This window comes from Gallinula chloropus (genome assembly GCF_964237585.1).
Source record: "Gallinula chloropus genome assembly, chromosome: 6".
NCBI lineage: Eukaryota > Metazoa > Chordata > Aves > Gruiformes > Rallidae > Gallinula > Gallinula chloropus.
Window position 1 is genome coordinate 9,454,968 of NC_140091.1, and position 141,115 is coordinate 9,596,082.

The following is a 141,115-nucleotide window of genomic DNA, read 5'->3' on the forward strand; positions in this document are numbered from 1 at the left end:
CGATTCCCTGCTGCTCTCATTTACCCTTTGACCTGCTTCCAGCAACCTGTGGATGGAGGTGGCTTGTTAACAAACAACCTGTATGTATTTACTACTTTCTTTGAAGTCCTGTGCACCACAGAAGTGAGGGGAAATGCTCAGTCATCTATGTTTAGGTGGATAAAGCAATAGGAGGGAGGAGGTAAGTGCTAGACAGGCTGTGGCTCTATCCTGTTTGCAGCCAAATTCAGGTCTGGAAGTTGTTCATCCACTCATATGAAGTGAGGAACATGTGCCCAGCACATGGGCTGGGCAGATCCATCTGCCTTCCCCCATCTACCCAGCACCTTACCACCCTTCAAAAAAGACTCACGTATCACTGAGTTTACTTCTCCAGTGCAGTGCTTGGGTGGTCCCCAGGTAGGACTCCTTCTCACAGTCTCTGACCAGCTCATGCTGGTTACCTGGACTCACTTCTCACAGGTGCAGAATGAAGCCTGGAATGACTTGGATGGAATTGCAGGCTCAGTGAGGGACTTGGGCTGGAAGCCTGGCATGTGTGTTTGACTTCCAAGCATGTTGCAAAGAGGAGAATCCCCAGATGTGCTGAAATAATTTCCCATTTAGATGTTGGGATATTATGAGAATCAACAGGTCATCAGGTGCTGAACCTAGTAGTCTGATGGGCTACTACACAGGTGCTGCTGAATTCTGTAGGTGTTTCTTTCCAACTTAACACGTCTCTGAGGTGAGGGTCTTCTGATATTTGGGCACTTTCATTTAGTTTTTAGTCCAAATTATGTCACAGCCAATTGAAACCCACGTTTCCTGCTAATACAGTCATTTTATTGAAGAAGCCTATTGTTTATCTGGCATTCATTGTCCAGATACACCCTTTTCATAGTGACAGAAACATAGAGATCAATGGTTGGAGTGAATCTGCAAGGGAATCCAATGAAAATATTTAAACCTTTTAGATGGAAAGAATATATGAAAGAAATCTTACACGACCCACTGTCTGGGAATTACCTGACTCCACAAACATGTCTGAAAGTTAGTGAAGTGAGTAACTTTTCCCTCAGCTGGCTTGTGGCCTGCTGGTTAGTTAATGATTGGAAAGACAAAAGACCTAGGTAAGAAGATCCCATTTATACTTCAGACTCAGGCAGATTTTAAATGCCTGGCTGCTATGAACCCATGTGAGGGATTGTAGCTACCTTGCTCATCCATTGTAATACTCAAATAGCTCATTGCAAACAGGCTGAATCTCACGGCCTGTGCCAGGTTGGGTGTAGCATGGGAATGTGCTGTGAAAGCCTGACTCTTCCTGTGCTCTTTGAAAGAAAACCCAACAGACTGGGGGACTGCTGAGGTGTGGTGCCTGCCACTCCAGAGGTGGTGTTGTTAAAGCAAATCCCTATTCACTAGAAATCTTTGCACGCAACTTGTTTGAGTTCTCAACCCTTCTTGAGAGCTCACAGGGTAACACCCCATATCTGTGGGCATTTGAGACAGTTTTACTTTGGATCTGTGCAGATTCCCTTGCTGAAATGTGAACATTTGTATTAAGCTTTGTTTTCTCATCATGGGTGGGTAAACAGGTGCATGGAGCAGGAAGGGCAGACTCTGCCTGACCACCTGTCCAACACAGGGGCTGCAATATCATCTGTGAGTCCTTGCAAGGGAGAGGATTTGTCCTCCTTGCCATGCAGCTAGAGGAAGCTGAGTGCCATAAAAAGACTCGGCCTCACAGCTGAATGGTTCACACAGGGACATGGAGGGATTCAGGTGGCTTCACCTTTGTGTCCCTTGGAGGGATACTTGACTCTGAAGCCCACTCCTCCTGTCTCCTCCTGGAATTTCAGCTGTGGATTTTCTGGGTGAAGATCAATCCCCTTGATGACATTAGCTAGTGTGGTGTGTGGTCTCTGTCATGTACATCACCACCTAGTTCTCAGGTGATTAGATATTTTGCAAATACTTGGGCATGATGTGTTGGAAGTAGCAGTTTCTAACAATATCATCCAGCAGTGATGATGTTTCAGGAGCTCCTCACACACTTCTGGGTTTGCATCCTGAGGTTGGTAGCCTGGACAATTCTACATAAGATGGGATGAGAACATTGACACTGAGACACCTGCCATCGTGGACACCCAGGGCACAAAAGGCACTGGGCATCTCAGCTGGCTAAGAGCCAGCTCCTACCATGCATGAGCAGATGTCTGCTAAAGTTTGGGCTGAAGAGGGGATCTGTTCATCAATTCTTCACACTGGTAGTGGAAGGCTGCTCTAGAAACACACTTTTCTTTTGAAAGATACAAACTCTGTAATCTACTCTTAGTCTGCTCCTGGGCTGCAAATGTCCTTATGCTAATCTGTCAACATTGTTTATACCACTAAATTTCTTTGGCATTTCCCTCGAAACAATGATTGTGTAAGTTCCTCAGCTGGGAGAAGGTGACCCAGTCACTTCAGCTGTCCACATGGCACTGGGCTTTTGTCTGCATGGCAGGAAGCTGTAATGCAAAGAGCCAAAAACAAGGACTGAAAATCTTTTCTATCTCTTCAAACTCAGGTACTTTGGCTGCATTAGCCCTGTCTTAGCACATTTCTTCAGCTCCTCAGCATGACTCTTCCCTGAACTAGATCCCTGTATCTGGTTCTTCAGACCAGGAAGAAGAGGAAATAGTTATATCCTCTGACTGACATTTGTCATCCTGCTTTCTACCCATCACCATTGCTGACACGCTGCATCCTTTGTGCCAGAGCCTGCTAAGTCATTAGAGCCACATTAAAGAGTACACTGACTGAGCCTGTGCTGCTTTGTAGAACCTCCCTGGCAGGCACTGAGCAGCAATACCTTTCAACACACTTGGCCATCTGCATGAGACTGAGTGTATCTTGTTATGCCAAGCCAGCTGGATCTGTGTGAAAGTTCAAAGAGGAATTAAAGGTTGTTCTTTAGAGAGCAGAAGGTTGCAGTCTGTCTGGGTAGGCATTTCTTAGGGAAGGCTTTGACTGTAGGGCAAAGGGGACGCGATCACCATCACCACTTCACACTCTGGAACAAGAGGACCTGACTCCAGGGACCTCATGGCTGTGTAAGGTGTACCCATCTAGTACCACTAGTTCTTCCTGTGATTCTCCCTCTGTCTGTGATTAACAGGCTTCCCACCAGGAGAGGAGGCAGTGCAGGCTGGTTGGCTGGCTGACCAGTTGGCTGATTGGCCAGGTGGCTGGGAAGCATGTGGGCTGCATTTGTTTAGGAGGCTCCTGCTGTGGTTTCTTGTCTACCTGAGGAGATAGAGAAGGATGGACAAGCCATTTTTGGGCTGCTTGAACTAGATCTATGGCTTTGCAAGCTGCCTTGAAAATGTGGGGCTGACCTAAATAGATTGAGCAGGCAAAGGGTGTGAGGACAGTGATGTCACTCTGTGCTTTGTCTTGTTATCAGATAAGGTCACAGAAGGTGTTTAGACAGGTCTGCTATGATGCTTGGGATTTTAGGTTCAACTGGTGCATACTACAAGAATCCCCATTCCCCATCTGCAATGCACCATGGGCTCTGCCCCAAAGCTGTCCCTCCTCCCAGCTTTTTTTTCCTCTCAAGCAGCTCTAAAATAGACTTTAGGCTCTGTCAGGGACCCCCCTCTAGGAAATAAGCCTCTCATCTGTCCTTTCCTGTGACTATGGATGGAACTACAGCAATGTTGTGTAGGTGGGAGCCTTACAAGGTCTGTGTAAGCAACACAGGGAGAGCTGGGGTTGAGCTTTTGCTTAGCACCAATGGAGATGTTTTGGGGTGTCCTGTGATGCCTACCCAATTACCAGACCATCTGATCTGGATCTAGCCAGCACCTCTCATCAATCACCTACAAAATAACTCAGAAATCCCTTAAGACCCCCAGGGAAGGAAGGGAGGAGGTGGGGGGTGGTAAGGGGAGGGGCCAGGCCAGGCCAGTGAAATCGCTGGCATGGCATCAGATGAAACTTTTATAAAACCACAGGCTTTCTCCCTGGTGACAAAGTCCCCAGACAATGGGTTTGACCATTGGTTACTGAGCAGGGTGGATTTTTACCCATCTGTCTCCCTTATAGTTATTTAATAACTGGCAACAACAAGCATGGAGCCAAAGGGATATGGGTAGTTACAAGGTCAAGTGAGATGTCAAGCACTGGCCTGATAGGGAGGGGACAGTGTGGCTAAACCCACGTTTGTGGGAATTTGGGACATGAATCTGAGCTCAGGTGAGAGCAAAACTGAATGCCAAATACAGCCTTTTGCCTCTGTGTTTTCTGTTTCACTGGTGGAGGGGAGAGAAATGCCTTTCTCATGTATTTCTGATATTTCACGGCAAGAGGGGTTATGAACACTTGGTCTGACACTCCTTAGCACAGCGTGGGGACAACAGCTCATGGGGGTTTTTTTGCAGGGGAAAAAACCATGGAAGTTCAAAAAAGAAAGTGAAGTGACAACAGAGCTGCAAGTGGAGAAAAGTGAAAGGGGACAGCACTGGTCTGGTCATTGTAAGGGACTGGGACAAGGCCAGAAACAGTCTGCTTAGCAGCAGGAGAACCTTCATCCCTGTAGCTCCCAGGCATCCTGACAGAAGTAAGGAGCCTCCAAAAGAAGATGCATGAAGAAGCATCTACAAGAGTCTTCTTATAGCCAGAGTGATCTGGGGGGGTTGGCAGGGTGAGCAGAGGTTTGCCTTGACCTCCTGGACAGTTAAGGCTGGAAAAACGACAGCTGGGTGTTAACTTGAGAGGTCATTGAGTAGCAACGAGCTCCTAGGCGGGTGGCTCGATGCTGTGGATGTCCACATGATGGCAGTGTGTGCCACGGCAGGTCCTGCCACAGGCGTTAAAAGGTTCCACTGGAAGAATTCCCATCCTGTACCAAACCCATGGACACATTAGGCTGTGGAAGTTGCTTTCAGGGCCTTGGGAATTTCTCCACTTAATTTAGATGCTTAAGTGGAGGAAGGAGAGGATCTTCCTCACTGATTTAACTCATGCTGTTGGCATTCATTGCAGGAGAACTGGTTTACCAAGCAGGTGAGATTTAGGTGCAAAAATGGTACTTTGCCCCAGGGTGTGACCTTGCAGCAGCTGCTTTCCCTGGTTGTGCCTGTGTTTATTCGGATAGGAAGAGGAGTCCAGGCCCATCTGTCCCTTTGTGTTCCTGCAGCGCTCGGTGCTGACAGATGAAAGGGAGCTGCAATGCCAAAAAAAATTTAAATTAATAATGTTTCAAGCTTCCAAACACATGTTAAATGAGGAAATTACGGCAGGGAGCCCAGCAAGTGTTGCAGGGTAATGTGAGCTGCCTGGATCCCATCTGACCACAGATGTCTCAAGGATGAATTTGTATCTGGAAGCATTTAATACAGCTGTCTCACAAATATGTCACAACACTTATTTAATTTACAGGCTGCTTCCAGTGTAAAACCCCAGCGGGGTTTAGATGGAAATTGCTGGTAACATCTGATAATGGGTTTGCCTGGAGAGAGGCCTGGGTCCTGTGCAGGGACCGCATCCCCAGTGGTGTGAGCAAGCTGTTCTCACCCCTGGTTCTGCTGCTCCTGCCATCCCATCACTGGGTGAGGAAGTACCACCACCACCTTTGCGTGACTGGGATGTGGCTGTACAGCTATTATGGCAGTCTCTGGGGGGAAAGGAATAATAGCATGAGTAGATGGCATCTTTGCTCTGCTGTTATTGAAAGACCAAGCTGTAGCAATGAGAAGAATCCAAGATCTTTTCAACCGAAACACTTACCCTGTTGCATCCCACATAGCCCCTCTGATGAATTCTTGTTAAATTAGTTATCTGAAGGTCTGAATCAGCCAGCCCAAGGCCAGCTCATCATCTTTGCAATTACCCTTTCTGCATCTAGCCCTTGACTGCCTTTATTGCTCTGAGTTATACATCCCACATGACTAGGTCTTTTTATTACTACCGTATCTCTAATATCTAGGAGGGGGGGAGATAATTGGGGGAAGGTGCTTTCAGGAATTACATTCTAGATGGACTTGGCTTGCCCTGGCACTGCGACACAGTTGCCCAGGAATCCTGTTGCAGCCTCAGCCCTACATTCCAGAGCTGGCAGAGCAGCTATGGCAGCTATGGGATGCAGAATATGGGATCTGGGGGGATGCAGGATATGGGATGCAGGATGCAAGATGTGGGATGATACAGGATGTGGCATGTGGGATGCAGGCTGGCTGGCCTGGCATACAGTGTTGGCCCATGTGGCTTGGGGACGTTGTGAGCTGGGCTCCTGTGTGTGGCATTATTTAGAAGAGCGTGACTCTAGGCCCTGGCCTTGGGGTGCATCAGCACCAAGGGGGAGGGGGGCTGTGTGCAGATCTGTGGTTGGGTTTGGGTATGGAACTGCAGGGGGGACCAGGCTTCATTCCCTTCCTGTGCCAAGAAGCCACAAGCACAACACAGAGAGGAGGATGGGAATGCTGCAGAGCATCTTGCCTTTTCCTCTTCAGATATGAAGGGACAGATTTTTCAGTGAATCCTAAAAGTCACTGAGTCGACAGTGACTGAAGGCAGGAGCTGCCTGGCTTTTCCATCCCAGGGCCAGAAACATTCATGTGTTGGATGACCCAGTTGGGAAAGCAGCAGTGCAGTCTTTCCTCTACCCCCAATTCAGTCTGTTCCCAAAAACCAGGCCAGAGGTGGTCTGCTGTGGCCTTACACCACACTGAGTGTCTTCTTTGTGCTTTTGGATCGTGCAGCAGAAGTGGTGACCTGGTTTTAAATCCTCCGAAAATGCAGATTCCCCAGGCAATCTATGGCAGGACTTAAGAAACCTTAGGGAGTGCTTTATGCTATGTGATCTGTGTTTACCTAATCCAATCTAGCAGCTGCCATTTATTTACATGAGGGCTGTTATGTTGAGTTTCCCTAGTTTGATCTTCCTTTACCTATGGCGTTCTAGTGAGTTCACCAGGTTTTCAGCCTTGTGCTCATGCCTGTCAGAATGTTCTTGCTTTAATCTTTCACATTTGCATGCCAAGGTTCATCTACTCCTTTTTAGATGGCTTTTTTTTTTCTTTTTCAAATCTTATCTTGAAAAGAAAATTGAATCCAGTGTAGAGATGCATGTCATTTGCTTTTAGGGACTTTGCTATTTTGATTAAAAAATTTCTCATTTTACACTGTCGAATATGTAGGCAAAGCACATTTTGGAGTAAGTGCAGTTTCCTTTATACTTAAATCTCCAAACAGGGTTGAAGGACACTGTCTCATTTCACCTAGTGAAAGGAGATGCAAGTGAAAAACTCTGGAGAAATATTTGTATTTGTCTATCCAAGTATGATGTTTGCTTGGATTGCAACAGCAGGATGTTATCGATTCGCATTACCTTTGTCAGCCTCTGAGTCTGCAGGATACCTTTTGGAGAGATCACTGCCTATCACTCAGTTCTGCTCTTGGCTTTGTGCAACGGCTGTGCCTGCCCTTGTGCTCTGTGCTTGTGGACTTGCATCCCCCTCACTTGGGCATTTTTCTAATTTTTCAAGATAATTCTCTATCCTAATACCTCCCTCCAAAGAGCTTGCAGTATCTCACAGTGTTACAACATTTTTACATTTTATTAAGCACAATCTGTCTCTCTCCATTGCAGGATTATCTCCAATTTCAACCCCAGAGCTGCACCTCATGTCTGCAGAGGGGACAGGCAGCTGGATGGAGCATGTGGCTCTTCGCCCGGGATGCCCCAGCGCAGGGGCTGCAGCTGCAGTGAGCATCCCCTGCAAAGCTGATGCTGTGTGGCCACGCTCCTGTTTCTTTGAGAGGAGCTGGCTCACACAGAAATAACAGATTAATTCAGAAGGGAAAACAAGTTGAACTGGGGTTCAGTTTGCCTGGCTTAGGTGGAATGCCAATATTGCTGAAGGGAAGGAAAAGGAGACAGAAAAGCACAGGAAAAAGTACATTCACTGAGAAATTTAATTTTTATTTAATTTTCTAGACTCCTGGTATACATAAATGAAAGTAACTGCTACGACCATGTGCTGATTGAGCTGCCATTACATGAGGATTGCCTTTGTGCAGAAGTGTTTTGAAAATGAGGGTATTTCTCATTTTCAATTTAGCTTTGTTCCTTCAGTGCTGTTCACTACAAAGGAAGGGAGTAGCACCATCACTCAGGTTAGAATGGCAGGTTCAACAAGTCACCAATTATTTTTCTTCAGCAAATCTTTTTCTCTCGGTGAGATCTCACCTCTGGAATGTCCTGGCTTTCAGAGGAACCCAGCATTTGAAAACAGAAATGGCATTTTGAACCTCTTCTGCTTCCAAGGCCAGAAAATAATGTAGACTGAAGTCTGTCCCCACGTGTGCTTCTTTGTTCGCTTCTTTGCCACACACACTGTGGCACACAGGACGATCTGTCGTAGTCTGAAATCCCTGCTAACCCACTGAGGCTGGCTAAGGAAAGTGGGGTAACCCCGACAGCTCAGGCTGGCCCCTGAGCTCCCCACTTTCCCAATTTGCAGTTTTCCATAAGAAGTTGCTGCAAGCTTTATCTTTTTATTATTATTTCTTTTTAAATTACTCTTTTTTAAAATTTCAATTCAATACCACAGATTTTCAAGTCATTTGCCTAAAAACCAGTAGGTCTTCCTGCAGACCCTTCCCAAGCAGCTGTGGTGCTCTCAATAAGCAGGAGGGACTCATGAAGGTGTGTGCAGAAGGGATGAGGCTGGGGGATGTTTCCAGTACTGCCGACAGCTCCTGGTGCTGAGGGTGCATGAATGGACTGGTCTGAAGGATGCTTCCCTGTCTGCTTTCCCAAGGTGATGGCAACACCACAACCTCCCCTCACCTACATGGTTTATACCCTGCACATCGAACCTGTATCCACATTATCTGGTCCCACTAAGCTTCTCTTTAGCTCTGTCCTTTACAAACTCTTAAATGTGAGCTTTAAATTGCACTTGTAATTCACTCCTGTTCACACCGGTGGGATGCCTGTGCATTTCCATGGACCTGCAGAATAGTTCCTGTGGGTACATTTTCTGTGGGCATAAGGAGCAAAGGAGTTTCTGGTGGGTCACAGCCCAGAGTTGCCTCCTTTTGTGGACAGTTTTGGTCATTTGGTCTCTGGATGTGGTGGTCTGATCACAAACTGCTTCAGGTCTCAGCACAGGAGAGAGGAAGGGTTGGATTGGCACCTCATGTTTCCCGGAGGTTCTACACTGCCTCAGCTCACCCAGTGGAAATCTATAGCTCAGGTCTGACCTGAAATGGTCTGTTAAGATGTTACAATCCATTGAAGGCACGGAGAGGAATGGCAGGTACAAGGTGATTCAACCTTGCTACCATAAGAACACACATCTTCTGTGCTGGTGAGTCATCTGCTCTGTCTCCTTCTTGGTATGGGGGCCACCTGCCTCGATGTAAATCCTTTCCTCAGCATTCCCCAATTTTACTGCAGTCACTTGTGTCCTTGGCCATCAATACAGGTCCTTTTTGCAATCTTTGCTTTATATTACTCCTCCTAGTGCTTTCATCCACAGCCTTTTCCATTCCTGCTGTCACTACGATGGGTCTCTGCATGGCTGAGCTGCACCACTCTCTGTTCAACACCATGGATTTGCCTGGGAATATCAGCATCACCCCAGACAGGTAGCTCCTCAGCTGCTGTAACTGGAACTGCCCTAGTTCAGTAACTGAGGTGAGGTGAGGTGAGTTTGCATGTTTTACCCAATGAGCTTTTATCAAGTGACCTTGAAATATGATTGAACATAACTGAAGAAACTTTATCAGCTTATTACTTGCCATATCACTAGGGGCTGTGAGTGAGCAGCTTTGAGCTTCGTGCATTTACTGCCTTCTTCCTTGACCAGAGCCTCACCAGTAGATAAATCTTGGCTTTCCTTGAACTTACTCATGGAGATTATGGAGGTTATGGAGTGACCAAAGTTTTTCTCCTCACAAGCTATTTGAAATTCTTGGAATGGTGGGAATCTTTTGGTATTTTTTGTGTACTCAGGCTTAACAAAGCTGTAACTGAATTCATGGGGAAGCTGGATGATGCAGTTGCATCCTTCATGTGCGTGGGTAAACTCTTTCTTTTACCACTCCTCCTGAAATGGGATATTACTGAATCATAGCAGCTGCTTCAGGGAAAACCGGAGGTTTTGCTCATAGGAAGGATTAATTTGAAGCATGGGTTCCTGGAGCACCATAAGGTATGGAGATAGGTGAAGCCACATAAGGGATGTATCTTCTCCAGGTTGCTTGGCAAAGTGAGCACCCCTGGTAGCAGGTTTTATTGATGGTGGTTGGGTGTTCTGGCATAAAGGTAAGTGGAATGGACACGGGGGGTTGTGAGGGGCTTCGTGGTAGCTGTGGGCATGGCTGTGAGTGTGGTTAGAGGAGGTGTGGGTGGTATGGCAGAGGAGGTACCTGGGCAACCCCATTCACACAATGCCCACACCTGTTTTCTGCAGCTCCTCGGTTACAGCTGTTCAGAGGATGCCTTCGGTGTGACATCTGCAGCAGGTTGCTAATATGCTCAGAGTGAGAGAGGGAAGAAGTTATTTCTGTTCTCTCTATTATTATAGGCACCATTCCTGTATGTAAAATTAAAATTGCACAACCCCCTCATGTTTGACACAACCTTCCATTAATGGGGCTCACCGGCGACTGGGCTTACAGTGGTGACATTATAACTCTCTGTATCCCACAAGAAGGTCCTCCTGATGCTTCTCCTGCTTTCTATCTGCCTTATCTCTGCAGAAAGAGAGCTGTACAAAGCCAGCTGCTGTCTTACCTCACAGCAGCCCACTTGTGATGCTGGAACTGCAGTCATCATCACTGCAATGCTAACTGCAGCAGCAGCATTTGGGATTTCCCAGTCTGACACTTTCTACCTCAATAAGGATTCCCACAGAGGCAGAGGACACCTTGTGACATCCTTTAGTGTACTTCAAGCATGCAACTCATGGAATTTTATGAGCTTAAGAAAATAAAAAAAAAAGAAGAAGAAAAAACTTTTCTAACTAGAACAACTCCTCCCTGGCAGGTTGAAATGAAGGCTGCACACTGCATCCCATTAAGGGTTTGCTCACAGAAGGAGGTGCTGTGTTGGCTGGGACTGGAGACCCGTGGGGCACAGGCCTGGCTGGACACCCCTGGGGTTGTGTCTTGCTGCTGATGGGTTTCCCCTCCATCCCTCACTTGTAGAGCAATTTTTTCCCCCTGTTGTGATGGAGCTGGCAAGCATCAGCAGTAAAACCCGATGCAGCTGCTGTTACAGGAATAATTATTGGTTTACTAACACAAAAATTACAGACTAATTTGCAGTTTGGGCAGATGTTCAGAGCCCAGACTGGAATCAGTGCTTCCAACAAAACAGAGACATGCTGAGTGCAAGAAGAGAGACAGAGGTCTTCCACAGGCTGTCCCTGCTGCAGGACAGGAGGGTGGACCTCTAGGCACTGAGGAAGGTGTGGGCAACAGAGCAGGCCTGGGACCAGTCACAGATTTGGTCAGGACATGAGTGTGAAGGCAGGATTTGATGAGGAAGCTGGTGGGACCTGAAGATGTTCCCAGATGCCCCAGATATTATGGCAAGGCAAGGGAACAGCCAGCAAAGAGGCATTGCCATGCCCGGCTGCTCCAAGATTGGCACTCGTGGAGCAGGTGGCAATGGATCTGTGCAATGCCATCCAGGCTGCCTGAGCCCTGGGCAAAAAGGCCTTTCTGCTGGTGGAAGAAGCACGTAAATCAGGATTCTTCATCCCCAAATCCTGCTCTGCACCTTTTGTCCCAGAGAAATATTGTCCTGTCCTCTGCTCGGTCCCTCCCTCCGACGAAGGCAGGATGTTTCCCAGCATCAGTGGATTTTCTTTAGATACAGGTGAATCCCATTCTTGGAGCGAAGGATGATCTGAGGTATTTTGCAGGGAGGTTTGGTGGGGTCTGGTGAGAGCTCGAAGCGGAGCAGGGTCAGGGCCAGCGCCACCTTCATCTCGTTCATGGCAAACTGCTGCCCGATGCAGTTCCTGGGGTGAAAGAGCAGCTCAGCCACCCCATCTCTGTGCCGGGCTCAGCAAACCCCCATGGCTGGATCCCAGCCCTCTCACACCAGCACACAACCCTTTCCCTCTGCAGCATTTTGGCTGGCCAAAGCAGGGGCATGGGCTGAGCAGGGGAAAGCTGGGGGAGCACTGGGTAAGAGGAGCTCCCGTCTGTGTGTTCAATGAGCACAGAGAAGGAAGGGAGATGGGGAAGCCAAAGGAGAGGCCAGCAGAGCCAAGGTGGTGGGTCTCCAAGCAGGAGAATCTGCAAGGTGTTTGCCTTGTCAAGGTGAGTGCAGGGTGAAGGGAAGGATTTGGAGCAGGGGAAAATGGGGAATCAAAGGACAAGGTGGAGTGGGGTGGGATCTCTGCATCAGGGGGAGGAGTACAGCAGTTGAACCCAGGATGCTGCAGGCTCCCCGCGTGATGTTAGCAGGATGCTAAGCAGTTTTGGGACATGGTTCCCTATCCCCAGGAGAGGCATGGAGATGTTTCCTTCCCACTTTGCCTGCTGACACCAGAACCCCTCCACAGCACAAACACTTCTTATGTGCTCATGAGCTGTTTAACGCTGCAGGGACAGGACTTCAGTGGAGGTCTGTGAAAGCACGCGGTGAGTGCCTCCCTGGGAGTAATTATAACAGCAGCACACACTCCTTGGGCCAAGCAGTTTCCAGGGATGCACATCCCGTCTCCACACCACCCCATCAGTGTTGAAGACACTTTACCTCATTCCAGCAGAGAAAGGCAGAAAGGCATGAGAGTGTCTGCCAGAGATGTTCTCCGGGGAAAACCGCAAAGGGTCAAACACCTGGAAGTGAAGAATATGCAGCAAGAAAAAGAGATTACTTAAGGAGTAATTAAGCAACTACTTAAGGAGTGACTGGTATCACAACACCCCATAATTGCTGAACCACCCCACTGGAGAGAGGATTCAATTTGAAATGGACTGAATACACCAGACTCCCTTGCTTTCCACAGAGCCTGGAAATAGCATTGCCAAGACAAACCAGGCACAGATATGATTAAAACCAGGGAGCCAGGGTTCAATTCTCCACCCATGGGCTGGAGAATAATAATAACGATAACAATAACAATAACAACAACAACAACAACAATAATAATAATCACAGTCATCATCATCATCATCATCTTTTTGTTGGGTAATACAAGCACTTTGGAGCACTTTGTCTCACTGTTTAGGCAGCACCCAGCCCTAACACTGCTGCCTGACCACCCTGTGCTGCAGCAAGGCAGTTGCTTTTCAGAGTGATTCCTGTGAGCAAAGATGTTTGGGAGTGAGGGGGGCTCTGCTCCCCTGCTAACAGGTGAATGGGACACTGGGAGAGGCACAGTATAAAGGGGAAAAATTATTAGAAGGGCAAAAGAAAACTCACCAAAGGGTCTTTCCATATTGTAGGGTTTCTGTGAATGAGATAGATGCTTATTGCTGCGATGCTGCCTGTAAAGCAATCGAGGAGAAGGAAGGGGCTCGGTGACAAAGAAACTACAGGGAAAGTTGCAGTGTGCTCACATGCAGGTCTGTCTAAACCATCATGGTCTTATCTGTCAACTGGAAACCTATAAGGGTTTTCTCACTGGCTTCAGAGTAAACCAAGGCACAACATCCCTCCACCAACACTGCTTGCTTCTGTGGCAAATCAGAGAAGGAAAGGAGCCGCACAGGGCAATTCCCATGGCAAGTTGGGATGGGACCAGTCCCTATCCCCCTGCACCTGCAGTTTGCCAAAATGGATGAACTGTAAGTTTGTGCTTGGCCAGGAAGAGAAGGTGCTTTTGGCACAGACACAGCTGCCCTAGAGCGGTGGTGGCAGGAAGGATGCCACAGGGATGCTGCGGTACAGACCAGACCTCAGTCTATCAGTGGGATGCCAACATCTGCACAGTCCTATCTGAACATCGGTGCTGGCAAGGAGCAGGTCAGAGACAGGGCTGTCACCTTCGCTCTGTGGCACATACCAAAGACGTGGCTGATGTCCAAGAGCACAGTTTTGTGAAGTGGGAATGGCATTTACAGACCTTCTGGCAAGGTGCGTCCGTCGGGGAAGGTGATGGGTTTGCTGAGCTGCCGGGACACACCAGGCACGGGTGGGTAAAGGCGAAGGCTCTCCCTGATGCACATGGTGCTGTAAGTCATCTTGCCCAGGTCCTCCCTGCCAGGACAGAAGCAGGTAAGAGCTCCTTGCAGCAGAAGGCCCCCTGCCCTATGGCCATCAGCCCCCTGGGGAGACCCCCTTGCAACAGATGATGGGTACAGAGGGGCCTGTAATATCCAACTACAGGTGTGACAGTGTGCTCCTGCCCCTCAACCCAGACCTTTAATTCCCACAACCCCTACTATGTTGGATACTCAGGAAGTCAGTTGGGAACAAGCGCACCGGAACTATGAAGATCTCACCTAACTGATATAAAGGATTGATTGTGCACATAGAATCCTTTAGACATAAACTGCCCAGTAAGTCTGAGACTAGGACTGGATCCAGCTGCACCTAGACTCCTCTGAATGGGAGTTTAGAAAGCAAAGGGGGTCCTTTCTGAATGTCACCTTGCCATCAAATCTTGTTGTACCACTCAACTTACTAACTCACTTCATTATCAACAAAATACATTACTGCTTCTTTCTTGCAAGTGATGTGCATCTCTATCACTTCCTCTGTAACAATAAGCTGAGGGCCCCAGGACACCTCTGAAAAACTTCAACAACCTCTGAACAAGTTAAAGGGTAAAGTGACGGTGAAAGGTGAAAAGCTGTGACCATAATGTGCTGTGGTGGGAAAACAGGAGAGGACAAAGAGCAACATTGGTGGGCCAGGTCTTGACATGGCATCCAACATGTCCCTCCTGGTCTGGGACAGCTTTTCTTGTGTCTGCCCTGGTAATACGAGCCCTGAAGGGCAGGGAGGAAGATTTAACTGAAGGATGCAGGATCTGCTCCATCCTACAAAGTCCCTGCGCACCCAGCAACCTTCAGCACTCCCACTTATGAGACTTTCCGTTAGAAATGGTAGTGATGGGAAAAAAGTAAGCAGCTGAGGAAATGTTCAACCTTACCACTGAAGCGTCTCCCGGTGCCCCAGGATCCCCTGGATCTCCTCCCGGCACCGTGCCTGGTGCTCGGGGTGTGTTGCCAGGCAGTAGAAGAGCCAGGAGATCCCGCTGGCTGTTGTATCGTGGCCCTCGAACATGAACGTGTCCACTTCAGCACGCAGGTCCTCATCAGACAGCCCAGCTCCATTCTCATCCTAACAGCCCAGAGACACTTTCAGTGGCCCATATGTATGTAAATAACACACACAACATAGTTTTTATACATACTATAGTAATGCACATATATATATATATAAATAAAATAACCATGAAGGGACCATTATATTCTTTCAGCTATTGCAAAGGGGGGTTGTGATGCCTCTGTGATAAGTATAAATAAAATCAACCTCTGTTTAGACTGAGTTCAGGACCCCTTTTCCTTCACTTATAAATCCCTTCATCCCCCCCACACCAAGCCACCAGGACTATGAAATCACTCTGCATGTTGTATTCCCCAACAGACACTACCAACACTCCAGTGATGCAAACTTGGATCACCTCAGCCCCTCCTCAGCTGGGCAGGACTGGGCTCATTTATTGCAATGGCTTGTGCAGTCCTGAGGATCTCCAGTGGTTTGTGGCACTGCTGTGAAGACTGACTGTCTTTTGCACCTCGCTGCCCTGCCCCACACCTGATACTCACTTTGGCACACAGCAGAATGTCCAAGAAGTCCAAATGTCTCTTATTCTGGATCTTTTCAAATTCCTGTTCATCTTTAAGGGACTCCTTTCGCTCATGGATCACCTTGTCTGAGGCAGAAAGAGTTAAAGGTTCAGCAAGGGCAGGAGATACAGAGCTGCAAAATCACTTTGTGAATGCCAAGCTCACTCAAGGGGGTGACCACTGCTCACTCCATGATGCATTTGGTAGGTATGCTTCTGCATCCCAGGCAGTTTGGAGCTTTCAGCAGCACAGCAACAAATGCCAAGAATATTGCCATCCTTTCCTGAAAAATTTTTGTCCACTACAGATCCCTCAGCCTATTTTACTGACCCCTCCTGCATTAAAATTCCTCTGCTAGTCCAGTTTAATAACCCAGGAGCTGCAAGACCCCCTTGATACATGATCAGACCAGTGCTGCAAGCCAATGCTCACCCTGTTTAAAAGCTTTGGGAGAAGATGAAGGCAGGGAATACCTGTGTGTTCATGAGCAAGCTGGCAGACCTTCCTGAACCTAAAGCCATGGGGGCTGAGCCAGTAAATAATGTCATTGTGATAGGGGAAGATGCGGAGGCGCTGGTGCACCATGTGGCACAGTTCATAGACAGCCTGGATGTAGGTGTTTTTCCTGGGAGAAGGAAATGGTGAAAGTTGGTAAATTTGGGAGCACCATGACTAGCAATTTGCCCTTTTCCCATCTGAGCTTCAAACTTTCTGCTAGGGTTTGGGGTATCCAGCACTGACCTGTTGGTCTGGCAGTTGCTGTGACAGCTGAAGGCACATTTCATGATGCTATCAAGGGTCATCAAGCTGACGTGCTCAAAGAGCTCCACTGGTTTCCCATCTGTGATCAGCTTTTCCCATTTATCCTAGGGTGCAAAGGAGACAGGAATGAGAAGGCAAGGGACAGTTCTGCATTATCTGCAGTCACCCTGTGGTTAAATGAGTGCTCAGCTGGGGATACATCCCACAGAAATGGAAAAAAGAAGAGGATGTCTTAGTTGCCATCAAAATCCTGGAGAAGAGAAGCAAAGATGCCAGATTTTGCCTCAGTCAGCTGCTGCTCTCCAATCTTGGCAGTGGCAAGGCCTGGTACACCTTACGCTGGGGCAAGGGCATCCTGGAGAAGCCCAGCATGGGTGCATTGCTGGGTGATGGGATGTGTTACCAAAGTCTTTCTTAGGGTGCAGGGTGTCTCCTGCACAAGAGCAGTGGTATGTCAGCATCAGGCTTCACTAAGTCTGTTCTCAAGCATGTGAGAATTTGGTGCTTCTGATCAAGGTCTTCCTCCATCCCACATTCTATCCACTGCTGTGTTCCTGTGTAACACAGGAGCTCCTGCTCAACTCTTCCCATAGGAATCCCCACAGAAACTATAAATAGTGCCTCTCTTGCCTGGCAGTCATGAAATGATGCTGAATCCTCTGTCCCTTTGTGGCTGTAAGGTACTTGTGGACTCAAAAGCTGAGAAAGGGAGGAGATAGAGTAGCACAGTTGCATCTGAGCTCCCACAACATGTAATCAGGCTGGGGAACAGAGCTTTTATGGACAGACCTATGTCCTTAGCACATACAGCTATTGCCACCTGGTGGCATGCTCCCACAACAGGCACTTTGCATTGCCTGCAAGGAATTACAAGCTGCCAGGCACTTTGTGTGCATTGCAAAAGCTCTCCTGGCTCTCCAGCCCCTTGCTCCTGACTGCTCCCTGGGCCAGTGGGAGGGAGGACTGCCAGGATCCATGGGAGGTTGGATAGATGCGAAGGAGAAGGAATAAATCCAGACCCCAGACTCCTGATGGTCCATGTGCACAAAGCCTGGTGCCCCTCACCAGTACTTCACACTGGTTTCCATTGTTCCCAGCACAGATGGATGGAAGAACAGTGCACCATCACTGTGTGGTGGCAAGGCAGGGATTGCAATCCTGTCATGAGTATGTTGGCAGCAAATGACACCCTTTAACCTTAGGCCACAGGATAGATCTGCTCCAACCTTTGTATTTCTGGGGCTTACTATGAGCCCTTAGTTACTTCATTCCTTTCATCCATAAAAACACCTTACAAGAAGCTGCAGCTGGACTGTAGGTTATGCACAGTTTGGGGATGGCAGTAACGTTAATCCTCATATCTCAAGCACAGAGCCCAAAGCAGGACCAGGGACACAATCCCTGCAGGGAGGCTCAACCTGCTCACTCCTTCCAGCCCATGGGCAGGGATTTGTGGTGGCTCAGGAAGCTTGACCGCCAGGACACAGCCTGTCCTTACAAGTACCATGTTGTTAGTAAGGGTACTGCAACAAAACTCTGCTCCAGCATTTACCTACTAACCACCCAGGATCGGGGACAAGAGAGCAGGCCAGAGAGGGAAACATCAGGTATGAGTCCTACCAGCATCACGTTAGTAGACTCTGCCATCAGGGCCACGTATGGTTTCAAGACATCATAATGAAACCCTGGAGTCAGGAGTTTTCGATGTTGGTGCCACTTTGGCCCATGTAGGATCAGCAACCCATTCCCTGGGGAAACACAAGCAAGACACATTTCACTGGGCACAGACTGGGCTGCTTTCACCTGCCTGTGGACACAGCCTTCACCTACAAGGAACATTATTTAACCTGCTGTCCGAGCTGCTACGAGAGAGTATTTCCAAATGCCCAGGGTTCCCAGGGCTGAGCAGAGCCCTGCTCAGTGAGACAACACAGTGCTGCCTCCAAAATGAACCACCAACGTTGCTGGAGCAGAGAAGTTCAGATCAGCAGATGGATGTTTCACCTGTTCTCCACTGAACCTGAGCTTCTCCCATCACCACCCTTTGCTATCTATGGACATGTAAGTGGTTCTCATTTCTATGTGTGACCTTGTCTGAACTTTCTTTCCTTGAATCACAAAAAATAGCATTATTTAATACCTTTTTCAATAAAGGTAGGAAGTTCAGGAAGCTTTTAGCTAGAACTGCATGAAGGAGCAAGCACCATGCTGTTTATTTATAGCATGTTCTTGACTAACTTGAGAATCATTCCTGGTAGGCAAAGCTCTGGGGATACGTACCGATCCATGGGACAAGGTGTTTATAACTGATGTTATCCTTGGGATCTGTAAAACATCATCAAGAAAGAGAAAATAAAATGGTAACCGTTTCAGTAGCATCCACCCACTGGTTTATTCCTACAAGCTCCCTTTGGGCTCTCACTTTTGCTTGGGTATGTAGCAGAATCAGTGGCATTCCTGCAGAATTCATCAGTATTTCACATGAAAACAAAATTGTTCAGCTCAGCTGCAAGGAACACTCATAAAAGCAGGTGCCCACACTGGAATAAACAAGAATACCAGTAGTCTAAAGTCTGTACTGTGTGATAAATTATTAACCCTCCCACACAGCACTGTTTAGCCCCTTTTCTCTGGATGCACTGAAGGCATGGCATGAAGGAGGGATATCTCTCCTTGCCTTTAGGTAATTCCTGCAAGACAACCTCTCCATGAAACCCCACCTTGCTGTGAATTTTTAGGCTGGAATGGGAAATCTGCAGGCTGTGGTTGTTATTTCACAGCTGAAGGCATCATCTCCTTACCTCCTCTGGCCAACAGAGCCTTGGCATAGTCGGGATCAGTGACAACCAGGAATGCCAAGAAATTCCCGAACCAGTGAGGGTGAGCAGTTGGGTACTTCTGTGCCCATATCTCTACCTTGTCCAGCAACTCTTCCTCCTTGAGAAACTGTAGTTGTGAGGAAGAAAAGAGAGAAAGAATGCTTAGATTCAGAGGAAAAAAAAATAATTAAAACCTCAAGGTCTTTCTGTATCACAAAACCAGGTGATCACAAACAAGGTGTTGTCCCTCTGGGTTTGCAGAGCACGAGAAGTAGAGATTCTTGTTAGTTTTAAACTCATCTAGACAATTCTTCCTCATCTATTGACACTAACGATGGAGAACATCCTTAGGAACTGTGGTGGTGCCTACTGGTGCTCTTTTTCCGTGGCTGCCCCAAAAAGGACTCAGATTCACCCCAGAGAGCACCCGCAATTTGTGGTATTCAAATATGTTCTCACTTGCACACGGCTGAGCAATTAACACCCTGCAGTGATGAGAAAATACAGCAGCACTTTTATGGCAGCCAAGAACGCTGCTGTTTTATCTGCCCCAGAGCAATGATGCATCATCAACTGGGAAACCCAGGCCACAGCTGCCTCCAGCTGCTTTGGTAAAGACCACTGCCCAGGTAAAATTCAAAAGAATGAACCCAAAGTCACCAGTGGAACGTTCAGAGGAGGGGATGCTGGTTAGAAATGCTGGATTAAGATTTTATTGATATCCAGGAATTTAATTTAATGGGTGATGAGGAGCCAGTGTTCCTACAAATATTAATCCTTGGGAACTGCATGCTGAGTAATATGAGCACCAGTGTTTGTATCAGCAGCACTGTTGGGTTTGCTCTTCAAAAGTGATAACCATTTTATTGATTTCATAATTGCTGTTGGATATTAAACAGGCAATAGTGAAAGATGAGGTGGAAAGATCAGTGCAAAAATCCAAGCTCATGGGCAGAAAAGATTGTGGAGGCAAAACCATTCTCATTGAACAGAAACTGTATGCACAATATGCAGGGGGGAGAGGAATCTGGTGAGCTGGGGCTGACAGAGCTGCTGCTGCTTTGGCTTGAAACTTACTTGTGCCTGCATGTTAGCACAGAGATGAGCCACAGAGTGACCCTACTGACAAGTCACTGTTTGCTCAATCGCTTTGGTGCTGAGTTAGCTCAGCTCTTAGTTTGATCAGTTATTTTCAGCCCAGGAGATGGCTTGTACTCAAATAGTTACCCACATCAAGCTTGTTTTGGAAAGGATGCTCGGGAGCTGCAGTGCCTCTGCCAGGGGACTACACAGGCTGGGGGGGGGAGGGGGCACACATCCAGGCTCCATGCACCATGGCTGAGCCCCCTTCCTTGTGAGCAGGGGAGGTCCCTGAAGCACATCCATGTGTGTCTCACATTTGGCAGAACGACAAACTACAATCAGTTACCTTTGATGATAGAAAGCTATCATTTGACTTCTCTCACCCGAGTTCAAGGTTTCAGACTTATTCATAAAATCATAGAATCATTGATTTCACTGGTTAAGTTTTAGGGCAAAAGGAGGCGGCCTTCCCCAGCACCCACCCCTTTGGCAATACCAGCAGAAGTGGGGCTTGGCACAGAGCCTTGCATTTGAGTGTGTGAAAGTCCCTTTCATACGTCTGCTTGTGCTTCCTCCCATCATAAAATCACAGAGAGCATAAACAGAAGTAGTTGGAAGATGCTGAGCAAACCTTGCTGGCACAAGTCCTAACACTAGAAGCCTTTGCACCCAACCTTGCTTTTGAGCACCAGCCTCAGTTTGTGTTGTTCCTGCAATGGTAGAGGGTGAAATGGGTTTATTTGAGAGGAGAGGTCACCCCCAAGGTGAATAACCTCTACCTGCTGTGCCAAGCACTCCCAGAACGGAGGGTGTAAAATCCTGCAGGCTGAGGAGGAACAGGAATGGAAAGCTCCTGCTTCTTAACCAGGGCTCCAGCTACCAGGATTTGCATGAGAGACCATCACTACTTCTTCCTCCCTTGGGAGCTTGAAAAGGGAAGTATAATGCCCATTTGAGTCTAGGGAAGAAAGGTAATAGCTTGATCTCATACTGAAATGCAAGTTTTGAAACAGATCCAACGCTAAAAGCATCTGGGAAGAGACACTTAAAGGCACTTTTAATGATTATACACTGATAGCAAACGGAACAGAAAACACAGGAGCTGAAATCTGGGCACGAAGCTGTGCCATGCTCAGTCAGAAGCAGGCTGGCTCCCCCCCACCAGCCACCCACCCAGGGCAGATGCAGGCAAAGGGTAGCTGAGGGACTGACAAGCCCCCCTTGCACCTGTGGGCAGCTTACTGTTCTCCTTGCATGCCCCTCTCAGGTCCTTCTTTGAGGTGCATGTAAACTTTGTATTCCAAAATCACCCTGAGCATTGCCAGTTTCCTCGCTGGCTCAGTGAACTGTGGGGGTCTGGGGAATCCAGCAGCGTTTAATCAGCAAATGATTAAATTTGCAAACCAGGAACTCTTAAAAAAGTACTGCCCAAGGTAAAAGTTGAGCTGTGAACAGCGCAGCCATGATGGGAGTGATTGGCACAGGAGGTTAAATTCCATTCCAGGATAAATAGTTGCTACCGACAAACAGGCGAACATACTTTATTTAATTGGGGTTTTAAAGTCTAACTGGCAGCGCAACAAAGCCCTGAACTGGCCCATCTTCAGGCTTACCATGCCAAAAGACTGACTGTCCCATCCAGTACAGCAAAACTGGGGCTGCCACAGAGATGAGCCCTAGGGGGACCCCTCCAGGTTTCCCACCACTTTTCAGGGTGCCAGTTATATAATGTGCCACAGATTTGGCCAGCGTGGGCCATCAACTGAGACCAGGAGATGTCAGGGCAATTTAAGGCAGCTTTTAGCATGTATGGAAAAGCCTTTACGCCTCGTAAAGCTGACGATGAGTTGTGGAAATCTGTCTGCCAAGGCAGCCACACTGATCTGGGTGGGCAAGAACATACCTCAGGGAACTGACACCCATGCCAGGAGTGCCCAGAAAAGGGTTTGCTTATTACGCACACAGGTTTAATTAGTCATGGCTTTAATGCATCCTTAAAGGATCTGTGGCCCCTGTGCTGGATACTATACCTGGGATGTCTTTTGTAGCTTAAATGCCACTCAAAACGATCAATACCTCTAGGTTACTTGGCTGTGAAGCTGATGCATGCTGGCAAGGGAGAAAAGGTGCCTCCGGATGCTGGGAGCAGCGTGCATCTGCATCCGTGCACGGACCAGAAAGGAGATGCCCACCTTTCCCTTTCCCCTGGGACAGGGGGAAGTGGTTTTCCTGGACCACGGGTATTAATCCCACCAGCATCATTCCCCCCCCACCCGCCCTCCTGACGTGGGGGAAACTGCTCCTTCCACCCCACCCCGCGCCCCCGGCAGTGCCCACCCGACTCCCTCCCTACCTCCTGGACGTGGCCGAAGAGCCAGTGGGTCGGGTGGCCGGGGAAGTCGGCCAGCGCCCTGAGCAGCTCCCGCCGCCGGTGGTACAGCTGGATGGCCTTCAGCAGCACGCAGGTCAGGCAGAAGACGCCGGCCAAGTGCAGCACCCGGGAGACATCCACGCCCAGCCACAAGAGCTTCATCTCCCCGCACCGAAGGCAGCGACAGGCCGCCTCCCGCTGCCGGTGGCTCAGGCGAGACCGGTGCCTCCTCCCGGGCGCCCCGGTCGGCACCGGCCGCGCTCAGCCAATGCAGCGCGGGGAGGCAGGTTCAAAGCCTGAGCGACTGTCAAATCACGGCAACGCTTGTTGGGAGGAGAAGCATCCCGCGGAGCGTTGGGATACGGACCGCTTGCCGGCAAAATCCGCCTGTAGCTGTTGTCTGTTCTGCCGGCACCGGCTTCAACTACGCCGGAACCCGGCGGGGCTGCGGCTGAGGAGGCGGGGAGAGGCTGTCAGGCTGTACCGGCGGCAGAGCCCGAGCATCGCCTGCTGAGCGGGACCCGAGGGTCCCCCTACCTGCCCCGGCACAGCTCGGGGGTGGGTTATACCCCGGCTACCCCCTGGCTGGGCTGTGTACTGCCTCCGGGGAAAACGGCAAAGAGCGGGCGGGACCGAAGGATGTTAAAATCGAGCCTGGCTGGGTGTGAGGGTGCGTGACAACCATCCCACTGGGCGTGGTGAGACGGCTTTTGGGAACACCGGCCCTCGACATGGGAGTTATTCAGGCTTTTAGTGCACGCAAGTCTGAAGGAGGAAGTGGCCGTACGCTGGACTTCCTCCCCGCGAAGTCTTCATCACCCCTTCCCGCCTCTCACGGCTTCACCCTCATCTCCACGCGTTCCCGCCCCGGCCAGCAGCTGCTTCCCCGCCTCTCCCGGGCCAGCTGTCATTTGAAGCAGCATTTTAAAAGTGGCAGAGACAACATCTGCACAGCGAGCGCGGGGGCTCCTGCAGCGGGCGGCTCTTCTGGCGCCGTGGGAGCCCAGAGGCTGGCTGGGCAACGTGGCAGGCGGGTGGCAGTCAGCACTGCTTCCCTGCCACTGTTCTCTCTGGGCGCACGGGCCCCACCGAGCCTGGGAACGCAGGGGAGGTACCAGCCAGGCCGCGCCCCTCGCTCGGCAGTTTCCATTCACCGCCTCCTCCGCCGGTCGCCCCACCCGGCAGAGGCGGGACTCGAACCCTCGACCCCTCCGCGCGTTTCCCAGCCCTAGCAGAGGCCGTGCTTGGGCCTTTAAGCCGAGAGAGGGGCGGTTCCCTGCCGCCCAATGGGGGCTCGGGTTACTGGCAGGTGGAGGGGGCGGGGCGCGGGGGAGCTGGGGGCGGTCATGGCGCGGGTGGCGGGGCTGGGTCCGCTGCCGCGGGGCCGGCGGGGGAGCAGCGGCCGCGGCCCCGCGGAGCGCCTGTAGCCGCGGGCGGGCCGCAGGCTGGCGAGCCGGGGCGCGCTGGCGGCGGCCGCCGCGGCGGCGGCCGAGGAAGAAGGAGGAGGCGGCGGGAGCCAGCCGCCGGCCGCGCCGCCACCGACGCCCCACAAGAGGATGAAGAAGCGGAAGGAGCTGAACGCCCTCATCGGCCTGGCCGCCGACGGCCGCAGGAAGAAACCCGCCAAGAAGGGCTCGGGCCACCGGCTGCTCCGCACCGAGCCGCCCGCTTCCGACTCCGAGTCCAGCTCCGAGGAGGACGAGTTCGCGGCGGCGGGGACGCGGGGCCGCTGCGGCAAGTGAGTACCCGGGGCTGCCGCCGCGTCCCCGGCCCGGCCCTACCCTGCCCGTTCGGCGGTCTCTGCCTCCGGCCGTGCTCCGGGTCGCGGTGGAAGGGGCTGGGGGCGGCTGCCTTGCTCTCGGCGGGTCAGCTTCTCGCTTGTTGGGACTTGCGGCGTGCTGGGGACCGCAGGGAGAGAGCTGGAGCTGCACTGAGCGTGTCAGGCCCAACAGGTGTCCCGGCTGGGTGTGGAAGCAGCTCTGCCCCGTCCTCCGGCTTTTTGTCCCGTTTTTTTTTTCCTGTTTTAAGCTCACTGCAGCTGAAGCCCTTGGAGCAGGTCGGGGGCAGTTGCTTGAAGCCTTGAGCTCAGTTATCCATGTGCGTTCAGCCTGGCACAGCCCCGTGTTTGCAAGTTGAGGCAGTGCTGGCTTTCTTGTGGACGTGATGTACCAATAGATAAGTCTTTCTGTTAAGTAACAGTGCAAAGTAGGCTTGCCACGGGGAAACTTCGCTTCCACAGCTTAGGATAATCTAGAAGTACTTGTCACAACGTTATTGTGATGCCTTTTCTTGCAGTCTGCTTTCCTTGCTATCAAGCAGATGTTCCTAACGTCAATTCACGTGAGCAGAGCAGGAAATTTCAGTGAGGGAAACCCAGCAGCTGCTCTGAAATATGCAAGATGTGCCTCCTGAGGCTAAACTGAACAGAATAATAGCTGTGATCTCACTGCATTGCCTTCTTTATTCTTGGAAAGCTTCTTTCTTAGCTCTGGTCAGCCAAAACACGTGCTGGTCCGGCACTGTCCCTTACTTTGATACAACAGCATTTAAAATACAGCTTTTCTAGGTCCTGTAGAGCATTCACAATCTGTTGTTTTTGTTTGACCCAGGGGAGACTACCTGCGATGCTGCAAGCTGTGTTACCCGTTGTGTGCGTTCGTCATTCTCGCTGCCTGTGTGGTAGCGTGTGTTGGCTTAGTCTGGATGCAGGTGGCTCTCAAAGAGGATCTGGATGCAATAAAGGAGAAGTTCCGAACTAGTAAGTGTAACTGTGCTGTTCCACATTCACTTTGGGCAGTGTGAAGAGCTTTGGTTGCCTACTTGTTTGTTTGAAAGTGCTGAGTAGACAAAGTGCCCCTGGACTGAGGAGCCCTCTGGGCCAAATACACTTGGAAGCCAGGCGAATCTTAAGGCAAATGTTGTTTATTCTTGTCTGCTGAATATCTCCTGAGGAGCAGGGGTCCTGGACTTGGTGGGCCTGTAGTTGCTTTTACAGACATTTCTAAATTTCCTGACTTTGGCAGAGACCACTCCTAAAAGCAAAGAAAGCCCCTGCTTAAAAAAGAGAAAGTTCTGATCAGCCATGTAAAAGCAGGCTGGGGAAAGGGGCTGGTACATCCCTTAAAAAAATACAGAAAACACTGTTCTTGTCTTGAACTCTTTTAAGAACCTCTAATACTTGCTGTGGTGTTACTTTGTTTGGGTGTTGCTTTGCTGTTATGGTTTTTTTCCCATATCCTCAGATGTTTAACTTGTTTACGATGACATGTTCTTGTTTAGCTTTTATATCATGTTGCATATGATATGGGATTACACCATGTTTAGCTTTGAAGTGTGGAGCCAATGTGGAGTATAATGGAGATATGGGTCCCAGGTTTTCCCTGTCCATGCAAGGTGTCAATATCACAACTTCTGTAGTGCTGAGGTGTAACAAACAGTGAGATCTGTGTGTAACGTATGGACTTGGCTCTCTATACATCACATCTGGACACAAGATAAGTTTTGATGTCTTATTTTAGTAGTATTTAAAATCCTATGTATTGAGAAAGAGAAGGATAAACTGAGGAGCTGTGTGAATGGAGTAGAAGAGTGAAGCTGAAGCATTTGGGTAGTTTCTAGCTGCTTCAGGAAAGCTAGGTAGTTAATGTTTTGCCTGAGGAGCACTGCTGTTGACTGTAGATTTTTGTGCCAAAGCTTCTGTCTTCACCTTAGAACTTCTGTGCCCAGGACATGAAGGAGGCCTTAAAAATAAGACTGGTGAAATCACTTTAAAAATTATGGGGCTGCTAGGGCTGGAGGTGAGCAGAGGGCTTGATTTGTTTGTGGTAGAAGAGGTATTAAGGAAATGTATGTAGGGATTAAATTCTTTGGTGTTTAGGGCTTTGTGTTCAGGTGTGTAACTGTGCTGTGAGATGGGGAGTTGTCTGCCAAGGTGGAACTTGCTGCCTGGGAGTTAGAGAAAACATTCCTGACAGATGTGCTTTACACCAGCTGATACCACACTGAAGGTCAGCTGAAACTGGTGGCTGCCAGTCATGGCTGTGAGTGTACCCAGCAGCTCTGCAGTAGCTGTTTCTGGTTCTGGGTAAGCTGACTGCTGCTCCTCATGGCCTGCTCTGCTTTAAGTGCACAGTGACAACAGTTGTTGGCTTCAGTGTGATTAAGTTTCATCATTCCTGTTGTATACAGCCCTCTTTTCAAGCAGTTTTCTGTCTCTCCTACTGCCTGGCAATTACAGATGTGCTTGTTTTCTCCTTAATATTGCTGATAGAGAAGCTGTGCATTTAATAGTTGGTCTAGTGACAAAATAGTGTCATATTTCCTTGCTGCTGTTGTAGCATGCCTAGAAGCTGGATGGGAGTCTCATAATGAGTCACAGCACTAAAAAGATCAACAGCATAAAGACAGTAAGAATAACCTGGTTCTAAAAGGTAGTGTTGTGTTTTGGTGAGATGGGTGGATGGAGAAATAAAGGCATGAGATCTGCCTGTTCTGTAGCAGGTTTGGCAAAAGTCTTTGCAGAAATCTTAATCCTGATTATATTCTTTTTTTTTTTCCCCTTAAGAGCAGATTCCTGTGTCAGTAATTTATTAATATTCTGCCATTTTTTGAACAAATGGAGTATGGTATAAGTGCTTTTCAAGAATACAGCACTCTTATCTAGTATATTTGGGGTAGGGGAAGTTATTGTAGTGTTTCCCTTCAGTTCTTAATAATGATACTAAGAATGCATGTAGCACTTGAGATGTTTTTTGCAGTCTAGGAAAGTCAAGTGGAGTCTTACTGGAGAGTGGCAAAAGAGAAAATAATACAAGAGCCTTTGAAACATCAGATTCAGTGTGAACTGTGAACTACACAATTAGCTCTCAGTCTGTTTTGGCTAAAATACCCCTCTCAAGGCTTACTTAAGCTGAAGTGTTATTTGGATCTTGAGTGATCAATGCAGATTAACTCTGTACCTAGAAATGACTTTCAGAACTTGCTCAAAGAGAAATGAAGTGGGTTTTTGAAGATGCTTTCTGCTTGTGTGTATTTGGACATCCACTCCATGGGCATGAAGCGTTATGAAAGGCTTCCCTTCTTGACTGGGTGTGTTACACAAGGAAATTTGTCCTGGGAACTGCCAGCTGTGTGCCATGTAGGTCCCACTGCTCTTGCAGGACTGTGGTCTGAATGATGGCTGTTTGTTGGGGAGCATTCCAGTGTCACAGGGTGGAGGTGTGAGTTTGAGAACTGTAATCTCCGTCTCACAAACCTTTTGCTTCTGTGTTTCCCAATCCTAGGGATTTAGGATTGCCTCACAGTGCTTGCAGCTAAACAGCTTAGTCACTGCACACCTGGAAGAGCTGCATTTCTGAGGCTCACTTGAGTTGGCTGAGCCACAGGCTTCCCCTCTTCCTGTAGTATTAATTGCAGTAATCACTGGCTTTATTTCCAAGGACCTTGTTTACTGATTTGTTTACCAACAGGCACTAACATGGAAGCTTATACATTTTTTTCCCAGTTGTCTTTCTGCCACGTGGAACAACTGTAATTATATTAATGTCTTTGGAATTCACTTTGTGCTCAGCAACCCCCTTGCAGGCTTGAAAAGGGCACTGAGGTTCATTTCACGTGCCTCCTTTGCCCCAGCACTGTTGACAGTTCTTCTTTACTGCCCCACTGCTATTTCATGTCCCTCTGAAAGTAATGTAAAAGAACTGTGCTAAATAAAGACCTGCTGAGGCTTGCCAGCATGACAGTACTATTGCAAAGTACTAAATTTAGTACAGTCTCTCTGGGTTCTCTTTATAGACACTAGTACTCTTAAAAAAAACAACAAACCAAAACCCAAACAGAACTGTCATTTTGAACTGGCAATAAACCCATCTGTAGAACTGCTGCCTTTCACTGCTTGTAGTTTGGCTTTTGCCTTTCAGTGTTGTTTACCTGGACTTTTGGAGGGTTTTAAACAAACTTAATTATTTTATTTTTTAGTGGAATCAAATCAAAAGACATCATTCCAAGAAATTCCTAAACTAAACGAAGATTTGGTGCAGAAGCAAAAGCAACTAGAACAAATTGAGACTGGAGAACTGGGGCTAAATAAAATTTGGATAAATATCACAGAGATCAATAAACAGGTGAGAAGGAACCATGCTTGGTTTTGAAAGATAATGAAACATTCCATTCAAAACTATTTTTACAGAAATTAATGTCAAGTGCAGTGCTGAGGTTTTATACAAGGACTTCTGTGACCCTATGCTAAGCTTCTTTTACTTTTAAAGCTAAAATGGAGTGGAAGCCTTATCATTAAACAAGCAAAAAAGCTTGAGCATCCAGTTGGACTGGAGACTGATCACAAAGAGGAGAAATCATGCAACTGATGGAAGTACTTCAGGCAGACTTAAAAGAACCTGAGTACTGTTTGGTTCTTCATTTTTGCCAAGTATTTGTGATGTTTATGATGGGACACTTGACATTTCAAATTTCTGGGAGTGCCTGTAAATGTTTTGTAAGTGTAGAGCAGAGTTACCTGAATCAGTGTGAGTTCTGTGAATGAAGCACCAGTGTCTTGTGAATATAAAATCTGCTAATACACACTTGGAATCTGAGCTGGTGTAAATCCCAGCTCTGTGTATGCAGCTAGAACCAAGCCACTTAACATAAAGCTGTTTCCTCAGCTGCTGTATTAATTCATGCCTCAAACAAAGCACCCAGCAAGGCTCTTATTGAAATTCTTGCCTTGGAGGGTAAAAGTTCAGTGCTGCTCACAGTTAGTGGTATTTTTTTAAGAGTATTGAGGTGCCTGCTCAGATTAGTTTTTCTTCAGTCCTGTGCAGTGGTTAAGTGCTTAATGAGGCAAATATATTTGGAAGATTGACTTGCAGCCTTTGGCACCTGACTGTATGTGTTACCTACAGACACTGAGGTGCTTCACTGGACTGTTAAAACACTATGCACACAAATGTTAAAGATACTTACACATAGTTCTTGCAGGCCCTCAAGTTACTTCAGGGTCTGGTTACAGTCTAACCCAGCTCTTCTGGGGATGAAATAGTTACTGTGGGGTTTTTTCCATGAATTGTTGGGATACGCTGCTGGGAATTACTCCAGCCAATATCCACAGCTGTGGAACCAGAGACTGCACACCAGCTTGTCAGCATTGGCCTAATGTAAAATTAGGACCTTGCCCATTTCCTCAGCTTATGAAACAACTGTTTTAACCAGAAGAAAGTGGGTTTTATCTGTTTAGTTAATGACTAGTATGTAGTTTTTAATTTATCTGACAACTTCTCAATTGGAATGAATGGGTCATCTTGAAGACCCATTGAAAATCTTGCTGTCTGGGTCAAGCAGTTGACAGAAATTGAGTGTTAGGTTGTCACTGTTCCACTTCTGTAGCAGAAGTTTTGGGTGATACATGCAAATTCTTTGCCTGTAGCTCAGCTAGAGAAGTTGTGTGGCTTTGCTGTGTTTTGCCAGCCAGGTTTGATCTGCTAAATACAGAAGCAGATGGTTTTCTGCCATGTAAGGGCTTCTTGCACAATTTTTAAAAGTCTTTCTTGGACAGCAGCTTCTCTCTAAGGAGATGAATGTAAAATTTCTAGAGGGAACCTAATTGAAAAGAGGAGGCTTCTATGGCCTTCATTCTGCTGGAAAAAAACCCCAACCACTAAATCTTCTATTGCTGAGTATTTTTAGTGTAGCCTAGGCAGGACTTCTAACCAAGAGACAGGGGTGTTTGTGTCTGTGTACATGTATAGTTTTATCTTGCCTTATGTTTTAATGTTAGAATTTAAGTCATTGGTATTGGGGAAGATCAGAATCAGGATTATGTTGACTAATGCTAAATATTCCTCTATGTTTTTAGATATCACTATTGACCTCAACAGTAAATCATCTCAAAAACAACATAAAGGCTGCTTCTGATCTGATTTCTCTTCCTGTCACAGTAGAGAAACTTCAGAAGGCAAGTACTGTAAATGTGGCTATTGATAAAAGCATTCTGTGCTGCTAAGCTGTGGCTGGGCTCTTGGGGACAGTGGTGACAACAGGAATTAGCTGAGTTGCACGTGAGGAATACTTGCTTGTTTTTAAGTGTGACTTCATGTATGTGATACCATATCATTCTGCAGTAATGTAGGGCAGGTAAAAAATTGGAAGACCATATCTGTCCTTTTCTGGAGATGTATTTGTATTATGTTGTCACTACCTAAGAGCTGATTGCTTTCCTTCAGCTTGCTCATCTTAGTATCATTGGAAGACACTTGCAAAAAGTCTGTCTGCAGTTTTACAACTCTGCTTGCAAATAGGTGGTTTGTTTAGCATTTTTAATTAGAAGATGGATTGCTTTCTGGAAAACTTCATCTTGAACAACGTACAGTTCTGCATGTACAGTCCTGAGGCAGGTAGGGGTCTAGCTTAGGAGTGGTGGGAGCTTTCTTGATCTTCAGTCCCTGCACAGAAGAAACAGAATTGTACTGGGATGGTTTCTTGATGATCCCCTGGAAGTTGGGCCCTACTGGTTGACACAAGCTTATGTCTGAAGTGATTTCTGTTAATACAGAGTCTTGCTGTGTGCCTCAGCTGAGCATTCTTTAGCAGAGAACTGTCCTACTTATTTTGGTGAAAAGAATGGCCTGCTGAAACTTTCCCAGCTCTTCCATGGCAGTTCTGTTTGTTTATCAATAAGTATTTGTATTGGGCTAATACCTAATGTCAGTCCAGACTCTGTGGCTTTTATGGGTTTCCACTTCTCACTTTCTAACCCTGCAAAATTAATGTATAATCAACAGCTAGTCATGTGCAAAGTAACTACTGTGGTTTGGCTGAACAGGCTGCTGGGATTTCTTATCCTGGGAGGAGTACAAAGATACTTCCTGAGCTTCTAATCTGCTGTTAGGAGCATGCTGGATTTCCACTGTGTCCTAGGAGAAGTACCTGTTAAGGCAGTACCTAGCCTGGAACCTGCACCTACTTTATTCGTGAATATATATGTAACATAGGAAAAACCTTGTTGTCATCTTACTGCCCTCAGGACTACTAGGCCAAAGTGTCAGGGCCAACAGGCTTCAACTTGCAGTGATCTGTTGAACAGTAAGACTTTTTCATGTTGAAATAAGTCTGTCCTTGGTCACGCTTCTGGGAAATCAAAGATCTTGAACTTTTGAAATCTTTGCCATCTCTGGTGTTGAGTCTAGTAAGGTGTTAGACATGGCAGCTGTGTCCACAGCTGTCTTAATGCCATCTTGTTTGCATTTAGATTTTGGAAGGTTGATGTAATTAAAGAGCTGGAATCCTTCCAGGAGAGAGATGGTGAGGTATTGAGTGTAGAAAAACTCTTGGAGGTGTAAATGAGATGGTTTTGATGGTTTGTAAGTGTCATGTTAATAAGCCATAGGTTTCAAGACTTGGACCTCTTTTGAACTCTGCATGCATGCTGCACTACTTCCTGTCACACAGCAGGACTTCAGTTGGTGTAGGTGGGTAGCCTGGCTTTTGATAGCCCTGGTGGAAAAACTCCTGCTCAGCTGTTCACTGCGTTCAGATGTCTTTGAGGTTACCTGCCTTTCTTGGAAGAAATGGTCTATCAGCAGTCCTGGCTAGCTGGGGAGGTCCCAGTTGACTGGAGGTTAGCAGATGGGATGCCCATCTACAGAAAGGGCTGGAAGGAAGATCCAGGACCTGTCAGTCTGACCTTGGTGCAGGGAAGGTTATGGAGCAGATCATCTCGAGTGCCATTGCGCAGCCTGTACGGGACAACCAGATGATCAGGCCCATTCAGCATGGGGTCATGAAAGGCAGGTCCTGCTTGACAAACCTGATTTTCCTTTTATGACAAGGTGACCTCCTTAGTGAGTGAAGGAAAGGCTGTGGATGTTGTCTACCTGGACTTACTAAAGCTCTTGACAATGTCTCACAGAATTCTTGTGGAGAACCTGGCTGCATCTGATTTGGGTGGATGCACTCTGCTCGTAGGACTGGCTGGATGGCTGGGCCCAGAGGGTTGTGGTGAATGGAGTCACCTCCAGTCAGTGTCTAGTCACAAGTGGTGCTCCCCTGGGCTCAGTACTGGGACTAGCAGTGTGCCCAGGCCAAGAACACCAACAGCATGGTAGCTTGTATCAGAAATAGTGTGACCAGCAGGACTGGGGAAGTGATTGTCCCCCTGTGCTTGTCATCTTGAATACTGTGTTCAGTTTTGGGGCCCTCACTACAAGGGGGACACTGAGGTGCTGGAGCATGTCCAAAGAAGGGCAGTGAAGCTGGTGAAGGGTCTAGAGCACAGGTCTAATGAGAAGCAGCTGAGGGAACAAGTGGTTTACCCTGGAGAAAGGCAGGCTAAGGGGAGACCTTGTTGCTCTCTACAGCTACCTGAAAGGAGGTTGTAGCCAGGTGAATGTTGGTTTCTTCTCTCAAGTAACAAGTGATGGGACAAGAGGAAATGGCCTCAGGCTGTTCCAGGGGCAGTTTAGATTGGAAAGGGTTATCAAACACTGGAACAGGCTGCCCAGGGAAGTGGTGGAGTCACCATCCCTGGAGGTATTTAAAAATGCATAGATGTGATGCTCAGAGACATGGTTTACTGATGGACTTGGCAGTGCTGGCTTAATGGTTGGACTTGGTGATCTCAAAGGTCTCTTACAACCTACATTATTCTATGATACTATGAAAAGGCTGTTATTCTTAGCATAGGGTTTTTTCTTTCTTAAGCCTTTTTTTCCCTGTAGGCATTCCTGGAAATGGGGAGCTGCCTGCTCTTTTGAAGCCCCAAAAGATTACTGAGGGAGTTCCACTGGGACACCAGCTTTTGTTCAGTCTGCTTAAGGGTGTCCTGGGGGACCTCAGGACAGAGAGATTGCTTACTGAAGCTGTGTTCAGAACCGTGAAATAAAAAGCTGGTGGAAGATTTGTGTGGATTTCATTTGAATACAGTCTGGGTAGCTAGTGGGTCACTGGAGTGCTTAACAGGGTCATAGGAAAAGGAGATTTTTAGGTGGGTTCTGTTTGTTTTAATGATTGAAGCAAGTATTAAAAATGGAAGGAGAAACTTAGGGGTGTGCTCTGTCCTCTTACTGGGACTTCCAGTAGTGTTTGTGGATGTCCTAGCTGACAGCCTGGCTGGGGTAGGTGCTGCCTGCCAGCTGCTGCACCACCAGTGCAGCTTTACAGCATAGTTCCTGTTTAAAGGTAGAGCTGGGGGTAAGGGGAGTTCACATAGGTGAAGGCAAGGGAAGGATGAGACGGGAGTATTCAGAAGCAAAGGTAGTTGTACCTACAGAATTCACATAGGCTTTCCTGGTGCTTTGGAGCTGTTCTTCCATTTTAAAAAAGGCAATTCTTGCTCAAAAACCTAATCTGCAACCTTTGGCAGGCTGGTTTTGTGGTGCATGACATGTCTGATGGATAGCCCTGAAAAAGACAATTAAGGTGAAGCCTTTCATTATATCTTCTCTCCCCTGTCCAGCTGAGGAAGGGTTGTGATGGAGAAGCTGTGATGGGCTTCTGGCTTCCAGTCCTTTGCTGGATGCTGGTTGCTGACACAGTGTCAGCGTCCTTGTATTCAATGTAGATACTCCATGCAGACAGGAAGTAAAGTGTCTTCATATCATGATTTATTATTTTTTTTATTAATGCCAGGACACTTGTTTTGGGTGTGAGAGTAGCAAATGCAGAACTTTGGTTACCTAGCTTAATCTCTCCTCATGTGGAGCCTCTCTTACTGGCCTGGAGATGACACGGTGTAACTTCTAGTTTTGCCTGCAAAGAAAATTCCAAAGGCTTCAAACCCATATGTGTCTCTTTTTCTGTCAGTCTTCCTGCAGCCTCACTAATGACACACTGTATTTAGCAGACTGAAAGTTGAGGGCAGTGCAGGTTGAGGAACACTGAGCTTTGTCATCTCTCTCTCTTCCAGACCGTAGCGAACATCGGCAGCACGCTTACCAGCGTCTCTCACGACGTTGAAAACATACAGACAGCTATTGAAGAATACAGGAAATCCATGGAAACACTCCAGAATGATGTGGTAAGAAAACCTACTGATTTCACACTGCATTTTAACAGTTGCCTGCCTAGTATGAAGGAAGTTCAAGAACTGTGTGGAGTTCAGCCTTTATGCCTTCAAAGTACCTTTGGAGTTTCAATGTGGGCTGGTCGGTGTATTAATAAGGTAATCCTCTGATTCCCTGTGTGGCACCTTCCTATTTAGCACCAAGTACATATTTCTCTGGAGCCACAATTCTTGGTCCCTACCACATTTCTTTTCCTGCAGATTTTTGCTCCCTGCAGCACAGATGTGGAGCTTTGGGCACTCCTTATGGTAACTGTCTGCACGGTTTTAGGACTGGGGATGGTGGAAGTGTTCACAAAGTTTTTGGGTTGAATGAAGGATGCATATAAGGATGAAATTACTAACCATTTTTACCAGAAACTACTGGCTGTGTTTCTACTGACCTCTCACTTGGGGTTAACAGAGTGGGCCAATAAGTTGGTTATTTGCTTAACTGCAATGCAGCATTACTTTATTTGGAATACTGGCAGATAAAATCTAAATTGGACACATTATAAAACTGAATCGTCAGTGGGTGCTATAAAAACATTGCAGATATGGCAGTGTGTATGGTAGCAGTTAAATGTGTATCATAATACTTGATTAAAGGGAGAAGAGCTAATTAGGATGGTTTAATTAAAATAAATTTGTACCTTATGTGCTTGAAAGAGAAAATTCTGCCTTTGGTTAAAATATTGCATGCACAACAGATTTGAGTGACTGTAACTGTAGCAAAACATCCATAGCTACAGCCTGCCACTTATTAAAAGCTTAGTAGCACTGCTTTTGCAGGTGTTTAATAACAACTTTCTACTTCTTTTCTTAGAAGGAATTAAAACAGGTACCTTCACTTCCCTCCACTCTAGCGCCAAGGACTGAGAGAAATCAAACTGAAAACTGCAAGCAGGTATTTTTCTTCCTTGTATAAGGAATGCTGGTACAAGTATCACTGATACTTAACTCTGTGCTTTACAGTGCTGTAGTGCACAAAAAAGTATGTTCTTTTATCAAGGCAGTACTGATGCTGTACTTTAAAGTGAAATATAATTTTGCTGTAGCTTGCTCTTGTCTGCCTGCAAGCAGGAAAGTATCCTAGTCTGAGTGTGATTTTTGTTCTAACTGGGTGAGGAGTAAAAAGACTGAAATGAATATCAAACAAATTCAGGTGTACTTTGGTTATGTAAATGGAAATGAGTTAAAGGCCTTTTATCAAATGGATTTTATGGCAGGCAGCTGCCAACCTGGGCAAATTTGGGAGTGGCATGTGTTGAGTCACCCTGTAAGGAAGTGTGGAAAGCAGGGATTCGGCAACCAAGAAGAAAGGATAATATACAGGGGCTTAGCTGGGTGGTTTGGAATGGAATGACTGCGTTTATTTACATTTAATACACTCAATATCTTCCTCAATGATTCCTGTATATCAATATGACTGGGACATGCTTTCTTGGGAAAAGCAGTTGGTGTGGGCACTAAGCTTGCCCTGGAAATGTAGATGAATAGGCTTTGTGTGTTTGCTGGCACGCTTGAAACGATTGCATTGGCAACAAAGATGTTAGCCCTGAGGAAAATCTCAGTTTCAGACTTTGAAAGCTGGAATAACTTTCCAGAAGCTTCCAGTTGGATGTTTTCAGCTGGGTCAGCGGGCAGCCAGTCTGCGGTCTGCCTGGCTGAACTGGGTCAGTCTCTATGTTGTTACCAGCAAGAGCACTACAGGGGTTGAGTAAACTGCCACGTTCTGGGTTTGTGTTTCAGGAAAGCCAGGCACTGCATGCAGCTTTGGAGGAGCTAAATAATACTGTGGTGGCATACCAGAAGTTCAGTGACACCAAGCTTCTCAATGTGGAGTCCAGCGTTGGCAACCTCAGCCGGAGGGTCACGCTGTTAGAAAACTTCCCCCTTGCTGTCAATAATCTGGACAGAAAAGAGAACTTGTCTACCAGTGTGGTAAGTGTGTGATCACCAAGGGTGTCTGCTCAGGCTGGGAGTTGCAATTCTTTCTGTACACAACAGATACAGCTTTTCAGACCTACCTAAAGAAAATGGCAGAGTGAAACTTGAGACACTCTAGGATTTAGTTTCAGAAGACTGGAATCTGTCCCGTGTTTCTGAACAGATAACTAACATACAGAGTATCTATGAAGTAGTCAGTTCTTCCCTGTGAAAGCTGCAGAAATAGGTCCAAAACGCTGGTACTAGAACATGGGTGACTGCTTAGTGGGGTGGTATTCACAAACCTCTTTGTTTTAGGAAGATGCTTTGGAATAGGTCTGTTAAGACCACTAGGGAGCTAGATGGACCTCTGGATTGTTCAGTGATGATTAAATGCCTTTAAAAAAACCAACCAAACAAAAACCACAAACTAAATGTTTGTAAATCCTTCCAGTGCTTTCTGTATGCCACACTGGGGCCAGTCTCTGAGAACATCTTCTGTATCTTTAGCAATAGGGGAACCTGCTGACATTGCTGTGGTAAATTGCTTAACACACCATCTTCATGTTCATTCTAGCATGTGTTTGTTCTGAGTTTTTTTCCCTGCTTCATGCCTGCCAGATCTGAAGGAAAGAAGCTATGGTAGAAAATAAGCACACAAATGATGTCTGCTCCTCTCTGTTTTTCTTGTAGGGGAATGATGTAACTACCTCTCTAAAAGTGGAAAATGAAGAGCAACTAGATAATGAAACTCATTCAAACAGAGAACTGAAGGTACAGTAAGGAAACACAAGCTACACTGGATTAGTAGAGCACACAAGTGTCTTTTAAATGAAACAATTGAGGAAAGATCTGGAGGCAGGTTATTCTGATCAAGTCCAGAGCAGGATGGCTTATCTGCCCTGTTTTGGAGATGGGAAGTCAGTTAGGATGGAAGAAAAGCTGTCACAGTTTGAAGCCTTGCTATGCTGAAGGGATAATGTAGCAGAGTTGCTGAATGAATCTTGGAAAGTTCAGACCCAGTGGAATGGGGGCTCTGGCAGGTGGCTCCTTTGAGTACCTGTGCCTGTGCTGTCAGCAAAGCTGCCCTGGCTGTTGTGGGTGGTTGTGGCTTAGCCCTAAGCACCACACAGCTGTTTGTTTGCCCTCAACCAGTGGGATGATGGGGAGAATTGGAAGAGTGAAAGTGAGAAAAACAAGGTAAAGCAAAAGCTGTGTGCATGAGTAAAGCAAACCAAGAAATTAATTTGCTGCTCTGCATCAGCAGACAGGTGTTCAGCTATCTCCAGGAAAGCAGGAGCCTGGAGACCTCCCAGTCTCTCCAAAGTACTTACATGTTTTAAATTACTACTTTTCCTGATCTTCTCCATGGACTTTAAAGGGTGCTTGATAAGAAACCTTTTTTCTATGTGTGCAGGAAACAGGAAGTAGAGATTCTCAGGTATTAAAACTAAGAGAGAGGCTTCAGATGATGAGTGCACTGACAAGCAAGCCAGAAAATGACAGACCCACTGACACATCAAAGAATGGTAAGAATGTCATATGATAGTAATCCATTACTCTGAAGGTTCCTTCAGAGAAGGTGGATAACTAATGGAGGTGGATAATTGAGACTGTTCTTTCTGATTTTGGTGAAGGTTATTTCAAAGCAGTAGGAAGCTGATGGTTCCAAACCAGAGCACTCTGTGTGACTACAGAAGTTTGAAGGTGTGTGTGTGTGTTTCCATGTGTACACACACAGGTTTTACATGGATTAGTAGCTTGTGTTTGAAGGCACGTGGTGATTAACTTGTAGAAATCCATACCCAGTAATGTCTGGTTTTGCTTTTTCAAAATGAAAGTCTAACTTGAAGGGTCTGCATCTCTGCCAGCTTGTCTCAGTTCTGCACTCTTGCTGTATATATTCAGGTAGTGCTGAAGATAATAGTTGAAATAGTTCAATACAGTAGAACTGTGCTTGTTAATTTGTTAATCAGCAGCTTGAAAATCTAGACCTTGCTGTTGGGGAAGATAGATGCTTGCATTGACATGGTAAAACCAGCCCAGGTGGGCAGATGTAATTTGCTTAATAAAGCTTGTCCAGCACTGTCAGAGTGGGAAGTAAAAGCCCTTTCAAGTCATTCTTTGTATGGGGTTTACAGATTCATGTCTCCTAGTACAGCATGAAAGGTAAAGCTGTATAACTGTCCAAATAAAGTTGCTTTCCTTCTGTTCTTCCTGTTACTAGTAAAAGGGGACAACAGTGCTGCATTCTCAAATGATTTTGCAGCATTCTTATCCCATACAGCATCTGTGGTAAAAAAAAAAATTAATTTTGTTGGATTTTTTTTGTTTCTAACCAATTCTGTAGCATTAGTAAGACTAATAGTAATTGTTTTATAACAGTTGGAAGTAGTCAGAGTGCTACAGCAAAGCCCACAGACCTTTCAAGGCTGGCTTCAAGGTCAGCTGATGACAACACAGAGGGAAACTGACAGCTGGGACATCTGTCCTTACCAGGAATTTCCAGCATCCAAGGTATGTCCTTTCTGGGCTGACCTTTCCTTTCTCTGAATGCTTCATGTGAAAGTTTAGGAGACAGTAAGTGTAACTGGAATGACAGTAGTGTGCTTAGGTGTTCTGGGAGAAGTGAGGTCAATTTTAAAAGCTTGAGAACTATGGATTTATTTTTTTTAAAGCAATTACAACCCAACTAAAAGGAAAGGCTAGCATGTAAAGGAAAATGAATGGATTTAAAGAGTGTGTGTTATAAACGAATTGTAATTGTTCCTGAGAGAAGCCAAGGGCAGAGGTAGGATGCTGAAGGACAGTGTAGTAGGTACAAGTGTGGGGTTTATTCTTTGCTGTAAGGGAATGCTGCCTGGTCAAACAAATGGTTTCTGGCTCTTGCTGTTCAGTCCCTTCAGCTGGTGAAAGGGCAATGCTTTGCATCAGGAGATGAATAGACACTTTTCCCTTTATATCATCTGTGCTGTTGGTATAGCAACAGTCATTCAGAGCTTGCTTTTGTGGGGGATAACTTCATCTGTATGCAGTTAGTGGTTGTAGAATGGCCTGTTAGTCCTGGCCAGAAGAAGGGATATTCTCTTTTTTCAGATTTAATGTAATTTAACCCAGAAATGCTCATGTTTCTTTCTCCTAACCTGCTACTGACAGCCTGCAACAATGCAGAAGGCAAACTTTGTACTTGGGGATTCTTGATTTACTGCACTATGCCTTACTACATAGTAATTAAAGCTGGAAAGGCACCTTACAGGATATTCCTGTGTACTTAAAGGAACTATTCTTCAATCCTTTTCTCTTTGCAGATCTTCAGAATTTGTTTGAAAAAGCAATTGAAGATGCTGATGGAAAACTATCGTATGAAGATCTTCAAAGGCTGCTTGGCTCTACTGCCCAGGAGTCATGGAGCTTTAAGAAATTTGACACAGATGGAGATGAGAAATACTCCTTACAAGAACTGAGATTAGCTTTAGGTGTCTAGGTTGCATATTTAGAAATGTGACATTGATGGATGCTACTATAGCAGAAGGAAACTACAGGACATGAAAAACTACGTCTGCACTTTCCCACTGTTTTACTGATCTTTGGAGCTAAATTACTATACACATGGCCACCTCTTTTTTTTTTTGTGGTATTGTTTGCATCTATTGAAAAGAAACTTCCAAATTTCTCTGCCAATAGGACATAATATTGGGACTGTGTTAAAATGCAGAAAAATTCCAAAGTTGGAAGCATTTTCCTTTCATTCTTTCCTTCTCAAGGAAGATATTTTTAATTTAAAGTGTGTACATACTAAAATAAAACTATGGTTTTATAGTTCACTAAAATCTGCCTTAAATTAGAGAGCTGCACTTTATGTAGAGCAGGAAGAAATCTGTCTTACAAAGATGGGCTTCTTCTGCTTGTAAATATCTGAGAGTAAATTATGCATATTTAAGGGGAAGTTTTTGTCAGGGGCTGTGTTGGTAGCAAGCTGTTCATGAGGAGAGACTGAGCCTAGAAAGGATGGTAAAGAGCCTTCAGCTCAATTTCTAGTTTTGACTAACTGTAGCCATGAATGAGTTTGGACTCAGTCAGAGGAAAGCAGGAGTGGTAAATGGTGCCCATCTACAGCGGGATTTATTTTTAGAGGGAAGAGTTGAAAGTGTTTTTATATCATGAGCCTACAGGAGAAATTACCAAGTGCTTGGGTTTTCACTGCAGCATTCTTCTAGCTTTGCTGTATTGCCTCCAGATTATTTTGTGAGATGAGCCTATTTTTTTTTCTTTAAAAAAGCTATTGGAGAACTTTAACAGATGCTTTGAGAGGTAAAAGTCTACAGTAGAACCTGCTGAGTAGCACCTGAATAGCTCATGCCTCAGCTATGATCAGCAGTGTGCTCATGGTCCTGCTGACTCCTCGCTGGAGATCTATTGAATGGAGTTGCTGGTGCTGCTGGCTTCTCTATCCACTGTTGTTGGGGTCACTCAGAAGTGACCTGGGTAAAGCTTCTGGTCACAGGGAGCATGAGCAGGTGGGGAAAGCCCAGAGCAGACTTGTGGGCTGTTTTCTGTCTAATGTGAACATGATCCCTTCTTGGTACCTTCACGTCTTGTGTTCTTGCCAACAGAAGGATGGAAAAAGCAGGATAGGAGCATTGCAGTGAGATCTGCATTCCCCACTGATTCATCCTTTGTAAGTGAGGTTTCCTTACTGTAGAGGAGCTCTTAAGGGTTTGCTTATGCTAGTGGATATAAACACTGAGTGTTTCTGAAGATGCAAGTGACTTTTGCAGAAGGGATTCTCTCACAGACCAGAACAGGGCCAAGTTAGATGATTTTGCTCACAAATATTGCTGATCCTGTTGGGAGTGTTTTGCAGGAGTGAATTGAAATTTCCCACCTTGCAGAAACATCAGTTTGTGTGGAAGTTGGTTCATAGTTGTTACTTTGCTATCAAACTTTAGACTGGATGTTTTAAGAGTAATTGTATTCTGGAGTATCAGTCAGTGAAAGGACGTACAAACTGGAACCCTGTCACCCATTGCCTAGGCTTCTCTCACTGTTGCTCTTCCCTCCTGTTTGGGTAATGCAGACGTGACCCAATACAGAGAGGCTTTTGATGTGACATTTGAAAATACAGTATTTAAAGACAAAACCAACCAACCTTGGCTTTTGAGAGGACAAGAAGCCAACGCTTGCTTCTTGCCACTTCCCACACCCTTTTATACACTACTGTATAATTCCTTAACCAAATAAAAAAACCCCTAGCAATAAAATGTAACCATTCTGGTATTTTATTTGTACATACTGTATCATAGCCATATGCCAGAGTTTGCAAAATATTTTTGGAAGTTTGATTTGTACGGAATTTACCTTAAAATTTAAGGGATTATTGTATTGCTGTGTGACTCTATTCAGTGTTTTTTGTTTTGTTGCAGTCTGCTTTACTTTTAGAAGGCTCTTCAACAGCGATAGTGGCACTGTCAGCTAGAGACTGTGTGCTGCTCCAGCCACCCATGTTTCCACCTGTGGCCAAGGACCTGGCTGAGCTGGTTGCTAATTGGCAACAGGGCACGGGGTCTCTGGTGGTACTGCTTAACTTGCATGTCAAGACCATAGTGGATCGTTAACTGCTGTAGTCATTGCTGTTGTAGGATGGACTTGTGCTATCAGTTTAACAGCATCTAACTGACTGTCCCAGAGTACAGTGGTTGCTTTTGTTGGGCCTAAGGTCGCTGGTAGCAGCGGGCAGGAGACTGGGAGCTCCGGTCCCCAGCCACCCGCTCCCATCTGTGCGAGTTCTCTGTGTGCTGCCGGCCTCTGCCTTGCGTGCTTTCCACAGGCCCCATCCTGGGTGTTGGGAGGCTTCCTCCCCTGTGTTTCATCCATGCTGTGGGTGGTACAGGGCATGGGAAATCTGCTTGTCCAGACCTGCTCTCTGGTGTAGCTCATGGCTGTGGTCTGTGCTGTCAGGTTATGGGCCCCGAATGCTGCCCTGGGGATAAGCCCTCCGGAACAACAGGGGTGCCTGGAATTGGGTTAAATGGGGCAGCTGTGCCTGCGGTCAGCGGCTGGGGCTGTAGGTGGGTCTTGCTGTGATGCTCTGAGTCTTGGGTCCCTTTTCAGGCTGTGTGTGTGGTTTTGGGTGACTCCTCTGTATCTTTCGGTCCGGTTGCTGACCTGTACGGGGAGCAGAGCCGCGCGTGGCACCCCGCGCCTCTTGCCATGTAACGCGACTTTTAGTTTCTCTAAATAAAAGTTCATTTTCGGCTGTGCGTCCCCGGCCCTTTCATTGCCGGGGGGGAGGCGGAACGGCGGGGCGGGCCGGCGCGGCGGGCGGAGCGCGGCGGAGGACGGACCGGGTTGCACTGGGCGCAATGGCGGGGCCGCTGCTGCAGGCCTGGGGGCTGGGGACGGCCCTGCGGAGCCGCGCGGCTCTCCGCCCGCTGGGGCTGCTGGCCCCGCCGTGCCGGGAGGCGTCCGGGCAGGGAGCGGGACGGGGCTCCAGCGAGGCGGCGCTGGAGGAGAACCCCTTCTACGGGAAGTACCGACACAAGATCCGGGAGTTGCAGAGGTGCGGGGGCCGGGCACTGGGAGAGCTCCTGCTTAGGCTTTGGGGCTTATTGTGGGGCGGGGGGTTTGGGGGTGGGGAAGGGTGTGATTTTTAGCTCTGTGTCCTCGTTCAGGCCACATGCAGCCTTGACATTCTCTCACGCTGTTGCCACCAAGTCAGGGACTCATCCCCACTGTAATTGGTTTGAGATTGTTTGTTTTCCTGCTGTGAAATTGGCATAGAATCATAGGATGGTTTGGGCTGGAGGGGACCCCAAAGCCCATCTAGTTCTACCCCCCTGCCACTGGAAGGGTCACCCTCCACTAGCCCAGGCTGCCCAAAGCCCCATCCAACCTGGCCTTGAACCCTGCCAGGGATCCAGGGGCCTCACAGCTTCTCTGGGCAGCCTGTGCCAGGGCCTCACCACCTCCCAGGGAAGGATTTCTGCCTTACATCCAATCTAAATCTATCCCTTTGCAATTTAAAACCATTCCCCTTTACGCTATTGCTACACACCCTCTAGAAAGTGTCCCCCCAGCTTTCTTGTAGGCCCTTTGGCTATTGGGAGGCCACTATAAGATCACCAAGTTAAGAGTGTATCAGTAAGCATTTCAAAAGGCAGACCTGTGCTGGTAACCCAGTGCTGCTAATAGACCTGTGTCCCTCTCAGATCCAGTCCCGATGTGTTTGAATCCCGGATGGAAAAAAGAAATGAAGTGAAGAAGCAGCCTGTGGGATATTCAAATCAAGGGGAGTTTATCAGATGCATGGAGGAAAAGGCAAGGGCTGGTTTTCTTTTTGATATCACGTCTGTTAAAGCTATGATGCAATTTACATAGGACTGGTATAATGCTATAAACCTCTACAGCGTTCCTGGTAGCAAGGAGCCCCAGAATTTCACACTCTGGTGGCTAAAAGTACTGTTCTGTGTTCCAGCATACTGTTCTTCTGCTTTTTAGACTGTAACTGCTGTGCCTGAGGCCCTATCCAAACATTTATTGGTTTGGCCAGCTGGAGTGATGTGATCTTGTATGTGTAATTTTGTAGCAAACAAAAGATAACTGTTTAATAATGTTGGACCCCAAATGCATAATAGTTTAATCCTTTCCAGTCTCAGAATTCATAATTCATATTAATAATTATTCTCCTAATCAATATTTTAATAAAATGCACTGCAGCCATCTCTAAGAATCTTAAGTTTGAGGTCATGCTCAGGAGATCCTGTCAGCAGGTGTGTTGCACGTGACAGGGAAGGCAAATCAGTGGTATTAAAGCATCAGTGGTAAAAACTAAAGAATATTATTTTCTTCTAGGCAAAAGGCCTGGACACAAAGACATCCAAGGGAGGTTTCACGAAAGATAAGGTAAGGGAAACGGACCTGGGTGTTGGGAGAGGACATGCTGGCAAATCAAGGGTGTAGACTGTATTGCTATCAGTGCTTCAGCAAAGAGCTTCTTGGGATAAAACTAATGTACTTTATTCTGCACTTGAGTGTAAGATACTCATTTACTGCTGGGGACACATTCACATCTTAAAACTCCCAGCAATGTTGTTTTTATTATGCAGTCCAACTGCTCTGCTGCCAGTAACAGACCAGAAGGCCTTTGCAGCCTGTGAATATATTTCCAAAGATCAGCCAGCAGAGGGACAAGAGAGGTTTTATTCTTCCACATCCTTGTGTTTTTGCAGACTTTGTGTAAATCTGCCAACAGACTGTGTGTCTGAGATGGCTGAAAGCAACAGGCTGCAGCTCCTCTTGCAGCTTCAGTAGAGACCTGCAGAACTGGAGCAAAGAATATTCTGTGTCCTGGCAGCACCTCCTCCACCCTGCCCCAGTGTGTGGATCCGCTTCTTGGGGTGTTGCTGCTTACTACTAACGAGTTTCTGTGGCAGCTCAGAGAACTCAAGTTGTGTTGTGAAGTAACTGAATTAAGTTCCTCTGGCTTGATGTTGTTCTCAGCAACTTCATCCATTTGTTCTGTGTTCTCACTGGGATCAGAGAGGTGTCATCGTGCCAAATCCCTCGTGCTTTCTCTTGCAGACACTCGATTCGATTCTTAACGTGGAGATGGTGAAAGAAAAGTCAGCAGAGGAGATAAAAGAGGTGAGGAGTTTAAATGGAATGGAGTTTGTTCCACATCTACGCTTAATAGTAATCTAAGTATGAAGATGTGAGTTTTACTTGCACTGAATAATAAGATGTAGCTGCAGATGTGTGTTCACAAAATTACCCTGACACGCAACGAACAGTTGAAGATAAAGTTCTCTCTGTACAGCCAGCTCTGCCTAGGATGTGCACCTTGCTAAACAGTACATCTGGACTTGATCACGCAAAACCCCTCTGTTGTAATTCTTCTTGTTGCCATTTCATGCAGCTGAATTGGCCTCAGCAGCTCCTGTCTGGGTTAAACCCACATGGAGGGCAACCCCAGCAATATCTTCTGTGGATTCTGCTACTGCTGGTCTGCAGGAATCAAAACAAATCTTTTGCCATCCCCCGTCTTTGGTTGCATTATCTGTCTTTCAGGAGCCTCTGTACCATAACTAGGGTAGGGTAGGAGGGGGGTGGGTCTGTTTGAAGAACAGTGTGAATTGAGTTCTCCCTAATACGTGCTTTGCTTTGCTCTGTGTTCCCTTGTCTAGTTACAAGTCACGTCTCTTCCACAATTCTGATGTAGCTTGAGTTGGATGTGGTTTGTTTGGTTGGGTTTTTGTAACCAAAGCAGACTATATGCCAAGAAACTTCACGTAGACATGATCATGTAAGGAGAGCAGCACATATAAAGGAGCCTCAGCATGACTTAGCAGAAATATAGCTGCTTTCCTGATAGCTCAAGAACATCACAGAAGTGGTGATGTGCTCTGTAAGGGATGGTGTGCATCAGGGATGTGCAACAGGGATGGTTAGAGCAGGGAGAGTGTTTGCTAACTCAGGACTTTCCTTCAGGTCGCCCTGTTTCATTGATTAAACTTTTCACCATCAATTCTCACTAGTTATGCAGAACAAGGGAAGAGCAACTGAAAGAGTCCTGGACTCTGGGCTTTTACTTGTACTTATCTGTTTATTAAGAACTTTGAGTTTCTGTGTTGGTATTGCCATCCTGTTGTGGTGAAGACAACAATGACTCTGAACAGAGGAGCATTACTTTTGTCTTCTGTTGAAAATGTTTTATGTATTATTAAAAAAACAACCCAACAAATTGAACCCTCTAGAAATCATTAGTGTGATTGTTGGGAATCTTGAGCCACCTCTGAGCCCAGCGCTTATTTCTGTTGTCTCCTTGAAATCTGTCACTTTGTACAAGTTCTCTGGCCCCTTAGGAGAAGTGGGTTGCCTTAGCAGGAAAGTCAGGCAGGTGTGTTTGAAAAATGACTTCTCAAAGTGCTTGCAAAAGTTAGTTGACAAATGGAATTAATCTTGAAGCAATTAATACTACTGCTAGATGTTTGATTTTTAACTGCAGCTCAATCTCCTTTTGTCTCCTACAGATTTGGAATCAGTATTTTTCTGCAAAAGATACGGTTTACGCTGTTATTCCAGTAAGTAGTTGCCCTGTAGTTGTGCACTTGCAAGGCCAGTGTGTAAAGCTTTCCTTTTGAACTGGGATTCTGGAGCTTTTAAAAGCAATCAGTGAAGGAAAATGAGGTTTCAAGACCAAAACTTTCTTTCCTGATTGAATGATGATATTGCCCCAGATAAAGGCTTTTGTTTTGGTTTTTTTTTCCTCCTTTACATCAGTCTCAATAGAGCTAGTACTTCTGCAAGCCTGGCTTGAATTTCCAAGCATTTTTAAAATGATGAGTATCCAGTACTCTTTGCAGTGTCTGTTAAGGTAGCATTTGTATTTTCACACACTTTTTTTTCTCTGATTTGGTTGTTTTTCTCCCCTCTTCCCTGCAGCACAGACTGCTAACACACATTTCATCTGGCAGCATTAGAGCGCTTGGCGAGTGACTTGCAAGTGGCTAATTGCTTCTGCCTTAACTTTCATGCACTTAAAACCATTGGCAGCACTGTCTTTCCTTGAGGTTGCATGGTGCTTCCTGTGATAAGATTGTATTTCTGTGTCCTGATAACTTTGCCAGATGTTAATTGCTGTTAATCTGCATCAAGCTGAAGGTGTTTTTCTCGCTTGTAATTCTTTGCTTCAGAGCCTCTGTGAGATCGTGATCTCTTAAATCTCCCTTTTCACAGCTGGGCATGAACTTTGTCTTCCTTCAGTTCCTGAAACCTCATTTAGATCTGGGCTCTGATTTGCAGTCACACTGAACCCTCTGAGCTGCAACTGCAGTGACACGAGGTTACAGTTGGAAAAGACCTTCAAGATCGTTTTGAGTCCAACCACCTATCCAGCCCTGTGAGGTCCAACACTAGTCATGTCACCAAGTACAACATCTGCTCTTCTTCTAAACACCTCGAGGGATGGTGACTCCACCACCTCCCTGGGCAGCCTGTTCCAATATCTAACAACCCTTTCAGTAAAGAAACTTTTCCTAATATCCAACCTAAACTTCCCCTGATGCAAATGGGGTAAGCAAGGCCCAACTGCCCTCTGAGCTGTACTTCATTACACTTGAAAGAGATACTGGATTTCAAGGTGGGAACATAGATACTGGAGCTGAGTCTTCATCCATCCTACAGCAATGCTGACTCCACATCTTGCCTTTTAAAAAGGCTGTGCTATTTCTGTAAATATTCTGGATTGCATAGAGAGGTACTGGGGTTCCCACTGGTGTCAGTGGGTGTTGGTGCCCTGGTGAAGGGATGTGTCTTTCTGTGGGAGTGCAGCAGAGCTGCTCAGCTCATGAAGTGCTGTGCTGTGAAGATGGCAGCACGGGATTCAAAGTCAAGTGGTTTCACATGGATGTTGTGAAAATAGCTTGAACTGCTTGTTTTCTGTAGCAGAGGGCCAGAGCCAGGGGCTGCAGCTGGGATGGTGCAGGTCTTTCATTAGTGGGGTTGGCACTGTTCTTTGGTGTGCTGTTTTAGAGGAGCTTTGGAAGCTTTGAAGGCTTTAATGCAAACCAGATTCCAGGCACATTAGGAAGTAGTTCATGGTGTCATTGGGGGAAGGAACTGTATCTATTGCCAGAAGCTCTTTGTTGGCTGGAAGAAGGGCCTTGCATAATTCTCGAGTGCTCAGAGGCACATACAGAGGAATTTTGTGTTGATGAGTGGCATGTGTTTTCTTTCATGAACACCTTTGAGTAGGTATTAATATATGGTGCTGGGAGGAGAAGAGCAGGCAGAAGATTTGGGGGAAACGCAGAGGACACGTGGATATGATTGCTAGGTCTCATCAGGGATGACCAAATGTTTGAGGTTTTAATATAAACCTAAGCAGTAAGTATATTATTTTTTTAATACCTAGGCTGTGTTATAATACTGAAGAGCAGATCACTGTGATGTAAAATCACAGTGGGTCTGGGGCCAGGGATATGTCATCTTGCTCAGCTGTTGACACCACGTGATGCAGTGGAGCTATTACTGAAAAGGAACGTAACAAGCCTAAAGCATGGGCCCCATACCTCCAAGGAATAATGCTGCAGGATCCAAGGAGTGTGCTGCAGGATCTTAGTGACAACATTGCTAAAATGAGTTACCAAAGTCGCTTAGTAACAAAGAACTAAATAGAGCTTTCCATGCCTCACTATTCCTGCAGTGAGACCTTCTGTAGATGGGAGTTCTACCCTGAAAAGGTTAATGAGATAATTCTGAGTAACTGTGCATCCACACTCATGTTATGGGACCTGAATTTCTCTTTCTCTTCCTTCCCCAAAGGCAGAGAAGTTTGAGTTGATATGGAAGAGAGCCCAGCAGTGTCCATCGGTACGTATGGCTGAGACTTCCCAGCGCCTGGATCTCTAGCTGCAATGCATTTCTCCTCTCTGAAGTCTTAACTCACAAACTTCTGACCTTCCTGTGCTCAGACCCATTGGTATCAGCTTGATTAGTAAAATCCCAGAGTTCAGCCGTTTGTCTCCGTGTTCAGATAAGAGCAGTGGTGATTCCTATGTATTGCCTGGTTTGATCTAGAGATGAGTACAGAACCTCCCAGGGAATGGATTTAGCTACACACCTCTGACTTCTGTTCATTGTTGTTGTGAGGTTGAATCTCTTCCCTGCAGTGTGGGGAAGAGCCAGGCCTTGCAGGCTGCCTTTGCTGGTGCTCCCACGTTAATCTTTCCTTATTGCTGAGAGCACCCTTGCTTCATCCTGGAGCAACTGTCATTAGCTGTAGTTACACATCACCATGTTGTGCCTACATGGAGAAAGCAAATTCTCTTGTCTTAGGGTTGGTGTAAGTTGCTCCTTGCAGGAGTGCCTGGAGGAGGGAAAGGCCAGAAATCACTACATTTGGGTTCTGTCCACAGACCAAGCTGAGCCTTGCCAGCTATTAGCCTGCCTTTGCTTGTCTCAGATAGGTGCAGCTCACCAGGGTGGTGTGTGATAGGTAAATACTAGTAGGCAGATATGAGCAGTTCTTTGCCTGGAAGCTGAGTGGGCAGAAACTGTGTTGTATAAATAATGTATCTCTGTCTCTAGGGGAGTGTGTGTAGCAGGCACCCCGACACTGAGTAGTGTCAGTTCTGGTGCAGAACATCATGATTCGACAGCTGTGATGGGGAAAAGGGGAGGAATTGGGTGTAGTTAAACCCTTTATTACAGAAACAGAGCCAATACTCTGTGGGTTGTGTGTTACGTGTACGCCAGCGCTGTGAGGCATAAAGTACTGAGAACAGGCAGTCTGGTTATTCCAGAAATGAGTGGGTTCCCAAGATTTGGGTTCACTGCTGCTCATGTGGGTTGCTGGGCACCTTGCAAGCTTCCGTTAGAGGGCTCCTCTGTGGATGAACAGGTTGCTGCTTCAAAGAAGTTAAACTGCTGAAGGGCAGAGCAGCTAACATGATAAAGGGTATCTCTCTGTGGTTTTACACCACATGCTGCTGGATAAGTTCTGTGCTCTGTTGAAAGTAACAGGTTTTACAGTGTGCTGGAGCATGGGCTTTGTGCTCATTTCACTGTCCTGAGACAAGCAAAATGCTTCACTCCTTTATGAAAACAAAGTAGCTAAACTGTTGCACTGAGAGAAGGGCTTTTGTAGATCTTCACTGAACTGATGGACTGGCCCCATGTATTTCACTTGCCAAGAGCAAGATCAAATATTATCTGGCATCCTGAGCTACTCAGAGCTTGGAATGTTATTTAAAGTTTGTAAGTGTGTTTCTGTACCATGCAATGGGGTGTACTCAGGCATCCTGCTTGTTTCTCTGTTCCAGTGCTGTCCTTTCCCATGGTGTGGGAAAAGGAGCAAGTCCCCAGCTTACAGAGCTGGGTAGATGGTGTATCACTGGGGGGAAAGTGCTTGCTGCCTGTTCTGGAGCACCTGGTGAAATGACATCATTAAACACTCTGAATGCTGCTTATCTTAGAGTTGGCCAGTTCTGCTGTAAATTTTCTAGAAAGGTGAACAAAAAGTGTGTTTACCACCATCCTTTCCCCTTTCCCCTTTCCCCTTTCCCCTTTCCCCTTTCCCCTTTCCCCTTTCCCCTTTCCCCTTTCCCCTTTCCCCTTTCCCCTTTCCCCTTTCCCCTTTCCCCTTTCCCCTTTCCCCTTTCCCCTTTCCCCTTTCCCCTTTCCCCTTTCCCCTTTCCCCTTTCCCCTTTCCCCTTTCCCCTCCTTATGTGTACCAACATACACTGATAAGGTTTATTGTTGGTTTTGAAATCTGGTTCCTGCTGTCCTGTCACTCCCCTTGGGGCAAAGAAACCCCTTTTTCTGTTGTGACTTTCTCCCTAAAGAGTTTTATGCTGGAGGCTGGTATGACACAGGCATTGTTCTGTCTCATGAAAGGGAGAATTACTTTTTCTCTCTCCTCTGCAGTTTCTGTATGCTTTGCCAAGAAAAGAAGGTTATGAGTTCTTTGTGGGGCAGTGGTCAGGAACAGAACTGCACTTCACTTCACTAATAAACGTTCAGGTGAGTGGTTGGGGGAAAAAAGGTCCAAAAATGGTCCAGAAATATGTTATGTGATGTAATATGCTGATGTTATAATTGGTAAAGAGTTTAATGAGCAGGTTGTCTAGCTTAACTTGAAAATAATTGTCAGGGAAGGACTGCTGTTAATTATGAGTACTTAGTGAACTTCTGGGTGTTGAGTGGCTCTCATCTAAAGGACAATGAGGTAGAAGTCAAACAGTCTGAAAATAGAGGCATGAGCCAAATGTTTTAGAACTGTTCACACAAACTACTTGAAATGCCAGTAGATTCTATGAGATGAAATGTCTTTCTGGAAATTGAAGGTTATCTTAAATGCAAAATGGTCTTTAGTCAAGGAAAAAAACCCAACCACCTAACTCTGCAAATCCCTTGTTTTCTCTAAAGGCCAGGAATAATGAATCAAATTTGATTAGAGCTGATCCTTAAGCCCTGAAAAATTATGGTCTCCATAGCAGTTAATTCTCAAAAGTTTTGTAATCAAGCCTCAAAACCTGCAGTAGTGCTGAATTTCTCCATGGGATGCTTATGGAATATTTATCTCCTTCAGACACAAGGTGAAACTGCTCCTAGCCAGCTGGTCTTGTACCATTATCCTGACCTGCAGAAGGAAAAAGGGATAGTATTAATGACAGCAGAAATGGACTCCAAGTTCTTGGTAAGAGTAATCTGTTCACTGGCTTCCTTCATGTTATGCTGCAACTCCTCCTACAGTTCTGAGTTCAAACCAAATTAAAGTCAAGCCTTGAAAAGGCCCTTTGCCAAAGGGTGCTCATAGTAGATTAGGTTAAAGAAATAGCTAATGGGAATTCACTGGGCTTTGGAGCTCTGCTGATTTTAGCTCATGCATTCTTTCTTTTTGTTGCTTTTCTTCTTACTCTGGATGTTGCAGTTTATTGTTGTAAAGAATAAAAGCTGCTGTGTTTAATGGTAACGGAAGGAAATTTGCATGAAAGGTGTTGCTACCTGCCAACAAGCTAAAACAGTGTTTTGATGCCTAATGCAGCTTGTCAGATCAGGAGACCTCTGGAGCTTTGTGTGAGGTTTCTGCATGCCTCTGCTCTTTTCCCTAGGTGTGGGCGTGCTGTTGTTTGCATCTCACTAATAGCACCGTGCTAGGACTAATAGCACTGGGGATTGTACTGGTGGAGTGAGATAACTAGGCATCCCACCTCTGACTGACCTACTTACACCAGCTCTGAAACAACCTGCAGAGGGGTCACTAGTCATTTGCCCTGTTGTATGTCAGAGAAAACGATTTTTGCAAATAGGTCAATGGTAAAAAGGGAGAGATCAGGCTTTGGAGCATCCTCCGTGCCTTAGAGTGGGCTGGGATCGTCTTTGACCTCCAAGGTGTGTGCTCAGTGGGAGACTAGTTTAAAGGCACAGGGCTAAAGTGGTCAGGAGCAAGAGGGAGGTGGTTTGGTAAGAGATTTGCTAAGCTAAGGTGGCTTGGAATGGAACCATTCAGTGAGGAGCAGCACTGAAGAGTCTTTTTCAGCGGGATACTCAAATGTAACTAACCCTTTGTTGTGACTTGCAGGTGGTCCATGAAGCACAGTGCTTGGCAAATCAGGTGCAGCTTTTCTATGCCACGGATCGTTCTGAGACCTATGGACTAGTTGAGACCTTCAACCACAGACCCAGTGACTTTAAATACATGTCAGTTATAGCAGAGCTTGAGCAGAGCGGACTTGGAAGAGACCCGAGAGCCGCTCAGGCTTCCGACAAGTCGTAGAGCCTGGCTGAAGCCAGCCAGGAGCAGGCAGGGGGGTACCTGGAGGGGGTGGTCCTGTCTCTCTTTTGTTTTAGGACTTTGTGTTAGCTACAAAAAGGACCTGGTGGCATCTTGGGACTCTGGTAGACAGACCTGTCTGGAACTGATGCAAGATGAGGACTTGGGCCATCTGAACGGCGGTAACCGGTTGCCAAAACGGAGCCCCATACTGCAGCAGAACTTCATCAGACCTGGTGTTCCCATCCCATAACTTCCTGCCACATGCTGTGCGTTTGCAGTCTGAACTGAAGGGGCAGGAGGGGGGCTGTGTGTAGTGGGCTATCCTGACATCAGGAGATGGGTAACAATCAACGGTTCTTCTCAGTAAATGCATTTGAAATGCTCTCCACCATTATAATTGCATGGTCCAGTGCTTTTTAATCTGGGTGGAATTTACACAGGCTTGTCTGTCAGGAAAAGAGTAAAGGACCAGTGCTGTAAAACAGATGCCTCTCTGTTACCCTGTGTGTGAGGTTCCTTGCACAGATCTGTACTGTGGCCTGTGTTCTTCTCAGGATTAAAAAATAAAGTGACTGGATTTGTTCTGGGAAAATTGTGCTGCTTAATTGATATATTAATTTTATCCTGTTGCTGTGTTTCTGTCCTGGAGATGTTTTGCTTGAGGAGTAAGTTACTATAAACGTGGGTTTATTTCTGTGTATTTTTGAGCAGTGAGGAGGAGTTTGCTGCGGGCTTTATGGAATTAATTTTTCTCCAACTGGCAGCTAGTCAGGTACCTACAGATGGTGTTTGGAGGGACAAAAAGTGGCTCTTGTTCCTATTTCAGGAAAGATGGAATTGCACAGTAACAGGGCTAGAGCTGCCAACTGGTTTCTCCATCACAAAGTGACAACACATGAAAAGATGCATCGGTGTGAATACATACGGCAGCTTTAACGTGTCAGTGTTGGTGAGAATCTGGCTTCTGAAGACTACAGCTGGTGGTGTGTTTTAAACCTGCCTTCAGCAGAAGGATCCCAAGGCATTTGTGCTTTGAGCTTCTCTTTTCATTCCCAGCTGTGCCAGCCAGTGCATCTGCAGACAAGGATGGCAGGACCAGGTCATGAGGAGCCTGTGTACCCATGACCAGTGTCCAACCACTGCACGGGTAGACAGTTAAACTGAGGTCAGCCAGGAGCTGCTCAGGTGCAATGCTGCAGTGTTTCCCATATCCACATCAAATCCCTGGCACTAACTTGTCTGTAGTACTAATTATCTGTTTAGCCTGGAGGAGACTGAGGGGAAACCTTATCATCGCCTGAAAGGAGGTTCTAGAGAGGTGGGGGTTGGTCTCTTCACCCAAGTGACAGAAGGAGGGGAAATGGACTCAAGCTGTGCCAGGGCTGGTTCAGGTTAGACATTAGGAAAAATTTCTTCACCAAATGGGTTATGGGGCACTGGAACGGGCTGCCCAGAGAGGTGGTCGAGTCACCAACTGTGGATGTATTTAAAGGAGAGGTAGACAAGGTGCTTAGGGATATGGTTTAGTATAGGACAGGTACTGTTGAACTTGATGATCTCAAAGGTCTTTTCCAACCCAGGGATTCTGTGTCACATCCAGACCACGCTGCATCTTCCCATCTGCCTGCTGAGGCTGGAAAGCATTCCCTCATTCCCTCCTTTGCTGAAGAAATGGGAGGCAAGAAGGGTAGGCAATGTGTCTGTCAAAGACCAGGGTTTTTTGGCAGGGCTGGTAGCAGATACTCTGTGCTACACTTAACTGTGAACGGATGGGGAGGTTTGATGAGTTGAAAGGGTTTCTTACACAGTCTGTTTGCTGAGGTAGCTGTAGGACCCTGGTGCTGTAACACTCGCTGTCACTCCACGCTTTCTCAGCCCATTCTGTGCATGTGAACAGTGTTCAGTGAAGCACTCAAGTGGGTTGTAAGGTTTTATCATGGGGGTCTGTTTTAGCAGTGACTCAGGCATGTTGGGTTGAACTGCCCGTTCAGGGGATTGTGAGGTGTTTCTTGAAGAGGCACATCTGGGTCTTGGCTGCAAGAAGATGGTCTTGCTTCCTGATCATGTATTCTTTCTGTCTCTGATTGTGTTTGTTCCATGCACAGCACCCTGCATAGCAGGGCAGTAATCCAAGGGGGTGTGGATAGGGCTGTTACAGCCTGAACAGCAAATCACCTTTATTAAAGACTCTTTCTACTTCTATTTTACAGCATTCATGCTCCATTTATCATTTCACATTCACCACAATAAGGGCAGTTTTGATTCATTATTCACTCCCTGCTTTGAAGATGTCGAAGTTGCTGCCTTCATTTTTAATAGAGCTGTAGTGCAGCATCTCTGGAAGAGTAACAGGCACCAGGAGTGAAATTCAAGGCCTCCAGATCTATACCTGGGCCACTTTCTGAGCTTGAAAGACTAAAGGCTCTTCCTGTAATACTGGGGGAAGGGGGTTCAACCCATCCTGTGATTAATCTCAAGCTAAGAATTTGCCAGGACAAGGGGGAATGGATTAAAGCTAAAGGAAAGAAGGTTTAGATTAGGTATTAGGGGGAAGTTTTTTACAGAGAGTGGTGAGGTGCTGGAACAGGCTGCCCAGAGAGGTAGTGGATGCCCCATCCCTGGAAGGGTTCAAGGCCAAGTTGGATGGGACCCTGGGCAACCTTGTGTAGATCCAGTTCTTGAGGTTGGTGGCCCTGCCTGTGGCAGGGGGGTTGGAGCTCTATGATCCTTGAGGTCCCTTCCAACCCAGACCAGTCTGTGATTCTAAGAACTTCTCTAAGGCTTTAGGACAGACAGAAATGGCAAGGAAACACTTCTTGCACTGTGTGCGTTGGGACGGCTTTTAAGTAAGACCCAAGGTGACAAGATCAAGTTGATGATACCACACCGTGTCCAGTTTGGAAGAGACTGTTTTCAGGCCTTGGACAAGGTGAAATGGGCTGCTGGAGGGAGGAAGAGCTGCTTTCTGCAGGTGTATTCACGTGCCTTGAAGTGCATGCCAGTGCATCAGCCCTTGTGTCAGGGTGAGGCCTCTCAGCACAGACAGGGCTGCCTCGGTGGCAGTGACCCAGGGCTGTATCACATCTCCCTGAGACACAGAGGAGCAAAGAGCTGGCTAGGCTTGTGTGCCTGTGTGCCACTGCAGCAGGGGCTTAGCAAGCAGATACCCTACTGGGAGGTATTCCCAGGTCTGCTGCTGAGGACAGGGTTTGCTGCAGCCCCTGGAAAATGGTACTGACACGTTTTCTCTGGGAAGCTGCTCTGATGGACTGTGCCACTGAGACCTGGCTGTGAGAGGAGAGGCTTCAGACAGCTGCTTCCTACAGTATCCCTGCACGAGCTGTGTGCAGAGCATAATCTGTATTTCTAGTGATTGCAACACGTAAGAATACGGATTATTAGAGCAGATGGCACAATAGTCTGAGATGCTGCATCATCAACCTGGAGCATTTTGGTCATGGACAACTGTTGTTTCAATATTCAGTGGCCCAGTGTCAGGATGCAAGTTCCCTAATTTGTAAATGGTAAACCTGGCTGTGTGCTTGTGCCACAGCTGGGACGTGAGCAGCACACACGTCTGTGCTGACTGCTACTGTGCTGGGGATGAAGCTGAAGCTGGGACAAACACCCATCATAAAAATGGCCATGAGAAACTCCAGGCCTGATCCTCCATCCTGCTTGATTGAGGTGTTGAGCCCAAGGGCTGGTGAGGGGAGAGGAGATAATGGGGAGGTTCGTGTGCCGCGTAGCCACTAGAGGGGATCTTTGTCTCCTGATGTTTGTCTCCTCCTGCTACCAGCACCCACAGCTTGTGTGAGCCTGTCTGCTCTGTTCTGCCAGCTTGGGGTGAGTTGTGTGCTAAAAGCATCTGGATGCCCCTGCTGCTCCCACGTGGTCAGTAATGTGGGCTGCACTGAGACAGATCACCAGCTCCCCCAGCCTAGTGTCACAGATTGTAGATGTGCTGCCTTGGGGAGGGGAAGCATCCTGCAGGACTGTTCAAGGTTGTTTTGCTGATTTCCAGCCATTTGTGGGCCAGGGTCTTCCTGAGTTTGGACATGTCTGTACTTAGCAGCCCACAAGTGAGCACGGCATGTCCATGGAGGAGAATCCCAAGTCAGGGATTCATCCTGACTTGCAGGGATGCATCCTGCAGCAAGGACTGCACGGCTGAACCAGGTGCTGTAGCAGCCACCTCCTTCCCTCCATGCTGCCTCTGGTTTCTCTCTGGCTGGAGGAGAGCCTGGGGCTGGGAATGTGCAGCAGTTCCTGCTAGGAGCAGTGGAGCAAGTTTTGCAGCCAGAGGCTCCTGCTTATCAGTGTCCTAAACCCTTGGCTTGCCCACCCACCCATTGCCTGGGGAGACATGTACCCCTGTGTCAGCAGGAAACCCAGAGCTGCTTCTGCTCCCTGGGGAGACGCCCTGGCCTGTGAAAGGCGGCTGTGGCAGCAGTCAAGGAAGTGCAGATTGAAGGGTGATGATCTTACACTCACTTAAAATACTGACTCCAGCACTTTTTCATCTGCTCCTGGTCTTCTCCCCGTGCCTTCAAAAACTGTAAGCCTCCAGTGCCCTCTGATCTGTGGCAGATGTTCTCCCTCTTCACCTCCGAGCTTGCTCTGAGCTTGGGGGAGCAGAGAGGGGGAACTGCCTGTTCCTGCTGCTGCATCGTGGAGGCAAAACTTGCTGGGCACATCTTTGCTGGGCCCTGTGGTCTGTGCTGGCAGGTGGAGCCTTCAACCCTCCTGGGAACAAGCATCCCCCTGGCTGATGGGCGCTGTGGTGATGGGCTGCACGCTGTGCAGGGCAGTGTGTGGCCAGGGAGAGCCTGGCACAGGCTGCAGCTGGCACAGGGTTTGCAGGGGATTCACTGTCCATTCTCCCTCACCCCCCCTTGGCATAGGTGTCTCCTGCCAAGCCATGAGAAGCTGCATCACCACATTGGGCCTCTTTCCATGGCCACCCGTGAGGTCTGATGGAGCCGGCAGCGCTCCGGACTTCCTCCCCTGCTTCCTTCCCCTGATAAATTCAGCCCTGCACCTGCTTTCAGGAGCGGGGCCAGCCCCCCCTCTTCCTTCCTCCAGAGCACAAAAATGCCCTCTTCACAATAACACAAATCACACATCCCCTCCTGGCCCAAAGCTGCCCCTTGGATGTTTTCCCAAGTAAATCCTGCTCTCCCTCCCTGCAGCTGGCGCCCTGGGCAGCTCCAGGACCATGGGCTCTCAGCTCTGTGAGGTTTCCAAAACCTCATGCAAGGGGATAACTCCCTAACCAGGAGGTGTTGCTCACCCCCAGGGACTAGTGGGGCTGCAGCAGCTTCAACCATCGTGCTGTTTTCCTGGCCCCTCTCCTTTGGCTCCAGACCACTGAGGGTGGGAGGACCCCATCTTGCCTCTAAGTATTTTGGCTCCATCTTGCCTGGATGTAAATCCTGGCTGTGAGTTCCATTCGGGATCTTTGCTATTCGGCCAAGACCCCTCAGTTTTGGATTTGTGCCCATTTCTAGCTGGGGTTTGAGTTGAGAATTTCCTCCTGGCTGGCTTGGCATTAGCTGTTGGGAGTTACATCTGCTCCACAGACCTCTGCCTCCTGCTCATGAGGCCTGAGGATGTTTTGTGGTTTCCCTCATCCCTCAGGGAAGATCAGGGACACTGGTGCTTGCCAGGTCCCTGGGGTGGAGGGCAGCAGTGTTGCTTGGCCCTTGCAGGCTCAGGGTGGCTGCAATATGCAAGCAGGGAGCATCCAGCAACGGGAATGTTCACAAGGCTCCAAAAAGACACGGAAGACCTGCTGTTACTGCTGGAACCAGGTGTGGGGCTGGGTTGCCAGCAGCCAGGAAGATGCTGTTGGGCTACCTGAGCCAGATCATGAGTTCAGGGGTGTCACTTTGTGAGAAATTCACTAAGGAGCAGGCTAAAGCTGATGGGGAGAAGGTTCTGCCTCTGTAAACCAGCCCACAGACCCTGGGTAGATGTACAGACAGAACCAAGATTTTGGGGTTGCAGCTCTTGGACTGAATTAGCTGATGATTGTGGTGGGACACAGCTGGACAGGTGAATCTGACAGCTTGAGCAGGAACACGCTGCAGATGTGGGATGTCTCACCATCCCGTGTCACAGCAGGTGCCAAGCACATGTGAATCCTCTGTGTCCTCAACGTGTCCTCCTTCCATTCCCTGGCCTGTGACCTGCCCTTCAGCCACATCCCAAACAGGGCCTGGCAGGAAAGCACGGGGCTGCCGGGGTGTGTGCACCCCGCTTCCCTCTGGCTCCAGCCCAAAGCAATGCGCTGCTGGGGCCCCTCAGTGTCTTACCCCCACCCCACCCTGCGCCCTGGGCCCCCAGCTCACCCCATCACCTACGAACCCCTGGCAGAACCTGAGGCTGAGTGCAGAGTTAAGCAAAGCCCAGGGGCACTTTCCTTGCTGGGACTGCCCTGCTGCTGAGCCCTGTGCAGATGTTTCCAACAATGGGGGGGTGGGGGGGGTGGGGGGGAAAGGCCTACGACCACGAGCACCAAGGCCACACCACTGCTCCCACCTTGCCACATCACGTGTGGGGTACGCCGCCGGTTTTACATCCCCACCCAAGGAGCGTGACCCCCAAAGCAGAGTCCTGGCCCGTGCCGAGCCATCCCACGCTGGCTGGCTGGCTGCTCCTCCCGGCGCTGAGCGTGCTGGCGCAGGCTCGCTCTCCCCGAGCGGTATTTAAACACCGCAAGGCGCCTCAGAACTCACCCCACCTCCGAGGCTGCCCGACTGTAAGTCTGCTCCACGCAGTGGAAGTTTTTCTGGCTCTTTCTTTCCCCTCTCTCTGCCTTTCCTGCTTTGTGTGTGTGTGTTTGTCCCTGTCCCCAGCTTGGCCTGGCACCGAATCTTGGGGCTGGTGTTTTGTGTGTGTGCAGAGAGGGCCAGGGAGGGACAGGGGAGAGGGGCTGTGCGAAGGATCAGCGGGGGGAGACTCTGCAGGAGTTCATCTCCTTTCCCCCGGCATGCTGGTGTCCCGTGAGAGCCTGGAGCCAGCCAGCAGCAGGGGGGTTTGTGCCAAGAAGGACCTCAGCATCCAGGAATGGCGCGTGGGTGGGAGTGTGGGTGCCTGCCCGTGAGCGGGTGTGTGCCCGCCGCGATGGCTTCCCGGTGGGTTTTCCAGGGACAGCTGGAGCTGCCGGCAGGGTCAGGATGTGACATCACTGGCCGACGAAAAACTCCTCAGCCCCCGGTTTCTCTAACAAAACCCTGCTGAGCGCCGGAACCCGGTGGCTCTCCCTGCCACTGTGATCCCGGAGCCACTGACCATCCCAACAGGGACTCTGGCTCATGCTTTGTTCTTCCTTTTTTTTTCTTTCTCTTCTTTTTTCCCTCTCCCAGTAAGAGCATAAAGTGCAGCAGAGGAATTGGGGGCTGGAAGCTGGGTGTACTGGGGGATGAGGTGAGTGCCGGGGGTGGAAAAAGCCAGTGCTGCATCCCCAGGGATGCTCCTGTGTGCTTTTAAGCGCAGGTTGGGCAAGCTCTGGTTATGGTTAGACCGGGAAGGAACAATCCTCTCAGCCAGGGCACGGACGCCTGCAGAAAGCTCTTCCCCTTCCTCCATCCTGTCTTGGCTCAGCTGCGAGTGTGTAAATACCGAAGGAGCCTGTTTTGGGATGTGGGAGGGCCCAGGAGCTGCTGGTGGTGGGGCAGGGGTTAGCGCAGATGGCTGGTGGTGTGCAGGGCAGGGGATGGGGGGACGGGCAGGGGATGGGGGGACAGGCAGGGGATGGGGGGACGGGCAGGGGAAGGCAGCTCACAGTGTAGGCAGACATCCATTTCCTGAGTGGGACAGTCCCGGCAACGGCTTTGCCTGTGTCGTGTCGGAGGGGCGGCGGAAAGCTGTGGGCGGGGGAAGCTGGGTGAAAGCGAGCGGTGGAGATGGGTTTTCAGCAGCCAGTTTATCTCCTCTCCTTTTCTTCCCTGAGCTGGCAGGCCTGGAGCTGCCGGTGTTTGGGATTACGGCTCTGACAGCGGAGTGATCGCCCTTGGGACTGGATCGGAGCAGTCGGCTGTCGCTGAAGCTGTTGGACACCTCTTTGCAGAGCTCCCAGCAAGTCACTGGTAGCAGCAGTGAGATCTCAGCCCCCGGGAATGAGGTACCCACAAAGAGGTGTCACCCCCAAAACAAACTGGGAACGCTGGCATAGAGAGATGGGGGCTTTGCTCTTCTGCTTGGGGGCATCTTGGGCAACGCGGGAAAAACTTCTCCAGTGCCTTTGGGCCAAGCTCTGATCCCCAGGGAGCGGCTGCTTTGCTGGTGCTGCGGCAGGGATGCAGGGCAAGGAGCAGGGCAGAGCTGGGGATGCAGCCGGGGCAGCCCAGGCACAGGGCAAGGTGTGTGTGGTTCCTGGAAGCCATGCTGGGTCTGTTTCTCACAGGCTGGGGATTTCCAAGCACCTAGTGAGACGGGGGAAGCACGAGCACGGCTTCTGCTGGCAGCTGCCCCTGGCTGGGGTGCGGGGGGCTGAGTCCTGCTGAGGCTCTGGAGGTGGCTGCTCCGGAGATGGGGGCTGCCTTGGAGGATGCTTGCACCTCTTGTGGGTATCTCCAGCCCTGGGGGTGGGGGGGTTGGGGGGGTGGGTTGTGCAAGGAGGGTTTTGCTGCTGAGAGCTCGGGGTTTCTCTGCAGCTCCCCTAGCCTGCGTGCTGGGCCTTGATCCCCTTCCCAGCATCTTGTCTTGGCTCGTTTCCTGGAATTTTCCATCATTTGGGTTATATTTGGGATCGGCAGCCAATAACCCCGTTTCTCACGGACAGCCCAGCTGGGGCTTGGCTCCAGCAGGAAGCACAGAGGGAGTGGGGCCAGCACCCCGAGATCATACTCCCCGGCATCGCCCTTTTGCAATCCCTCCTCCTTGGACGATTAAAACCAGACACAGCTTTCACAAAGGCTGGAAAAGAGGGGATATGTTCCCTTCTCCAGGAGCCCTGCATGCCCCAGCCCCTGGCTAGACTGGGGCTGAGGTGGCTGCAGCACAAGGGATACTCGGGAGATGCAGCTTTGGCCTCTGGAACACTTCTGATGCACTGAGGTCACCAAGAAGCAGCCCCAGCAGCAGCGATGCTCTAGGACAGGTTGAAGATCAAACTTTGTGATGGGAACTCTTGGAGGCTTGAAGGGAAGCTTGGAGACAGCAGCCAGACAGTAACACCTCCTAGAGCCGTGGAAAGCCAGTAGAGCCCCAGCACCAGCTGGTTTCTGGTCAGACTGTCCATCTGGCTGGCTGTCTTGGGGCTCTGACAGACGGTGGCTTAGCTGATGCCTGCTCTGCTCCTCCACCGGGGATCGGGCAGGGGCAGGACTTCTACACTGCCCGTGGGGAGAAGGGAATCCCCTAAAGCAGGGAAGCAGAATTAGACATCTTAGGCATCCCCCAGGGAAGCCTGAGGGGGATGTACAGAGCTCGTAGTATTTCACCTACGCTTGGCTCTGTGGAGCTGGAGCTGCATGTATCTGCGCTCTCCCTCTGTGGCCTCTTCCCAGAGCAGTGGGAGTCTCCCTACGGATTGCCCGTGGTGTCAGACCCCTAGTCATGCTCCCTGGCTGCTGCTCTGCCGGTGAGGGTTGGAGCGTGCTGCTGAAGCGGCTGCCTGCGGTTTCCAGCCAGATGCTTGTGCAGTGTGCAACTGTCTCGGGTCGGATCCAGAGAGGATGCACTCGGAGCCACGGGAGATGCCTTTCTCTCTCCTTGGGCTCCATGATCATTAATGCTTCCAAGGGCACTTGCAAAGCACTTTTCCCCCTGGAGCCTTTGCTTTTGCAGCTTTTAATATGAAAGTAGCCCAGTGAGGGAGAGGAGCTTTGAAACTGGGGAAACTGAGGCAGGGACCGCAGGACTGTCCCTGGTACCCATCACCTTGGAGACTGGCAGTGTGTCTGATTGATCCTTCCTGCTATGATTCTGATTAAAGCTTGTTTGGGGTCAAAACCAGGGGTTTTCTTTGGTGGCCCAGCCTTATGCCTGTAGGATTGAGAGGGGAGGAAGCACCCCTCCCACGGCCCTGCTTGCTTTCCCCTTTTGTTTTGCCAGTTTCTAAACAGACCTTTCAGAGTTGTTTTGAATTTCCCCCAAAGCTGTAACCTCACCGTGTTCCTCTGTGGTTTCCAAATGATAAAAAAAAAAAGAAAAAAGAAAAAGAAGCCCAAGTTAAAAAAGAACAAAACAAGTCTGAAATTAGCGGCTTGGTGTGACCCTGAACCCTCGAGTTGATTCCCACCCCCCCATCCAGTTCATTTCCTTTCATCTCTGGACTTGCTGGCAGCCTGGGGAATCAGTTTTTCATGTGCCTCTGCCTGCAACCTCCCTGCAGTGTCCTTGCAGGGCTTAACCCCACGCTCATTCGGTTCTTGCTAAACCTGAGTGAGTTTTGCTTCTGCTGCTGCGGGTGAAAGCTGGGGCAGGACTGGAGTCAGCAGCCTTCGCAGCCATGGATGAGGTTTTGTGGCTACTCAGCTGGGTTTGAAGCCAGCTCTCTCCAAAGCCAAGGCTATTTTGGGAGCGTGGATGGGGGTGAGCACCGAGCACACTGCGTCCCATGGGAAGCTGTGGCCTCTTTCTCTCTGGTTTCGCTCTTCCTCCTCCAACCATCTTCAGCAGGAACGTGGGGTGACAGCAGGGAAAGTCTCCAGTTCTGCAGCCACCTGCTTCATTCCTTGCCTGCTCTCAGGAGCAGGTTTGACTTGGGGGGTTGCAGATGCTATAGAAAGGGATGTGTGACCCCCCCCACCCCGTGGGTGTTGGCACCATCCCACGATGGGAATCGTGGTGCAGTGAAATGGGGTTGTGCCCTGTGCCAAGGCTCCTCTTGGGGAAGCTTTGATTTTGCACGTGGGAACTGAAGGCAGAGAGCTGGGGGTTACTGCTGCGGCACCAGTCCAGACCCTGCCAGCGCGGGCCGGCAGCGGGATGTGTACGGTCACGTCCTAGGAAGCTGCCTGTTGAAGCTTGCTGAATGGCAGCCGGCCCTTCATGTTTCCCAGAACGGGCAGTGAGAGTGGTGATTTGGGCTTGGATGGGTCTCAGGTCCCACCCCAAGCCCCAGCAGACCATGGCCTGATTTCCAGGAACGCGACAGCCCGGAACGGCAGGCTCAACTGAACTCCGTGCTGCAGCTAAGCCTTGGAAGACCTCCCATTTTCCATCTCTTTACGTGGACCTGTCCCAAATACTCAGCCCGCTGATGGAAGAGCACTAGCTGAGTTGGGTGCATAAAGGTGGACACCAGGAAAACCTGGTCTTGTGTGAGCTGCTGGTGTCCTTTTCCACCAGTTAGACTTGGGATGTGTCTGTGTCCATTCCCAAAGGAATTTGCTTTTCTTCCCAGAAAGTGGGGCCGGGTGCTGGGTCCCTGTCTGAGGGGAAACTGAGGCATCGGTGACTTTGCAGAGTCTGTTTGCTCTGAGCTGGTACATCCCACCTCAGCACCCCTCTGAAAGGGCCGTAGCTGGTATTTCAAGTCCCAGTCCTGACCTCCACACAGCTCCATCCATGCGCTGCTCACGTCCTTCCCAGCACATGGATCTCTCTGGACGGTGAAAGCTTCACAGTGAGGTAGGGAACAAATCTGTTCTCTGGCCCAGCTCCGCTGCTGCGGGTTGTAAATCCCGGGATGTGGTTCTGGCTTTGTGTTCAGTTTAATTTCTGGAGAACGCTTTTCCCCGGTGAGGGTTCACAAAGCCTGTTAGTGCCTCGGGGAGTCGGTATCAACGCTGGCAGGGATCCTGAAAGCAAAACTGCTGGTGTCACTCCAGCACGTGCTGCTGCTTGGGGAGCAGAGAGGCCATGGTGCTGTGCCGGCACCCCCCGGGCTCAGGGAACAGGTCTGTCCGAGCTCCTGGGCAGCAATGGGCTTTGCTCCCCCATTCCTGGGAATCGCTAGGAGGTGGAGAGATGAAAACACCTGGCAGATGTTTAGCAGGTTTCTTGCTCTTTTTTCCACTTCTTCTTTTTAAACTGGTGTGTTATTTGGCTGGTGCTGAGGCGTGACGCACATTCCCCCCTGCCCCATGAGTGAGAGCGGCTTTCAGGGTGACACAGAGACCCAGCTCTGGATGCGGCAGGGGTGCAGCTGTGGGATGTTATGGGTCTGGAGCTGTGGGATGTTATGGGTCTGGCCTCAGGAGATGAGATGCTGAATTTATGTCCCAGTTAAATTTGCAGAGGGCTTCCAGTGTGAGACCCCCGAACAAGGGAACCCCGCCGTATCCGTGGAGAACTGATTTCACTGTTGGTGGCCCCTACAAGTGACACATGTAATGGGATATTGTCTGCCAGGGTGGCTTCCTTGGAAACCTCCTGGGTTACATCCCAGGCCCAACACGATCACCTGGTGGGATAACCCAGTCACCTGGTGGGATCGGTCCAGTCCTACACAGGGATGCCTGAGATGTTCATCGCCTGTTTACCTGGCACAGAGACTGAGGACAGGGGATTGGTGTGGTGCCGTGCAGAGCCCATCCAGCCCTGAGGGGTGGCCGTCACTGCATTTTATTTGGGTGCTGGGCAGCTCTGTCAGAGTTATGGACAGACTCAGGATGGGGATGAGTGAGCTGCAAGAGAGATTCATGGGTGCTGCATCATCCCCATCCTGGGAAGCTGCCAAGTGTCAGGTGGAGAAATCCTGACTTCTCCTTAGGGGCACAATTGGGTTTTGCTTATTTTAATGACCTTAATGTCTCAGCCAGAACCTTCTGCCCATGGCTGGTGATAGGAGAGAGTGGGAAAAAATAATCCATGCATGAGGGTATGGACAGCCCCAAGACAGGGACAGCCCCATGTCCCGGTTCAGTGGTGGCAGCCCTGTGTTCTAGCTTAGTGGCAGAGCCTATGGGTGACAAGGGCTTTGAGGGGGAGGCAAAGGCACAAGAGGGGCTACTGGCCCCCTCCCTTCCACACTGGCTGCCAGGCCAGGCACTGCTCAGCCCATCGCACCCACCTCCATTCAGGCAGACCCCATTGGCTGTCTCATCCCAAAGGGAAGCCTGGCACTTCCTACGTTCCTGGATTAGAATCCCCACTGCAGCAGTGTTTATATAAATATATACATACGTGTGTGTATGGATTTTAGAAACTGTTGTGCATTAGCAAACTCCCTGGGAGGCTTTTTTTAGAGGTGTTATGCACAGGATGTGCTGTAACTCTGTGACAGCCAGCTGGGAAGCCCTTGATAAGGGCTTTTCTTTACAGCCCTGCTATGCCCAGAGTTCCCTTGTCCACTGCTGGGCTTCCTGAGGGCTGCTGTACCCGAGACCCTTCCCCTCAGGGCAGGTGGGAGTCAGGACGTGCTGCCCGTTCCCTCCATAGGTTGGCATTTTGGAGAGCTCATGTTCTTTTTTTGACGTGGGGAACAAGCTCTTTGACATGGCCAGATCCAGCTGCTCGGCACAGGGGAGGAGAAAGCATCCTTTGGAGACAAATGAGGAAAACAGGGCTGGAGCCATTGAAATCCCACCCAGCCACATGAGGCGGGAAGGTTTGCAGAGATCCTGCTACTGAAGTCATACTGTGTAACGATGCATGATGGCTGTCACCCCCTCTCTGGGGCAAAAGCCACCTAAAAACATACAGTTTTGGGTCTGGTTGTAGATGGGTGCAGCAGACATGGCGGGATTTGGCACCACCATGATGTGGGCTACATAACGGTGGCAAAGCACCAGTCCAGCCTTGCGGGAAAGGCTGTGGTTCGTGTGCTAAGGGACATTGCTGTTGGGGTTTCCACCCACAGCAGGGTTTGCACCCACGCCTGGGATTTCCCCTCGCAGCCACATGCTGGCTGTGGTGTAGAAATCCCCGCGGGGCAGGTCCTGCTGGTGTCTGGGACAATCACTAGGTCCTGCTGCTTCCCTGTGATGTCCCTATGGGTGAGCTTGCATGGGGATTCCCTTGCAAGATGTTTAGCTAGTCTTCACTGGGCAAAATAGGATCTGCCTGTGGCTCAGGACTAAGTTTAGAAAGCAGAGTTTATATAGCAGGCTTTTGGCTGAAATTTGTCTTTTTGATGATGCACATGCAGCCAGGTTTGGCTTGGGCACCATTCCCTCCTGCTCGTGACTTTGGGTAAGTCACTTCCCCCTCCCATGAACTTTTTTCTTCCTTTTTTTTTTTTAAACTCTTTCTCCATCTCCTCCCACGGGAGGGAGGCTGCTGGTGAACTTTCTCTTCCCTAAGCCTCAGCAAAGCATTTAGCACGAGTGAGCTTGGATCCAACCCGTGACGAGCAGAGGTGACAAGCGTATTTCAGCCTGCCTGGGACAGCCTGGGGCGGATGGGATTTCCACTGCAGCTTCAAGGAGGAAGAGAGAAAAAAAAAAGGAAAAAGGGGAAATACCACAGCCCTCATCTGTGCTGCTGACCTTGGGCAGGAAGGGGTGAGCTCAGCACTTCCAGCTCGCAGCACCAGGAGATGGGCTGGCCACCCTGACTGCTCCTGCGAGCATTGTGTGCATGCCTGGAGCGCCAGCCGCATCCTGGCACATCGCTCTGGGCTGCTGCTTCCCTTCTTCAGCTGAGGGTTTTGTTCTTTTCAACAAACACACGGGGCAGAACAACAAAAATAATCCCACCCACCCCCACCCCCCCCTTTTCCCGTTGGTCTCAGCGCTGGGGCTGTGTGAACCAGCAGCCAGCTGCGGTCGCAGCAAAGTCCCTGGGGCATCACCAGCCCCTGCAGCAGGGTGAGGGGTTGTTTGGACTGAGAAATCCTTGGGAAAGAGACACTTCCCCTTTGCTGGAAGAGGAAAGGGCCACCAGGTTAGGACTGTCCCTTCTGGGGAGCTCCGCTGGTCTTGTGGCTCTCACTTTATCACAGCAGCTAGTGATAAAAGTCCCGGAGGTAGGAGGCTGGCTGGAGCCTGAAGAGCTTCCCAGTGTGCTCAGGAGGAAGGAAGGGCTCTGACTGCTCCTGAGTGTTGCATGGGGCACGTGCAGCAGCACTTGCCCTCTGTGGAGCTGGGAGCTGCTCAGTGAGGTGGCAGCAACTGCTCCAGGTCACCTCAGAAGGGCTGGAAGCTCAGCCCAAATCTTTGTCCTGATGTGCTGCCACAGCAGTGGGACCAGCCAGCATCCTGGTGCAAACCGGTCCCTGCAAGCATCCCCACATGTGCAACTACCTCCATTGGTGACCGAAATGTCTCTTTCTCCTCCCAGAAACCCCCGCCCCTGAAAGCTGCAGCCTTGGGCTTCACGTGTCACTGAGCCTCTGCCCTCACCCTGGCCGGCCCTGCCCACCATGGCCTTGTGTCTCAAGCAAGTCTTCAACAAAGACAAAACCTTTCGTCCCCGAAAGAAGTTCGAGCCAGGCACCCAGCGCTTCGAGCTGTACAAGAAAGCCCAGGCCTCCCTCAAGTCCGGTCTGGACCTGAAAGCAGTGGTGCAGCTGCCTCCTGGAGAGAGCATCAACGACTGGATCGCCGTGCACGTGGTGGACTTCTTCAACCGCATCAACCTCATCTACGGTACCATGTCCGAGTACTGCACGGAAAAGAGCTGCCCCATCATGTCTGGTGGACTCAAGTACGAGTACAGATGGCAGGATGATAGTAAATACAAGAAGCCAACCAAGCTGTCAGCTCCCCAGTACATGTGCATGTTGATGGACTGGATCGAGATGCTCATTAACAATGAGGACATCTTCCCCACAAGGATAGGTGAGTGTGCTCTTGTTCTTAATGAGGCAGCTGGGGTTATAACTGGTGCAGGTTGCCAAGTTGCTGGTGTCCCTCAGGGTTGGTATTGCCAGCCTTTGTGATCCCAAGGACAGTGTGGCCTTTACTGTTCCAGGTGTTCCTCAGTGCTTATCCCACACCACTTTGCTGCAAATTGAGCTTGGGATTCCGTGTCCTGCTCTGAGGGGATGTGCAAGAAACAATACTGTCCTTTTCTCTGCTTGAACTTTCCCCAAGTATTCCGTGCTTGTGAGAAATGAGGGCTGGTAGGCCATCGGCTTCCTTGCCCTTTCTGAAGGAGCTGAGCTGCAGGACTGGTTAGAGGTGGTCATCCATCACACCCCTGCAGCATGCTCTTCTCTCAACTAGCCAACTCAATCTTTCTGATTTTCCAGGTAGGTTCATGGTCCCAGGGTCTAAGCCTCATCCCACATTGCTGCTTCACTTCTCAGCTCCTTTCCATCTCTGCTAATTCATCTCAGCCCTGACTGAACACCACATCTTGCTATTTAGCTGAGGCATCACCTCACCAGAGATGCCTGTGCCCAGGATCTGGCCCTTCTAGCTGCCAACCCCAAGCTGCACAATGCACCTCTTCAAAAACTTTGGCCTTAGGAGCTTGCAGCAGCTGCCAGAGGCAACACAGCTCCCAGACTGACCCCTCTGCTGCTGTCCTGCAGTACGTGGCTGCTGCCAGGGCTGATGTTAGTGCTGCTACTATGCTGGTTTCTTGTCATTTGGGGAGATGAGTTCAAGGGTTGGAGCTGATGCTGGTGGGGCTGCCAGAGCCTCAGGGTATTTGTTTATCAGGTGAAAAACAAAGCTGCCTGAATGCAAAAGAGGATATAAGGAGCTTTGAGGGGAAAGGCACAGCTTTGCAAGTCTGCCTGAGCTTTTTTGTTCTTCTGAGCAGCAGAGCTGACAGAGCCCTGTGAAATCGGTGCAGTTTAATCTCAGGGTTTTCATTAATGCACCAGAAAATGAAGAAAAGTATCTGTGTGGGACTTCTGGCAGCCACTGTCTGTTGTAGCCCCATTTGACTGTGCCAAAGCACCTAGTTGCTTGTCTTTTTGGGGAAAGTCTCTTGGAGGGATTTGTGGCTGTCTGCAAACAAGAAGGGAGGCAGCATCCCTCCCTTGTGGGCTTGGTGGGCTCCATACATCCCAGTGGATGGAGGAGGCTGGAAGTGTGACTGGCTGACAGCGTCAATGCAAGATGCTCCATGCTGGTAGCCCCAGATCTGCTGGGGACAAGAAAGTCCCCGTTGATTCTGGCTGCAGCTGGGCACTGACTCACTGCTGCCAAAGGGGTACAGCCTTGGCAGCTTGTTCCCAAGGAAAAGCTCTTCACACCATCAAAAGCAGGGTTACAGATGTGGATTTACTCTGTAAGTTTATTCTGAGAGTGTCCTGGTCCAATTTCCTGCCAGGTAGGATGTGTGATATGATGCTGCCTGAAAGCTGCTCTGGGGAGTCAGGGCTGTGGGGAGCCTTAACACAGCACGAAGCAGGTAGCCATGGAGGGATGGGCAGCGTGGCAGCATCCTTTGCCCTCCCACATTTCCCTCCACGGTGCAAAAGTCAAATACAGATGTGATCCTGCTGGTTTTCACTGTGTCTCTGGCACTTCTCCCTCCAAGGTGTACCATCCTCATGTAAAGAGGGGCAGCTGGTGCCTCTGGTTTCCACTTCTCCTTTCCTTACAGTAAGATCCAGGCTGACTGTGGGCCACTGGGGAAAAATAATCCTTTCCCCCCCCCCCCTTCCAAAGCCATTCCCAGGGTGCCTCTTCCAAGCTCCTTTCATGGGGCAGGGGACCCTTACATTCCTGAGTGACTTCAGTCCCCTTGCTGGTGTGTTTCAGTGCTTCTGGCCTTGCAGAGGGAGAAGGGAGCTTAGCCTGAGATTGCCCTTTAAAATGCACGAAAGGTGGTTGTTGGCAGCAGAGAGAGGAGGGAGCCAGCGCTTTGTCGTCAGTTAATTAGCTGCCTTGGGTGCCTGGTAATTGCTCAGCAGCTCTGGCATTTCAGAAGACGGAGGTGTTTGGCCAGAGAGAAATGTCACATCCACCAGTTCCTGATGGGCTGCTCCTTGTCACTGTGCCAGATGATGGGGGGAGGCTGGGGGATCTGCAGTCAGGAGGGATGCAGGGCTGGGGGATGCACAGCCAAGAGGGATGCAGGGATGGGGGATGGAGGCTGGGGGATGCGTAGCCAGGAGGGATGCAGGGCTGGGAGGTGGCAGCCAGGGTGAGCTAAAGGAGGTGCTCTGCCTTTCTGCTGAAGAGCCAGCCCCTTGGGAAGAGACCCATCACAAGGGGAATAAAGGACTGAGAGGACATCAGGGACATGTGAGCTGTTTTAAGGAGGGGGAGAAGTCTGAGATGGAGGGAAAAATAAACTTCATGTTTTGGGGGTGAGGTGAAGCTCTTCTGTATTTAGTAGTAGAGGTGGGATTTAGCATGAAGGTCTGTTCCACTCCTGCTTGCACAGGAGTGATCCACTGGCACAGCTGACCACGATCTCAGCACATGCTTCACAGGCTGCATGCATCTCAGCTTTGCCTCCTGGACCACATGCAATAAAACTGTCCCAGCACAAAGATCTCCCTGGCTAAGGCCACCTGGATGCAGACAAGACAGACTTCTTCTTTTCTTCTGTTTTTCTTAGAAACAGCAAGTGTTCCCTGAACTGGGTATCGCTGTCTGAGGCTAACCAACCTCAGCACCCCTTTCCACCCAAAAGCTACAGAGACTGAAGCAGCGCCTGATTCAGTGGGGCTCACTCATGACTGTTCCCACAGATAAGGGAGAGGTATCTCATGGGTCAGAGAAGGGGAAATCCTTCACCCTGGGGCTTGAGGCTCAGCTGGAAGTGACCAGAGGTGGTTCACTGGCATGTGGGCTCACAAGGCCCTTTGGCATCGCAGGGCAGACCTTGGTTGAGGTAAATGGGCACAGCTCCAGTGACCTCTGCAGAGCTGGGCTGATTTGCACCGCTAAAGAAACTGGTCCTTTGGCACGTGTCAGAGTTGTAGAGGTTCTCCCCTCAGAGCAGAGAGACCCAGGTGGCAAACACCTCCAGTTTAGTCAAACTGTGTGACATGGAGCTTGTGCTAGCTCTGCAGCAAAGCTGGAGGAGCAGCTGACACCCAAAACAGCAGCAAGGGAGCCCGATGCCAGCAGACAGCTTGTGACCTGGCAGAGTCACCCAGCAGGACCACAGCCCCCAGATGTCAGGCTTGCACCAGTAGAAGATCCCTATGGTGGTTTAATGGGGCTGGGAGGGGGCTACCAAGCCCTCTGCATACCTCAGCAAGGGTCATGGGCAGGTAGTACGTCCTCCCCTTCCCCAGGGAAATCCAGGACAGGGCTCGGTCCCACTTACAGGCTTTGCTGTGTAATCCTTCCTCTGGAGAGGAAACCTGTTTGTCTGCCGGTCAAGATCAGACAAATCCCTGCATGGGGTGAGCTGTGCCAGCCTCCCCACTCTAAATCTGCTGCAGCAGCAGCTTTCCCAGACAGCCTGTATCAGTTCACATGTGCTAGCGCTCTGTTTCCACTCTTCCAACCAATGCAGCTGTCCTGGAAAATACATTTAAATGGAGAATAAGCATTGTTCCCAGTGTGGGGAGAAGAATAAATGATTCTACAGGTGTATTTCTACCAGCTGGTAAAACTATATCAGCAGATTTCTTCAGCCAGTGGCCACATGAAGAAACTACCACCTGGAAAACATTGGCTCCTCCTGGTAATCGTTCTGCTCTATGGTGCCTGGTGTTAGGGAGCTGCTGCCAGCGACAGCACGCTGGGGAGGAGAGCTGCTGGATGGGGTCTGCAGGGCCCACAGCAGTCTGCTGCGTCTGCAGCGGTCAGCCCAGCATCAGGCAGCTGGTTGAACAAGGCAGGGCATCCTCCATCAGCACCAGCACGGCTGCTGAAGCCTCTTGGTTATTAAATCAGTGTGGACACAGGGTTTGGACCAGCCCCAGTGCCGGAAGCACCCGGCGCTCTCTGCCAAATGGCTCTAAAGAGCATCAGTCACAGGAAATTTTGGAGCAATTCTTGGAAAGCTTTTCAAAACTCCAGCTCTGCCATTCAAGCCTGGTCCCCAAACAATTATAAAACCAGGGAAAACTTGGTGTGAAATTATCCAATACTTTCTCCTTGTAACAGGAGAAAAATGTTCGGAATTCAGCTAATTATTGCCGTTCTCTCAGCTGACTATTTTTTACTGGGGTTGTCTTTTTTTTTTCTTCCAAAATTAACCCCACACCAGCTTGCAGCTGCCATCATGCCACGAGTTTTAAATGGGGCTTTAAAGACTTATTTTTAGGAAAAAATGAATCACCAAACACCAGGGTGGCCAAAATGGAATTGGGAAATAACAACGACGACAATAATTCATCACGTAGTTCATTGAATTACTGCTTTTGCAGAGGAAAACAATACAATTGCCAAGAAGCAGAATAGCTTCCCAGTACTGATTCATCATGAAAAAAGTGGCTGGAGCACGAGGGTGAGGGATGGGAGAGATGGCAGGAAGGATCCAAGAGCCACTCACAGTTCCTTACCACTTTGTTACCTCTCATTTTCGTTTCCTTTTACACGTGGTCCCACGTGGCTTCCTTAAGTTCTGGAGGAATCGGCACTGAGTGAGGAAAACAGATTGCTTGGGGCATTAAATCACATCTTGGGGTTCTCAAGCAAAACACCCAAGATAATCTGAAGGCACTAATTCATTTTGGGGCTGTGAGTCAGGCCACTCACCAGTGCCCTGGCCACGCTGCAGTGAGAGTACAGCAGGTACTGAGAGCTTTGGCCCTGGCTTGGAGCATGGGTAAGGTTCTCCCTCCCCTGCTGCTCTGGATCAGGCTGCACCTCTGATGTTCCCAGCTGCTGGCTGTCTGGTCTGCATGCAGCATCTGGGTATCACAGGCCTGTGACTGAGGGTGGAGAAAAAGAGCTGACCTAGTGTATAAACGTTTTTCCCAGCATCTCAATGTGCTCACGTTACATCCTGTGGTTCCCTCCTCATCACTCATCATGCAAGAGGAGTTGGGGAGGTAGGTTGTGGGTTTGCTGCTGCTTCCTCTGTGCTGGTGCTGTGAGCACCAGCGATTTAAATGTAAAGGTAATTTAAGTGCCTTTAAATAAGATCTTTTTTTGTGGTGGTCTGCTGTCCCTTGGGGCAGCTGGGACCAGCATCAGTGGGACATTCTGGGATGGGGTGGCTGGATTGCCATGTGTGTGTATTGCTGGGGAGGGTGAAGCAAACCCAAGAAACATCACGTTGCTGGGGTGGTTTGTCAAAACTTGGGGCTCCACCCTGACTTTCCCCTGGCCTGATACATCCCTGCTATTGGGTCATCTCAGCCATGCAGCGTCATTCCCTCCAGCCTCATCCCTTCACCTCAGCAGGCTGCCACCCCTGATGGTCAATGCCACCATGTACCACCTCAGAGATGGAGAAAGTGCCCCAAGGATGGGCCACCACTGCCCTGTTCCAATAGGCTGCTTCTCAGTGCTCTGGCCACTGATGAGGTCTCTCTGCTGCTGGCTGTCACACTGACCTGCCTGGCCCAGGCTGGCAGGGAGGTGGGAGTCCCACGCTTGGGGAATGGGCTTGTTGTTGCAGTGGCCCTTCCTTGCAGCCAGGACAGCTCCAACATGAATGCACAGGGGCCTGGCTTCTTGATTTAAAACTAAACATCTTCAAGGGCACTATGAGGGAGATCCCTGTCCCCTGCTGGGACTGCTGCCTGCAGTTCGTGCCTGGCTGCAGGGAGGAGGCAGGGACAGCTCTCCCTGTGTCCCCTCGCGTGCTGGAGAGGATGTCACAAGCATTGTCTGCTGGACATCCGCTGCACCAGCAGCCATGACCCAGGGCAAGCTGTCTTTATGCCAGATCTTTCTGCTGCTCTCCCCGTGTTGGTCAGATGGAGCTTTACTGGAGAGCCCTTTCCCTTCAGCTTTGGGCAAAAGAATGGGGGATTTCTCCGGTTCCTCACTGGTGTGGCCAGTGCCTGCTGGGGCTGTGGTGGGTTGCTTTCCAAGTCACCAGAGATCAGCAGCAAGGCACAACTGCTGCTGGCAGAGGCAACCTGCTTATCAGATATCCGCCCTGCTTCCTTCCCGTGGGGAAGTGCTTTGATCAACTGGTGCAGGCCCTGTGCCAGAGGCAGGGTCCATGGTGAGCATCCGTAGCCTGTACCGAGGGTCCTGGCACAGAAGTGCAGGCATGGCCACAGTATGGGGAGGGCAAGCAGGACCCGATGGCCCAAGGTTGTGCCCTGTGCTGCTGGGGTTCCCAGCTTACCTGGGTATGCGTGTGAGTGAGAGGGGTGATGTGGGGAGAAAGAGCCAGAGCTGGACCCCAGTGATCCCTGGACCCAAAGGACCACAGTGAGTGGAGGTATCATGACATTGTAGGGTAAGGCGCTGGCTTGTAGGGTCCATTGGTGACCGTCAGCCACCACTGTAGTGTGGCCGTGTGTGGAGGGCATGGCCACACACTGACACCTTGTGATGGACACAAAGAAGGGCAGCCCAGCTTCACCTCCCAGGAGCTGCAGCTGCTGGGTTCATGTGGAAGCACACAAAGGGGAGAGTACCCAGACGGATACTTGTAGGTCCTGACAGCTGGATGGTATCTTTCCAGGCATCATTAGGTACAGGATAGTTCAGCAATTCCCATAGTTGGTGACAGCCATAAGATTTGGACTTCAGGACCTTAAACAATCCCTTCCAACTCAAATGATTCTATGACTGATGCTAAATCTCTGTTCCCTGATGCAAGAGTTGCTTTTGGAGAACCCAGGATGTCTACCCTCTAAGTGCCTCAGCAGCCAACATGTCCATGAAATCTTTCTGGCAACTGAATTATAGCACAAGATGGTTCCTGGTTAACCTCAGGACAGAAGTGGTGGAAAGCCACTTGTCACCATCTGCCAGCTCTGGAGGTGGCTCCTCTAACAGCAGTATCTGTTAACAGCCCTGGGAGATTGAGACCCTTTTGATCAGGTGTTCACTGTCTGATCTTATTTCTTTCTCAGCTCAGGACTGGGTTGAGGTTTGCTGCTTTCCTGTGCTCTGTCTTCACAGTTTGGCCATAATCAGGCTGGTGAGGTCTGATTTCTTCCTTGCTGCCTGCTTGGACTGAAGGAGGCACTAGGCAAGTGGGACCAGTGACAAACTGGAGGCAGTGAATGTGTGGCTGGCACCGTGCTGGGTTCCCGGCAGTGACTGCTCGCCTCTGGTCCCAGGGAGACGGGCTGTTCAGAACAGTGTGTATTCCCCAGCCAGGGCCCAGCCACGTCTGCTCATCAGAAATTACTTACTGTGATGAATTTTTCTTTATTAAAGAAAGCATTTCTTCACTGGTTCTTCAAAGCTGGTCTGTAGGGGCCACCCTAATGGCATGTCCGAGGCCTCAGCTGGGTGATTACAGCTTTTATTTGCTCAGCAAATTCTCACTCAGTGCAAAAAGCTCAAACAAAACTGTTGATGAAGCACCGTGTCCCTCCTGGCTGCAGGGGAACCCAGAGATCCCTCTCTGATCCCTGCCCTTATCAGACTGGCAGGTGAGGAGTGCTCTGCAGTGAAGTGTGCACGGCAGAAGCAGATCTCCAGTACCATCTCTAAGCTGTGGGCATGGGGAGAGCCCGGCTGTACTTTGCCAGGTGTGAACACCTCTCCCAGAAGGTCCTGATGGGATCTGATAGAGCCGGCAGCACCGGGTTGTGCTGTGGGAGCAGCTGTGGGAGCAGCCCTGGGGCTGCAGCGCTCCCGGTTATGCAGAGCAGCGGCCGTGATTCAGCCTCAAAACCACCACTCTGTGTCCGTGTGATGCCGAGACACGTGTCCTCCTCTGATACCCTCCGATGTCCACCCATGGCACAAGCACAGCACACGCGCTCCTGCCCTGCCCGCCGCACCCACGCCTTGCACCACGCAAAGACAGGCTGGGCTGGGCTGAGCTGAGGCATGATGCTGGTTTAGATGAAAGATCGTTTTCTGTTCTGAGTTCTGTGATGCTGAACCCAGCACCCACTGAACCTTGGCCAAAACACTGGCTGCAGGTGTGATGTGGGAGGCACAGCCCCTCTGTTTGCCACCCACAGAGGAGATGGGCACGGTTCTGCCGGGAACCTTTGGGAAAAGTAATTGCCTGGTGAGGCTGATAAGGAAGATTCAAAGATAAAATTACCAGTTCTGATTTTGTTGGGGTTTTTTTTTTAGTGAAGAGGTTTGCTGATGGTTTCCACAGCGCAAAACGTGTGAGCTGGCCATGGCTGAGCAGAGATTGTTTTGAAAGGTTTTTCCAGAGGTTAGGTGCTGCATTAGTAAGAAGCCAAGGGAAGGGGCGGGAAGGGAGCTTTTGATTTTGTTCTCTGGAAATTTGCATTGAATTTTGCTCAGGGGAGAGGAAGAAGCTTCAGGAAAACAAATTCTGGTTGTTTTATTTTCCACCTCCTAAAATATATGTGTGCTGTTCGAAAGCCATGTCTCCTTTAGAGATTTACTAGAGATTGCTGACACTTACCCTTGGATTTTCACTGTGATAGCAGCGAATTTAGACAAGAATGGAAATGTAGGTTATGAAAGTGTGCCCTTGTGTGGAGCAAGGCTAAAAATACAGAGCAGTATGTGCCAGGTTCCATTCTTGAACAGCCCGGGAGGACACCTTGGGAGGGAGCATCATGCAGGCACAACGCAATTACAACCTAAGCATCATTAGGATGGGCAGTTTTCTTCCTGCTCTAATGAGACATTTGTTTGAAACAAGGATCATGAAAAAAATAGGTGAAACCCCACCTGTTTCTGTTGATGCATCAGAAGTGATGTTTGAGGGTGTGTGGAGGAAGAAAAACAGTATAAACCATGATTTTAATTCAGAGGACCAGGGAAAGTTTCCTTCCTGATGGGAGGAGGTTTAGTTTTGGTCACGGACCTGGGTAAATACAAACTGACTTCTGCCATGCCTGCAACAAGCTTGTAAGGAGAGGGCAGATTGCTCTGGATAGAGCTAAATGTGGACAGATGTGTTCTCCCGCACTGGATGATAAATTTTCTCTCGTAGGGAAACTCCCCAAATCTTCAGACCATGCCTGTGTGAAATTGCTGGTTGGGCAATGAGGAAGTATGTGGGGAGAGCTAGATGGCACTTTGCCCTGGTGCAGCTGTCACTCTTGATGTTAGCCAAGGGAGTCTTTCATCACCACTGCTGCCTGTTAAACACAGCAAGGACTTTTAAACTCTAAGCTGTTTTTTTTCTAAATGTAAAAATTCTTCCAATGTGCTTCTGCTTTGCAGGTGTCCCCTTCCCCAAGCAGTTCCAGCAAGTTTGCACTAAGATCCTCACCCGCCTCTTCCGCGTCTTTGTCCATGTCTACATCCACCACTTTGACAGCATCATCAACATGGGTGCTGAGGCTCATGTCAACACCTGCTACAAGCACTTTTACTACTTCATCAGGGAGTTCAGCCTCATTGACCATCGGGAGCTGGAGCCTTTGGTAAGGAAGCACCAGGAATGGGGAACCGGAGGGGGTGGGAGTGGTGTGGGCTGAACGCAGCACTGGGAAATTCAGGTTGGGGCTGGACTCTGAGCAGTGCAGTCACCCTCTCTGGAATCTTTTAGCCACCCTACCTCAGAAGCACACCCAGGTTTTCTGTCCTGTAACCATCAGCCTTAGTTCTCTGAGCAAGAACCCCCTCACCCCCGGCAACGCTGAGGAAACCATTTATCCTTTGAGAAACCCCTCCTTGCACTTTGTCTCTGCTGCCATGCCTACAAGTTGCTCTTCAGTATCCCCAGGACCACCGTGACGGTGTCCCTCTGTACTGCCTTGGTACCTCTAATGCAATTTGCCGATCAACATGTTGCCAGCCAGTTCTGTCTCAGGGCTCAGATCTGTCTCCAAGTCTCCTCTCCACAGTCTTGAACTTTCCTATTTAGGGGACTTAGGCCCCTGCTTGAGATCCTAGTGTGAAGTGCAGTGAGGCTGCAGGAAGGGAAGCCCCAGCAGGACATGCAGCTCCAGACAACAGCTATGGAGGCCAAGCTGGAGAGACCTTTGGGGAGCTCTGAGTTTCTCTGCAGCCTCCCTTGGGAGGCAATTAGCCAGGCAGAGAGTGACAGTCCTTGCAAACAGAAGGACCAGTGGAAGCAGAGCCCAGACAGCCTGGGCACATGAACTAGAAAATGCACACAGTTAGTTTTGTAAGAGAGTAAAGTGTGTTACGGGCAAGGTTAAGTGTGGTCTGACCTAGAGAGGACATTTGCAATGGGGAGATGAATTAAGAGGGAAGCCAGTAGTTAGCATTCTGTGACAAGGGCTAGGTTGCAGAAAGGGCTGTATGCTGCAGCAGGGAGCCAGGGAGTACCAGGAGGATCTAATCCCAGAAAGAGAAAAGTCCCAACACGAGCTGCCTGTTTAGGAGTATTGGGGATGCTCCTGCCCATGAGTACTAAGTGCTTTTGCTCCTTTGCTTTAATTTGTCTTAACTTACTGCCTGTCTGCTCTGACTGTGATTTGGGGGTGTGTGTGAGGGGATGATGATCTAATCAGGGGAGACTTGAATGACAACAGCATCTACATCAATTACTTCTTACAGTTTGATTGTGACCTACATTATCACAATGGCCCTCAGCTCCAGAAAATAGTAGCTCAGTGTCACTGTGCCCTCTGTTAGTCTTCCTCAGCATGGCTCCTCATGACAAGCTTCTTTAGCATTGATATACAGCCCATAATGGTGTCATCTCCTTGACTGATGCTTGCTAATGTAAATAATTAGCACCTAATAGCCAAAGCAGAGACTGACATTGCTAAATAGGCTTTCAATGCCGGTGACTCACATGCAACACATGATGATTTATGGGTCTCGGTGAATCCAAGATGAGCAGATTTTCCCATGTGATGCAACCAGGGTTAAACTACAAGGAAATGAGCCACATTTACCTCTGGTCTATTTGTGTCTCATTTCTTGGCGTGCCCATTGCCTGGCATCTGAGCCCTACAGCTGACCCAACCACATGGGAGACCTCCTTTCCCCGGGTGATGACTTGCTGTAGGTGTGTCTGAGTGTCCTGCAACCACAGGATGGCTGTGTTCGGGATGCAATGCTGAGCAGAGGAGGTAGGGACAAGTTGCTGCAGTTTATGAACAACTTTCAGAACCTGAAAGTGGTCCTTCTGGCTATGCTGTTACCCCAGGGAGGCTTCAACTTGGCATTGCCTATCAAAACCAAACTCTACAGGGGTTAGGATTGATCCAGTAGTTTCCAACAGCATTTTCCTCTGCTGTAGGCAGAGAAGTTTCTTCACATGCATCCCAGGGGCTTTCCAATGAGCCCTAGACCTGGTGTGGCTTGGGTTAATTGTGCTGTGGTGTGTGAGGGGAGCCTGATGTTCATGCTGTTCTGGCTTTGCTTCAGCAGCAGCTGTGAGGATGCACAAACAGAAACATCCAACCTCTGCAGCACTTCCCAGTTGACCTCAGTGTCACCTTCCTGTGGCTGATCACTCTTCCCCAGCCCAGGGCAGAGCACCAGTGACTTGCTTTGCTCATTCCCCTTCTCACTGGGCTGCACTGTAACTGCTGCCCTGCTTCTAGGTGTTTGTAAGCCCTGAAGGATTCACCTGTTGGTTTGACACTTAAGCAAGGGCGGATAGTGCATTGCATCTGCCCTCACTGACAGCTAAATCCACAGGGTTTAGTTTTTGCAAGTCCTCAAGGCTTGTGTAAAGTCCATAACTCTCAGTAGGGAAGACAAGAACTGTCCTTCAGAGGTTCAGTCTCTCAACTGCCTCATGAGCCCGGGTAACTATCCTAACCTTGTGTTTAGATGGCCAGTTATCCCACATGAATTCCATGAGAGGAGAGACTCCTGCTTGCAGAGGTGCCTCTTCCCCACATGTGACTATGGAAGGGCATGAAGCACATGTAGGGAGAGCAACTGACTGAATCTCCTTTTGCTGCCTCAGTTTCCCTTTTGGTCAAACTTCTTTGGGAAGAGATTTCTTAGCAGCAAGCAGCCAAGAATGAGCTAGATAGACCCTCTGCAGAGGCAGAGCTAGTGACAGGCTAGTTCACTCACACCAGGAAATGTGGGGGCAGAGAGAAACCGTGCCCTTGTTTCCTTGACAAGGGCCAGTTCTGGTGCTGGGCAGCAGCGGTGGCAGAGGTCCAGCTGGATATGTACCAAGGCAGAGCTGTGGGGATTTCCAGACTGAGATGAATGCCGTGGAGATCTGGGGTCAGCCTGAGGAGCTCACAGGCAGCTTGGCAGTGCACTGACCCCCTAAACCACCCCGTTCAAGGCTGCTTTTGTGTGGTGCTGTGCTTGTGGGGTGGTGTGGATGCTGCTGCAAGAGGATGTTCAGAGTCTTCTCACCCCCCTCTTCTTTCCCTTCTGAGATGTTTGCAAACACCTCCTGTTTGCAGCATGAGTTTGTGGCAAAGCATCGGCTTTTGTTTGATGCCAGGGCTCTGTGCTCCAGGGATTCTGCACGTTGCTGAGAAGCTCTCTTGTTGCCACCGTCCCCACCGGATTTGAAAAACAAAGCTCTCAGCACAGAAGAGCTGAGATTGCAGCTTCTCTCCCCCTTGTTTATATCACTAAAGGGCCTTTTATAGTGTTACTCAAGGGTCATCCTACTGTCCTAGTTCTTTTTTCGGAGTTACATCCTTCCTTCCCTGCAGACCAGCCCTACTTCAGATCTATTTCGGGAGCACATTGTAGTGTGCAAACCTTTCTCTGGGGTGTGTGAGGGGGTCTGTGTGCACATGCAGATTCACAAGCCATGAACCTAATGAGCCAGCGAGAGTCACAGACCTTCCTTGCTGATTTGCAAGCTATTAGTGGAGCTCCTTAAGGCAAGGACAAGTGCTACCTTCCACCAGCTGAAAGCTGGGCACCTTACTACTGCCGCTGGCATGATGCCACCAGTCTGTTATCCCACACAGGGCTTCCTCTGGCAGGAGGCTTCCCGTGGCCCTCTTGCATTGCAGAGCGACTATGAGATCCCTTGCTAGAACCACAGGTCCTCTGAGTGAGCTGTCATCTCCCAGGAGCAGTTCTGTGTCCTGTCTCTGTAGAGGGCTGTAAGTGGAGGTTCTGAGAGTGGTACCACCTTGTCTGGCTGCTCCGTGGCTGAGTCAGGAGCAGGACCTGCATCTTCAACACCTCAGGTGATGCTCTTTGCTTGGACTACTCACAAAGCTAGAGCATGGCCAAAATAACCGTGTGCCATGGAGACTGAGGAGGCTGCCAGGAAGGAGCTGCTGAGGCAGAGTGTTTCCCAGGAGGGCTGGCATGGGAAGTAGAGAAACGCTCCCCAAGACTCCCACAGTCACTTCTTTGGGTTGTTTTTGGACACCTACCAAAGGGCCTGACACATCACCCCATTAAAACCTGTCTTTGCACTTACTGTTTCTTTCTTTTATCTCCCCCTCAATGCAGAAAGAAATGACAGAACGAATCTGCCACTGAAGCATTTTGGCAGGCAAACTCAGCGGGCTCGTTCGGGGCCCGATGGGACAAGACACCCCGTGGTGGGACACCTCTTCCCAAGGACTTGCTCTGGACATTTCAACTCAACGAACTATGAACACTGCAGAAGAGCCTCCTCAGGCCAGGGCTGAACCCTAAGCTTGCCAAACATCTCTGGATAGAGTTTTTAAAAATAGATTCCAGTTTCTGTTGTATGGCTCCTGTCTTAGAAAGCCACCAACTTACTGGAGAACGAGGTTTGGTTGACTTTGGCACACTCTGGTTTCTAAGACTCAATCCCACGTCTGATAACATCCCTTGGGCTACCTTTCCTCTTGTTTTGTCCTCAGCTTCACTGATCTCTGCATCTTTTTTTTTACTGATTCCTGCCCCGTGAGCAGGTGTGACCTTGGCTACTGAGTAATGTCTGTTTCCTTGCCCCCAGGCAGAGGGTTTGTGGTAACCCCCGAGATCAGCTCTGCAAAGTTGGTGACATTCTATCCCAGCTGCCTTCATGTGGTTAGTGGCTGATGTTTTTAACCCTGAGCTATGGATGTCTTTCCTTCTGCCCTAATCCCTGCGTTTCCAAAAGGACCCTTTCCCCACACCAAGGGATTTTCCATGCTTAGCAAAGGGGACTTCATGTTCTTGAGATGCATCCAACACTGCTTGGACCAATGGCAAGGTGGCCTCATGTCAGAGAAGGTGAATTAGGCCACTTTTCAGCATGATCAGTGCAGTCTGCTTGAGAAAGACTCAGAAAGCAGTGGAAGGAAACTGTTGCCAGAAAACAACATTTTCAACACGTCAGCATTTCCTGGCATGTTGTCTTGGCTCAAGATCAGCAGATGCTGGCTGTAGAAATGGCTGTTTTTCCATTATCCAGCCCTACAGAATAGTAAATCAGGTGGAGAAGGAGTTTAAGAGACATGTGATCTACTGTGTACATCCAAAAAGGCAAGATCAGTCCTTCTTAAATCTTTTTGACCATTATTCCCCTGAAAGATATCACATCTCAAAAGTTCTTTCCCTTCTACACGGAATGCCTGGTAACTAATGGTCTGTTCCCTGTGCCATTTTTGACAAAGAGTTGTGTTTTTAGGGAGTTAAAATCAAATTGTCTGAGCCACAGCATTGCTGTGTTTGTGTTTCCTGCCATTTTTCTTTTCTGGGAAAGTTTTATATTCCAGGCACAGCTGTTATTTATAATCTGGGTTCCCATTTTTGGGGTAGGGAGGGGATGTGGCTAAAAAATGTAAATATTTAGGCACCATTAAAGCACACAAGTGAAATGTTAGTGCTCAGAGCACTTATTTTTGCTGAAAAAAAATTCTATTTTTTTCTTAATCTTGTGTACCAGATGTATATTTTTACATGGAAATAAAACAGAGCAAAATGGACACAAAACCACCTGATACATAATTCCAACATTTTCTATGTAATCAGTCAAAATCCAACCAGTTTTGTTCTGTTACTAATTAAAGGAACATTAATAAGCCTGGCGTACTGCATTCTTTCCTGATTCCTGTAGTAAGATGCCTGTAGTAAGACAGGCATCATGAAAAAGAACCCAGGAAAAAGCACCCAGGATACCCTAAAGAGTGGATTTCCCCTGAGAGTTGCATCCCTGATGGATCTCAGTGCCATGTTGAGACCTCATCCTGCATCCCAGGAAGCAGCTTGATCGAGGCTGATGTTGCTGGTCTGGATCCTTCCCTTGCAGGCTGCACCAGCATCCCACCTGAAGGGATGCATGGTGGGGAGTTTCGCTCACTACTTCTTCCAAAGGTGAATGGTTTCTGGGTCCTGGGATCAATCTTCCAGCCTCTTTTTGCAGCCAGGAACCACAGACACAAATCACTGTGAGGTGCAGAGTTAGGAGATGACAACAGCTCTCCTGGGACCCTTCTGCCTCCTTGAGGAGTGAGATCTGGTTCGACTCAATGCACAAGACCCTCTGGAAACTGGTAAGGTTGGCACTTACAGAGAAGTTGTCTCAACGATGAGGTCTAAGGGACAAACTGACAGCAGTCTACAGCTGCTTCAAGGTGAGGTTCAAAGATGACAGAGCCAACCTCTTCTCAACAATGGAAGACAGTGACAAAGCAACTGACCACCACAATTTGTGGCTTGGGAGGTTCAAACTGGAAAAAAAAATTCCAAGAAGGTGGTGCAGCCCATGAACTTCCCCAGAGAGGAAGCATCAACCACCCTCAGTTTAACAAGATTTGGTGTAAATCATTCCCCCTCCCAAGACAGAAGCCTGCTTATATTTTGCCTTCCACGTTGTCCTGCAGCAATGAGTTCCACAGGTAATTATGCACTACTCATTACAAAAGGGGAGGGTACTTCATTTATTTTGAAACACATGCCTGAGGATTTCAGCCCTCCTGCTTTGGGAGTGTTTCACATTTACCTCCTCTGTACCATGCAGCTCCCGCAGACTCCTGCTCTAAGACTTCAGAAGGTCTTGGTTTGTTTTGTTTTGGTTTTTTTAACCTAGTTTACCCAAGGAAACACAGCTCATGATGGAGCTTCATGATTAAATGCTGGGTGGCAAATTCTTCTTGTTTAAAGGAGTGCACCATACCTTATCTCACAGCATGGGAGACACCCATATTGCTCAGCTTTGTGTCCAAATAAAAGAAAATACCCATGTTGGCAAGCACCCTCCATCCCAGTGGGGGATAAGCCCCCTTGAGCTCCAAATTCTGCCACTGCGATGCTTGCCCAAGGAAGATGACAAACCTCAGGCTCATCCCTGTGTCCACATTCCCTCTTTGCCCTGGTTTCAGCAGCATTGTCCATGGGGTTGCCTCCTCTGGGGTACTCCCCACATTCAACCACTTGCTTCAGCACTTTCATCTCCAGAGGGTCCCTCACCAGGGTATCTGAGGCCTCTTGGCTGAATCGCTACTGCATTTGTAGGGCTAATAAGGAGGCAGCAGTGGATCTCTGTAGGACAGTCCACTGCCAGAAAGGTCTGCCTGTCTCTCTCCAAGACACTGAGCCCGAGTGCCTCCCAGCCTGGAGTGCAGTGGAGATGTTTATGAAGCACAAGCACTGAGATAAGCATCTAAGTTGAACCTCTCCATTTAGCTGAATAGTGCCTATGAAGCTCCAACATCCCCAGAGCTTCAACAAACATCCCTGTGCAATTCGAAAGCAGGCAGGACCCTTGGGATGCAATAAGTATGCACGTAACTCTTGTTAGCCCCAGCTCCCCAAATGACTCATCCACTCGGCTGCCTGCCAGGTGCCTGGGACTCATTTGTCTCCTTATAAAATCCCTGGGTTCTCCTGATGAAGGGGAGATGTGCTAGTGCCAGGATTTTATTATCCTTCTCTGCAGCCACCATGTCCTTCGGGACCGAACAAAAGGCTGTGGCGCCAGTCACCAGGTCAGAGAGGCTGGCATGAAGAGATGTCATGCTGCAATGTCTGCAGACACTGGAGAGTTTAGGAACTGCCTTGGGTGGGGGGAAAGAAGGGCTTTGTGGAGGGTAATGGTCCTGTCTCAGCACTACAGGGATGGGACACAGAGAGGGCTTGGGCTCGCGCTTGGCTGGTCTGAGTGGTAGCTCAGGCTGGGCAGTCCTGGGTGAATGGTCACAACAACCATGGTGTGATCTGGCCTGAGGTTTTCCTCCTCCCTTGGCTAAAGCTTGTCAAATGCAAGAGGAGACTTGGGAAGAGAGAAAAAGGAGCTGAGGAGATGCTGTTGTTTCCAAGGGTTAAAAATCTGTCCTTGCTGGTAGGTGATGAATCTCCTCGGGATCAGAAAGGGATGAGGTGGGTTAGTTAACACTAGATCCATGCCTTGATCGCTTTCTTGGAGTTGGGGGAAGATGCTGATTCTATCAGAGAGTTTCAAAACTAGAGGCAACTGTCTTTTTTACTTTTTGGAGGCTGATGGCTTTGCTAGAGCAGCCTGGTCAGCCAGATTCCATCATACAAGTCAGGGAAGGACAAATGACTCATAACTGTCAAAAAAATCCTCGAAGCAAGAGTGTGGCATTCAGCTCCCTGCTGAAAAGAGACCCTGAGTCAGAGCTGAAATGCCAGTGGTGCGTGGGGGACTACTGCCTGTCTGCAGGGATGCAGAACATAGCAACAGCCAGTTAAGTCTCTTACTTGACAGAGTCTCTTTCTGTAGAGGTGGCTGTGGGGGAAGAAAGACCCCCATGGTGTGCCTGCAAATTTCTTCAGTTCAAGCTCTCAGTGGAACACAAGCAGTTCAGCTCAAATGAGACACTGTAATGCTGTGAGATATAGGATGATGGCATCTGCTACTGACATCCACAAGCAGGACTCACTACCTGTGTAGTCACTCAGTGCTGGCCACATTTTGGCTGCCCCAGGGTCTCTGGTCTCTTCCAATGTCTGAGGTCACCCAATCTTTCCCCAGTCCAAGCTGGCTCACAGCTCGGGCCAGCCACAGGTTCCTTGGCAGCAACAAGGGTAAGTGGGACAGATCAGATGATACCCATTGGATCCTAAGTGAGTCCAGCATCTCCAGAACTACTGCTTCTTAAAAGTATCTGTCATTTGATCTCCCAAATCTTGTGTTTTGGTGGAAAATGTGAAGGTATCTTGGGACTTTGCAGGAGCTCTGGATTGTAGGGCTTCTCTTGCAGAAGAGCTGGGTCCAGGTGCTGGCTTCTGGAGTATCCGGTTGCTTCATACTCAGCAGGTGGTGGTATGTATTTAACATCCTGCTGTCAGGAACAGTAATCATGAGGGGGAGGAAAAGGATCCATATTTTTGGGATTCTTCAACTTGGATGACTCTTCAACCTGTGTTAGGAGGAGAAGCTTCACTGCCATTTGGGCAATCCTCTAGCAGCTGGTTTATTATTAACTTTAATGAAGCTGTACCACCTGGGAGTTGCCATACTGGTACAGACCTCTCCTTTGTCATTTATACCCCTTAGGCCAGTTACCAATTGCTTTGGGCTATGCCCTAATGATGGAATGAGGTAAACACCTTGTTCATGTGGCTGTCAGGTGAGCATATGCAAGAACCAACAGTCTCGGGGCAACTTGCTGTAGGCATCCTGGGCTGGAGGCCAGGACCAGCACCATACTTGTGGTCTTCCTCCCTTGGGTTTTAGGCATCCTGCAGTTTTCCAGTAATGAAACTGGGATGCTGCATTTGAAGATGTGGCCACTCAGAAGGAAAATCATCTTCCCACTTCTGTTCCTGGTGGTTACAACAATTTCCTCCCCAAGACACCCTTTCTGTGCTAGGGCTTCCAAGTCCACTAAATCTGACAGACCTGCTTATGTTATGCTACCTTGTAACCAGCCCATAGCAATAGGAGGATTAAAAAAGCCCCATTCTCCTGCACAAGCATGTAACAGAAGACTCCCTCCCTGGTGCAGATCACTTGTACAGCAGCACCTCTGACATCTGAGGAGCCCGGTTGTGTAGCATGAGGATATCAACTCTGGCTTGTCATAGAATCATAGAATGCATTGGGTTGGAAGGGACCTCAAAGATCATCTAGTTCTAGTTGTCAAACAGACTTTCTGAGAGCTCTGCTCATCCCTGGCCCCAAGACTTTTGTTTTACCCATGTATAAATACTGTCTAAACCTCTAGGCAGCGCAGATAGATGTAGCCTGCACAGTGCCACAGGATGAAACTGCCAGGACCAGAACTTTGGCCAAAGAAGCTGTTACTTATCTGGGTAATATCTCAAGGAATATCAGGCTTTCCTTTAAATAGAGTCAGTTCAGGATCTCTGTCCCCATGGACAGCGGGGTGGCACTGCTCGAAGGTGTGAGTGGTCCTTGTAGGTCTGGCTACAGGAAAAGGAGGTTTCAGTTGGAATTTGCTTCCATATGGGCACTGCTAATGCCCTTTGTGAGAACTTCTCTTTGTCCCCTGCTGTGAACAGCCCTGCCAGATGGGACACGGAAACATGGTCTCTGGGGGTTGAGACATCTCATGCTACCCATAATGCTACACACGTTCCTGAGAGAAACCGCGCTTTCTCTCTCTTATGTTTTTGTGGAGGGGTTTTTTTGGGTGGAGAAAGGACATTCATAACGAAAGAATGACACAGAAGCTTGATCCTGGCAAATGTGGTTGCATAAGCCTGTCTCTGGGTTTAATCTCCTAAATGAGAAGTATAATTTTCAGAGAAACTGAGCCTGTACAGATTCCTCGAACAACACAGGGCTCTGTGTCCTGAAAATCAGACTAGATTGCAGGTGCTTAAATCTAGACTTAGGTGCTTGGCTGTGGGCAGATGAGAGACGAGTAATTCTAGTCCAGGCTTGAAATCATTTTAGAAGCAAAACATAGGCCAAAGTACTGTGATGCAATTGTAACATTGCTAAAATCAAAACTAGCTTTGGTAATGATTTCTTATTTGCCTATCAGCCAGCATAGGTGGTTTCTTATCTTCTCTGCTGTGTGCAGCATGGGTAAAAAGCAGACGTGCTTGAAAAGCTATTAAAAAACAAACGGAAAAGTCATGTGGAAGACCCACTTGTTATAATAAACCAATTACACTATTTGAGGATGTGCTTTGTTCTTCCCTTTTCATGGGAGACAGCCCTGAAATTTCAGCACAACCATTTCCTAGAAATGTCATGCCAATTCTATTAAAAACAAGAAAATGAGAAACAAAGTACTTCCCCTCTCCCCCATTTTTTTTCTTCTCTTGTTTTATAACAGGCTAGACTGAAACTTTGAAATTTGCCCTCTAGTTAACTGTGTTGTGCAGCTGGGTCATCTTGCAAGTAATAAAAGGGACAGAAGACCAAGAAAGATTCAAGCACATACACCGTGCTTTGAGAACACATGCCTGCTTTCAAAGACAGAAGATGCTGTGTTGTGTGAGAGCCCTTTAACCCAGCAGAGAAAGGTGTAACAAGAAGCTAGGGATGGGAATTAAAACCCAGAATTAATTCAACTTGAAAAGAGACTACAAAAGTTTGAGACAATCTCCCCTGAGCTGATATAGGCCTAGATGTTGAGAGTCTGGATGTGCTTCCATGGACTTGAGCTGCTCTCCCAGACTACCCTTTACTTCCGTTCAAGTGGAGCAATACATGGGAAGATGATCAGACCTAAGTCCTGAACACTTCAAGGATGAAAGGTTTTGAATTCTAGTGGAAACAGATGGGCAGCTAACAGAGAGCAAAGACTAGTATTGCCCTCCCTGAGGAAAACAGAAGCATCCTCAACCTGGATGGGCCTCCAGAGATTCTCCTGGGGAGTGAAGCTGCTGGGAGCGGCTTCACTGTGGAGAAATCTTCACCTGGGCTTGCACCTTATTAGACATCAGAGCACTGCACCAACATGCATGAGTGCATCCCTAGGAAACCAGGTTTCAATGCTTCTGCTGTTTGTAGGACATGGTCTTCCTTGCCAGCTTGGTGGAAAAGAACAGTGTGCTTCCATCCTGGGAGGGGATCCTGCAAAGTTACCACTGCTGTTCAGCATCCCCATCCTGTCCTGGGACCTGCAGGCTTCAGCTGTCTCAGGCACTGTTTTGCTTCTGGACTGTTTCTCTTGAGCCCAGGTGAGGAATTAGCAGTTTTCAAACTCTGGCACATCTTCCTGGCCCCTCGGAAGGCAGCATGAGCAGGCAGTGTATGTCCTAACTTGCCTTAGATTCGCTTAGAGCTGCCTCTGAGAAGAAGCAGCAAGTTGGGTGTACAGCACTGCCTTTTCAGAGTCCTTGGGACATTTTGTCCCACACCAGGGCTTCCATGCTCTGCCTCCCTAGGTTTATCCCTAGCTATCAGTTATTATTTATCTTTATCTTTTCTTTCTGTTCTTAGTCTGGTCTGCCTGAAGGAGCACCCAAGCTTTCTGAACATCCCCCACTGCTCTGAAGGCAAAAGTGTTAGAAATGCTAATGGTCCTAAGAACAGACTCACAGTAGACTGTACTAGTGAAGCAACAATTTATTACACATTCTTGCAAACTAGGCACACCTGTGGTCAGAGTTTTCAGCATTTTATACCCTACTCCTGTCCAAAATCCCTCCCTTGTTTACCTATGAATTAGGTACTTCCAAGGTTTACAGGCTCAACTGAGGTGCCTTCTTCACAACAGTATGTAATGTAATACACATTGCATGGCTGGCAGGTTGCCGAAGAAAATAATAGCCATGAGCTTACTGAGCAAAATGCAGTACCTTTCTAATTACTATTGTTCATCTTACATAGCCCTTAACTGTTGGGGATCTTTGTATTGTCTGGGCCCATTGAATCCAAAGAGAGACCCTCTGGCTTGCCTTTATCTTACTGCTAGGCAGCTGAGCAGTGTTCCCCCTTATCTTGTACCCTATCTGTTCCATATCTTGATTGACAATTGTCCTTTATCTTCCTTTTACCCGAATGACTTTTCTTTCAGCCTCAGTTTTCCCATAAGACCATTGAAGCCTTTTGTCAATGATTCCCAATGAGGCAGTTTGAGCCTCTTATTCCTCAAGTAAGTGCAGAAAAATATTATACTTATTCTACAGCTTGCAAAAGCAGCATACCTCAGCGTTTTCTACATCACCCAAGTAGTTGCTGAGGTACATCTGCACTAAGCGGGAACCCTGTGAAGTCACTGGCTGAGGCAAGACGCCTGTGGGGAGCACAGGGCGCAGGGCGAGAGAAAGCAGGCGAGGAACTGAGCTTCCAGAACATGTATGATGTTTATTACTGCTGGCATCCCGCAGACAGCGCAGGATCAACTTGTGGAGCTGAGACAAAGAAGAATTCTCCCTAAGTCTTCTAGGAAGCCATCCGATCAGCCCTTCTGTGAGCGGCTGCACCGGGTGCCAGCAGATGTCATCCCCTCTGGCCTTTCTGAACTCACTAGGGTCTTTTCTGCAGAGGTATCGCCTCAGCAGCGTAAGCCCAATCGCGTCTGCTAATTACTGCGGCTCTTCCACAGCGGCTCTTGGAGACCCTGCCAGGGACGGGGGCGATACGGGATGGCAGCTGCCGGGCTCTCCGCCCCAGGCTACCACGGAGGGGCCCTGCACCCTCCTGCCAGGAGCGGGGACACAGCCAGCTGCACACCCCTCATCTGAGAAGAGGACTGCAAGCTGCCATCCTGGCTGGGGGAGCGATAACCCCAGCACGACTAACACCGTAAACCACCCCCATACTAAGCTCCCGCGGCAGCACTACGGGGCTCTAACCCAAAGGGAGAGGAGGGGTAGAAATTCGCCTTGTGCGCATGCGCACAGAAGTTGGGCGGTCGCCGCTCGGGGCGGTACTGGGCGCATGCGCCCTCATCTCTTGTCACAGAGACCGAAGCGGGGGGCGGTCGGTCGGGTGGGGCAGCGCGGCGCCGCCCCCGGAGTGGGATGCTGGTGGCCGCTATGGAGGTGAGGGGGGGGCGGCCGGCCGGGGCGGGGGGAAGTGTTGGGCTTCCGGCGCTTCCTCTAGACCCTGTGGCGGGGAGGGACGAGGCGCGGGGGGGACGTGGCTTGCTGCCCTCCCCGCCTCGGTCAGCTGAGGGGAGCCGTGGAAGGGGAGCGGTGAGTGCCTGGGCTCCCCCGGCTGCGAGCGCGGGGCTCCTCGCCGGGGCTTGTCCGGGCTCCTCCGAGATACGGGGCGTGCGGAGGAACAAGCATTTGAACGCTGGGAGAGCTGGCAGCCCCGGTCTTCGGGGGTGGCTCCGGTGATTAGGGACAGCTGGGAGGCTGTAAGACCGGCAGCTCCGGGTCTCGGAGCCCTCGCCGAAGGACGCGGGGGTTTCCCATTGCTGGGGGTTGGTTATCCTCCGAAGGCTTAAGCCGCTCTGTTTTATACTCGGTGCGCTTTTAAATAAAGAGCGGTCAGTCTGCAAGCCCGTACAGCAGCTGCTCTCTGTTAGGAGTATTGCCGGACTGGAAGAAGAGTGGGCAGGGAGGGGGATGAACCTGTTCCGAGGCTTGGTCACAGCTACTCTTCTGGGCTGTGTGCTTCATGTGGCGTGAAGCGAGACCTGTGAGCCCTGGGGAACACTGAAAACCCGCCCAGACCGAGCCCGTCTCTCCGCAGTGCCCGTCAGCGAGAGCAGGGTGACCTTCTGGGGGCAGCTCAGGGGGAAGAGCCGCAGACACCGGGCAGCTCTGGTGACAGTCCCGGCTGCTGGCTTCGGCACTGCAGGCGATAGCCAAAGAGTTGTCCATCCCCCTGGCACCCTGGCACGTGGTTGTAGAGTATCAGATTTGTTTAGAAACAAACTGCCCTTTAGATTTACGCCCCCTCCCCTCCCCTTTTGTGAGCTTACTGCTTATGAAAGCATCTTTTCCATACAGATGCATGCCCTGCAATTAGCCTGGGAAGACTGATGTGTGTTTTGAGAACTTCAATCAGTTATAGTTTGGCCTTTTTTTCTTCCTTACCCCCCCAAAGCAGAGCTCTTCTTCATGCCTTCCAGGTGCTGGAGGGAAGCAAGGCAAAACACACTTGAGAAGCTGAGTCTCTTCCACTGCAGCTGCAAAGGTAATTGGGTTGGGTATTTGGTCTGCTGGTTAAAGCACGTTTGGGTGCCTTGGACACTTGAACATTTCTTGACACCGAGCGCTGTCCCTCGTGGCAGTGTGAATGCTGTGTTGGTGCTCCAATGCTTTCAAAAAAGATACAGGTGTGAGGAGTTTTGTTTTGCTTTCCAGTACCTTCCTAGTAACAAATGTTAAAACACTGGTAGAAATTTTTATGTGACATCAAATGTGCAAATGCCAGGGAGGTTAATGACTATTAATTTTAGAGTTGGAAATACAGAGGAGGGGAAAAGGAAGAAATATCAGTCCTGCTTCAGACTTTAAAACACATTTAATTAGATTAACTTCTCCGAACAAAGCTGCTTGCTAATCTGGGAGTATGTTGTGTAGTTCTTTTTTTCCCCAGTGACAAATGTCATTATCTGATTGTTTGTGGGGTGTGGACTAAGAACAGGAAATGCTTATCTTGTATCTGGATGAAATTAAAAGTTGTCTTAGAAGTTTTTCTCTCTGGTTTATACTTGAAAACTAGCAAGGGAGCTGAGTGAGGTTAGAAGAGCTAATTGGTGATGCAGACAGTCTTCTGAGAGTTCTTGATGCCAGACATAGAAGGGAGTAAGCAAGTTACTATTTTGTAAGTGGCCCTTGGAACTTACTTGCCTTGTATATCTCCTTAATTTAAGAGTCCTCTGGGGGTTAGAGAAGCTTGAAGTGGTTGAGTCAAAGTGCTATTGCAAGGACTTTTCTGATTTAGAGTGTGTGTGATCTGGAGTTTAAATTAATCTTGCAGCTAAATTCCTACTGCCTTGTGATGGCAACTTTTAAATATGAATTGTCTGGCAGTGGTCAGCAGCATGAAACATCTCATTTGGCTGTATGTGGGAGGAGGGAAGATGGTCTTTGATACAGGAACCAGGGTGTATGTCCTCTTGTTCCTGACAAGGCTTACCATTCACATTTAATTGCTAGCCCTGTGAAATACTGCACCCTGTTACATCCTCTCATCCATGTGGCTTCCTCAGAGGCGTGTTGCTCTAGAACAAGGAATTAAAAAAGATTACTGTGGGTTTTTAAGCTGCCCTCAGTCTCATTTGCTGTCCCTACTTGTTGATTCCTAGGAGGGTCAGCACACTTGTTTGCCTTTGTGTCTTTCCAGGGGGAATAATAACAGTTCTTTTCCTGTTACTCTGAATGGTAACTGATTCAGAGAAATGAGTGTGTGTCTCTAATGTAAACATAGGTTGACCTCACCAGAACATCTCATGTCTACAGTGTGTGTACTAAAATACCTGGTTTTCTCCCAACAGGTGAGGGAAAGGAATGCTGTGTGCTCTCCTCTCCTTTAAGGTTCTCCTTGCTCCCCCAGTAGTAATCACAGTGAAGTAATAAACCAGGGTGGGAGAAATTTATTTGAAATAACTTTATATGCTATCCTGCAGAGTGGGATCCACCCATTGCTGGAGGGTTTGACTTGTAGCCTGAGGAACCCTGTGCTTCATTTGCAGGGGAAGTGGCTAGCTGAGAGTACATCCGAAAAGTTGGATTCTAAGTTGTGTACACAGAAGATAAGGTGACTTGGGTCTTCTCTCTGTGATCCCCTTCTGTCACTCACTAGAAGTAAAGGAAAAGGTTGCTGTAACCTTTTCTACAGAGTGAAGGATTTTAGAAGGCTGGTGTCAGCTGTTACACCATGTAGGTGTTACAGTAATGTCTGTGATAAGGCAGAATTGATGATTTTTCTCAGACTTGCTCTTGCATGAAATCAGGTTGTTCAGGCTTCCTGTGGACTTTGGAGTGTTCTTTTAAAATGTTAATGGCCCTAGATTTTATGGGGAAGATTATTGAATATTTTTAAGCTTCATTAAATCTATTCAGATTAATTAAATGAGTCTAAAAGTTATTTTGTAGGTTGGATGAGAAGGTAACTCTGTCAGCTAAGAATTAATTATTGCAAAGTACTGTAAAGATATGAGTGACTTGTAAGGACACTAATTTCTTACAATTTGAAATTAATTTTCTTAATACAATACAAAATGAGTATTCAAATAATCTGCCTCTGGATTTGACACAGGGCTGCCCTAAAGAACTATGCATTCTTCCTCTTCAAATTGTATTTCTCTTGATCCATAACATTACAAGCACTATTCATCACTGTGTAGTTGCTTTATAAAGGTAGCTTTGATTATTCTGAGCTTCCTGCAACTAGCAGGTTTTGGCAGAATCAGCACCTGCTGAGTAAGTCCTGTTTCATTGAGCCACATCTACAGGAATCAGAGTGTTGCTGGAGAAGGGAGGGACCAAGTTGGTCAGTGAGTAACTAAGTTGGGAGGAAAATAAGATTAAAGTGTGTTTATATTTTGTTTCTTTGCCCAAAAGTCTGGATGTCTGGAACTTTGAAGTGGCCTATTTCTTTTTTTTTAGTTATTGAGCACACACTTCTACATTTGAAGTCTGAGAGTCACAAGTCTGTCATACTTGTGGAATCAATGGACTTGCTCATACTGAACTATTTTATTGAATCTTTTGGTAGCTGTTTGAACAAGTAAAAAATGTCTCTGAAAATAAACATAAATCAACAGAGAAGTTGGATGCTGTTCAGGAGGTGCAGACTGGTCTGCATGTTGTTGTTCAGTTTAAGTGTTTTAAAGTCTCAATTAGAGAAGCCTCATCAGAGATCTTGGTGGTGTTTTACTTGACCTGAATAAAAGGTATTTGTTTTTGCAGTACCTGTGGGACAGGAATATTTTTGTAACTGAAGATGTTTAGGTACCACTTCTGAAAACATCCTGTGCCAGCAGATAAACGTTGTGTTTGTTTCATCTTTTGAGCTGTGGGCTGGGTCTGTCCTCTGTGAATCCCCAGTCCTGACTCTTCTTTTCTTCAGCTGGTGTTACCTGAACGTCACTGCCTTGTTTGCTTGCGAGAAGTGAAGTCAGTATAGGTGGTATTTGTTCTCAGGAGAAGGTTTTCAGTTGTTCAAAATGCTTTCACGTGCTTCTGGTCTCTTGGAGCCTGTTTGGCTGCCTTCAAGACCTATCTCAAGATAAGCTTTGACTTGGTGATGTTATGACTGCGGTTGTGGTGCTCTGTCTTGGCAGAGTCTTGGCCTATCGGTTAGAAGTGTAATTCTTGTCTATTAAAGAGTAAATCTATATCTTAAATCTAAACTTGTTATGGTTCTCCAGTGATATAAAAACAACTAATGAACAGCATAAATCTCTCTTTCTTTTGTGTGCATGTGCAGGACTGTAAGGAGAGCATCTCTTCTTCAGTTGAAACTACTGTAGCACTGGAAATACAGCAGTGTTTTGCATGCTGTATTCTAGAGTCACAAAGTCTTTAATGTGTGCTCTTGCTGTGTGGTCACACAACAGGTTCTTACAATCTCTTGAGACTCTGGGCACCACCTGAATGCATGTAACAATGTTTATGTGATTTCTGAATGTAAATCTGATTGTGTTCCTTTTCAGCTTCAGAACAGCCCATCTCAAGCAAGACTCAGTTTTGAAGCAGGCAATAAGACCTGACTCTCTGCTTAAACTGCTTTCCTCCATTGGATTCAAACTCACAAACAAGGTACCTTCTTAATAGAAAAAGGCATCTCTACTGTGTTCTTCAGGTATTCCCTGTACATGTGTGTGCCAGGTTCCTAAAAATGCCCCTTTCTTGCTCTGGGAAGCAGGTTAGAATGAGAGGGTTTGGGCATGTTTGTATGTGGAGGGTTAGGAAACAAGATGGAAGGCGATTTTAGATCTGGAGGAAATAAACTTGTAATTGTTCTTTCTTCCCTTGGTATTGTTTGCAAGTCATCTTTATGCTAAGTGCTTTTGTTCCTCCTTTTGAAGAGGCTGTAGAGGCCACAATAGCAAAAGGGAAAGGTTGTTACTGTACCTTCCCACACAGGCTCTGAATAATATATATGTTAAATACTGCCTCAATGCTGAATAATGATGATAAAATACAGGACTTCAGTAAGGCTGCAGCTGAGAAACAAACTTGTTCTCTTTTTGCTTGCAGTATGGATTTCACTGGTTTAAATGACCAGTGAGCCATAACCCTAGCTACTGGAAGAGAAGGGCAGAGCAGAATTTGAACTGTTCACTATTTCTTCAACTTCTGTCAGACTGCTAGTTAGACTGTAGTCTCTGAGAGCAGTCTGACTCTGTTACAGTCAAGAGGGATGTAAGAAGTGCTCTTTATCAAAGGTTTGGCTGGTCTGCTCTGAACACCAAGCAGTGTTCTGCTCCCACCTCCCTGCACTCAGCTGGAATAGATCACAGCGTGGGTGGACAAGTTGTTTGGTGGAAGCAGAGATTCGGTGCTTTGGGCCACTTTGTGAAATGACCTTAAAATGACAACAGTTAAATGTTCATCTTGGACCTGATGTGTCTGTGGGCCATTCCAGAGCAGTTCATCCAGTCTCTGAGATTTCTGTCTAGCAGGGTGATCTTCCTCAGAGCCCACGGTGTCCTTGTCACTTGATGTGGTCCTGCAGTATGTAAAAGACCTTGGCATTGCTTGGGTGGTTGAGGCACGCTCAGTGTCATCAGAAACTCTTTGGTGCCTAGTCACAGAAACACAAGCATTTCTCTGAAAGCTTGAAAAACCTCTAAAGCATTTGGCTGGGCTAAAGGCGTTTTCCTGTCATACCAGCTGTTATTTAAGTACTGGTTCATCGTAACAAAGTGAATAATGAGAATGAAGCTGTGATACCTTTAAAGGAAAAGCTGTGTTGACAGAAGTAAACTACACAATGATGTGAAATAGCAGACTAGAAGGGTAATAAGCAAACTCTTCATGCCTGTCTGATAGCAGATTTGGTCGAGACTATAGGCTGAAAAACATAAGCTTTTCAGTGATTTGGTTTCTGTATACATGACTAGTGAACTTCCTGATTTTGTGGAAACAGTTCTCTGTAATTTAGGAATTGAGTCAGACTAAAGGGAATTGGAGTAATGTAGTGAGTTATTAAACAGACTGTAAATATCACAGCCAACTTGTAGAGTGCAGGAGAGGGTTGTGAAGAAATACTGTGTTAAGATGCAGGATTTGACTCTTTTTGCATAATTTTTTAGTCTCACTGAAGTGTTTGAAATGGAATATAACTTGTCTATGGTCAGGTCATGACAATGACTTGTTTGACATCTGGAAATCAAGGTGTCTCTGAGGAGCTCCATATGTGTCATTTCAATCCCAGTTCTGAGTAACTTCTAATGCAGGCTGAACTGAAACTGAGGAGAGCTGGCACCTGCTGTCAAAGACTAGCCTTCTCTGTGTTAAACTACGAAGCTGTATGGGTGTCAGTTTGAGTTAAAAAGAAGCAGTTGCTTTAGAAGTTGGTAAAAAATGTATGCTTTTGTATTTCCTATATGTAAGAACTTGCATATGTTATCCATCATTGATTTGTTAACACATTCTGCTTAAGACTTGAAAATAAGGATTTACTATTGTCTTGAGGCTTAGAGTGGTATGTTAAGTTTTTCCATAAGGTGTTAAAGGACTTCCAAAATAGCACTTGCCTTAAATTTTCAGACACCATGCGAGTTCTAAGTGACACATAATAGCTATTACTGACAGTTATTGACAAGAAAATACAAAGGAGGACAGAAAAAGTATTTAATGTATTGGTAGATTGTTGTGTAGTGTTTTCTGCCTTTGAGCTTTTTTTAAGAATACTTTAGAAACAGTGAAAGGCAGAAAACTGCTGTCATAAAGGCTGTCTGTTAAAGCAGAATTGCCAGGAAACTTTGTTGTTCTTTTTAGAGCTTGAGGGCTTATTCTTTTTTCGTTACCAGTGTTCTCATAATTACATTATATCTAGGGATTTAGGTTTATTCTGTAGTTCAGAATTTACTTAGAAGTCCTCCTGGCTGTAACACATCTTAGCAATCCTTTGCTACTTCCTCAAAGACTTGGAGCTGTGATTTTTAGCTGTTAAGGTCAACTTGACAAGAGGTGCCTGGTGTTACGGAGAAGTGTTCATGTAATGTTTTGGAAGCTCATGTTCTTAAGCTGGCTTTTAAAAAAATCTACTTGTAAAACAGTAGAATAGCTTAAAGAATAGTGCCCTTGTGGGGGCTGTAAGTCTCTTGCATCAGGGTGTATGTTACGTTGAGGGTAACTCGTGCTGGATGGTGATTCCCATACTTGGCCTTGTGGTGCTGTGAGGGTGACATTCCACTGCAGATGCATAGTTATTTTCTTCTGGTTTTACATTTGTTAATTAGCAGCTCTGGGGAGGTTTGATAAACACCCAAACTGTCTTTTTAGGCTTCCTCTGATATTCGGGGGAGAGATGGCAGCATACAGAGAGATGACAGCCTGTGATGAAGAGAAGCAGAGCAGCCTTGGGATAGCTTAACAGCAGAAACCACACGCGTTTGTTTTCTCCTAAAGTAATTGATTGTGTGTTAAAGGCACCTTTATGTTCTGCTACACAGAGATGGTCAGCAGTCAGCCTCTTCCCATAGCAGACAGTGGGAAAAGGAAAAAGAAAAAAAGAACCAGAGCCACAGATCATGTCCCTGGGAAGTTTGAAGGTTTGTAGCAACTTCTAAGCTTTTTAATTGTAATGGTCTGTTTTCCCTCTGCTGTTCTTAGTTTTTCTTAGCTCAACATTGTTCACTGGCAAATGTAAGTTAGCATTCCTGTTCTTTATCCTCTGCTTTTCAGTCTTCAGTTGCTTTTTCTTCCCTTAGTGGTGAAATCCGAGTCCTATTTGTAGCTGGATGGCGTGTTTTGTTTTGGTGGTGGGGTTGGTTTGGCTCTTGTTTGTGTTGTAGGAACAGTGCTGGTGTCAAAATATTTGATTTAGTAGATGTGAACACAAATACTGTGTGGTATTATTGTAGGTAAAATACAGTTCAGTGTGGCAAAGCTGACCAGCATAGAACTACTTAGTGAGCAAGTAGCACTGTAAGGTACATTGCAAATCAAGATCACAGAATGTCAGGAGTTGGAAGGGACCTCAGAAGATCATCTAGTTCAACCCCCCTGCCAGAGCAGGTTCACCCAGACTAAATCACACAGGAATGTGTCCAGGTGGGTTTGAATGTCTCCAGAGAAGGAGACTCCACAACCTCTCTGGGCAGCCTGTCCCAGTGCTCCATCACCCTCACAGGGAAAAAGTTCCTCCTTATATTCACATGGAACTCCCTGTGCTCCAGCTTGCACTGACTGCCCCTTGTCCCATCGCTGCCATCGCTGAGAAGAGCCTGTCTCTGCCCTCCTGACTCTTGCCCTTTACATATTTATAAACATTAATAAGGTCACCCCTCAGTCTCTTCTCCAAGCTAGAGAGACCCAGCTGCCTCAGCCTTTCCTCATAAGGAAGGTGTTCCACTCCCTAAGGATGGTAAGAGTCTTCTAGGTTTAAACACTCAAATTTAAACTATACTTGAAACACTCTATCTGCAAGTAGATTTTTTTTCCATACTAGGTGTTTTCTGATCAAGGAGGGAAATGTTTTCTACCTGAAAAAATTGGTTCTGGGTTCTACATGAAAACAAGCAAGGTGGATGAGGTGTCAGCAGTTGCTGGGATATAAAATGATTCTTGTATGAACAAACTTGTAATTTTGATGCTGGAATGAAGTCTACTTTAAATTTTCCTGGAACTTGAAGGGGTGAAGTGAAAAATGAGGCATAATTAAGGCTGGCACATCTACTTTAATACTGCATAAATCTATTTTCTGTCTTCATTACCAAGGGGATTTTTACAGTTGCTGTCATATGAGGGATGCTCATCAGATAAATAGCTAGTCCTGATGTTATTCACTGAAGTGCTTTGGCTAATGTGTTCTTTCTGTTGGATTTCTTTGGCAGACTTGTACAAGCTGACTGCTGAGCTTCTTGGTGAGGGAGCATATGCCAAAGTTCAGGGTGCTGTCAGCCTCCAAACTGGGAAAGAATATGCAGTAAAAGTAAGTATAGAGTAAAAGCAGCATCACTTCTGTCTGTAACATGTCTTCTCCCTCCTAGTATCTCAGTGAAAACCTGTAATTGAGTGGGCAATAGCAAAGCTTTTAGAAAATTTCTGATGCTTGAAATGAGCCTGTTTTATAACCATTGAGATATCTGTCTTAAGTATTGTGTCTCCGGACTGAACTGGTTTCTCAGCAGCAAATAGAATTCACAAACAGTAAATGACTGTGGTGGTTAGGTCTCAGGGCAGGCTTTCTCTCATGTCCTGATTTGATTGTAGTCCTACCTTGTGGTTTTGTTTTTTTTTTTTTATTCTTATGAAAGAAGAGACTGAGTCATCATCTAGCATGGCCTATCAGAGAGACAAGGTTTTGAGAATGCTGCTCAGAGTTCAGAGAGCATCAGTTCATCTAAAGCTGTCTTTTTTTTTTTTTTCTTAAATAGAGGTGAGTCTTCTGTAATACCAATATATTAAGTGTGAGGACCCCTTTATGGATTTGTGGCTATCCTGAGTCCCCTATGTAGTGACAAGCACAAATAATATGAAAGGTTTAAGCTTGATTCCTTTACAAAAAACAGGCATAAAATTTTACATCCCTTTAAAAATCAAGTCCTATAGATGCTCTAATTTTGCATGTGCTTTGCAGAATTGTTGAATCTGGAAGTCTGGAATAAATGAACTGCTATTACTGCGATTAGGTGTAATCAGATCCCAAATCCCAGCTGGTGAATGGTTGCCCATTGTGTACTGGAGCACTCAGGCTGTAAAAATAAGAAACAGATCTTGGATAAAGGTGGTGGTTGCATTTCCAGTAGTGTCCTGAACTTCCAGTTCATGTAGCAGTCGATCAGTATCAGCTTCTGTGGAAACCTTTGTCCTTTTCCAGCCTGGGGAGTGTGTAAAGAAAGGTTGCTTCTGAGGGCATTACAGAAGGGCTCTGAATGTACATTCTCTTCAGTATGTTAGGTCCTGTTAGTGGATCTCTGTTTGGCTTTTGTTTTGTAGAAACAGTGCTGATGTCAAAATATTTGATGTAATAGATGTGAGCACAAATACTGAACTCTCATTTTGTGAATTTACTACTTTTTACTTAAATGCCTGTAATGACAAATTCTTTTTCACTGCTCAGTGTCTGTTGTGACTCATATCTATTTTTGTTAGCCCTCAAAAGGATATCCTTTTCTGCACATTGCAAGAAAAAGCTTGTGGTAACTGGCCAGAGACTGTGTAACATGTGGATTTAGTTCCTTTCTTCTCTTCCTGTCCTCGTGTCTCTTGTCCTTTTGAATGCCTTCCAGAGCTCTACTGACACTGTAAATAAGTGACAGATGAGAAATGAAACAAACAAACAAAGGTGGAGTGTTTCCTGGTGGGCATGCCTGGGATTCAACCTTTAGATCAGTTATCTAATTCAGAGCCACATACACAGCTCCTGCAACAATGTCAGATATGAGCTCTTAACTCTTTCCACAGATCATTGAAAAAAATGCTGGGCATAGTCGGAGTCGGGTCTTTCGTGAAATAGAAACGTTGTACCAATGTCAGGGGAACAAGTAAGTGTGGTGTCTTCTGTTTATTTGTTTATTTAAAGTATCTTGAATTTTTTTTTTCAAATTGGTGAGCCTCTTATCTGACCAGGTTAGGGGCTTTGCAGGAGCCCTCTTAAAATGAGCTGAAATTTAAGCTTGACCTATTCAAAATAAGAATTTCACCTTCTCTCACCTGTGAAATCTAGGGAAACCCTTACAAAGTAAAAATTACATAGCTCAATTAGCAACCAGATCATTGTAACCTGAACGTGCTTGTGATGCATGGTTTTTGCCTGAAAGGAATTAACATTTTGACTCTTATCTTGTTCTTAATGTGTGGTTTGTCCTCCTGTGTGTCAGCCTTCCTGCTTCTGCACTGGAACTCTTACATCAGCCAATTTAGTTCTTGTTTGCATGTGTGCTGACTTCACATAGCCACTTCACAGCAACTTTAAAGCTGTTACTTGTCTCTGTAAAAGAGGGAAAGGCTCTGCAGCCAGTGGCAGCATACTCTGTAGATGTCTCTACTGGTCTAGAATGTATGCAACAGCTTTTATCTATACTGCAGTTGTGCAGCTTTTCTCAAGGCTTTTTTTTTTACAATTTTCAGTTTAATACTTAAATTATCTTTAAGACAAAGTTATTTACCAAACTCATGGGGTTATGTTGTGCTGTGGAGAAACACATTATCTTTTTCTGTCAGTGGTTAAGAGCATGTGGTCATCAAGTACATAACTGATGAAAAACAACCTCTCATGACCACGAGGTGAATTTGGGTTTTGTGTGTACTGTAAGGATAGAAAGATCTTGACATCTGGGTTTGACATTCTCAAAGCATCGTGGGGTGTTTGTGTTGTGCTGCAAAGGCTGTACACTAGCTAAACAGAAATTAGTCTAAAATGGGCAATAAAGGTGCTGGATTTAATGTCAAGTTGACAGATGCCTGTCTCCTTCCAGCTCTATGTATTATTGTGATTTCCAGAGAGAAAGAATGCCAATTTTATCCTTTTTTCTTGCCTTGAGCATAAATGCAATGTTCTAAATTATTAAATATACTCTAATGCCAGGTATCTTCCTGTCAGCTGAGCAGCAGCAAAACTCTTTCACAGTCCTGTCTGATTTTGGTATTTGGGTATCCTTCCCACTTAAATTTCAGTGCAAGTTGGAAAAGGGGTTTTAATCCTATAGGCAGCTTTTGGTTTCTTCTGGCCCACTTAATTATCTGTGCTGAAACACTTCATTGCTCTGCTTACTCTCTGTGCCTGTTTCTTTCTATTTACCTATTAAATTTATTTTTTTTAAAAGGAATATTTTGGAGCTAATAGAATTTTTTGAAGATGACACAAGATACTACCTTGTCTTTGAGAAGCTGCGAGGAGGTACCGTGCAGTAACTGTTCATTCAATCATCTTTGTCCTTCTTGTCTCAGCATTTTAAAGTAGAAAATGAAGAGCTTGTTTTAAATGCTTGAGAATTTTAAGACAAAGTAGTATGAAATATGGTTAATCTTGAATATTGATGGTTCTGGTTACACAATTGCAATTCCTTTCTCTAGTTAAGTGATGGAAATATCAGCTCTGTTAAGGTGGAAGCTTTGGAATATAGTTAGTAGGTCACAGTACCTTCAGGCAAGATGCACAGTATGTCAGGTATTATTCATGATACAGCATCTATGTACTCCAGTAACATTTTCCCTTGATGTAGGATTGACTTCACTTCCTGAAACTCAGGGAGCACTGTTGCAAAAAGCATCTTGCTTCTGCCTTGGGTTGCTTTAATTGTGAAGTGGTCTGCTTGTGGCTGTTTGAGGGCCAGTCAAGTGAGCCTGTGTGGTCATTGGTCTCCAGTATTAAACACTCAGCTGGGGAATGAGAAGGCTACATCAAGTACTTTGTGGACTTTCTCACATTTTTCTGCATTGAGCGTAATTATAGTGTCCATTAATTTTATGGTGGTGCAAATACATGAGTTAAAGGTGTGGCCTACCCTTCAAAGAAAACCTGAGTTTTCTGAACTATGCCCCTGTCCATAGAACATCATCTGTTGTCACTGGTCAAGAAGGTTTTCAGTAGCAAACCCTATGTGTGAGAAATGCTAATTCTTTCAGTATAGATGCAGAACTTTTAAAAAAAAAAAAAAAAAGAGGATTTTTTTTTTACTTGAGTAAAAGCTTTTGTTTACCTTCCCTCAAAATTACTGCATCATTTCATTGTGGTTTCCCCTAACAGTGTTCCTCTTGATGCACAGGCTTCTCTGACAAATTAGCTATAATAGGGCTCAAATGAGACGAATCTGCATTTGTCTATTTTCCCATCTCCACATCCTTCCATTAGTTAACCCTCTTTGTGAGGCTGGTTGTCAGTGTCCCTGCATGGCTGCTGAGTGGATAATAACGCTACATCTCTTCCCTCTCTTAGCCACTATTGTTAGAGTAGTCAGTGAGGGCTGGGGCTAGTTTTCTCTTTGAAAAACTTGAGCATGTGAAGTGTTTGGTGTGTTTGGTTCAAAGAAAGAAATAATGGGAGATAGGGATCAGCCCAGCTTCTGATGTGCTGCAGGGTCTGATGTAAGCAGTGTGGCTGGTGAGAATGAGAAAGTATAACTTCAGTGCCAACCTTTCTTTAGTAACTCCAGGCTCAGGGACTGATGTTACCTGCAGTGTTGGGGTGTAACTTGGGCTTCCCATTTTCAGCTTTGCACTCCTGTGGCTGTGGTAACTTGAAGGAGTTTGAGCGTGGCCACTTGTGACCTGGGGGAGAGTGGGTTTTGCTCAAGTGCTGTGTACATCTGTAGCTGATGTTGGAGTTCTACTTGTACTCTTAGTCTCTACTGTTCAGAGTGTGTGGAAAACAGACCGGTCATATGCTGGGATGGTATAAAGGAAGTGCCTCTCATGCTGTGCTCAAACTAGAAGGCTTCAGTGTTTGAAAACTATGTTCTTGTGTGCTGAAGTATTGAAGCTGCTCAGTTGTACCATTTTCTTAGTCATTCCCTTATCCAAAGAAGTTGCCTGCTGGGAAGGGCTGTTAGAAAACAGGAGCAACGAGGTTATGGATTCATGGTACTCAATATTGGCTCATTATTTTCTTAGACTCTTGTCTTACAAAGACACAGGATTGTGACAGTTCAGTTTCTGCCATGTAAATGTACTAGGACAGAGTGTTAGTTGCAAATAACTCTTCTAAATTACTTCTGGCCCTGTTCCTCTGAGATCAGTGCTCCCCTTGTGGCAGACTAGTAGTGGCTGTGGTGTTTTTATTCTTGTATTGACAAAGCCTTTTCTCAGCTCGGGTGGTATTTGTACTAAGGTTTTTCTTTTCACCCTTTACTCTGACAGGTTCAATCCTGGCTCATATACAGAAGAGGAAGCACTTCAATGAAAGAGAAGCTAGCAAAGTGGTGAGAGATATTGCCTCTGCTCTGGATTTTCTTCATACAAAAGGTAAGAGAAGGCTCTCAGTCTTCACTAGTCGGTATTATAAACTTCTTTCTGTAAGCCTTTGCTAGAAATTCTATTTATAGCAATGCCTGATGACTTGTGCTGTTTTTCTCTGTAATATTATTTTCATAATAGGGTAGTTTAAGTCATCAGCTGTCTAAAGATGATACAGTCTTTTGAAGAAAAGTTTAAATTAGTGTTCAGGGAGAATTAACATCAGGGTTGAATCTGTTTGCTTGTTCTTGTTACCTAAGCCACCATGTAAAGGTTACTCAAAAGGGAGCTAATAGTCTTTTTAATTTCATCCTCTCTCAGGTCTACAAAGATGATTTTGTGTATTTATCCAGAATTTCTGCTGGTTACAAGACTTACGTTGTAGTAGCTTTTGGCCTCCACGTTTAGTCCCCCACTGGGTTGAGAGACCTACAAATGAACCACAGTCCTTGTTGGAAGATGCCCTCATTTCATTAGGGATTTGTGCAAATTTAAAGCAGTTCAATTTGCAGAAAGCTCTTTCACATTAATTTTTTTTTCCTGATGCCTTTCCTACTTAGCAGTATTTTTCTTTAATTTCAAAATATCTGCATGGTCATCCTAATTTATACATTAGTACTGAATGCGACACAGAAGCTGTTTATGTTGTGATTATCTGGCCTTCCACAGATTAAGCATCTTTAGTTAATGTTTGCTTTCACTTTTACCTCCAGATAGAATGGTGTGTAATTGGAGACTGTGTTTATTCTGATAAACTTTTCTCTCCATTCATTAGCCAGGTTTTACAGATGCACAGCAGATCTAGGTTTGTTAAGTTATTCAGTACTGGCCCCAGGGCAAGGAATGTTTAATTGTATAGGCTTCACTTCTAAGTCACAGAGCATCTTATATCCTTGAGTTGGAATCACAACATTGGTACCTTGATAGGTTGAACCCATTAAAAAAATAAAAGTGAAGCAATGGTAAACCTGAGGGATATGAATCTTGTCACAGGCTGTGATTACATTGTGAGAAGTTCGTTTGAATGTGAAAACAAATCAGTTTGGGTTAAGATTTTAGGTAACCTTCATATGTGATAACTTTAAGCCTGCAGAGAATATACTCTTTGAATACCTGTGTTTAGAAGATTTTGACTTTGGGGTATGGGGCAAATAAGGAACAGGAAATTTAGGTTGAATTTGTGGAGAAATAGTTACTTAATATATTCATGCTGTAGTAGGTGGCTTAACAGCTGAGTCTAGGAACACTGTTCCAGGAAGTTTAACATTGACTCAGCTAACCTCTTTCTGTAGTTCTCTCTCAGCTTTTAGTTTTAATTCCCCTAGCCCCAAATGAGATGGGAGTGATTCATTAAAATGGCTTTAGAGCAGCAATCCACTTTCTTTCTTGTTGTTTGCTGTGGATTGGTACTGTGGGGACCTGGCTTACAGAGTCGGCTACATCACCATTCTCTTTCATTTTATTGTTCTCTTTATGATTCTTCCATGTGACATTAAAATAATTAGTAAGTAGCATACAGAACACTAAAGCAAACAGGAAATTAAAGCAGTTTTATAGTACAGCTTAACAGTGAAGTGCTATAACTAGATACTTTAAAAAAAACCAACCATTTCAACAAGGACAACTAATTCTTTCACCAGGAGTAGCTTAAAACTCAGCTGGATGATTATACTGCTTTACACCCACTTGGGATGTGTGTGCTTTATTGCTAATAATCCACTGGAGGAGTGTTTAAAGGCAGTTGTTTTCTTTTCTCAGCACTGTGTGCAACTGCAAAATAAAATGTTATGTAATCAGACATTTGAATTGAAAGTGTAATACAAAAAAGTGCTGTTGGGTTTCACATTGCAAGGCAAGCCAACTGTTGGGAGTTTTGACAGCCTGCTGTAATGTCAGCGTGGGGTATCTTCATTTGTTGTGTTTCCCATCTTCCATGCATAAGCACCATGAACTGCATCATTATGGTTCCTTTAGATCAGTGCTCTGCTAAAAATTTTGTATTTTAAGTCATGTCTTGAATATGCTGAAGAAAAGAGATTAGAAACTCCCTTACCTAGAATTTGGTGGGATATTTTTTTTTCTCATACTCTGAAGCAGTTTTAAGTGTGCTTGGTGGGTAACTTGTGTTTTAAACAAAGTTAAAGTGCAGTTAAACTGCAGACAAGCTGCTTGTTTGATTTGATTGTTGGTTCTCATCTTCTGACTTTCCATGAAGTTTGATCATATTAAATGGAGAACTTCCAGAAACATTGTGTTTTGGGCATTTGAAGAACTGCTTTGAGAGCATAGAGCCACCTTTACAGGTGAATTCAATGGGTAGATAACTCTGTGTTCCCCTGTTCAGTTTGTCTCTTCTGATAGTAGGTGAAGGAATGTAGAAGCCCTTTGGTTGGTCTCCTTTGACGTTTTCTTCTGCATGGCCAACCAAACCTCTGAATCTTTTTATTTTACTTCATGAATCAATATGTGCCTCAGTATTAAAAGGGTGTGATATTTTAACTTGGAAAGGGTTTTTTTTAAGGGGAGGGCATCTCAAGTATTGCCTGTGCTGGTAGGAGTTCAGCAAACCACCAACTCATCCTTGTGGGGAAAAAAAACTAAAGGACTTCACTGTAGAAGGCACAAAAATCTTCTAAACTGTACATAAGTAAACTTTCCTGCAGGTCAGTCACCTTAATAAACTGGCTTTAATTAACCTAATTAATTTGGGTTAAGCCAAAAAAATCCCAGTGATAACAGGTTATTTTCTTGACTGACTCTAATGTGCATTTAAGGATGACAAAAGTGTAGCAGGATGCAACAGTGACTTTTAACAAGCATGCTTTGACATTATTTGCAGTGTCAGTGGAGGGGTTGGGAACCTGTGTGTCAGACTCAGGCATAGAGTATTTCCCAGTCTGCTTCCTAAAAAAGAGAGCTAATGAGGAATGGAGAGTATTTTCTCTAACAAATGTTTGTACTCCTGCTTAGGTATTGCTCACAGGGACCTGAAGCCTGAAAACATCCTGTGTGAATCTCCAGAAAAGGTGCTGCTCTGCTCTCAGTATATTCTGCAGTGTATTTCTTTAACTTGGTTTCCAAATACAGCCCTCACAGTCTGTCTTTCTCTTCTTGAAGACTTCTGAACCTGATAGTGATCTTCAACTAAATTTCATAGAACTGAAGCCTGAAAGAGGCTAAATTCTTCTATATGTTGTAAAAATGTGAGAATCTGGCCAGGAGATAAAAAGCCAGCTGCTCTTAGTGAGGGCAGGGGAGTTGCAGTTTAGGAGCTTGTCTGTACCTGGGCAGTACAAGTAACACTTAGAGGCCAGCTGGTCATGTTGTAATTCCCAAACTGCCCCAGTGTGTACTGGCACTTGCCTAGGCAACTAAAAAAATTAATGGAGTAGTTTCAGATGATAGGGATGTGGGGGCAGCTGGGACAGAAGAGGCAAATGTAAGGAGTGGGATAATACACCTGTAAGGGACTGGGTTTCACTCTTGAACAATGGGGTTTGTCCTGGGGTTTTCCACGTGGCATGGTATTCATATGTATTGCAGCATTCACAGTCTTCTGGACCTGTTGCTGTTTTGTCCTTGTTTTTTAGGTATCACCAGTAAAAATATGTGACTTTGATCTTGGTAGTGGGGTGAAGCTGAACAGTGCTTGTACTCCAATAACTACTCCTGAATTAACAACACCGGTAAGAGACCCGCATGCTTTTCTCTTCTACCATAAATCAATTGCTCTTTTCTCTAGAGGAGACCTGCCAAAGGGCTTATTACAGCTGCATCCAGTGGTGGGTAGTTAATGTCAAGTGACTGTTTGACAGGTAGATGCCATCTTGGTATTCCAGTCATAGAACAAAAGCACAAAAGCTCAGGAGCTCATCGTGTTAATTCTCCTGTTAGCCAGAAAGTAACATGTTGATCCTGTTTGTCTCTTACCCTATCAAATGAGGAAGCTTTTCTTGGAGGTGTTTTGTGTGCTTATGGGACTGGATTTGAACCTTAGTTTTGTGTTCATTTCCCCATTTTTGGGGTTCTGTAGCTAAGAACCATGAGCTAAAGGCAAGGCAAGTTTTGTAGTTGATGTGTGGCTTTATAATACATGTTAGTTTGGAAAGCTACGCTTTTGGCTTTACTGCAAAAGAAAAACCTGACAGTTTTGCAGGAATCTGTTAAAGAAATTACCTTCCATGATATACTTGTTTACTTTCTGAAAAGCCTGGTAACTAATGGATACAAAGCTGTGACATGTAAACTAATATTTTGGCCCTTTGTAAAGGATTATGATTCCATGTGGATCTATACGATTCTATTAAAGAACACAGGAATTCCTTTGCCTTCTATTAGGTCTCTGTAGTCTTTACACCTGAAATGTGTTTAATTTTTTACTGTGCAGCATGCTCACAAAATCTCTTGGCAATTCCATTTGACCTTTGAGGGCTGCAGCAGTTGTGATTTGGCTTAACAAAATGAGACCTGCAGTGAAAGCCAGCAGCAAACTTCAGCATTCCCTGATGCCCGATTCCGCTTTTAGACCAAGCTGCCTACTATAAAGAAAGGAGAATAACAAACCAGAGTCTTGTTTTGATTTGACCCTCCCTTTGAAAACTTGCTTGATTTTGGTTTCCTAGTGTGGCTCTGCAGAATACATGGCACCAGAAGTGGTTGAAGTCTTCACGGAGGAGGCCACTTTCTATGATAAGCGGTGTGATCTTTGGAGCCTGGGGGTGATTCTGTACATCATGCTCAGTGGTTATCCCCCTTTTGTGGGCAACTGTGGTACAGATTGTGGCTGGGACAAAGGAGAAGTCTGCAGAGTTTGCCAGGTGAGTGTCTTGGGTGGGTGTTGGGAGCGTGGTTTGCTCCCTGAACTTGGGATGTAAGACTTGCCATAATGTCAGCGGTGAAGAGCTGTGTCTGTAACCCAGCTGGTTGTTGGGAGGAAATGCTGTCACTCAGAAGTGAGGGTGGTAACACAAAAGTGATTATCCCCCTTTCTAAAGTAAGGTTTGGCAACTGCCTCTCTGTATTCCTGATGTGAGATCTTGGAGCTTCTCCTCATCCTCTCCCCCACCCCACAATCCTCCTGTATTATGTACTAGATCTGGTTTATAGTAGTCACCACAGTTCCTCAGATGGGTTGGGCCCCAGGGTAGTAGCCATGAAGGGCATGAATTTATTCTTTCCAAAACCTGAGTATATTGGCTGCACTGTTATGGGGAGGGTGGGGGGAGAAGGTGTTTTCATCAGACAAGGTTTCCTGTCCATCTTAGGATGCTGCTTGTTACTCTTCATTGACTCCCTGAGGAGATTGGATGGTTTCAGTTGTCAGCCACCACCTCAGGCAGTTAAAATGGAGTGAGAAGAATTGCACCTGAGAAGTTTTCTGACTGCACTTTAGTTGCTATTTAAATTAAAGATTTTTTCCTTTACTAGAACAAGCTTTTTGAGAGCATTCAGGAAGGCAAGTATGAATTTCCTGACAAGGACTGGTCACACATATCCTCTGAGGCCAAAGATCTCATCTCAAAGTTGCTGGTTCGTGACGCCAAAGAACGACTTAGTGCTGCTCAAGTTTTGCAACATTCGTGGGTTCAAGGAGTATGTATATATATATATTCTTTATATACCCTTTATATTCTTAAGGGTTACCCCTTTATAGTTTTTAAGGGTTATTCTCCTTCCAAACTGATAAACAAGTTGTTCCCTGTCTCTGAACTTTTAATAGATACATAGGGTGTTTTTAGTGCTCTTATGTTGATTAATTAAACCACATACAGTGGCTTTAGTCTTTCTGGAGCTCTGTGTACTAAATGTTTTGGTGAATCTGTCAAGCTTTAAGTGTTTGGGGTTTGTTTGCTTTGTTGTTTTTAATTATTGCTTTATGCATTTTAAATGGCTTGCTTGTGAATACCAAGCTCTGCGGTACACGAATTATTGTGTTATTCTCTAATACAGTAATGTGGAATGCTGGTAGACACAGTTTTAAAAGAACAGCACTGTCTTCATTTGCTTTACTTCCCAGTTCAGGAAAGAAGGGGTTAGACCCTCTGGAGAGCTTCCAAATATCTAGTCTTACACCTGCACACTGTGGTATTGTCTTGTGAGAGTAGATGGATTATAAAACATGTCCATGGTGATTTGTAAACTTAATTAATTTGTTTATATGCAATATTAGTTGTAAAGATTTGGGGGAGTCACCTGGTTTTTATCACTTAGTTTCCAGCTGCTAATATGTAACTAACCTTTCTTACCTGCTTCTTCTAGCAGGCTCCTGAAAGGGGATTACCTACCCCTCAAGTTCTTCAAAGGTAACTGTCTCTATGTTTTGGGGTATTTTTTATGCCTGTAAACTTGACCAAGAATCATTACTGATAGATAGAGAGATAGGGGGTGATAAATTCTGGGGTAAGATCCCTGGTTGAGAGTGGAACTGCGTGAATGTGCAGCACTAATTTTGTTAATAACATCAGAAATATTAAAGCTCTGCGATGAAATTTTCTTTTCCTCTTTATGATCTGTCTTGCTTGTTTGTGGGAAAGGCATTGGAGAGGATTCCTGCAGTGCAGTGCTAATCTTAGACAGGAAATAATGATGATTTTGGCAGTTTGCTGCCCAGGAGGGGAAAAAGGCATAAAGGCATGTGTTATCTAGAGCAACTGTGCTGATGGCTGAATAATCATATACACAGACCCGGGGCTGACTTTCATTGTACTTGGTGCTAATCACAGTATCAAGTTAACAGTGAGCAGGCCAAGCCTCATTTAAAGTGATTCAGTGACAGATTCTCCATGCCAGAGAGCCTGAGCCACATATCTCTGTTTCTGTTTCCATGTCTGCCCCTGGCAATTCCAGGTGGCTGTTCCCATCAGAAATACATTCCCTGAAGGGAAGCTGGATGTGGACTTGGGGGGTTGTTGTTCTCTGAACAGATGACAGTGCTGCCCTATGTGCCTGTCCTTTTAGAAAGGATATCCACGTAGAAATCAAGCTGGTCAGGCCCCACCTGGAGTATTGTGTCCAGTTCTGGGCTCCCTGGTATAAAAAAGACAGGGATGTCCTGGAAAGAGTCCAGAGGAGGCTGCGGAGATGATTAAGGGCCTGGAGCATCTCGCCTATGAGGAAAGGCTGAGTGAGCTGGGGCTGTTCAGCCTGGAGAAAAGAAGACTAAGGGGGGGACCTTATTAATGTTTATAAATATCTTAAGTATGGGATGCAGGGGGGAATCAGCCAGTCCCTTTTCAGTGGTCTGTGGAGACAGGACAAGGGGTGATGGCTGCAAGTTGGAGCACAGGAAGTTCCGCACCAACATGCAGAAGAACTTTTACACAGTGAGGGTTACAGAGCCCTGGGACAGGCTGCCCAGGGGGGTGTGGGGTCTCCATCTCTGGAGACATTCCACACCTGTCTGGACACCTATCTGTGCAGTATGAGCTGGGGAGCCGCTTTGGCAGGGGGGTTGGACCCGATGCTGTCTGGAGGTCCCTTCCAACCCCTATGCTTCTATGATTCTATGATCTCAGGTGCCTTCCTGGGTTTATGTGGGGAGTTCTTGGCAGAACAATGACTAGAACTGTGCCTGTTTCCAAAACCCCAGAGTGTTTTTAAGTATTGCTGGTCCTTGCAATAAGGAGATGCAAATACTAATCACTTCGTCTGCTGTGTCGGTGCTTTGGTAGGAGAAATAAAGCTGTCTGGAAATGGATATTCTGCTGTGAGGGTACCCAGGTGAAGTGAGGCTGTGTTGTAACAGCTTTCTTCTCTTTTCCCCTTGAAAGGAACAGTAGCACAAAGGACCTGACGCTTTTTGCTGCTGAGGCCATAGCCCTTAACCGCCAGCTGTCTCAGCATGAGAATGAACTCAGCGCCGAGCAGGAGAACGTTGCTCATGCCGTGTGCTCCATGAAGCTTTCTCCTCCATCCAAGTCCCGCCTCGCCAAGCGCAGAGCAATGACGCACGCCACCAAAACCAGTGACTTTCAGCCAGTTCCCCATAAAGCCTTTTAAACTTCTTCCCTGCTATGAATAGGCGAGATCAGCCTGTGTTCTTACGTGGGGTTTCAGTGCTGATAAAAGCTTCCCTGCTTCTGACACTTTGATTAGAAGCTTGCTCTTGTGATGTGACTTGTAACTTTAAGGGGACACCTTTTTATGGGAATGTTTTTTGCCTGTCTGATTTGGTGCATTAAGATAATTTAAGTGATCTTTTTAAACTGGAGAAGATGGGCTTGCTGCTGTATTATCTGAGGTGATAAATCACTAAGCTTTCCTTATTTTCTTAGAAGAGCATGCTTTAAATGAGAACTTGAAAACATCAGGAAAAAAAACTCTCTAACTTTGCCCGGCAGAGCATCAAGTCTCTCCTTGCCTATGGCTGCTCTCCTTGATGGTACATCTTGAAGGTGCTGCTGCTTGTGTCAGCAGCAGGGACTGTTTTCAACCAACAGTGCCCTTCTCCATCTCTCTCTGTAGACTCAGGAAACAAAGATGCTGACTGGGTGGATCTTTGTCTCCGTTACCTTCATCGTGCTGAAACTGCACGAGGCTTGAGCCTGCAAAGGTGTGAGGATCACTCAGGCTTGGAGAGATGAAGAGGAGAGGGTTACTTTATTTTTAAAACCCTGTTGATAGTTTGTATGTCAGCGTGTGGGATGAGAGCTGGGGGTGTGTTGTTTCTTCATCTGACGTGTTTTTGTTCTTAACTGAAATGTGTTTTATATCTTGTGTGTGTGTGTCTGTCCATTGTGTCCCCTTCTCTGGCAGTTACGTTCTTAAGCCTGGTAGCCACGGTATAACAGACTGGTCATATAACAGTTTATATTTACTGTCTGGGTTTTATTTTTTTCCTACTTGAATGCTACCCTCAGTTTTACCTTCCTTTCTGTAAACTCATATTTCTCCAGGTCCTTTTGTGTGTGTTATCTGGAGTTCTTAATGTGAATGGACAGGCTTTTGTGAATTTTGGTGTGTGAATAATTTAAGATTATCAAATGAAAGAGGTACATCTGTCCAAAAATGGTGCTGCACCTGCTGCATTCTGCCTCCTGCAGTGATCTCAGGTTGGGTGTGTAGAGTTTTGTTTCTAGTTTTAGTACTGGGGTGCACCAGGGGTCAGGAATAATTTGGAAGGTTGCTGGCAGAAAAGCTAAGATTTTTGAATGACCAAGGTGAGGTGTCCATGGAGAAAGACGTGGATGTTGAGCACTTTCTGAAACGTAAGCTGTGAAAATTGGGCCACTGAGATGCCCGATGTGATGCACCTTAAATTTGCCAGCCATTTCTAAAACCCTTTGCCCAGGGCATTGCATGCAGGATGGAGAGAAGGAGGGGAGAGGTCCCCACGTACCAGCACAAACCCCTCCCAAGCAGGATAAGGAGGAATGCAGTAGCAGATCCAACAAGTGCTTGGAAATTGAAAGGTCAAAGCTGAATGTCTTTGCATAGCCTATTCAGAGCGGTTTTACATTATCTTTTAGCAGTGTGCATACAGCTATTTTTATACAACATGGTGTATTTTGTGACTAATATTAAAAGTTATTTAAAATATTTTATACATTGTGCCAGTGGATGGATTATGAAATGTATTTTGCTTTGTTTTTATTAAAATGCTTTAAGTTATAGATTTAACACATCTGTCAGTTCTCTGTGTGGTTATTTTTCAGTGTTAACAAAAACTAAGAGAAATAGAGTTATTTAATTTTTTCTGTGTGATGCGGGATTTAAGACAACTTAAGTCTCTGAAGACTAAGCCTACTTCCCCCTCTTACTGCTTTATCAATCTCTGGGGGCTCCTATGATCTCAATCTTCTTGTGGTAAAATGCAGATGCGACTGAGCCGAGAGGGCTGGAAGGGATCGTGTGATCCTTTTACCCTTTATGAGAGATCTGATAACTGGAGGCCTGCAAGTTCAACACTATCTGCACAATTAATCTCATGTTCTTTCCTTTGATTTGTGCACGAAGCAAAAATCCTGAAGCTGGGCCAGGGGGTGATAAAGAATTACCCCTCTTGCCTGGAGCCCCGAAGCCTTTAAGACTCCAGAAGTCTAAGCAGCAGCATTAACACGGCTGTCTGAAAAGGGGACGCTCATGTTGCCCCTTGCTCAGAGACCTGCAGGGTCTGGTAGGTTTACTTTAGTGTTGGTAAGTGGTCCTCTGTACCTGCTGCCTTCCACTGGTGGTGGAGTAGCCTCAGAGCCCAAGTTAGCAGAGCAAAGACTGAAGCTGTTGGCGTGTTCTCGGTTGAACTCCTGGTCTGGACAGTCAGTCCTCTCCCCTTTCTCTTCTCTCTCCCCACAATCCAGCATGGGAAGCGGATCCAATGCATGTGTCTTCTGTGCAGCAAGGAAGAGTCTGGCTTCCCAGCCAGATTTGCTTTCCCTTTACCTGGGAGGGGAGTGAAGTGTCCAGAGAAAACCTTAGTTGGAGGATATTCACACCATCGGCTTTCAGCTAGTGGCCTTGCAGTCTCAGTGAGCAAGTACCCCTCTGGGCTTGAAGCTGCCTCCTGTGTGGGAAGGCTTCAGCTGTTGGATGTGTGCAGTGTGAGGGATTGTAAGCACTGCTGTGAGAAACATTGGAAGTGTGCAGCAGGACTTGTGCTAAATGGTTAAGCTGTGCCTGATGGTTAGGAGAAGCCCTTTTTGGATGGCTTGGGGCCACATCTGATGCTCTCGGTGCTTGGCTGACTTGCAGGTGCTGCCAGCAGCTGCCTCCACATGTGAACTCTGTTAGAGCATCCTTGCTCCCCACTGGAACATACTTGCAGACTCCTCTTTCAGGATTTGAAGCTATGATGTCCCCTCAGGAGTGGGGCACAGGATTCTTTGCAGGGTTTTGCTGATCTCTATGTGCAGTATTTCACAGGGCACATTCAGGCTTGTACTTACCTGAGCAGTTTCTGCATTGTTGGTTGCATAAAAGGAAGCTCTCATTTTTCATTGTGTGGTTTTTCTTTTCTTCTGCTCCCTTTTCCTTCCCCACATGTTTGAGTCCTTTATCAGGGATGGGAAGATGCTGTTATTTTTTGGGGGGCTGTGGGTGGGCTGGCTTTCAAGGCAGAGGGCAGCTTGGTTAATTTTCAAAACTAATAATTTTCTTTGGGCCACTCCAGTGGCAGCAACAGGCTTCAAATTTGGCTTCCATGGAAACATACTGCCATGGTAACTGAAAGGCCTGACAATCCTGAAGAAATATTTGCTTGTACCCTTCCTTCCCTCCTTTGTTCTGTTTCCCATGTAATGTGTGTGTTTGGTTACCCCTGCCAGATTCAGTCCCTGCATTTAAAATGCTCCAAGGACAGAAGTGCACTTTTCTCTGAAGAAAACAAAACAAAAAAAAGTTGTAAAAGTGATGGTGGCATTTCACTGGCATTGTTTGCAAAAGAGCTCGTTTGAATCTAGAGGGAGACATCGCTGAGCCACACATTCTCTTCCAGTGGGGGGAAAAAAGCTCCCATAAAACAGATGCTTCATCCTTAGGCTGCTTTGTGAGGACTGGCTGGCATGGGCTGGCTCAGGGAATCGCAACTCTACACCAGCTCCAACATCTGTAATGCAGAGGATGGTGAGAATTGACTCATCCAGTGGTTATGAGAGTGAGTTACTGGTGTTCTGCTGGGTCCCTTCCAGCTGATTAATTTGATGCTACATTTTTCTGTCACTGCCTGTCACAGCTGCTTTCACACCAAGATAGGGTAGCAGTTTGGCAAGGTGACAAGCAGGCCTAGTTCAGCAACTTGGCTCTGATTCAGTCCATAGTGGGAGCAGGGAAAGGGGGCTACGAGCAGGGCTAAGCACAAAGCAGGGCAAGGGCTCTGTGGGGCAGAGGGGGCAGGGGGGACTTGTAGCCTGAGGCTTTCCAGTTATGCTTTCTGTTTGGCCCAGAGCAAAGCTCATGATCTAACCTGGCACTACCTCAGATCGATGTCTTAAGGCCATTTAGCACTCTGTGTGTGGAGTGGGGGATGGATCTTCTCTCCCCCATGGTTCCCTTACCCTGAACCGTCATTCCTGGGACTTCCAAGACTCTGGTTTGCTGTCTTAAGAACCATAATGCCTGCACCCAGCTCAGCCTGCCTGTGAGGAAAGCAGAGTTGCCTCATTTGTTTCCTGCTCCTTTTTTTGATACCTCAGTTTCACTTTGTTCTTCATCCCAGTGTTCCCCTTCCAGCAGCTTTAGATCTCCTTGCTTATCCAAGGGATGCTCCTGCAGACTGCTAGGGCCTCAACGGACTGTTATGAAATGAAACGGAACCAATTCATGGAGCTGTGCCTGGGAGGAGAGCAGGCACAGGCTGCGACACAGGTTGGTGACCAGGCAACACAGGAAGGCTCAAATCCTGTACTCTTCACTTAGCTGGATTATAGGAATAATCCAAATATAAACTCTTCTAGCTTTTACTGGGGACAATTAAAAGGTATATTGCAACCTGATCAGTGAAGGGTGTCCCTGCCTGTGGCAGGGGGGATTGGAACTAGGTGACCTCTGAGGTCCCTTCCAACCCAAAGCCTTCTCTGATTCTATGTCTCTCTGTGTGTTGCTTTATATGGCTTAATTGCAGCTGGCTTTTCCAGGACATTAGGCTGTTTTGTATTAGAATCACTTTTGGAGGTACTGCTTTGGGGATGCAAAAGCTGCAATGCCCTTCTGTGAAGAGCAGAAACAGTTCTTTGCTGGAGACCCATGGTCCTGCTCATCACCAAGCTTTTCCTGGGAGCTTTTGTTGGTGAAAACCATCAGTCCAGTTACTTCTGGTGATGGTGGATGAAGCAGGTTGGGTTTTCTCCTCTAGCAGAGGGAAGCCGAATGGAAGGGAGACGTTACATTCGGCTGAGAGAACAAGTGATGCTGGAGAGGGATGGTCAGAAAAGGCCACACTGAGCACTGTTGGGATGGCCCGGGAATGGATTCCTTTTGATAAGTCAGGAGCAAGTGTTCTGTTTGGTCTCAGTGTGACTTTATCCAGGGGGACGTGCTGTTTTCAGAGAAAAACATATATCCCTGCCATGAAAACCTTGTGTGGAGCAATTTCCATGCTCATCCTGAGCACTGAACTCTGGTACAAAGCTTCTGACTGACTTTGGCAAGTGCTGGTCCCATGCTAGCAGTGCCATATCCGTGCTGCTCTACAGAGTGGCCTTAACCTAGTTCAGGAACTTTCAGGCTTTTTTACAGCAGACTGACAGTGCTGCCCAAGGTACGTGGGGGATGCCATCCAGGACATGCCCCTTGCAATGTTTTGGGAAAGGATTGTGTCACCCCTGGCTAGGGAAAATGGCCTTTATCCCCCATGTGTTCCCCCAGCAGTTTGATGCAGCTTTCCTCAAGTCCTGCCTTAAACCATCTCACGTGCTGTCATGGCCTGCAAAGCCATTTTCATGCTGTTTCATCAGAGTGGGGCACTTCCCCTCTCCTCTCTCCACCTGCTCCCAGATTTGCTGCAGCACTGGAAGGGGCGTCAGTAAAGTTCTGAGCAGTTCAAGTTTTACTTGTAACTTGGACAGGCTCCACCTCCTGTGGGGAAACACTATGGGGGGCCTCTGAGGTTTGGCAATTCCATTTCTTCTCATTTTAAACCACTTGGGCATCTCTGCAAGCCTTCATCCTGCTACTCATGCCAAACGTGCTACTGGAGCATCCAATTTCCCCATGTAGTTGCATTGCAGAAGATGAGCCTGTGTTTGGTTTCAACACAGCCCCACAGGCTTGGGCTGGAAACAAGGACAGTCTCCCTGATCCTAAACCCACCACACAGCCCCAGCTCTCCCTGCCAGCCCCTGCTGGGAGTTGAAAACAGTCTGTGTTACCTCTCCCTCACCCTAGAAACTCAGGTGTATTCCTGTGACTGTCTGTCTCTGAATCTCAGGGCCAGCAATTGCTATGGCATTGTGAAGTTAATTATTCATTGATGTAACAGCCTGAAAGTTTGGGGGAAAATGCATGGCATAACAGAGGGAACCCTCCAGAGTGGGGAAAAACAGGGGAGAAGGGTGTGAAATAATTTGCAAACATCCTGTACCCCGAATAGAGGGAGATCTCACCAAAATTCCTTTTTCTTTTCTTTCCCCCCAATTTTCATCGCTGCCGTTTCCACCTTGCTGTCTTAGGCAGGTTTCCTTTCTCAGTGCTTCCCTCCTCTCCTGCACTGTTTTTCTTTCTCTCCTCCTGCCTGGAACTGACAGTTTGGGAGAGGGAAGCAGCCAGCTTTGCCGGGTGCGTTGTTTTATAACTCGCTCTGTCCCAGACACCAGTGAGCCTTTCGGAACTGGAAACCTCCCTGGCATATAAATAAGGGCTGCTCCAGTCATGGGCTGCTACTAGGAATTTGTAAGGGAAGGGATCAGATTAACTGAGCAGCAGTGGGAGTGTTCAATTACACTGGCTTCTGCTTAATTACCCTTTGTTGGACCATGTCAGCACGCTCCCTAATGCCGAAAGCATTGCCTGAGGTCTGTGGAGCAGCAAGGCAAAACTAAGGCTAATAGTTCTTCCCTCACCTTCTTGATTTTGTGGAGCGATTTGCCAAAGCCTCAGCCAAGTATTTGAAGCCATTTTGGCCAATGTGCTTTTGATTCTAAAATAAAATAAATGGGGTGATGGGGGGAGGACTTTCAGGAAACCAGTCAACAATTTGTACTGGTCCCCTTGATGCCGATGTATCAGCTCTCCCTGGTGTAGCACTGCAGACACACACCTAAAGCTGTTTTCTGCCTTCCCTCCACACATTATCCCAAAGGATGGTGAATCTTGGGGGTCTCTGGAGAAGATGCTAGCTGGCACTGGAGCTGCTCCATGAAGAGTTGCTGCTTCATCGGTTCAGCCCATGTCTTATGGCTTCCCTGGAGCTCTTCAGAGGGCTGGAATCGGTGTAAGCCCTCTAGCTCAACTGCCCTGCTGCGAGTCAGGGCTGCTTGCCTCTCCCACCTTCAAAGCCATGTACGTGTGATGAGAGGTCTGGACTGTTGTGAAGGCTGGAGGAGAGCCTGAAGGGAACATCTGAACACGTCTGTAGCTACTCTGCCTGATTGTTCATGCACCAACCTCGTCTTCCAATGTAACAATCTCTACTCTTCCAAATGTGATTCCTTGCAATCACATCCCTTCTCAGCTTTGCCTGTCCAGGTAAATACACTGAACCCTTTGGGTGGGAAAAGTTCCCCTTTCTGACTCCAGCTCTGTGTGCTGATGAATGTCACTCATGCTGGCACGGACACTGCCCTGCTCCCCAGAAGTGTCTCACCTGATTCCAACATTGCTCCGGTGTCTTGGTATCTGCAGCCATTAAGTTGCTTCTGCATACCCAGTCCTTTCCTCTCCTCTGGGAGCAATAGACCAGAGGTCGAGTCTTTGCTCTTACAGCAGAAATTCTAATTGCTCCCTAATGGCACTGCTGCCTGCTCTTGAATTCCAGCCCCGTTACATTGCTGAGGTGCTCAGCATCCTTCTTGTGGTATTCTGGCCCTCTTCTAAGTGATGGCTCAGTGTCATCAGCTGAGCTCACCGCTTGACTTACCCTTCTATCTGGGTCTTCAACTAAAATGATTTAATTGCTTGATGAATTCCATTGCTGCTTTCTCTTCATTCCTTAGATCCTCTCCTGCCAGCACAACTGTGGCATAAAAATTCTGGTTTCTGCACAGATCCCTCTCAGGGGCTAACATCACTGGAGCTCCTTTTACATGAGATGTATGTATAACCAATCTTTTCCCCAAAATACATGGAATCTACTCGTACGGTGTTTCTGGGTGAAGGAATGAACCTTCTTGGGAACGGGTGGGTGGGTGGCTGCCTGCTGTCCGAGCAGCGCTGCTCTTCCAGGCCCTGTGGTAGCTGAAGGACATGCTTCCCAGAGCTCCACAGTCAGGTTTTATCTTCCTCTTATCAAATGGCTATTAACAGAAGCAGATTCCCAGAGAAATTTCGTAACAGTCGTTGCCTTTTGCTTTAGCACAGGAAATACACAGAAAGGAGATCCCACGTGCATGCTTTTCTGTTGTCTTCCCTGTTTCTGAGTACATTTGGCATAGCCAAAACCGCTTCAACCAGTCCAAATTTCTTCTACTTCTGATTACCAGTTGATATGTAAATCGCACAGTCCATCTTGCTGAACCCTTCAAATAACATCCAGCTCCTCCCCCGTCCATGCTGCTTTTGGAGGACAGACAGTTGTCTGTGGTCTCCTCTGCAGCCCAGGCTGCACGATGACTGTTGGGTGGGAACTTTGTTCCACAGTGTCCAGGCGTCTCCAAGGTACCAACTCTGTTTTTCCTCTCAGGGGGGATGAAGTGTCTCACTGGAGGCGGTGTCCTTAGTCACCTCCCTCGGGGATTAAGATTGGGATCCTGGTTTTGCATAGGTCTTGACCACCCTGCTTAACTTCTGTGCCTGAATCAAGCCCTTTCTTTTCCAGGTTGCGTGAGAGCAGAAGCCAGGCAATCCTGCCTTTCCTGTCGGAGCTTTCAATCCTGTTCATAGCTTTGTTAAGGGCATATCCACCACATGTGAACTCCTCCTGCCATCAGCACAGGTGGGGCAATGCACTCCTCCCACAGGTAGCTAAGCTCTCCTGAATTACACAGTATTTATTACACAATAAGTACACACACACACACAGAGTTGCTGTCGATGCTTGTGGTGAGTTGTTTCGATGCTTAAAGCCTGTGGCTGCATATGGAAGATTTCCAACGCCACCAGTTATTCACAAACTGCACATAAACAGATCCCTACATTATGGTTTTGGAAATATTCCCCCCCCCCCCCCTTGGGCTTCTTTATTATCAATTCAAGACAGCAACAATACCATCCAATATCTGAATGATGAATACCAGCTTCCATCCGCCACGGTGCAGCCCTTCAGCTTTGTTCCTTCCATGGGTTTAATCCCAAACTGAGTTTCAAGGAACACTGCCAAAGTTTTCCAAAGTCAACAAGCTTCCCTTCCCTCTGCACTCCTGTGGTAGGGTTGGTTTTCCTATTTGTCATGTGTTTTTTCTTCTGTTGAATAATTCAGCTAATAGGCTGGCACTTGAGCGCTTGAGAGCTGTGTTCCCTAATGAGGGAAGCAGCTTGCCAACTTTTATCTTTCCAGTCGTTTGACTGCAAACCCAACATCGCTAACAAATCGCTGTGGAAAGACAGAACAAAACGTTGTTGTCTTAACTTAAGCAGCCAGGGAAGAAAAAACAAACAGAATGAAAGAAACACCAGCCCTGCCTGGGAAAACAAAGCAGGGGAGCGAAGTGTGAGTGGAAGGGAAGCGGTGATAATAAAATGAGGTTGCAAAGAGATTTCTGTCTCCATACCAGCAAGTGGGAAAGCTGGGTGGGAGAAAGGACCTTAGCTCATCAAAGAGACAGGGTTGTGTTAATTCAGAGGATGAGTGTAGGTATATCTGTTGGCAGCTCTGCTTCTTCCCTTGCTTACATTATAAAGGTTTGTGTAGAAAGGTTTCCTTCTTGGCCAACTTCTTTTTTAAAGCTGCATGTTTTATGGTCTACATGACACAGACAGGATTAAGTAAACCCAAATGTGATGCCTTTTTGCACATTGCTTAAGTCCCTTTAAAATAGCATTAAGATCATACTGGCTTGAGTGTGTTCAGATTGAGATTCATACTGATGTGCTTCAGATGATTGTTTAGTCCTTGGCCCTCCGTGCATTTGTTTGCTGCAATAAAGGATACCTGCTTAATAGTCACCAAGGCTATTGAGTTCTGATTCTGGCTTTTTGAGGCTTCAGATCCCCTCCCCTGCTTACCGGAGCAGGGCTCAGCAGCTCTGGGTGCCTGGAGAGTCCAGCTTGGCCTCCAAGTGAGCAAGGATATTTGCAAGGTTCCTCATCTCCTTTGCAGGACAGTAACCACTGTAACTTGGGCATCAGGCAGAAACACAAGCCGGTGCAGCTGGGACAAGTCCTCCAGCAAGCCAGCAGCCTGCCCAAGACCAGAGTTCTCATCTTGAATCCCCGCCCAGAAATTCTGCAGCTGAAATAAAATTAGACCAAGAGCTGCATCCGAGTTCAACGTAGTTATCTGAAGTGTGTGGTGTTTTCTGCAAGGCAGGGAAGATACTCATCTGAGGTCTTGGGGCCAAATACTCTGCAGTGGGTGTGAGATGGGATGCTTAATGTGATACTCTTATCTCAAATGTTAACTTAAAAAATGCACAGCTAAAATCCTCACATATGGCCAAGATCCCTATCGTGCTAGGTGCTGTACAAACAGGGCTGCAAGAGATTGTCCTGATCCTGGGAAGTGAGTTTTCTAATTTCTTTCCTGTTGTGCTGCCAGCTGAGCTGAGCTGAATGGCAGAGCTGGGCAAAATTTGGCACTTATGAATTGAGTTAAACTGGCTTAATTGGAAATTAAAATCCCACTCATCTGGCCTGTAATTGCTATTAAAGGGTCCTTTGAAGACACAAGGCTGAATTAAATCAACCTTGCTCAACGGACATCCAGGGAACTGCACCAAATTAGAGCAGTTAAAGATCTGACTGGTGATGTTTGTTTGTACTCGAAGCCCAGGGAAGGGAAATGGAGATGAACAGAAATGATGACTGTAGAAAACCAAAGGGAAACAGACAAAAACAAATGCCTGAGATCTCATGGAGCATTGCTTGAAATGGGTCCTGAGGGAACACTAGCTCACAATTTGCTTCTGGAAGGCGGCTCCCCTTTTTACTTGCGTGGATGTGTCGCTGAGCATCCTCCTCTCTGCCTCTTGCTTGTTGGTGCGAAGCAGAAGATAGATCATAAGCCTCACTCGTTTCTTAGTCCATCCTTCAGCTGTTGGTGTCAGGAGATAAAATACCCTTTTGCTTTGCATAGCAGGGAAATATGTGATACGAAGCCAGATGGCTGCCAAGATGAGCAATGGAGAGTGTCTGCACATTATTAATTGCAGCTGCCGTTTTTGCAGTCAGAGGTGATGGGAAGGGTTCCCAGCAGCGGCCAGGAGCAGATGGATGAAGAGGGATCTGTCTTGGTGGTGTGTGATTAAAATCTGCTGGGATGGGGTGTGCTCAGCACCGCTCTGGGCTTAGGCCTTCTGCTGGACAGTGGGATTGTTGGAATGGATTTATTCCAGCCTGCCCAAAAAGGTGATGGCCAGGAGCTCATTTTGATGCACTGGTGTGATCCCATTGTGTTTTGTGGAAGCTGAACTAATTTTCCTTGTTTCTGGCTCTTCCTTCTTTGTTTTCCTCTTACTGCTGCATTACTTTACTAAAAATACCTAAACCTGTATCGTTTACTGAGCTGCTTCCTCTGCTTGTTCTCATTCCAGGTACAAACATCCATCTCTCTCTAAACACCCATCTCGCCTGCCCAAATTAAGTCACTGCTTCAAAAGCAGAACTTCACCTTTGGGGAACCTGCTGTTATTCTGTGGTCCTGGTTTGTCTCCTCCTGTGCTAATGAGAGATCCAGCACTCCAGGTAGGGCTCTGGTTTGGTAATAGCTGAAGGGAAGGGTTGATAAATCCCATCCTCTAAATTGGAGCTTGGGGCATCTTGGCTTCTTGCTGGGAATTATAAGGGCTGTTTTGGGTGAAGCTGAATTCTGCTTAACTCTGTGTCCTGTTTCTGTCAGTGGCCAGGAGGAGATGCTGAAGGACAATGTGCAATTAGGATACTTTCCCTGCCCACAACCCCCAGCCTCTGGCAGTCGGTGCCTCAGGGAGTTCATGGACCAGAGGTGTGCTCTGCAGTCAGCAAAAGGCAGAGGTGTTTGCTGTCTTTCTGAAGGTTAAAGAAGACTTGCTATTCCACATTTCCTTCCTGTCTGATTCACCCATGACACAACACTCCTACAGCCTCATGGCTCGGAAGATGGGCTGAATTTCAGCTGAAGTTGTTCTTCTGGATTTCAGGGTGGGTGCTGTAGGTGGTGAAACAGCTGGGTGCTGTTTCCTTAAGCTGTAATTTTGCAAGCTGTCTTCTGGATTTGCACTGATAGCAGCAGTGTCAGAGTTTGGCTGTGACCTCTGTGTGGAAGATCCTGCTCTCCAGGTAAAAGGAAACAACAACAAAAAGCTGTTGGAAAACAGTCCCTGTGAAAAGATCCTTTGAAAAAACAAAGTTGATGTAAAACACTTTAGCTTTATTGATGATGTTACGAGAACTATCCCAGTTAAGAGCAGGAGAGGATCTGACTGAGGATATTTGGAAGCCTGGGGTGATGACAGTGACCTAAGGTGGTACCTGACTGGTGACCACCCAGGTACCTGAACCCTGAGAACATCCTTAAGGTTTTTCTTCTGTCCACGCCTGCCACCTCCCATGCCAGCTCCATCTCTGAGAGATGTCATGCCACAAGTACTGCACACTCCCCCACTCAGAGCTACAAGCATTTTGACACCTGGAATTTGGGGTTTTTCTAACTTGGGGTTCCTGATTTGGGCCAGTTTGCACTCTCTGGCTCCCTGCCCTGAAGATGGGCAGCAATGGTTGCCAGCCATGGGGACAGTCATGAAAGATCTCAAGCATTTCCCTTCCTGAGAGGTATGGTTTGGGGATGGTGATGTTACTGTGCTGAGGGCATGTTATTACTAGGACTATGTTTTTGGGATGATAGCAAGTGTTAGGATAAGGATGAGAGGTTTCTGTGTTTCTTCTCCAGAAGAAGCCTTTATGGGAGGGAGAATGAGCTGACAGGCAGTTAGTGGTGGGATAAGGTACTTCTCCACATGCGAAGTGCAGAAGTTGTACACCGACCTCCCCCCTGGGACAGTGATCAGCCCAGGTACACTCAACAGGATGGCTGTGCATAGCCCTGTCTCTGTTCTGTGTGCCTCTGAGACCGAGTGCAATTCAGTCCTATTTCCTTAAAAAGTGTATTCCCTAAGTCACAACTTCTCTGTTTGTACCATTATTACAGCCACGCATGCAATTACGTGTGTTGTCTGTGCATGTGTTCGCACATACAATTGCTCTAATTCTGAGCATGGCTATTTCCTATCTGTTGTGATCTGACTACAGCAAAAATTAAAATAAAGATTAGATTAGTTGCCGTGGTAACAGCTACCCCTGCCTCTCATGACGCACAGATTCTGTGAAGCGAAGGAGCACATATCAATTTACACTGTTAATTTTTGGGACGCTCAGGGTTCAGCTCTTCCCAAGAGGTCCTCTGATGACAGCAAGTGACATCTCCCTCTTTCCACACAGCAGGCGTCTCCTCTTCGACTTTTTTTGTCATTCATAAGAGCTTCAGAGCTGCTGCCACGATCTCTTGGCGGAAGCTTTTTCTTTGCTTCAGTTTCTTTCTTGAAAGAAAAGAAACGGTGGGAGGATGATGAGAAAAAGTCTGGTCTGGGGAATAGCGATGCTGAGAGGGGGTGTTTGCCCCTGTGGGAAAGGACTACGGCCTTGTAGTGCATCAGTGCAGGGACTGGGCAAGGACTGGAGTTATATGGCTAATAAGTGATTGCTAATGAAGGGGAGAATTGTCATGTAACGTCAGCGGTCACGAATTAGCAAAGAAGAGCATGGGAGAGGGTGACTGTCGGATTTGCTAGGCTCTCTTGGTTCATCTGTTCTCGTGACTGTACCTCAAGCTTTTGAATGTTTCTGCTTTGTATTGGAGAAAAATAAACAGCCTTGAGTAGATGTAGTCAGACTAATGATGTCTTGTGGTGTGAGATCTCACTTGTAACATCTCCCAGCTATCGGATCTTTTAAGGTGTAGGATGAGATGAATTGTCGGGTCCGCAGGAGAAGAGCACATGAGGAGATAATACACTTGACTGCAGTTAATGATTGCTGCTGTGTGTCTGTGTGCTTTACAGGGATAATAGGTCTTTCTGATCCGTGCCCATCGGGCGCATATCCGTGTTGCCTTTCAATCTGCATCCTTCTCCCCTTCTTAAAATTATTCTGGTGCTACCACCACTCGCAAAGCTGCATCTGGCCACACAAAGGGCAGAGCTGGGAGCCCACCGGTAACGAAGGGGTGAGAAGAGAAGGCCAGGGGATGCCTCAGTCTCTCCCCCTCCTCTTCCCACGCCACTTCTTCTCTGTTCTGTTCCCTGCTGCTTTTTGTCTCCTCCTCCCAAACAAAGGTATTGCAAGCCTCCACCTCCATAAAACCCTGCGTAGCTGAGGTGCATTGGGTATCTAGTTCTGTCACAGACTGAACGAACCACAGACCTTGGCAAGGCACTTGGAAAATCAGTTTAATACCACATTGTCCCTCTGTATCCAACTTGCTCCTAAAAATCAATCTCTCTCCTCCTCGTGTGATGGACGTGTCTCCCTGCTGATCTGTCTGGTGATTCGTCAATCAACCTGATAGCACACCTCAGTCCTCCCAGCTGGAAGCCCAGCTCAGGGTTTCTTGCTGCCTTCTCCAGGGATGCAGACTATGGCACCTCCTTGTCCTCTTCAGAGGCCTTTTCAGCAGCATGGTCCGGACCGGATTCACTGGATCTAACTAGACTGGGATGGGGAACCATAGGCTCTTGTGAATTACATGGATCATCCATCATCCTGAGTTTCCCCTGGAAAACTCATCAGGAAGAACTTGTGGCAGTGGTGTAACACGTGAAAAAGGACAAAACGTCCCAGCTCACCCTGGAGAGGCAGCAGTGTAGTTTGAAACTTCTGCATTGTCACAGCTGTAAGAACAGAAATATATTACAAGTGCTAATTATATTAATTAAAGTTGTGCTGCAGTTTGTGTGAATGTTTCCAGGGAGGAATACAGATTTTCCCCATTGTTTTATTTCTGGACAGAAACTGGAGGCCTGACAGGGGCCAAGTCTGTACCACACGAGAACAGACGTGATGTGATTCCTGAAATATAATGAAATACTCAATGTGTCTTAAAAGCTTAGTTGCTGAAAGCAATATTCCTCCTCTTTAGATTGATTCCCAGGAGATTCTGGTGCACAAAAGCCACTCTCTGCTTTCTCTAGCATCTCTGACTTGAGCCATGCACCCAGGCACCTATCCTGGGAACTGCTTTGTGCCTCAGTTTCCCTCCATTTCAAGAAATGAAATGGGATGAATAGTTTTCCTCTGTCTCCTTGCTTTATGTGGGACTTCTGGTCTTCAGGATGCTACAGGACTGTTGCTTTTCCACTCTGATTGTAACAAAGTGATGTCAATGCTAAAGATGTGCTCCAAATGGTCTGGGAGGAGCCTTGGACTGTGGAGAACACCTCTGGCTTCAGGGATGAGCTAGAGTGTTCACTGAGCTCACCACTTCTCCTGCTTCCAGCTGGTGCTGCTCAGCTCAAACCCTTGGTGCAATCCCTGGGCAGCAGCATTGCCGTAAGCGTTCCTGGCACTTTGCTTTCTGGTCCCTTCACAAAGCTCTCTCCACTGTTTTATTCTCTTTTCCTCCTTTTCCATCACCCAGCCTTCACTGCTAAGAGCTAAAATAAGGTGCCAGCTCTGAAGGGGCAAGGTCCTTTATTCTCCAGTGCTCTTGCTGTGGCTAGGAGAGGGCAGCGTCTGGTGGCGTAAGTGGGAGGAATGGGCTGTCTCTTAACACAAGTGCTCTATTTATGGGTTGTTAAGGACTCCTGCAATAATGCAGAGCTCTGGATGTCTCCTTCTTATGGGGGCTGCAGAAAACGTTGCCTTTTCTGCTTTATGGCTTATTACTGAAGCAAGCTATTGTGGGACTGAAACTGTAGGGAGGGTTGGGGTACCTGTGCAAGAGTCTTGTATGGATGCAGTTGCCTTGGCTGTCTTTGCACTTAGCATCTGCAGAGCAGCTTCGGTCTGCTCTGGCCTAGACCACCTCATTTTCTGTCTAGATTCACTTGAGAGTAGCCAACTGTCACTGTTCCTTCAGCAAGAGCATTTGTCCCTCTCTGCTGAGCAGCCTACTTCCTTAAAAACTTGTATGAACACAACTTCCCTCAAATTGGCAGGGAGGATTCTAAGGTGTTGCAGAACCACATCCCCTTCTGCTCTGAGCGTCATGAGACTTGATGCAAAAGGGGTGGACCAAGTGAAGGGGCTATTTCTAATGAAATCTGAAATAAAATCTCCCTTTACTAAAATGTCTTTTGTAAATTTAGCCAAAGCTGGTGCAGGAAGGAAGATGTGTGTGCTGTGACCTTGATATTGGTGTTTCATCTTTGTCTCATTAGATTAATGAAACCTGTCCATCTGCATCCCACCTTGTGCCTTAAGGAGGAAGGGTGGAAGTCATGGTTTTGAAGACTGGAGAGGGCTTTGAAAATACTGTCCTTCTGCCCTAAGGTGAGCATAATGCATTAATAGGATCAGTATGTATATTTTTATACATTGTTAGATGCAATAACTGCTGTGTGTCTTCACAAGCTGTGGATTCAGAGAGATCTGTGCTCAGTGGAATATGTTTTACTACAGAGAGAGAAAATGAGGGCAAAGGCACGATTTGAGAGCAGTTGGAAAAAAAGCAGGTTTAATCCTCAGCTCTACCAAAAGCCCTGCGGTGTGACCCAACACAAGGCACTCCATTGCACAGTTTAGATCCCTTCTGTAAAAAAAGGCCAGAAGGGTTTCCTTTGTGGCACATCTGAGTTGCCTCACAGTATCTTCTGTCCAGGCTTGATCCCATCCCCAAGAGCTGGTGCAATTGCACTGGCCACTGTGGGACCCCAGTCTTGCCCACCCCACTGAGCTTCTGCGACCTAGATGTGGGATGCAGATGCTGACTTTGCTCATCAGCCCCAAGGGAACAGGTAGCAAGATGTTTTTATTACCCTACTGGTTATCCTACACTGTTGCAGGCTCTTGCTTTGCCCCTACACCAGCGCTGGCTTAAGCAGCGTCTGAAAGACTCTCTCTGCAGCCACACTCCCTATCTCCCTGCCTAATCTTTCCCATTTTGCATGACATTCAGCCTTTTCTTGTTTTGCTGCTGTTCAGTGGCCCAAAGGTTTGAGTCTTTCCGCCTTTCAGCCCGATAGTTTTCCAAGCAAATGTAATCTAATGCTTACAGAGGGCTTTCTCAGGCACAATGTGTTGTGCTTCCCAGTACAAGCTGTCTCTGTTGGCTCTAAACTGCAATAACAACTATCTTTAATCATCTTTCTTGTTCAGCTTGTAACAGGCGGTTTAACCACAGAAGATGAACTTGAGAATTTTCCTAGCTTATGTCTAGTATGATCCCGGGCTGGTTCCTATTTCCTACCCCTTTTGTAATAATTAGTTGGTGGTGAAACCTGAGTGGAAGTTGTCTGGCCTCAGAGAGCTGATGTTTGCTTCCTCTGATGGATGAAAACAGGAAGAGTGGGTGAAAAACACTGGGTCACAGTGCTCTCACAAGACTTACAGCAGCTCATCTTCATCCTGAAATAATTGCTTGCAAAGTCAGAGCTTTCTGGGTGAGCTGTGTCATCTGCAATCTTGGGAAGAGTTTCTGCCTTCTGAATCAGTGACCAAGTGGTCCAACGCAGCAGGTGATGAACATCCATTTCCATCTTCTTCTGCTTTCTAGTGCCAGATCTTCCCCCAAACCAGTCACAGTGTCTTCCTCGCCCTCCCAGCATGTTTTCCCAGGCAGCCTTGCTCTGCTCTTGCAGCCCCAGAAAGCTCCGGATCGTGATGACTACATGTGAAGGGGAGGAATGAGACCTGGGTGGGGTTAAAGGAAGATGTAGGTTGGGAAAGAAATTAAGAAATCATGTTAGGAAAAAAGGGTGATGATCCTCAGAGAGTGCTTGGGTCTGGCAGGATGGGGAGGGATGTTGTTCTGAGATGAACCATCTCATTCAATGCCAGAACTGTCTGTATGCGCACACACACACACACACACACACACACACACACACACACACACAATTAAAGGGGTGGCTCTGGCTGGAGCTGCTGGAAACTTCTGGCCACAAAATTGCCTTGCTTCATTGAAAATCAGGGAGAAGGTGTAAGCAAAGAGCATTTCTCACACATCCGCAGGGTGCCAGGCTCTGGGGAGTGCACTGGTGGTACCTGGGCAATGGGAACATCACAGGAGCTAGGTGTGGGTAAAGGGCTTGTGGGTGGACCACATGTTGCCCTTACTCCTTTGTTTTCTGTGGGTGAGCTGCATGGTGTGTTGTTTGACAGAAATTGCCTCTGATGCACTGGAATCAATATTTATCCGTGGCTGGACTGAGACCTGTGAAAGTGTCTCGTGCAGCAGGACTGGGGACATTAACCTGGCTGGGGGTTGGAGCCTGCAGTGCTGGAGCTGCGGTGCTCCACAGCTAAAAAGCATCAAAAATAGCTAGAGAGGATGTTTTGAGAAGGGTCTGAAATGCAGCTTGCCTGGCAGCGGTGCTGTCTACCCAAGGGAATTTTATGGACAGCTAAAGACGACAGGGGAAATTGGGAGTCTGGGGTCTTTCAAACTGTCCCAAAGTCAATCTGTGTCCTTCACTCCCAAAGGAATTGCCCTCAGGTATTGGGTGTCTGGCTCGTAAGGATTTCTGGGTGTCTGCAGGCACTCAGCAGGGCAAATAAGGGTTTAGCAGGTGTGAGAAGCTGATACCTCACTGTGGATTCCTTTTCTGAATAAACTGAAGGCAGTTCTGGTCTAAGTCACGCCACTTCCCTCCCGCCTCAATACATGGAAGCAGCTAAATAGCTTTTATTGTTTATCTATGGGGATTCTAGATGTCCTTGAGTGTCAGCAGGCTGAAAAATCCCATTTTTCTGCAAAACAGAAGGCTTTGGTTTACAGTCATGTTTTCGTATGAGCCAGAGGCTCTCAGGCCTGGTAGCTGCTCAGGGAGGTCTGTGGGTTTTGCGCTGACTCTGGTTTCCTTTAGCAGCTGCAGGAGGTTTGGGGGATTGGTGGCTCTGGCCTGGCACACTGCTGTGGGCCCCATGCTCTGTGGGAGCTCTGCAGCCATCTCAAGGCTCTGAGGTCTCTGCTGCAAAGCTGTGAGCTCAGCGCTGCTTAATCCATATGTCAACAGGTTATGGGACCTGGTGCTATTCCTTGGTCAGTCTAAGAGGAAAGCAGACACTGACACTTTGCAAGAAAATCAGCTTAGATTCATGGAACTTGAGATGTTTTGTGTGAAACCTTGTATGGGTTTGGTTTTGGGGTTGGGGTTTTTTTTGGTGAAACAAGGGTTTGGATGAGTTCGCACCAGCTTTGCCTAGTTCTGCTGCTCCCATCACCATCTGAGGAACAGTGGTACCTGGTGTTGCTCTGCAAACATAGAGCAGAGAGGCACCTCCCTACCTTGAAAAACAGGGACTCTGACATGGGTTGGTCATTCTGGCTTCCTGATTGGATCCCTTGTATGATCTATATCCCTGCATTATTCCCGTGGTGCTTCATCTTTGGTCTGTGTAATGTCCTGCTTGCACTGTGATTTTTAATGCTGCTGTGGTGAGGTGCTCAGAGCGTTGCAGGATGGAAGCAGGGCATGATTTATGTTTAGTATTTTCTCAGTGAAATCAGCAGCTTTCCTGGCTGTATCCCCAGTTTTGATGTTGATATGTTTCTGCTCCAGGCTAAAAGCAGCACCTGCTTCTAGTCAGCTCTGCGATGATACCTACTGGGCAGCCTGTTTAGCAAATTATACATTTTGCAAATTAAAAGCAAACGGAAAAGGAATGATAACAAGCAGAAGAGATGGTTGTTGGCACTTTCTCGGAGAGACCAGGGTATTTAATTCTTGGCTGAGTCAGTAAGAGGCTGCTGTTCTTCTCCATCCTTTCCACTGGCTTCCTTCCCTTCCCTCCACCTTGCTGCAGAGTGAGCTCAGCCAGATGCCTCACAGCGCTGGACGCAGCCGCAGTGTGGGCAGGTACCTGTGTGGCCACTGCTGGCTGCGCAGGGATGACGAGGAGGAGGAGGAGGAGGCTCGGAACATCACATCGCCCACTGTTCATGCCCAGCACAGTAAATCTGACCCTGGCTGCTCATCTCTACAGACCTGTCATTGTTTCAGCGCTCTGAGATGGCCGGGCAGATGCATGTGCCTGGGGCTGTGTCCAGCTGGCAAGGAGCTGAATAGATCTTAATTCATTTTTTGGCCAGTTTTCCTTCAGGAGTGAGGCTTACGTGGTGCTGTTCACATGTGTCTCTCCCTGCTTTGCTCTTGTTTCCCTCTCTGTTCATCTCCTGTCTCTGCTGTGCCCTGCTCTTGTCTTTCCTCTGTCCTGCCCCCTGCTCTTTCAGGGACAGTGGGTCACAGCGCCTGCTTGGCTTCTGCTCTGGCAAATGAAGAGTCTAGGTCTGAACCTGAATCAGTGGCCACCAACCTCTGCAGTGGTGCGTGTGGTGATTCCCTCTGCCTTGGAGTGACCAGCAGCCAATTTGGATGCTCTGATACCTTGCTGGCATAATGCTGAGTCCCACAGAGATTTATGCCACCCCAAAGATGCCTCTCTCCTCCCACTTTTCTCCATCTGCCTGTTTTGGGGACCAAGGGGTGCTTCCAGCTCACCACAGAGACTGTTCTGCAACTGAGCCTCACTACTGAGAGCATAAAACTTTGCAGCAAGCCCATAAATACCTGTGCAACGTTCCCTATGCATCCTCCTGGATTATACCACAGGTTTTATTAATGCTTTCTAACAAACATGCCACTTGTGATATAACCAGCCAGTCAAGCGCTATCTGGGGAAATTTTACTGCATTAAATCTTTTTATTTTTATTTCTCCTGCAGTCAGGTCTTCTGCTACTCCCTCCCCACACGGACACTTCTGCTTCTCAAGCGTATTAGAGTCAATTTTATGTTGTCTATAAAACTGGGTCATTGTCAACTCAGTCCCTCTGCTGCTCTTTCTATTTCTCTGGCCATCCAGATGGCTGAAGACTTGGAGCATGGTGAAGAGCAGGAGAGTTTATGGCTGGACAGAGGAGCCAGGGCGACAGAGATGCTCAAAATATAATTAACTGTATTTTACAAAAGGGCTGAGCAAAGCACAGAGATACTGTGTCTTACTGAAGGTGCCACCTGGGAGTTGGGGCAGGGATAGGAAAAGAAGGGTACATCTCCTCATTTCCTAAGTCACAACAACATTTTCCCAGTGCCTGTCTGGTGTAGGAATCCCTGCCCTGTGTCATAGCTCTTGGTCAGGAAAAAAAACCCCAAAATTCTGTTGCATGATAAATGCTGGGAGGGCTTGAGCTTGCAAACTGACCATTGACCATTAGGCTCTTCCTTGAGCCTCTCACACATTTGCCTGTGGGCAGCTGCAGACGGTGGGGGCACTGGTCCTTGGCTCCCGGTTGAGAATGAGCTAAGACAGTACAGGAGCAGCTATAGATGGGTGAGCTGGATGAGAAAAGCATCTCTCTGCATCCCCAGACCTGCTGGATGATGCCTGGAGGGAGCAAATAGAATCATAGAATCATAGATTCATAGAATGGTCTGGGTTGGAAGGGAGCCCAAGGATCATAGAGCTCCAATCCCCCTGCCACAGGCAGGGCCACCAACCTCCAGGCCTGGATCTACACAAGGCTGCTCAGGGCCCCATCCAACCTGGCCTTGAACACCTCCAGGGACGGGGCATCCACCACCTCTCTGGGCAGCCCGTTCCATCACCTCATCACTCTCTCTGTAAAAAACTTCCCCCGAATATCTAAACTAAACCTTCCTTCCCTTAGCTTTAATCCATTCCCCCTTGTCCTGCCATTGTCTACCTTTTTAAAAAGTTGATTTCCCTCCTGTTCCTCTGCTCCCTTCAGGTACTAGAAGGCTGCAATGAGGTCCCCCCGCAACCTTCCATTCTCCAGGCTGAACAAGCCCAGCTCCCTCAGCCTCTCTTCATAGGGCAGGTGCTCCAGCCCTCTAATCATCTTTGTGGCTCCTCTGAACCCTCTCCAACAGTTCCACATCTTTCTTGTATTGGGGCCCCAGACCTGGACACTGGACTCCAGATGGGGCCTCACAAGGGCAGAGTAGAGAGGGACAATCCCCTCCCTGTCCCTGTCACCCCTCTTCTAATGGAGCCCAGGATACCATTGGCCTTCTGAACTGCAAGAGCACACTGCTGGCTCATGTTAAGTTTCTCATCCACCAGAATCCCCAAGTCCTTCTCAGCAGGGCTATTCTCCAGAAGCTCTTCTCCCAATCTGTATCTGGGATTCTTCCAGCCCAAGTGCAACACCTTACACTTGGCAGTGTTGAACCTCATTAGGTTCACCCGGGCCCATCTTTCCAGCCTGTCAAGATCCCTCTGGATGGCTTCCTTTCCTTCTAGGGTGTCGACCACACCACTCAGCTTGGTGTCATCCGCAAACTTGCTGAGGGTGCACTCAATTCCTAAGCTGGCCCCCAAATGCCAGAAAACAGCACCTCTGGCTGAGCCAAGGGGTGAACTCTTTCCTTAGAGGCGAGGATGTTGCTGTGCTACGGGGGATAAATAGTTACACCTGAAATCATACTCATGGATTTCCAGGCATTGATCCAGCACAGCTTGCGGGTCTCAGTCTTGGGAAATATGCTTGAATGGTTAAAAGGTATAAATTACTTTAAATTAATCATTGATTTAATCCATCTCTCCAGAAGCTGGGATCACCATGTTATTGAATCAGGAATAAGCTGCAGTTGCACACAGAACTGTATGAGAAACGCACGTACTCGGTACTGTGGCTTCTTGCTCTATCTGTGAAGCATATACCACTTCCCACTGAGATGAGTAGGTGTTGTACAAGACCCAGCAGTGAGCAGAAAATCTCACAGGGAAGGATAAGTGCACTTCCAATCCACCCAGCATTAAATTGCGCCCATTCAAACACGCAGAGGAGCCAACAGAAGGTTTCTCCCAGGTGAGATAAGGATGGGGGCAGAGTTTGCCCCCAATCTGTACAAAATGGTGTTAAATGTGACTAACCCAGCTGAGGCCCATGAAGCTCCTGTCCCTGGGGATGCTGTGAGCAGCGTGTGGTGTAGATAAGGGATCAGCATCCTCATGGGTGAGCTGGTGGTAAAAGCCTGGAGGCAGACATGGTGCCCTAGGTGAGGTGGAGCTTGTAAGGAGGATGGAGGCCCTGCAGAAGATGCTGGATACTGGCTGATGAGCTGCTTCCCTGCCAAAGTGGTGTCAGCTTTTCTTGCAGGCAGCCTGACAGCTGGGGTAGCAGAGAGGGATGGCTGGGGGCACTTAGTGCCCCCCAATAATTTCAAAGATGACAGCAAGGTGATGGCTAGAAAACTTGCTAAGGGAGCAGCAAGGAGCAGAAAGGGACCTGATTAATTATTTAGAAACCATCAGGTATGGAAAGTCTTTGAGTTACTGCTCTTAACAGTTCTGAGTGGGCTCCTTTCAGTGTGAATGCTCCATCTTGAGTGTGAAGGAAAACACATTAGCTGAAAGGTCTCCCTGAGGTACTTAATGAGGCACCCCTCGTTAGCCGAGTCTCTAGAGCTGGCTCTGTGTGCGCTCCCAGCCCGCTCGGATCCCACAGTGATGTTACCACGCGGTGCTGCTCGCTCAGCTCAGTCCGTAATTGGAAGGGGATGGGAATGTGTGTAGGCAGCAGTTCTGCTGAGGGCTGGTGAGAGGTTACACCATGGGCTCACAACTTTGGAACATCTTTCCCAGGTCCTGGAAAGAGCTGAGAAAACCGAATCCACAGGGAACCCAGCGACAGTCATTAAGAAGTGGGTTTCTTCAGTGGAGTTAAACTCTGCACTGGCTAGGCAGGGGCTGCATGGCTGGGGAGTGTAATTAGCAGCAGGGCAGAATTATAAGTGAATGCTAGGAGAAAGCTCTGATCCCCATCCCTTTCTCTGAGGAGGCAGGGGAAAGCTCAGTCCTCATCTCACCAGAGAGCCAGGGGAATGCCTCAGTGCCCCTGGTATCTGCCTGCCCTTGTTTAGAGAAATTAACAATCAACTAAAGAGCACATGTGCAAGGTGAGGAGGAACCTTATTTTTTGAGGAGACCATTTTAGTCCTTTCAAGCAGTCGCTGAAACACTCACCCAAGGTCTTGCCAGTTGTTGGGTTTATTTAATTTTCTTTCTCTTCCTTAATCACGTTTGCAGCATCCCAGGATTTCCAGAAAGAGCTGGTAAATTCACTGCAGTATTTCTGGGGCAGTCTCTCACTTGCTGGGGATGAGAAAATGGTTGCAAATCATCCCTGGCTTCATTAGGTCCTGCAGCTCTTTGCCCAGCAGTTTGCTGTAGCACTAACCACCCCCTCCAGTCAAAACAGCGCTGGCCAGGCTTTCTCCTGGCCTCTGTTTCCTTCCCCTCAGCCTGAGCTGCTGCTGCTGTGTTTATGGCACAGTTTGCTCCTGAGGATGCTGGATACACAGACTCCTTTTCCCTTTTGCTTAAAATAGTGGTGAATAATTCTAGGCACCACTCCTGTTGCCTAAGGAATAGGCAAGCAGTGACTCCTCATACAAGCAGGTTAAGTGTCTGTACGTTCCTTTTCACGAATGATTTAGTGAGAAAAGCAGTGAAACCCTTATCTTCTGCAGATCTTAGAGAGGCTGAGTGGGCCGCTGGTGGCTACTGTGCCCTGGGCAGCAGGGTGGGATGTTCACAGCATCTTGTGGTTGTGCTGTGTCTCTGGGTGATGCACAAACCCTGGAAAGCCTCTTCCCATTGCTTCAGTGGCCAGGGAGGCAGGTCTGGAGCAAGGTCTTGTGATGACCTTCACCTTGATATAGTGTCTGTGCCTCAGTTTTCCACTCTGCCAAATGTGACCATTCCCTTGTCCTCTTTGAGGCAGAAATCCCATGCATCCATGTGTTTACATAGTGCCTGGCACTTCTGGTCCTTCATGTCTGTGGAAGGGGTGAAGTGATGAGGGAAGGGGTGTATGGCTCTGACCACATCTGTGTTACCACAAAAGTGCTGCTTCCAACGACAGTCTATGATTTTTCAGCTCCACAAGTCCTGCTAAAGTGGGTGTGGAACTTGATCAAAATTTCATGTTATCCTGGTAGTAGGGATAGCTGAGTGCCCCGCGCTTAATTCTTACTTAGTCTTGGTCAGCCAGCTGGGTGGAAGAGTTGACAAGGTCCCACTGGCAGCTGGGGCAGTTTTCCATGTACCTGCACTGTCTGCATGTGGGCAAACACCAGTGACTGCTGTTGGCAGGAAGAAAAGCTTGTTTGACTCGGGGTTCTTCACCTCTCCTCATCTGCTATAAATAAAACCCTGCCTGGGTTCTATAGCCACACTGGTGCTTTCTGCCGAGGATCTTATTCCAAAGCCTGCCCAATTAATCGTGTATGAGCTGCCACAGTTTTCACAGCACATAATTGTCATGGGAAATTTTTTTCCTCATCTAGATCCTGCTCTTGAAGGCAAAAAAATGCCTTCCACATGCAGTTAATCTGAAACCTGTGAGAAGCAGTCAGTCCCTATGGAGCAGTGGGTAGTTACGGGATCTGGTGGGGGCTGTGTGCGTGTCTGTGTCTGCTATACTGTGGTGTCTGAGACCTGAATTCATCCCAACAGCAGGTATTTTGAGGGAAAGGAGAACCTGTTCGCTGTGTTTGGTGATGACGCTGGGAGGGTGGTGTTGGTAGGAACTGAGAGGCAGAAAGATTAAGTGTATTAGGAGAGAGGCTTTGCGGTGCAGCTAAAGAGTTGGAGTCAAGTGTTTTAAACAGATGCTTCCCCAGGCTCTGTGTAAAATAAGATTTGTGCAGGCACAATGATGCTAGGCGATGTTTGACGTGATGACCTTATAATCACTTCATTTAAGGATGTGATTAATGATCTGTGCTTTGCCATGTTATAACCTGATATCCCATATGGAGGCTGCAGACATCTGCTTTCTACCAGAGGGTAAATATTCACAAGGCAGCATCCTACAGACCTTGTTCACAGCTCATTGAAGACAGTGCAACAACTTCCATGAAGTTATGTGGGATCTGGCTAAAACATGGAGGGATCCCAACTGCAGATGGAGTCATGAGGGGCCCGTGAGATTTTTCAAGCCACAAAAACTTTCAAGAGGTCACACCTGTGTCCAAGGTGTTAGATATGTTGAAAAGACATGAATTACATCATCCTGACATTGCTTTCCAACACTTCATCATCCAGGTCTTAATCATCCTTCTAGTCTGTGTGTTGCCAAGTAAAGGCTCAGCCCTTGGGTGAAGACTGTTGGATGAGAAACAAGAGCATCAGTACCCTGAGCAGTGATGGACTGATCAAGGACATAGCTCCTCTTCAGACAGAAACACCATCTGTTGATAATGTTGAGTCTGACATCCCTCAAAGCCAGATTTTCCAGGAATCCAAACTGACTAATGTTATTTATGCTGTGGGTAATTAGCATCTCTTGTGGTCTGGCATGCTACAACTTGACCGTCAGGTGGATATAACAGGCACAAATTAAATCTCTTCTTGCTGGCTCACAAAGCAACATTAGATCTGTTCCAAAGGGGGTTTTGTCTCTATGTCCAGGCACAGGTTGAATGGGGACATCAATGAAAACAATAAATTACCAAGACGTGGAGAGTTATAATGCATCGTTTTACCCATAGCCATAGTAACCAGCTTAGCCTGCCTCTACTGGGAAATACATCTAGATGGTCTGAATCACCACCTGGGTGCTTTCCCCCATGGGGATGAGTGAAAAGAGCATATTGGCACCTGATGCTCCTGAGAGCATGTGGTCAGCCTCTGATACTGCCCGTGGGCAGTTCCTTGCTCACATGATGTTTCATGTATGGATCCTGACTCTGTTCCCACTCACATCATTGGTTCTTGTGATGTCACCTCTGCTTTATCTGGTAAAGGTACTGACCACAGAAAATACACACTTACCTTAAGGCTTGTGGGTTGTTCCACTGGAGTCAGTAGGATGCTACCTAGAAAAGGCACATATTTAAGTGTTCTGCTGGATCAGGGCCTCCTTCTCATGACTTCTACCCCATCAAAGCTCCTAATTACCTTGGTAGCTCAAATGCAGATGAGATGTAATTTTGGGTTCTTTCTGGAGAAGGACAAGACAAGAAAACAATATAATACATAATGTGTAACATAAAATGCATAAAGTATGATTTATAATGCACATTGATTTTGATTTATGAGGGACCAACAGCCCTTTAGCTAAAATCTCTACCAGCACTCCTTTTAAAGAAGGAAACATAACACTGAGGTCTCTGATGAACTGCATTTGAAATCATGAGATGGAGTTGCTGATGGATACTCCACATGTTTTTGTCTCTTCCAGATGAACTGTCCTTTGGTCTGATCTGTCTAACAGCGAGGACCACAATGAGACAGAGGAGAATGAACTGGGTGTTTGCCTCCTGAGTGAATAAAGCCACGTAACTTCAGGCCTGCTTTTCCAGTGAAGCTGCTTGCTAATTAATTTGCCAGTAGGAACCTTTGAGAATTAAACACAGGAGATATAATCCTCCCTGCAAGGTAATTAAAAATATTTGCCCCTTGCTGATAATTGACCTGCTGATTTCTTCCTGTTTGAGAAAGCTTCATTAAAAATTACTGCACTGTTGGTGTGACAGGACAGCCACTTGCACAGATGTTTCCTGTCTGCTAACTTTTTTCAGCTCAGTATTTTCAGAGGGTGTTGTAGGAAGGAGAAGCTCGATTGAATATCTGGGAGACTTTTTGGATTGTTGGTTGGTTGGTTGTGTGAAGAAGGA

The 141,115-nt window shown here is 47.5% G+C and overlaps 5 protein-coding genes across 7 annotated transcripts; 4 read left to right on the forward strand and 1 right to left on the reverse strand.

Annotated features, from left to right (window-relative positions):
- Window positions 1–11,257: 11,257 nt before the first annotated feature.
- On the reverse strand, window positions 11,258–22,995 carry LOC311193230 (cytochrome P450 4B1-like; the record flags this gene model as incomplete). The annotated part of the gene is made up of 12 exons (XM_084265977.1): window positions 11,258–12,011; window positions 12,755–12,837; window positions 13,424–13,488; window positions 14,067–14,200; window positions 15,099–15,289; window positions 15,778–15,884; window positions 16,272–16,423; window positions 16,540–16,664; window positions 18,181–18,308; window positions 18,841–18,885; window positions 19,362–19,506; window positions 22,816–22,995. 12 exons carry the CDS (start codon window positions 22,993–22,995, stop codon window positions 11,843–11,845), a joined length of 1,524 nt encoding a protein of 507 aa, XP_084122103.1. The 3' UTR covers window positions 11,258–11,842.
- A 1,331-nt stretch (window positions 22,996–24,326) lies between these two features.
- Window positions 24,327–43,046, forward strand: EFCAB14 (EF-hand calcium binding domain 14). Its single transcript, XM_084265815.1, has 12 exons — window positions 24,327–24,571; window positions 25,443–25,591; window positions 28,810–28,955; window positions 30,686–30,784; window positions 34,733–34,987; window positions 35,090–35,137; window positions 35,694–35,774; window positions 36,620–36,811; window positions 37,490–37,570; window positions 38,214–38,325; window positions 39,182–39,313; window positions 40,105–43,046. The coding sequence occupies exons 1-11, from the start codon at window positions 24,390–24,392 to the stop codon at window positions 39,268–39,270; spliced, it is 1,434 nt and encodes a 477-aa protein (XP_084121941.1). The 5' UTR covers window positions 24,327–24,389; the 3' UTR covers window positions 39,271–39,313; window positions 40,105–43,046.
- Window positions 43,047–43,158: 112 nt separating this feature from the next.
- On the forward strand, window positions 43,159–53,655 carry ATPAF1 (ATP synthase mitochondrial F1 complex assembly factor 1; the record flags this gene model as incomplete). The annotated part of the gene is made up of 9 exons (XM_084265960.1): window positions 43,159–43,355; window positions 44,005–44,113; window positions 44,648–44,698; window positions 45,377–45,439; window positions 46,825–46,875; window positions 49,118–49,165; window positions 51,221–51,316; window positions 51,885–51,992; window positions 52,878–53,655. The coding sequence occupies 9 exons, from the start codon at window positions 43,159–43,161 to the stop codon at window positions 53,070–53,072; spliced, it is 918 nt and encodes a 305-aa protein (XP_084122086.1). The 3' UTR covers window positions 53,073–53,655.
- A 14,600-nt stretch (window positions 53,656–68,255) lies between these two features.
- Window positions 68,256–82,261, forward strand: MOB3C (MOB kinase activator 3C; the record flags this gene model as incomplete). Its single annotated transcript, XM_084265907.1, has 3 exons — window positions 68,256–68,749; window positions 78,080–78,282; window positions 82,232–82,261. The coding sequence occupies exons 1-3, from the start codon at window positions 68,332–68,334 to the stop codon at window positions 82,259–82,261; spliced, it is 651 nt and encodes a 216-aa protein (XP_084122033.1). The 5' UTR covers window positions 68,256–68,331.
- Window positions 82,262–96,211: 13,950 nt separating this feature from the next.
- Window positions 96,212–115,217, forward strand: MKNK1 (MAPK interacting serine/threonine kinase 1; the record flags this gene model as incomplete). 3 transcript variants are annotated; one of them, XM_084266409.1, is made up of 12 exons in its annotated part: window positions 96,212–96,286; window positions 99,151–99,249; window positions 100,534–100,631; window positions 102,107–102,186; window positions 103,468–103,541; window positions 105,500–105,604; window positions 108,566–108,621; window positions 109,186–109,281; window positions 110,218–110,412; window positions 111,023–111,187; window positions 111,854–111,897; window positions 113,365–115,217. In XM_084266409.1, the coding sequence occupies 11 exons, from the start codon at window positions 99,153–99,155 to the stop codon at window positions 113,591–113,593; spliced, it is 1,239 nt and encodes a 412-aa protein (XP_084122535.1). In that variant the 3' UTR covers window positions 113,594–115,217. The 3 variants fall into 3 exon arrangements, with proteins under 3 accessions (XP_084122535.1, XP_084122536.1, XP_084122534.1); XM_084266410.1 differs by having other exon boundaries at window positions 111,857–111,897; XM_084266408.1 differs by lacking the exon at window positions 96,212–96,286 and having other exon boundaries at window positions 99,135–99,249.
- Window positions 115,218–141,115: the final 25,898 nt, after the last annotated feature.

Excerpts from the sequence above, each read along its gene's own strand:
- EFCAB14 (XM_084265815.1), top strand. The coding sequence starts at position 24,390 with ATGAAGAAGCGGAAGGAGCTGAACGCCCTCATCGGCCTGGCCGCCGAC. Across the intron at positions 35,138-35,693 it reads AGCTTTGGGCACTCCTTATG|AAGGAATTAAAACAGGTACC; the intron begins GTAACTGTCTGC and ends TTCTTTTCTTAG. Across the intron at positions 36,812-37,489 it reads AGAACTTGTCTACCAGTGTG|GGGAATGATGTAACTACCTC; the intron begins GTAAGTGTGTGA and ends TTTTTCTTGTAG.